Source organism: Dermacentor albipictus, unplaced genomic scaffold (genome assembly GCF_038994185.2).
Source record: "Dermacentor albipictus isolate Rhodes 1998 colony unplaced genomic scaffold, USDA_Dalb.pri_finalv2 scaffold_45, whole genome shotgun sequence".
NCBI lineage: Eukaryota > Metazoa > Arthropoda > Arachnida > Ixodida > Ixodidae > Dermacentor > Dermacentor albipictus.
The window spans coordinates 108,005-250,000 of NW_027225599.1; the positions used below are offsets into that span (position 1 = coordinate 108,005).

Below are 141,996 nucleotides of genomic sequence, written 5' to 3' on the forward strand. Positions count from 1 at the left end.
GCTGATGCTGCACAGCGGGAAGTGCCACCCTGTTGACAGAATCTATGCATGTACATAGCAATACAGGCGCGACCAGGACCGTCGGCAGTGACGCTAACGGCGTCTCGAGAGATGAGACGAACTGAATACCTTCGGCGTTTGCTCGGCGCCTATAGTGAAGAGATTAAACAGGTTCAGTTTAATGCTTACCGTCTCAGACCAGCGTGTGCACTATGGTGTCGTCTGCACAGAGCTGCTCGTCAACAACTCTGATTGTGTGTCGCACACAATAGGCGCAACAGGCACAAGACAGGCGGGGCAAGGTATGGCATCTCCCCCGCCCCTACACAATGTTGAAAGCGGGCGGTTTTGTCTGCACGTTGGAAAATCCAACAGCTAATACCAAATTTTCTTTGTCAATGCATTAGGCGGCTAACTAATTTTTCTTCGTATCACGCATCTCCCCCGTTTGAGCAGTGAGGATTGTCCTTGGTGCCTCACCGCGAAGGGCTATAGCAGACGACGAAAGGAGTGCACCAGACACGCTGGCGTTGCGCAGAAGGCTGGCGCTGGGCAGTTCCCACCGTAAAACATTCAACGTATCGCTTCGTTCGTCCTGCCCATTGTATTGGAACAGTAAAATCGTGTTTGAAGACGCAAAATTAGCTTCCTATATCTAACCTATGGGCGAGGGATTCTGAACTATTATAATCAGCCGCCCTTAACAATGGCGTGCCTTGCGGCATTAAATTGTTGCAATATCAAGTACCAGAGATATTGAATCTATATCTGGGGTGATAATTTCTAAGTTTTGCGTATTTTAAAAAACAGCACCTGTGGCAGATTGCAGAATTCTCATCCGTGAGCTGCATTATTCCGAGAGGCGGATGTTACTAGCATGAGTAATCGAAACACATGTGTAACTAGTTAACAGTAATTCACAAATGAACTTTTTGTTTAATTTTATTACCCCGCACATTGTCATATCCAAATTGCAGCCTGTGAGTTTCAGGACGTATCTCGTCGAAATATGTTTCTTGCATGACACTAATTTTGAGATTTTATTTCCCAATGTGGTGGGACAAAATACATGGGCGTTCCAGTGACCTTTGTGCTCCAATGCATAAAAGAACGTTTTGTAAAAAAAGGTACATGGCGCAAAAGTGCATATTTAGGCCAGTTTGAGGACGCATATTTCCAAACTCGTGGCATTTTGGCAATTCATTCCGGGTTGACCCGTTTTGCTCGCTCACCGGATACATTTCGTAAATTATATGTGCAATAAAGTAAACAATTCAAAAGGTAAATAGTTATCTATTGGGTTTTCCGTTGAATGTGTTTCCTGATTTCTGATGGAAGTAATGAATGCCTCTCTGGAAAACCCCACTCAAAGACTAGAATACTGTTCTCGGCAACGAAGAACTTTAAAAATGCTGTAAAACCTAAAAATGATCACCCGTTATAGGGTGTCCCAGCTAAAGTTACGTAAACTATCCAACTAAAGAGATTATAAAAAGAACACATTGCAGGATACGATCTTTGGACCTAAGATGTAAGGTCTTCAGAACTGACTACCGAGCACTGTACATGTTATAGTTGTATGTTGCACCGTGTTTTATAAATCATTCTTTTTTTTTTCGTGAACAGCTTGGCTAATGTTAGGCGGGACTCACGGTATGTGCACAGAGGCTGTCGAATTTCATCGAGTATTCACCGCTTATCCTACATATGTTGGTTACAACGAGCTTCAGTATTTTTGACAGTTGGGTCAGTTGTTGACAAATAAATGTGGCAGCGGTTGTCCTGTGCGGTCCTTCCGCATTTTTGTGTCGTGTTTTTTTGTGCTTCGTGCGTTGAGAAGAACACGACACTGTAGAGTGTGCAGAGCCATCAGAATACCATTGCAAGGCAATCTTCCATTTTTTTTATTGTCCTGCGACACTTCTAAGGCCATCTATTCATATTATCTTTAGACTTTTTCAACGTTACAGTTACACTAGCACAAGCGTAACAAAAATCAATTAGAGAGATTTATTATTTTTAGGCGGTGGGGGCGATCTTTATGGTGATATATATACCAAAAGATTGAACTCTAAAAGTAACTTATGTGCTTTCAAATTATTTACTGAATATCTGGTTTCTCCCATCTTTTATGCGTTACACATATAATTTGGCTGCTTTTCGAAGTTTCCTCGGTAAGCAGTGCGACGCACTGTGTTTGTAGTTCATTAAGTGCACTTTTAAGCAAGATTACACCCTTTTGCGCCACAACAATAATAGGCATCTGTCTTGTCCGCATTTCCCTTCCTTAATGTGGCGAGCCCGGTACTTCCAAGTCACGAACGACATGCTTGTTATCAGCATTCGATTATCAGCAGTCGATTATATCAGCTTGACGATTATTGTTGTGTGGCAAGTATACACCCCAAAGTTGTACATTTGCTTAAGAGTGAAGGAAACGTGTTTTGAGTGACGAGCGATAAAACTTTCTACTGTGCGGGGAAATTGCAGCCCCTGTGGAAAGTTACCTAATCAATCGTTCCAAGGTGTGATGTTGCCGTTATTCAAATGTTTCGCTGAAATGAAAAAAAAATGCAAAAGGACGAACTGCAAATTCCGTGATACTGTGGATAACATTTTTGTGGAATGGCGCCGCGAAATTTTCACGTACTTGTTTTAAATCCGACGTTGTAAATAAATACTGCACCCTTGCTTTCCCTCTTCTATCGTTGGTCACACGAATTTCACAGCTCGTTTCTCCACTGTCTTTGGTGAACAAAAGAAGGCATCATGTTGATATAAATTGGAAACATTAGGGGCGTGGTATGTGTAATGTGCAGACAACATCCCAAATAGGTGGGTAAATGCGCCGTATTTACGATATATTACGTATGCAAGTGGACTGTAGCGTTATCATTGTCTGCTACCAGCGGCGTAACACTTGTATCGCTGCCCTGGCGTAAGCGCAACTAGAACTGTACAATTACAGCAACAAATTTTGTAAACACAGGGGGACGCTTCAAGTTTCTGTACGTTGATAAATGCCTGCTGATCAAATACATTTGTTGGGGAAAATGTTTTACATTTAAGAAAAGAAACCTTTAAGAGCATTTTAAGCAAGCGTTACAAAGTGTTGCGTTGCCATTATTTATTTATTTATTTATTTATTTATTTACCCTCAGGGCCCTTGGGGCGTTACAGACGAGGTGGGTACAGGGTTGAACAACAAAGCAACGTTTATGAGCAACGTTTCCTGTATTTTTCAAGAGTACTGTGCACATAGAACTAAGGGGTGCAGCCTGAATGGAAAGTGTTGTGAATTTTTAAGACCTCTGGTCTACTAGAAGCGTCACGAACATTTATTGAACGCTCGTCATTTTTTGTTTGTTCGCGGGGGGTATGGGAAGCTTAATTGTGTGACACGTTTATTGGTTTCGCCTGATGTCTTGAGTGAACTAAACGAGGAAGCTTATTTATGTTTGGCAACAATAAGCGCGATCTAATGCTGGTGTGTAGGGAAAGTTCGAAGCGGGTGGCCACATGAGGCTATGTTAATATATTACGTATGCTTGTGCTCTAAAGCATTTTGAGTCTTTCTAATGAAAGGGGCATAATTTATTCCGTTGACCTGGCAGAACTACGAAGGCCATCATAGTCAAATTTAGTTCGACTTCGCCCGGGCACCTATTAGCCGCCTGGTTAGCTCAGATGGTAAAGCGGCTGCCCCGGAAAGGCGGTGGTCCCGGGTTGGAGGCCATGACCATGACGAATTTTTCTTCAACTTCATGGCTTTTGTTTCAAGGAACTAGAGTGAGTTTGCTTTGTAGCAATTGCTGTAATTGAGTGGGCATCTCATTTCATCTTTTTACTTACTTCTCTCCACCTTGCCGGTTTTCGCAGAAATTTTACATCCCTCATCCTCAATGGATGAGGAGGAGGGGGGAGGAGGATGAGGGCATTATGTCGGTGCACAGAGTAAAGTAAGAAAATTGTATGTCGAAAAAATTGGGAGCGAGGCCACGAAGGTAAAAAACAATACTATGGGCGCACGCACAACACGGGTGACCTTGCCCACTCAGAGTTATCAAAGTGAAGTTTCTGTACCTCGTGTCTCTTACAAAGGCGTAATTTCGTGCGCACAGTAGCACACGCACAAAGCTGTAACCAGTAGGTCACAACCCTACGCATGCTTCCTTCGCGTCAAAGTCGCTCTTTGAAACATCTGGCGCCGGCGTGAGGTGCCATCTTCTAGCATTCTTCATTCCCTTCTTGACTGCAAGCGATTTGAGACAGTGCAGTGTACTGCTCTGTCTTCAAGATCATTACGCAATATGTTTCCCGTGAGCCAACAAATCCGGCGTTGTGCGCAACGAATAGTACGAAAAAAATGATCATGAACGTCTTATAAGAGAGAACAACTCAGAGTAGAGTGAAATTAGGTGGCTTAAAGTGAACTAAGCTGAAGTAAATGAAGGCGAATTAAACTGCATTAAAGTGGATTAAAGTGGATTAGGGTGCATTATGATTGGTTCAAATTGGAGCGACGAAGAATATAGCGGAATAACGTAGATTAAAGTGGATTAAGGAGGATTCATAATGATCATCATCATCCTATTTAATGTCCACTGCAGGACTAAAGCCTCGCCGTGCGATCTCCAATTACAACTTAGACCAAGGGGGATAGAGCACAAGTTGTGAAGGACACGTGACAGTGTATGACGTAACCTATCACGGGCATTACCAATTGGAGAAGTGGTGATGCTTTCGCATTCAAATCATGTGAATGTACTTAAGTAAACAACTTTTTCTTTGTCGCGCACCGCAGTACCACAGTACAGCCATGGCGTTGCACACATTAGGTCCAGGTCGCAGCTTCAGTCCAGGCCACTGCGGTCTCTTTTCGATTGCGGCGAGCTGCAGTCCCTTTGCTGAAATCTTTCTTTTCGCTTTTCGCTATGTTCACTAAAGCTCTCACCTGCGTTCTAACGGCGCCCCGGTAAGGGCCAATCAAAACTCGCCAATCATCACAACCCGGTCGCTTGACCCGAGGTGGGTATAGCTCCAACGCCCGCTCAGCGGGGTTCAATTGGACAATAATGCTTTTCATTTTTTGCACACATTTTATACAATCATGACCTCACGGCACATCCTTCCCATTGGTTGCGCAGTCACGTGGCCAGTTGCACGCACACTAGGCGCACCTTTAGTAAGCCAGAAACGAGGAGCTGCTGTAGCTTCGGGGAAGCGTGCTTGTCTCGTACCACGCAGGCCCGGGTTTGATTTCCCACCCACACCCAAATTTATGAACGTTTCTTTTCAAGACAATAACTTAGCTTGTTTACAGGAACCTGCCTGAGAAATTTCACGTCCATTCAAGCATTTCTTCATGAGTTCTTACTCTTTGTGGTTTCGGCCATTTTTGGGACCACTCGTTGCGAACAGCTCTTGCTTTTCTGCCTCCTGGTACACGTAATGCTATTGCATTAACAACAACAACAACAACATCAGGGTGGATGGCCTCATTATGCGGCGAACGAATATCAAATCAAATTAATGGCTATACATAGAAGGCGAAGCAAGCTTTACGCGATAAAGAAGGGACTGTGAGGTCGCGGCCCATTTCTCGAAAAAGTTCGCTGCTTGGCCATTTGTTGAAGATTGTCTTCGTCAAATGCGGTTAATTGACGGCTGACAAGCTGTGGGATTCGTCACTGCCAATTGAGAAGCGAGATAGCAGCGCCGCACAATAGGCGTCCCGAATCTTAAGCCAAGCTTACAGTCTTCTCTTTACATAAGTCTTTCATCGCTCTGGTCGGCTTCTTTTCATTACCATTTGTACAATCAAATAATGTCGCCGAAGCCAACGCTTCGGCAAGGGTACTCGCCTTCATCAGCGCAGCAGCTGCGTCTCTTTGCCACAAGTTTATGTAGGCTTAACTCACTCTCTCCCACCCTCTGTGAGGGAAGAGGAGGAGGAGAATATGGGTGTGCGCAGCGTGACTTAAGGAAAGGGAATCTAGAAAAATATTGGTAGGGGTGAGGCCGACATAATAAAAACATTTGGAAGTAAGGAATGAAGAAATTAAATTTAAGAAAGAAAACAAGTAACGTGAAACCGAAACGAACAATTGTGGTGACAGCTTTCAAGACGTCGATATAAAAGGCATGCGCCGCCTACGAAGTACTGTATCACGACTTCCCAGATAAATACGTTGAGCGACGTGTTGTTAAAACATATAATAACACTTTAGGTTCCGCACTTGGACGGTTAAGAGGAATGTGTATAATGACAGCTATGGAGCTCTTTCAGGAATGTGGCTCCATTGCAAGGCAAGTACAGGAATTTACCTGTTTACCATGAATGTAATATTCACGAAGAGCCAAACCCCTACTACTAACGAAGAAAGAATTTGTATGCTTTGGGGAGCGATTTGTGCCACTGGGTGGCACTCGGCGTTGTGGGTGGCACTACCCTTACCGCCGAGCCTACACGTACGCAGAAACCAACCGATACTTCGAGCGCCACTTCCTCAAGGACCAGTTCGTAACCCCATGCAGCCTCCGCGAACCTCTGTGGTCATCAGCGGGGTAGTGTCTTAAACGACAGCTTCGTGAAACGCTAGCTGTCGCGAGAGAAAAATGCGCAGGCGGAATCCTTACCCGGGTGTCATCACCCGGTGGTACCACACAACTGTGCGGTTTCTGCCGCTGTGTTAGCGGGAGACACGCGATTCGAATTTGCATGCGATCCCTCGTACGGCGTGTCGGGGTCCGAGTTGTTGCGTACGACGATTTGGGACACGTGGCCAGAATGAATGCTTTAAAACTAGGCCAGAACTTAGCACCGCTAACTATGCGACAACATGCTTATAATGTGACGATTGTGACATCTCGACAACTGCATGCACGAACGTAACTGGTGACCTTGCGCACCCAGACTTATCGAAGTGACGCTTTTATACCTCGTATCTCTTACAAATTGGCGATTTTTGTCACTCAGTTGCGTACGCCCAGTGCTATATCTATTACGCAATTAAATACGTAACACAAGTAAAATATAGGAAATTTATTATCACCAGCCTGATGTATCAGCCTACTTCGAACATTGCCTACACATCAACCATTACCTAATGTTTTCGTGACTGCAAGTGCTTTGAGACCCGGCGTTATACTGCGGTGTCTTCCAGATGGGCCCATGTTAACGCGTATGCATCATATGACCCATTAGGCAGCAAAGTTAGCGTTGTCCGTACAGAACACTAATAAAAATCATCATGAGCAACTTGTAAGTTAGAACAAGTCAGAGTAAGGTGAGCTAAGTGGGACTGTAGAGGATTAAGGTGAATGAGGTGAATTAAAGTGGATTTAAGTTAATTGCGGTGATTTAAAGTTGACAGAAATGAGAGAGAGGACGATTAGGGTCGATTAAGTTAGATACAATATACGAGCGAGGCGAATTACGGTGAATTAAAGCGGATTAAGGTGGATTAGCGTTTGTATAAATTAGATTAAGGGAATTAAAGTGCATTAGGGTATAAATTCGAAGGACACATTGCAATTTATGACGTTGCATACCATGGTCGTGACCAGGTAATTAGAGAAGTCATAATGCTTTGGCATTCAAATAAAGGAAGCATACTCAAGCGATCATCAATTCTTTTCTCGCCCACCGCAGTAGCGTAGTAGAACTATGGCGCAGCGGTGCTGAGGTTCATATCGCTGGTTTAATTCAGGCCACGGCGGTCGCATTTCGATGGAGGCGAAATTTTAAAAAGCTCGTGCAGTTAGATTTAGGTGCACGGTAAAGAATACCCGCAGGTTAAAATTAATCATCGGATCGTGTTTTGAGACTTACAGGCAAAGAATTTAATTCCTAATCCAACGTTTTTCGACAGACAGGTGTCTACAAATTTGGTGAGGCTCGCTTACAAAGCTGTCCCGATTTTGCACTACCCCCTCCCCCTATGTTGCAAAGAAAACAAGTGGAGGGGGGATGGGTTCTGCTTTAGAAGTCACAATATCCAGTCCCTAAACTAGGCTTGTATGACTTCACAGTGAGAAGCACATTATCAGAGAGCTAAAGAATTGCGTTTGCTATATCAGATGTAAACATAACGAGTGACAGACTTGAACGAAAAAGCCAGTCAAAAACACAAAGGACAAGAGGAGAAGTTCACACCACAACGACTGGACTATCAACTGAGGTTTATTAGAATCGGTGTAGTCCCAGCAAGGCCAGCAGAGCATGCGCAACTGCATCAACACTGATCACATCACAATCACAAGCGTACTACACCAGTTTATTAGGTGATGACTGCGTTAGTACAACCTCGGTGCGCTTACATGAAAAAGAATTTGATTTTTTAAGTCGGTCCCGAGAGAAACGTTTGTTGTCTTTTCATGCTATGTGATTAGTGTTGATGCAGTTGCGCATGCTCTGCTGGCCTTGCTGGGACTACAGCGATTCTAATAAACCTCAGTTGATAGTCCAGTCGTTGTGGTGTGAACTTCTCCTCTTGTCCTTTGTGTTTTTGACTGTTTTTTTTTTTGTTCAAGTATGTACCAACTGGCCCAGATTTCAACCCTTCTGCAAGTGACAGAGCATGCGGCACGCGAGACAGCTGTTGTGGCGCAGCGGGTACTTTCTGTCCTCTGGTATAATCTAGGCACATATCGAGCAGGGCCGGTGGGAGGAGGAGGGCAGTGTCGCCACCGGCGTCTCGCGAGATAAGACGAGACGGACAGAAAAAAATATTCGCTGAGGTTTAGCTCTTGTAAGCCTAGTCATCACAAGCGATAGGTTTGTTTTACATGCTTTTGCAAAGAGTATGCACAGAGCATTTCATTACACTCTCTCACACACGTTGCACACGCTGCCCAACGGGTTGTCCGTGGAGTCGCGATGAAAGCTGGCCGTCGGGGTCGAGTTTCCCGTCAGCCGAAGGGTGCGGTTCGTCAAACGTTCGTTGCGGGTGCCGTCACTTGCGTCCACGGCTTCGTCACCTTCTCATTGTTGTTGTTCGTGTTGCTGAACGACGGCGACGGTTGCAGCAGCTTCGATCTTGGCACGCTTCCGCGGTTGGCAAGCTTCTATATAGCGCGCTAATCTGGCCTCCCTTTCCTGCGGTGTTTCGCCACGCAACTTTGCTTTTGCTTGAGATTTCGCCTCTTGCCGTCTAACCTTATCTACTCGATGAGTGGGTCCAGACTGACGCTTGCGCTGAAGCGCACGCACAGACGGCCCAGCCCGTGTGCCATCCACGGCGAGACTGAGCGACCAAGAGCCATCGAGGCAGCCGTTATAAAGGCGCGTTTGTAGTGCGACGTTATCGGCACGCGGACGAGCGCCGCTCGATGCCGGGCGCGTCGGGGCGCCTTGGCAGCGTCCGGTTATTTTGCCTGCGCCAGTGCGTGCAACGATCGTTCAAACCATAACTTCTTTCTCTATGCTACAGACGCTGTTGTTCTGGCCAACGTGACGTAACGTGTGCGTGCGCTTATGCTACCAGTGCGTCGAACGATCGTTTCAACTGTAGAGGCTGTTCTACTCGCCAACGTGACGTAACGTGTGCGCCCGATCATGCTACGTCGGACTATACTTAGCTCTCTATTTCTCGCCTAGACACGAGGTACCGCAGTGGTGAGGCTCCGAGAGGCCGATGCTGCGACACCTCTCCTCGGCGGATCACGTGGTGTGACGTCACATCTTCAACATTTGCGCTCCGGAGGTTGAAGGTCATTGCGACGTGTTGAATAACCTTGAGAAACATGGCGTAGTAGAGGTTTCACGCTAAATCTATCCGCGATTGTCGGCGCCTATTGGAAAGGTTGACAGGTTTAGCTTGACGCTAACGGTTCGAGACGATTTCGGGCTCCAAGGTGTGTTGTGCGCACAGCTGATCGTCAGTAACGCTAACGGTGGGTTCGCCCGCCATAGGCGTATCTGCCAGGGGGGGAGGGAGGGCAAAGGACATAGAGTTTCCTACAATAATTACTAGAGGGAGCTCTGGCGCTGCAGTCGTTGTACCACCATGGGAATGATGGGAAGTACGTGGATTTCTTTGTACTTCGTGTTTGTGGATTCAGACGTTATTCTGGCTTGCGGGGATGCGCGACTCTCATGCGGCCCCTGTTATGTTGGTTTTCCCTCACGGCTCGCGTGGCGTGGCGCCCTCGGCATTCGGAGTGATTGAGGCGCAGTACGAGAGATGGCGCGAGTGTTTCACTGCTAACGCCGCCGACAGGCGGGGTTACTTGGGCGCTGAAAGACAAGGCGCTCCCTCTTTGGTTCGGGACAGCAAGCAGTGCGGACGTGCCGCACGTGCGCCGATCCATGCTTCTGCGAGACTCTCGCATGGCCGCCTTCGAACGCGCCACCATTCGCGTGACCGTACAAGTGAACGACCAGGCGTTGGGATCCAGCATGGGGCGAACATATTCGCTCGCTACCCGGTCACAGTGAGTTAGACTTCCTAGCTTTGTCGCGCGCCCATCGCCATGTTTTGTGGATAGCAACTTGGCTAGCAGGCATTGATCTATGAAAGATGCAATAAATGCCCTTGTGATTGTTTGCACTACTGTGTTGTCCTTCCTTTGTCCCAAGAGCACGGGAGGAGCACCCCACAGGCTTTGTACATTACGCTGTATAAATCTTATTGGCGTAAGTTTCAGCACCATCTGTACTCTTCGAAGTGCAAAAGACGCCGTGAACACACACAATTGCTAATAATTCCAACGATTGAGCTTGCCCACGTGGCCAAATCGAAACGCGTCAAGCGTCTCAGCGCACTGGCATGCCCCCGATAAATTCATCAGGGCGTTTCATTCGCTTGTCGATACATGCGTCCTTGGCTTTATGGTTTCAATATCGGGCTTCTGTGCTAGACTTCTTGTGTTTGAATCCTGCCGCTGGGCAGAAGCCACCTTTGGCAGATTGCATAATTATTGACCTGGATTATTCTGAGAGGCAGACGGTGCCAGCACGAGTAATCGAAACACATATGTAACTAATTCACAGTAATCCAATAATGAACTTCTTCTTTAATTACTTTACCCCACGTATTGCCATTTCCGAAGCGTAGCCGGTGAGTTTGCAGGACGTATCTCGTTGAAATGTATTTCTCGGATGACAACAGTTTCGAGACTTTATTTCCCAAACTGGTGCCACGAAATACGTGGGCTTTACAGTTACTTTTGTGCTCCAATGCAAGCAGGATGATTTCATTAAAAAGGTACGTGGCACAACAGTCCATATTTGAGGACGCCAGTTTGAGGACGCATATCTCCAAACTGGTGGCATTGTGGAAATTCATTCCGGGTAAACCCGCTTTGCTAGCTCACCGGCTACATTTTGTAAATTATATGTGCAACAAAGTAAATAATGAAAATTTAAATAGGTATTTTTTGGCCTGCATTTGGCTACGGCACACACTGATGGCGACGACGGTGATCAAAGTGTAGGGATGCACGGACAAAGAAGAAATGACTCCCGGGGAAGCAGAAATGTTGCTTAGTAAGGCGATGGGCTGAGCACGTTAGTTTTTCATCAAAGTCATACCAGCGCGAAGTAAAAAACGTACACACAAAGAAAGAGGCAAACGGGGACAAGCGTTAATTTGCAACTGTCGGCGTTTGTTCACTGACGTTATTTCTAGACACAGAGCAAAAGCCGTGACGTGGCCAAAAGCAAAACACAAAAAGAAAAAGAAAACAGCAAGTTCAGAAAACAATACTACCCAGAAAGGAAAGCGACGAAAGCATATATGCGTCCATGCCATTGGTTTATTTTTTGTTTGTTGGTTTTGTTTTTTTGTCACGTCACCACCTTTCCTCTATGTCTACACAACCGGCCAACAAACAAAAGCCGATAGTTGGAAGTCAGCGTCTGTCCACGTGATTCTTTTTCTTTGTGTAAATGTTTTAGGTTACGCTGCTATGACCTTGTCTGCAGAGTGGTTCCTCTATGATGGCTTCACTACGGTAGACGAGAAAAACGCCTTTAGCGAAACACCCTTCATATCCAGGTTTTACTGTTTAATGAGTAGATGTTCCCTGGCTGTCCTGCCTTTTCTTTAGATATTTTTTTCCTCTCAATCTTCCTGTGCGCGGTAACCATAGCTTTATTAATTCCATACTAGATGGTCAGTCAGTCACACACTCATTCTCTAATCACCCATGAATGGATTAACTAGTCACACGGTCGTTGTGATAGGACATCGGGTGAACAGATGATCCGCTTTAGCCTTCTGCAGTGCCGGATTGATAATTTTCTATTTTTATTATCATACCTTGCGTGTATAGAGGACACAATTTCAATGTTAAAATCCACAGGCGATTAAAAAAAACCTAAGGAGCGACAATCTCTGTAGCGCGACTGTGTGTGGTGTTTTTACTTAAAGACGCACAAGATGTCATTTTTTGATAAGGCGCAACTAAGGTATTGATTTGGTAGAGCGGAATTTTGCCCCAGTTAGTGATACATGTTGAACTACGCCGACGCTCATTAGACGGTACCAAAGGAAGGCGAGGCATTGACTGTGAGGTCGCCACTCTCCTTTTTGTTTGCTGCGTCACCCTCAATGGAGGAGGAGGAGGTGGAGCATATGCCGATGCAGAGAGTAAAGCAAGCTAATTGAATTTTGTAAAGATGGGCGTGGGGTCGGAAAGGAAAAGAAAGACATGTGACCTAAACAATGAAGAAATAAACACTTTCAAATTATAACTTACAAGCTCTCAACACGCAAACATATTTACAGTTACTGTGTTTAAGACAGTAAGATAAAAGGCGTATGCCGCAAACGAAGTCTTTCACCATAGCTTTAGAAATATTAAGGTTTCGAAGTGTCTTATACATATCGAAAGGAAGATTTAGGTGGAAAGCCTGGAAAGCTAGGCGGGATGTTCGCAATGACAGCTACGGAGATGTTTGAAGCATCCGACTCCAACAACAATGATGGATGCACCTTCGTCCTACACCTTAAATTGCTTAAGAAAAAACCAGCTCTGGGTCCTCCTTGCCATGAAGTCGTAAAGATATTGGTCAAGAACGAAACTCCGTTTGCCATATAACAAAGCGTTTTCTACGCTTTGAGAGGTGAATTCTCACAATAGGTGGCAATTGTGTGCTGTGTTGGCCGCACCCCTTACCAGCGAGATTATGCGTACGGGTCTGCCAACCGGTACCTCGAGCGCCACTACCTCAAGGACCAGTTCGGCACCCCGGTTAGCGCCCATGACCACCTCTGGTCACAAGAGGCGCGTCGTCTCAAAGAGAGTGTCCCAAACGCTGGCTGTCACGAGACAAGAATGGGAAGACGCTATCTTCACCCCCGGTAACATGGCATGGTGGTACCTCACCGATGTGCGGTATTTACCGCTGTGTTAAGCGGGAATCACGCGGTGCCACTTTGCGTGCGATCCCTCGCATGTGGGGTTCCGACTTGCTACATTCGAAGATTTGGGACTTGTGGCACGAACGAACATTTCAAACTTGGCCAAAACTTGGCAAATTCAACTGTTTAAATATGCGACAGAATACTTACAATGTTACAATATTTAAAACTCGACAACTAGGCGCACGCACAACACGGGTGACCTTGCACACTCAGGGTGACCAAAGTGACGTTTCTATACCTCGTGTCTCTTACAAAGGTGCAGTTTCGTGCGCACAGTCCCACACGCCAAAAGCTGTCACCGTCCGGTCACAACTGTATGCATGCTTCTTTCGCGTCAAATTCGCTCCTTGAAACATCTGGCGCGGGTGTGAGGTGCCATCTTCTAGCATTCTTCATTCTCTCTTGACAGCTGGCGATTTGAGACACTGCGTTGTACTGCTCTGTCTTCAAGATCATTGCGCAATATGTTTCCCGTCAGCCGGCAAATTCGGCGTTGTCCGCAATGAATGGTAACAAAAAAATGATCATGAACGCCTTATAGGAGAGAATAATTCAAGGTAACGTGAACTTAGGCGGTTTAAAGTGAACTAAGTTGAAGTAAATGAAGGCGAATTAAACGGCATTAATGCAGATTAAAGTGGATTAGGCTGGATTAAGATTGGTTCACATTGGAGGGACGAGGAAAATGGCGGGTTAGAGTAGATTAAAGTGGATTAGGGAGGATTCATAATGATCATCATCAGCCTATTTTACGTCCACTACAGGACTTAGGCCTTGCCCTGCGATCTCCAATTACAACTTAGACCAAGGGGGATTAAGCACGAGTTGTGAAGGACACGTGACAGCGTATGACGTAACCTATCAAAGGCATTACCAATTAGAGAAGTCATAATGCTTTCGCATTTAAATCATGTAAATTTGATTGAGTAAATGTCCTTTTTTTGTCGCCCACCGCAGTTGCACAGTGCACCCATCGCGTTGCGCTGATTAGGTCCAGGTCGCAGCTTCAGTCCAGGCCACTGCGGTCTTTTTTCGATGGCGGCAAGCTGCAGTCCCTTTGCTGAAATTTTCCTTTCCGCGCGTGCTATGTTCGCTAAAGCTCTCGCCTGCGTTCTAACGGCGCCCCGGTAAGGGCGAATCAAAACTCGCCAATCATCACAACGCGCTCGCTTGCCCCGAGGGGTGTATAGCTCCAACGACCGCTCAGCGGGGTTCAATTGGACAATAATGCTTTTCATTTTTTGCACACATTTTATACAATCATGACCTCACGGCACTTCCTTCCCATTGGTTGCGCAGTCATGGGCCAGTTGCGCGCACACTAGGCGCACGTTTAGTAAGCCAGAAACGAGGAGCTGCTGTAGCTTCGGGGAAGCGTGCTTGTCTCGTACCACGCAGGCCCGGGTTTGATTTGCCACCCACACGCAAATTTATGAACGTTTCTTTTCAAGACAATACCTTAGCTTGTTTACAGGAACCTGCCTGAGAAATTTCACGTCCATTCAAGCATTTCTTCGTGAGATTTTACTCTTTGTGGCTTCGGCCATTTTTGGGACCACTCGTTATGAACAGCACTGGCTTTTGTGCCTCCTGGTACACGTAATGCTATCGCATTAGCAACGACAACAACAGAAAAAACGCAATTAAAAATCACATTTCTAGTCCGCGAACTGCTGTCACGTGATGGCATGGCAGTCTTCTGGTGCTTCAAGGAGCTGGTTGCCCTGCGTCCCCTCTTCTCGGCTACTGTGTAACTGCGAGAGATATGAACACTTCATTTCAAACATCATTGAGAGCAATTAGTACAGAGAACAAACTAGGTACGTAGATTCTGTTGCATAATATTCTCAAGCGTGAAATAAAGTATAGCCTACATACAGAATCGCCGCTCACTGTGACAATTTCCTGCGAAAATTTTAGTACCCCATACACGAACGCAAAGACCATATGAAAATCATTTTGCATGATTTACTTCATCACGAATCAAGAAGCAATAGATTGTTTACTAACCTAATAAATGACTCTTTACCATAGAATGAACCAGTTTGTTACTATAGAGAAATGGCAAAAGGAAATGGGGAGAACTGGATTGCAACAATGTTGCTGACAGATAATTTTATAGTTTTATCATGACGTTTTGTGACAAACCTTCAGAAATGGCTACTTTATAAGATCTTGCATTAGTAAGTTACAAAGCTCGAGGAAGCAAAAAACTATCGTCGAAACACTGTTCTGTGTTGTGGCCGTGTTTGTATGTTTTCCCTGTTATAAAGAACAAGACATCTCAAAATACGTGAGAAAACGCCTGAAGGAGCCACAGAATGCTAGTCACATTTCAAGACCAGCAGATTCGCCTACGGAAAATCGCAGTTTTACACATATTTGCGCCCGAAGTATAGAAGAAACTCTAGACGCCAGTGCTTGATGCGTGAAACGCGCTCCTTTCATCAAAGAATCCCAAATTCAGGGGACGCCTACGTTGGAAGCTCGAGCAGTCGCACGGTTTTCTTTCTCGGCAAAGAAATGGTGAATTCTCAACAACAATGCGCACGTATGCGTGGCATCAATGAAGTGTTAACGGTGGTAACTAGTTTGTCACTGTGTTCGTGTTCCAGTATGTTGGTTGAAGGCGCCATGTATACAGAGCACATGACTGGAACATTCGTGGACTATATAGATACCTCCTTGTCACACACATAGTATGTGCCCGCTATGTTCCCGCTATGTTTATATATTGACACTTGGCGCAAGAAATACCATTAACTCACACATGAACAAACCGTCCTTGCGTTAACTGCTGGCTTGGTGTGATTAGTACCATAGCTGTTCAAAATTTGCGGTATCCTTCTCTATTGGTGCACCACGGTTTCTCACGTTTCATTGTAAACTCCTCAATTCTTTAACTCATTGTGGAGAAGCAAGCCAGAAACACCGTCCTCCTGCCCTCCTCTCCACTTTTCTTCCAACTAATATTCTTTTTTTTTCTCTCTCACTCTCCCTGGGACAAAAACAGTGAATGATTTCTTTTATTAAGAATATCAGATTATTAATAAACAATGGATTATTTCTTGCTAATTACTCATCGGTATTAAAAATTCGATAAAGAATCAGCCTATCCGCTTAAATCCCCTTATGGTACACCGTCACAGAGAATAGCGAACGTGCAGCTGACGGATCAAGCATTGCAACCGCACCGAGATATTGATCCCTTCGTTAGAGTAGCCAAGTGGAGACTTAATCTGGTTAACCTCTCTGCCTTTCACCTCTTATTTTGCCTGTTCCTCCTCTTTTTATGCATGCATGTTCAGGGTGGATGGACTCATTAGACGGCGAACCAATATCAAATCAAACTAATGGCTATATATAGAAAGGGAATCGAGCGTTACGTGATAAAGAAGGGACTGTGAGGTCCCGGCCCATTTTTCGAAGAAGTTCGCTGCTTGGCCATTTGTTTAGGATTGTGTTCCTCGAATGCGGTTTATTGACGACTGAGAAGCTGTGGGATTCTTCACTGCCAAATGAGAAGCGAGATATCAGCGCCGCACAATAGGCGTCCCGAGTATTCAGCCAAGCTTACAGTCTTCTCTTTACATAAGTCTTTCATCGCTCTGGTCGGCTTCTTTTCATTACCAGTTGTACAATCAAATAATGTCGCCGAAGGCAATGCTTTGACAAGGGTACTCCCCTTCATAAGCGCAGTTCCTGCGTCTCTTTAGCGACAAGTTTGTGTACGCTTAACTCATCCTCTCCTACCCTTTGTGAGGGAAGAGGAGGACGAGAGTATGAGGGTGCGCAGAGTAACTTAAGGAAAGGGAATCTCGAAAAAATTGGTAAGGGCGAGGCCGAAATAATCAAAACATTTCAAATAAGGAATGAAGAAATGAAACGTAAGAAAAAAAGCAAGTAACGTGAAAAGCAAACGAACGATTGTGCTGACAGCTTTCAAGACAGCGATATAAAAGGCATGCGCCGCCTACGAAGATCTTCATCACGACTTCCTACATAGATCGTAGAATGACGTCTTGTTAACATATATGATGATATTTTAGGCCAAATACTTGGAAAGCTAAGCGGCATGTGTAAAATGACAGCTATGGAGCTCGTTGAAGCATGCGGCTCCATGGAAGTACCACTTGCGCATCCACCAATTCTGAAGTTACCTTATATAGCTGTTCCTAGTTGCCATGAATGTATTGTTTTCTAAGAGCCAAATCCCTATTACTAACGAAGAAGGAATGTGTATGGTTGGGGAAGCGATTTGTGCCATTGCGTGGCACTAGGCGTTGTGGGTGGCGCTCCCCTTACCGCCGAGCCTACACGTACGCGGAAACCAACCGATACTTCATGCGCCACTTCCTCAAGGAGCAGTTCGCAACCCCTTGCAGCCTCCGCGAACCGCCTATGGTCAACAGCGGGGTAGAGTCTGAAACGATAGAATCGCGAAATTCTAGCTTTCGCGAGAGGAAAAGGGGAATACGCTGTCCCTATAACGGGTAACGTCGCCACGGTGGTACGGCACCACTGTGCGGTTTCCTACGCTGTGTTAAGTGAGAAATACGCGATGCAAATTTGCGTGCGATCCCTCGTGGAGCGTGTCGGAGTCCGAGTTGCTGCATACGAAAATTTGGGACACGCGGCAAGAACGAACGCTTTAAAACTAGGCCAGAACTTCGCACCCGCTAACTACGCGACAACATGCTTATAGTGTGACGATTGTGACATATCGAAAACTGCATGCACGAACGTCACTGGGGACCTTGCGCACCCAGAATAATTAAAGTGACGCTTCTATACTTCGTATCTCTTACAAACCTGTGACTTCTGTCACGCACTAGCGTACGCCCATCTGTATATCTATTGCGTGATTACATAGTAACATGCCTAAAACATAGGTAATTTATTACCACAGCCTGATGTATCCACCTACTTCGAACATTGCCTACACATCGGCCATTACTTAATTTCTTCGTGACTGTAAGGGCTTTGAGACCCGGCGTTATACTGTGGTGTCTTCAAGATGGTCCCATGTTAACGCGAAAGCATCATACGTCCCATCAAAATCATTATGAGTGTCTTGTAAGTTAGAACAGGTCAGAGTAAGGTGAGGTAAGGTTGACTGTAAAGGATTAAGGTGCATAAGGTGAAATAAAGTGTATTTAGGTGTATTACGGTCGATTAAGGTTGGCAAAAATTAGAGAAAGGACGATTAAGGCTCATTAGGTTACGTACAAATTAGAGCGAGGTGAATTACGATGAATTCGAGTAGATTAAGTCGAATTAGCGTATGTAGAAGATAGATCAAGGTGAATTAAGATGAATTAAATTATAAATTCTAAGGACACATAACAATCTATGACGTCGCGTTCCTTGGACGTAACCAATTATTTAGAGAAGTTATAATGCTTTGGTATTCAAATGAAGTAAGTATACTTGAGCAATTGTGAATGTTTCTCTCCCCAAGGCAGTAGCATAGTAGAAATATGGCATTGTGGTTTTAAGGTTAAGGTCGCAGGTATAATTCAGGCCACGGCGGTCGTATTTTGATGGCGGCGAAATTTTAAAAACTCATGCAGTTATATTTAGGTGCACGGTAAAGAACATCCGCTGGTCAAAATTAATTCGGGGTCTTCTACTGCGGCATGCATGTCTTATCATGTAATCGTGTTCTGGGACTTACATGCCAAGAATTTAATTCCTAATCCAATGTTTTTTCGATAGACAGGTCTCTACCAATTGGGTGAGGCTCGCTTACAAGGCTGTTGCACTACTTCCCTTACGTTATATTTCAGGAAAAGGGGGGGGGGGGTTAGGGGGCGTCAGTTCAAGAAATCACAAGATCCAGCCCCTGATCGAGACTTGTATGACTCCGCAGTCACAATCCCATTATGAAAGAGCTCAAGAATTGCGTTCGCTATATCAGATGTAAACATAACACGTGACATGATGCAGTGCGCGAGTCAGCTGCTGTGGCGCAGCGGGAACTGTCTGCCCTCTCGTTTAATCTAGGCATGTATAGAGCAAGGCTGGCGCGATAAGGAGGGCGGTGACGCAACCGGTGTCTCGCGAGATAAGACGAGACGGACAGAAAAAAAAATTGGCTCAGGTATAACACTTGTAAGCCTAGTTGTCACAACCGAAAGGTTTCTTTGACATGGTTTTGCAAAGACTATGCACACAGTATTTCGTTAAAGTTAGGCCGCTGTCTTTGACGCACGTTGCATACGCTGCCGCGCAGGCCATCCGTGAAGTCGCGGTGAAACATGGCCGTTGCAGTCGAGTTTCTCGCCAGCCGAAGGGTGTGGTTGGTCAAACGTTCCTTGTGGGTGTCTCGGCTTGCGTCCACGGCTTCGCCTGCTGAAAGATGACGGTGGTTGCAGCGACTTCAATCTTGGCACTCTTCCGCGCTTGGTAAGCTTCTCTATAGCGTGCTAATCTGGCCTGCCTTTGCTGCGGTGTTTCGGCAAGCAACTTTGGTTTTGCTTGAGATTTCGGCTCCTGCCGTCTAGCTTTATCTACTCGATGTGTGGATTGAGGCTGTCGCTTGTGGTTTGCCGAATGCACAGACGGCCCAGCCCGCGCGCCATCCATGGCGAGACGGAGCGACCAAGATCCAGTGGAGAAGCTGTTAAAGAAGCTGTTAAAAGGGAATACATCTACTTAGGGCAGGTAGTGACGCGTATCCGGGTCACGAGACTGAAATAATCAGAAGAATAAGAATGAGCTGGGGGAGCGTTTGGCAGACATTCTCAGATCATGAACAGCAGGTTGCCCTTATCCCTCAAGAAAAAAGTGTATAAAAGCTGTGTCTTAGCAGTACTCACGTACGGGGCAGAAACCTGGAGGCTTAGGAGAAGGGTTCTACTTAAATTGAGGACGACGCAAAGAGCTACGGAAAGAAGAATGATGGGTGTAACGTTAAGGGGGGCGGGGGATCAGAAAAGAACAGATAGGGTGAGGGAACAAACGCGAGTTAATGACATCTTAGTTGAAATGTAATGGACATGTAATGAAGAGGGAAAATAACCGTTGGTCAATAAGGGTTACGGACTGGATTCCACAAAAATGGGAGCGTAGGAGTGGACGGCAGAAAGTTAGGTGGGCGGATGAGATTAGCAAGTTTGCAGGGACAACATGGCCACAATTAGCACATGACCGGGGTATTTAGAGAAGTATGGGAGAGGCCTTTGTCCTGTATTGGGCGTAGCCAGGCTGATGATGCTGATGATGATGCTGATGCTGATGATGATGATGATGATTGTCAGCGCCCATTGGAAAGTTTAGACAAGTTTAGCTTGACGCTAACGGTTCCGTACGGTTGCGTGCACAAAGGTGTGGGACACACACAGCTGCTCGTCATGTAACGCTAATGGGGGGCTCGCCCACCATAAGCGTTATTTATTTGCGTCACTCCCTCCACCCGGCGTATCTACCGGGTGGAAGGAGAGCAAGGAAGCACTTGCCCATCTCTCTCCCCCACTGTCAGAAACGGAGGGGCAAAGTATGCCATTTGCCACCTTTCCGCCAAGTTTCAAAAGCGGGCCGTTTTCGCTGCAGGGTAGAAAATCCAGCAAGACGCCAGCTGAGACAAAACTTTCTTTGTGAATGCATTAACCATGCAATTAATGCCTTTATTTATAATTTATCCCCTGTTTGGGCAGTGAGCACTGTCTTTCGTGCCTCGCCATGAAGATGTGTAGCAGATAACGTACGGGGTGCGCCATACACGTTGGCGTTGCGGAGAAGGCTGGCGCTGGGCAGCTCCAGCTATAACAGATGTCACGGTGGGCTTCGTGCGCCATGCCCAGTTTTTTGGGCATCGCGAAATGACATATGAAAGCACATAGTTGGCTTGCTATATGTAACCTAAGCGCGAGGAATATAAAAGAATCACAATCACCCGGCCCAAATTAAGGCGTGCTTTACGGCATGTGCTTGATGGATTAGAAAATACTATAACCCGTACTATTGAATACATGTCTGGGGTGATCATTTTTCAATTTTATGGAATTAAAAATAGTGAGATCAGCTGTGCCGGATGGCAAAATGCTTTTGCTTTAGATGGACTATTCAAGGAGTTGGGCATTGCCAGGACGAGAAATCGAAACCCATATCTAATTAATTCGCACAAAGAAGGCAACAAACAACGACACCAAGAAGAGCATAGGAAAGTATTGAGGAAATTACGTGTACTCATTTATTGAAATGATCATTGATTTAATAATGAGAAATGAAAGTAGACAAAAAGAGCAGCTGCCTGCATCCAAGGCATGAACCACGTCTTCTCATTACGCATGCGATGCTCTCACCAATAAAGCTATCTCGGCACCATTTTTCTATGCACTTTCTGTTTATGTTTATGTCTACCTATTGGAACTAAACCTAAGAGTTTTAGCCAGCTCCACAAATCAGGGACTTGACGGCGGATATGGAATGTCTTTTTTTTTGTCGCAAACGTCACGTGTACCTGACCTTTTGGGTGAAGGCAACTAGTTAATAGACCCACACATGCTACCCGAAGGCATCAATGCTTCTGGATTCGAGGCCTCGCTATGTATTGAACAAGAAAAAAAAATGCCCAGGCCCCGATTTTTATAAGTCATATCATAAAAAGCGCAACTTCCGTGCAGATGATAGCCGACATCAGGGAAGTCTACCACCACGTCCTGGAAACAGGGCAAAGCATGATCTTTCAGTGCAGTCCTTCTCACTGTGGCATCGTCGGCAACGACTTTGCTGGCAAGGCTGCACGGTCTGCCCTCAATGTCACCCAGACGCGTCCAATACCTTTCTGTAGGTGTGAGGAAACCATCGAGCACCTATTGTGCACCTGTCCTCGATAAGACGTACAACGCCTCTCTCTCAGGACAACACTAAACCGTCTGGACGTGACACCATTCTCTGAATTAAAGATACTCGGACTGTGGGCACACCTGGCAGAAATTATCTGATAAGAAGCCAACAAAGACACCAAGGACAACATGGGGTAAATTATTTGTACTTGCCAAGTGAAATAAAGAAATGAAGAATAAATGGAAATGAAGTGCACGAAAAACCGACTAGCCGCAAGTGGGATATATGCGAACTCAAACCATCGCATTAGGCGTGCATTATTTTCACCAAGTCAGCTGTCCCGGTGCCGTTTCGCATCGAATTTCTTTGCACTTTTTATGGTCCTAACTAATATATATATATATATATGTATATATATATATATATATATATATATATATATATATATATATATATATATATATATATATATATATATATATATATATATATATATATATATATATATATATATATATATATATATATATATATATATATATATGCTTAGAGAGAGAGCGAGAAAGTGTTGTTTAGTTTGCGGTGTGCTCCGCACTAAAGTTAGTAAGCCACTGGCAAAAGGTAGCATTTTCTTCAGAAACCGGCAGCTTGTACTGACCATTTAGCCTAGAATTTGCAATAACTGACCAAAAGGAAGTGAGCTGTGAGCTGTGAGCGGATTTCCGGGCCGCTTTACGAGCAGAAGCGTAGCCCAACTTTCTCTTGACCTGTGCTGCTAAGAAACTGCGTGGAGCGGACAATGGAGGCCTCAACTGAGAGCTCCCGTGGCATTGTCTTGTGTGCGATGCAGTGTGCTTTGCAGATTGCTGCAAATGCAGATGCAGTGTGCTTTGTAACTGCAGTGTGCAGTTGCTTTTGCATTAAGGTCAGCACGAACAAAGACATATCTACAAACACACAGATGCGGACAGTCGCCAGCTTCCATCTATCGGCTTTTCTTTATTGGCTGGAATTATATATACACTGGAAAAGCCCCGACGTGAGAAGCAACAACAGCAACAAAACAGGAAAACAAACCCAGGGCATTTAGAAAAACTTACACGGAAAAAAAATACGAAACCGTCTATGTGCGAATGCCGGTGCTTTGACCACGTATTTTTTTTTTCGCCTTAACTACTTTTCTGCTGTGTCTTCAAATCCGGCTAATAAAGAAAGGCGAATAGTTCGATGTTAGCGCCTGTCCCTGTGTGTTTCATGTCTATTTGTGGTATATATATATATATATATATATATATATATATATATATATATATATATATATATATATATATAAACGAGGAGAAAGGGGGTTAACCGAGGGACCCGATATTTATTAGTCATATAATGAGAAGCCAACAAACACTGACACCAAGTACAACATAGGGAAAATTGCATGTGCTTAATAAATGAAATAAAGTAATGACAAATTAATGGAAATTAAAGTGGATGAAAAAACAACTTGCCGCAGGTGGGAACCGAAGCCACAACCTTCGCATGTCGAGTGCGATGCTCTACCAATTGAGCTACCACGGCAGCGTTTCCCCATCCACTTTTCTTGGGTATTTATATGTACTAGTAGAACCCTGGGAGTGTTAGCCAGCGCCCCCACTCACAGACCTTGGCGGCGGACGTGGAACGACTTTTTTGCCGCAGGCGTCACGAGAACGTGATCTTTACGGGTGAAGGCAACTAGTCAATAAACCCACATATGCTACCTGAAGGCATCAATGTTGCCGGATTCGAGACCCTCGTTATGGAATAAACGAGAAGAAAGGGGGTTAACCGAGGGACCCGATATTTATTAGTCATATAATGAGAAGCCAACAAACACTGACACCAAGTACAACATAGGGGAAATTGCATGTGCTTAATAAATGAAATAAAGTAATGACAAATTAATGGAAATAAAAGTGGATGAAAAAACAACTTGCCGCAGGTGGGAACCGAACCCACAACCTTCGCATGTCGCGAGCAATGCTATATATACATATATATATATAGCATCGCATATATATATATATATATATATATATATATATATATATATATATATATATATATATATATATATATATATATATATATATATATATATATATATATATATATATATATATATATATATATATATATATATATATATATATATGTATGTTTAAGTTCACGCGCTGCTATGACCTTGTGTGCACAGTGCTTCCGTTGTATTTGCTGGTAATCGAGTAATAGGCGTTTAGCGGAACGTCCTTCATTTCCCGGATTCCAACTTCAATCAATATAGATTCACTTGCTCTCTCTTTTCTCTTTTCTCTTTTCTCTCTCCTTCTTTTCTATAAAAAATATTTCGGTTTCCTCTCAAGCTCAGCAACCAATAATGAATGAATGAATGAAGTGGTGGTAACTGGTGGTTACCGCCGCTTCACTCATTCATTCTTAGTTGGTCAGTCAGTCATTCAGTCGATGTCTATTCAATCTATAAATCGATGAAATCATCAGACCATTAATGAGCAGACTGTTCCGACCGTTCCAATAAGCCATCGGATGGACAGACAATGAGCTTTCGCCTTATGCAGTGCGTAGTTAGTTAATTGTACCCCGTTTTGCAGTTATCATACCTCGTGTGGATAACGGTTAAAATCTCTAGATGTTAAAAAAATCTAAGCGGCGACAACTCCTCCAGCGTGGCCGCGTGCTATGTTTTTCCTTAAGCGGCGTACCAAATGCCTTTTTGATGGAAGGCAACAAAGATATTAACATTGGAAGGGTAGAACTTTGGGCCAGGTGGTGATGTATTTTGCACCACGGTGAAGCTTGTAGACGGGACCAACGAAAGACGAATGTTGTGAGGTTGCAACCGAACTTTTCGTTCGCCGCTTCGCCATTTCTTAAAGGCTGTCTTCGTCAAAGGCGGTATATTGACGGGCGACAAGAGATGGGATTTGTCACTGCGAACCGATAACAGAGACGCACAATAGAAGCCCCATGTTTTAATCCACGTTTACTGTCTTTTTCTCCCTTCTTTAAGTCTCTCATGAGTCTGGTCTGCTCCTTGTGAAGACCAATTGTGGAATCACATGGCATCACCGAAGCCAATGTTTGACAAGGGAACTCGCTTACGCCAGCCCAGTAGCTGCGTCCGCGTTATCGGGAGAGTGAACTACTTGTTTATGTACGCGTAGTGCACCCTCCCCCACCATCAATGGGCGAGGAGGAGGAGAGCATGCCGGTGTGCAGAGTAAAGTAACCAAAGTGCTAGCCTCAAAAAAAAAGGGGGGGGGGGGAGGAGGTCGACAAGGAAATAAAAAATAGATCAAGTAAATAACGAAGAAATTACACATAAGACTAATGTGTAACCCAAATAAACGCTTACCATTTATAACCTACATCCTTTAAACAAACTCAAATAATTACAATGACTGCGTTGAAGATAGTCAAATAAAAAACATGCGGCGCCTACGAAGTTCTTTATCAAAACTTCTTACGCTTCAAGGTAGGGCGACTACCCCCAGATATAACAATGAAGGCTTAGTTAAAACACCTGGAAAGCTAAGCGCAGTGTGCATATTGACAGTTCTGGTGCTGTTGGAAGCAATTGGCTCCATTGGAAGTTGGCCGTCAACTCTTTCAGTATTACATTATTTACCAAGCACCAACCCCGAAACATGCCTCTATGAATAAGTTACGATGTAACAACCAACCCCGCTTGTTATCGAAGAAAGCATTTCGTATGCTTCGAGAGTTGATCTGTGGCAATTTGTCGCACTATCCGTTCGTGGTGACGCTTGAATTACCGCCAGGCTTATGAACGCGCGGGACACAACCGGTACTTTGAGCGCCACTTCCTCTGATTTTAGTTCGTAACCCTGTGCAGCCTTCACGACCGCCTCGGGTCACCAGCGGAGCAGTGTCTCAAACGACAGCATCGCAAAATGCCGGCTGTCGCATGAGAAGGATGCGGAGACGCAGTCTTTACCACGGCTATCATCACCGTGGTGGTACCGCACCACTGTCGGAATTTTACCGCTTGGTTAAGCGCGAGACACATGATACGATTTTGCATACGATTCCTCGTAAACCGCGGTGGGGTCCGAACTTCCGCAAGCGACGATTTGGGAGACATGGCACGAACGTTTTAAAACTAGACGAGAACTTAGCACTGCTAACTATACGACGGGAAACTTATGAGGGGATGATTGTGACATTTCGACAACTGCTGACACGCACGTGACGGTTGACCTTGAACATCCAAAGTTATCAACGTGATGTTTCTACGCCTCGTATCTCTTGCAAACCTGCGATTTTGTGGATGCCGAACTTGTGCAAGCACTTCGGGACTTCCAATGCTGTAACCGTGAGGTCACGACCGCACGCATGCTTCTTTGGCGCCCGACTCGCTCTTTGAAACATCTGGCTTGTCTCTGACGTGCCAGCTTCTCCCATTCCTAATTATCTGGCGACAGCTAGCGCTTTTAGATACTGCACGGTCTTCAACATCGGCCCATATTAGCGCGAAAGCATCATATGTCCCATGAGGCAAGTGAGCTCGCGTTATTTTCCGTGACGAGTGATAACAAAGATCATCATCAGCGTCTTGTAAGTTAGATCAAGCTGGAGTACTTAAGGTGGAGTAAAGTGAATTAAGGTGAAATAAAGTGAATGAGGGCGAAATAACTTGGCTTTAGGTGGAATTAGTTGATTTAGGTGACTCCGTCCAAGAGATTCAAATAAAAGGCGTACGCCCTCTGCAAAGTTGTTCATTACAGCTTCCTACAGATTAGGCTGGGCGAATTTTTTCTAATATAATAATGAAATTTTAGCTGCAACGCTTGCAAAGGTCGGCTGAATTTGTATAATGACTGCTATGGAGCGGGTTGAAGCATACAGCTCATATGAGAACGTGATCCCTACATGCATTGCTGCGCGGTAAATAATTAAGACGAAAGCCTTAAATCTCTGTTTCTAGGTCGCGTTGCGAGGTACAGATAATATCACTAGACCCAATGAAAACCAGAAGCGAACCGAAGCATGTGCAGCCATTTATAAGGTATTATGAATGAATAGGAAACGTAATCATTGATTAGTGATTGGATTAAGGTAGATTCGGGTGCAGGAAAGTTGATTAAGAGGGATTAAGGAGGAATAAGGTCTGTTAAAATGGAATAATGTAACCAAGGAAAAAATTGACTTTAGGAAACCTAAGGCGCATTTCTCTTACATTACGTATAGAAAAGATGTTCGAAAGATTAGTAAACACTAGACTCCAACGCCATCTTGAAGAAAGCCTGTGAATGCCTGACACCATGTTTGGCTTTAGATCACATCTTTCAACACAGGACATGCTCGTGCTTTTAAAGGAGGAAGTATTAACGAACGTCCCCAAGACAGGAGAACACAGTGTCATGGCTGTCGCCATAAAAGGAGCCTTCGACAACGTAAGTCACAAAGGGATACTGGATGGACTTGCAGAGACCAGCTGCGGTCAAAGGACGTACCAGTACATCCGAAGCTACCTTAACCAGAGAACAGCAGTTATCAAACTAGGAAACGATGAATCTGAAGTCATCCATCTTCCTAACAAAGGAACGCCACAGGGTGCGGTGATTTCGCCTACACTCTTCAACATAGCCACGATTGGACTAGCCAAAAAACTCCAAGAAATTCCTGACATTCGTCTTTCTCTATACGCAGATGATATAACGATATGAAAAACCAAGGGCAACTTGGGAGAGAAGAAGGAGAAGCTTCAACGGGCAGCCACTATAAAAGGAAATTATACCCAACAAAGAGGACTCCAGTGCTCGGCGGAGAAATCAGAACTCATTCGCCTCACAAAAAACAACAAAAAAAGAACTGACCCGATACTCAAACCCGAGATCAGGCTGGAAGGGAAAATTATTGCTGAGAGGTCAATAGTAAGAGTGTTGGGGATATGGCTGCAGTCGAATGTCAGATGTTTCCACAATTTAAACACGATCAAAAAAAAGAACGCAACAGATTAAGCGGATGATAGCCCGTGTGGCTCATAATCGGGCAGGGATGGGGGAACAAGACAACCTTAGACTGGTGAAAAACTTGGTGATTAGCAGACTAATGTACTTCCTACCTTACCATACCATGAATAGGGAGGAAGAAGAAAAAGCTGATCAAATAATGAGGATGGTATATAAGACAGCCCTGAGGCTGCCACACAACACTTCAAATGAGAAGATTCCATATAGCCCTCGGCCTACATAATACATTTCATGAGCTGGCTGAGGCCAAACTCATAGCGCAGAAGAGTGAATTGGCGCAAACGACAGTCGGCAGAGCTCTTCTTCAAAGTGTCGACCTTGGAGAATGCATACAAGTATACCAAAATGCCAAGGATAGACCCTGCCAGATTAGAGATTTGTGTGGGGTATCACCAATGCCACAAAACATGGATCCGACATTACACGCAGGAAGAAGAAATGCTAGAGCAGAATACATAGCCAAAGCGACAAAATACTTGGACACTGCGAGATTTGCGGATACTTCACCATGTCGCGCCAAAGCAAAGAATATGGTGGCCGTTGTCATAAACCATAAAGGTGAGATCACGGCCTATGCTTCGGTTTCCCGAGCAACCATTATACAAGCCGAAGACATAGCCATCGTCTTAGCTATAAGAGAAGGCATAAAGCGCAATGCTCTCAGATTCTCAGGCCGCATGTAGGAACTATCAGAGGGGACAAAACGGCGTGAGGGCACACCAGATACTTACCGAAATCAGAAGAGAACTTAACGTCAGGTATAGTCAAATGATAGCATGGGCTCCGGGACACGAGGGCGTTACTGGGTACCTCCATGCAGATGAGGTGGCTCGATGTTTCAATAATTGCCGAGCTGCCCATGGCAACATCGTGGAGGACCCAACACCCATCGATCCAAGTTATAAAGGAATCTTGCAATACTACAGGGAATTGAGAAAGCTCTACCCATCACAGCATAGGAACCTTTCAGCCATGGACTCAGTGACGTTACGCATGCTCCGAACGGACACATATACAAACCTCCATACACTGCACATATACTACCAAACAGCATACAAGGCCCGTGGTGTGGGAGCACACCGCCACTCTTCCCCATCACATGGGAATGCACGGCTCACACCGAAGAGCAAGAAGAGAATAACACGAGGCTGAGGTGGGAGGCATTGCTATCCAGCTCCGCCCTTGGGGATCAGCCCAGGCTGGTTCGGAGGGCAGAATGATGGCGAGGGCCAGCGGTGCCTTGAAATAGGGGCCCGACCACACGGCGTTACCCCGTTTTAGGAGCAACGAAGTCCTTTCTGCAAATAAAGCTTTCTTCTTCTCTCTTCTTGCATAGCAGAAAGCAGCCCACAGCGCCTCACTGCGGAAAGGCTGTAAACCCAGTGGCACGCTTTCCGCGCTGTCGGAGAGATGGCGCAACGCTCCTGGATGGAGACGGAAATTCCAGCCAAAGATGAAGAACGGGGTTTCCACCGCATACCTGCAGCAAGTGCAACAGAATAAGCTTTACAGGGGCAATATTTCTGTTTGCCAGGGCGCAAGAATTTTGGAAAACTTGCCGTATAATCGCACATCGGGCTCTCGGTCATTCCCAAACGAAAGGAATATGAGTTTGTGAATGCTACTCCCAGCCAGTGGGTGCGAGGAGACCATCGAGCACCTATTGTGTACTTGCCCCCACTACGATGTGCAACGCCTCTCTCTGCAGGAAACTTTACACCAACTAGACTTACGACCTTTCACCGAGTCGAAGATACTCGGACCGTAGCCACACCCGTCACTGGCACGAAAAGCGAATCGCGCATTACTGCAATACTTGAGGTACACCGGTTTAAGAGACCGTTTATAGTGTCCCTGTGCATAGTGTCCCTCCCACACGTACTCTGTGCTTACTCTCTCCCTTTCTTCTTCTTTCTATTCCCCTTTCCCCCACCCCCAGTGTAGGGTAGCAAACCGGATACTCTTCTGGTTGACCTCCCTACCTTTCCTGTCCTTGCTTTCTCTCTCTCTCTCTCTTGCCGTATACTTCAGTACATATATGCCTCTATTGGATTTCAAGTGAAATAAGTCAATAGATGCTCGCGTAAATTCTGAAAGGTATTCCGGATAAATTTTGTAGTTGTTATTTCATAGCATTTTCTTTATTTTGGCGTAAGATAGGAAGGTTCATATCTCGCCTTCTTTGGGGACTCTTTATTATCTTATTATGCAGCTTGGGTACTCCCACCCAAATACGTGGGAAAGGACAAATAGATTTTATCGTCAACATTACTGCAACAAATTTGATTAGGTTTGTTGCCCTTAAAAAAAGTAAAATCCAGCGACTGTGGTCGAGAATTTTTCACTTAGGGAATCAATGTTTTCATAAATATTGTCGAAAGTCACAAAATTTTAAGAAAACAATACTTTGTAACTTAGCAAGGAAAAAGGATATCACAAATATATATACTACACTTAGTAGTAAATCTAAAGCAGACAAAATTGATACATTATACATGGCTTTAAATATGCTACTAATATGTTAGTAGGACTATTGTAAACCTGTTGTAAACAATTTGCCACGTAAGATCAATGTTGGCATATGAGATTAGTCCACTCTAACCGATGCGGTTCACAGAGCTGCATTATCTGTTCTTAGAGCAGAGCTATGAATTGTAAACTTCGTGCCTCTATTTTTTTCGAGCTTACCAATGTTTGTTTAAAATTTTCATTTAAAAATATTCAGACAATAAGTTAAAACTCCGTTTTGAATCAGCCACTAGAAATTAAGTTCCGGACTCAAGTGCAACACGTTTCAATAAATTCGGCCTAGTGCTTATCTGAGAAAAGCATTTCTGAGTTTTACATGTATTCTAATGGACGGCATCGGAGTTGGGCCCTAGCTAAAGCATCCTCTTAAGAAGAGCGCTCGACGGTTGGTTCAAACCTCGACTCGAAGCACAAGACCCTGATACTCTAACTGCTTTGCCTCGATCGCTCGTCAATGCAAGCTAAGGCTTCCATTCGTGTCGTGGGTGAGAGCACTTGGGAGCACGCGCGAATGCGCCAGTTTCAATTCAGCCGCAGACTCCGGGATGAAACGCGATTGTCATAGTCATAGACATCAAGGACTTGTACTACTCCTTGCCTCAAGATGATGTATGCATTGAAGTCGGCCATTGCATAGACAAATATGGCGTGCTTAGGTTTCAGAATGCATGTGGTATCAACGTCGACAAGTTTTTAGAGCTTTTAAGGTTTTATATGCTTTCCACTTTCGTTTCAATGGAGGATAAGCTTTTTATACAGAAGAAAGGTGTGTGCATCGGTTCATGTATAGCCCCTGTCCTTAGCGACATTTTATTAGCCAGCTATGACTGCAATCTTGTAACGAAGCTTAGCCAGACAAGCACTGTAAAAGTGATGCGATACGTCGATGACTTTCTAATTTTTTACAATACTAACGCCACTGACGCGCAGCCTGCTGCTGCTATAATATTTGACTTGTTCCGCACAGTTCTAGATTCTTTCGAATTGACCACGGAGCATCCGTCAGACAACAAACTCCGTTTCTTAGACTTGGAGCTAACGTTCTCAAGCAATCATGTATGTTGGAGTTACGCTCCTCGGTCTCATAAGCACCTTCTTCCTTTTTCGTCCGCGCACTCAAAGATAGTCAAGCGCGGTATAGCAAGTTCCTGCATGAAGGCGGCCCTCATCCGGTCATGTGACCACCAAGTGGATGTAAGCTTCGAAAAGCAAGTAGCCAGACTGAAGCTCGCAGGGTTCTCGGTACCACTTTTGACCAGCATCGCCGAAAGCCTCGTAGCGAACCTTAAAGGAAAGCAGTCGGCAGCTGCCCTGTCCGAGAATCGCTCACGGCAAGTGGTTGCGGTTATACCATATGTTCACCAGGTTGCGCACAACCTCAAAAAAGTTGTCAGTAGGGCAGGTGTCAGGTTGCTGTTTACTGCCAAAAATAAGTTAGGTAGCCTGTGCCACCAAGTTAATAAGGTAAGCAATAACAACAAAAGAAGTTGTAAAAAACAGCACAGACAGAGGTTTGTTGCTGACTGTGGTGACTGTGTGGTTTACAAGATCCCTCTTTCATGCAAGCGTTTTTATATCGGCCAAACGGGGCGTTGCATCAACGACCGCATGCGTGAGCACTTCAACAAATTTCAAAAACGGGCAAAAGATAGTCAGTTGTCGCTACATTGCAATGAATGCGGCTGCAAGCCATCCTTTGAAGGTGTAACATATTTGTCAAAATATCGTGATGACCGCGCACGCCTTATATCCGAAGCCTTCCACATTCATGTTAGTGGTGATGCATGTGTAAGCCTCCCGTCCATTTCTCTCCTTCCAAAGGAGATTGCCTTCTTATCACAATAATTGCATTCCCCCTGCGCATGCCCTATCCTGTAGATTCTGTAGTTTCAGATAGCGGCGGAGCATATATATGCTGACTGACGGAATAAACACACTTTGGTTGTTAGACAGCGCCGTTGTCTGTGTCCCTTCACTCGTCCTGTCGTTTAGCGCTGTTTTTATTGCTCGGAATCATGAACCAACCAGCCCAAATGCGTACTCTTTTGCAGTCATAGTCTCGCCAACCTCTTTCGAGTGCGTCACGTCGCATATCAACATATTGCTTGCAAAAACAGTGAGAAATTGCCAGTTTTTCCAATTCTTCCCTCCTGGCCACACACACACACACACACGCACACGCACACACGCACACGCGCACGCGCGCACACACACGCGCGCACACGCACACGCGCGCGCGTGCACACTCACTCACTCACTCACTCACTCACTCACTCACTCACTCACTCACTCACTCACTCACTCACTCACTCACTCACTCACTCACTCACTCACTCACTCACTCACTCACTCACTCACTCACTCACTCACTCACTCACTCACTCACTCACTCACTCACTCACTCACTCACTCACTCACTCAAGCGCGTGTGTGTGCTGTGTGTGTGCTGCACATGTCTGTTCCGCAAAGCACATTCTCTCACTGCGTGACTCGTTCAGGATCCCAGTCCCCCTTCTATTCAATTGCTGCCAACACTCTGGTAGGCCTCGGCAAGGTACATCCCGACACTAATGTAGTTTTCACTCCAAATCAGTGGTTAGATGATATGCTAAACACAGGTCTCCCTCCGCACTGTCAACGATACGATATATATTTCCACCGGCCAAGCTAGAAACTGAAAACAGCCAGCTGTCATGACTCTAGGCGAGCTATGTTCATGTACCGCCAAGGGCGAGACTGTCTGCCCATTAGATGTAGACGCTTCACAGCCATCCCGAGTCGTGGGGTGTGCCCTTTCTGTGGTGGTCATGAGGACACCGTCCATATTTTTTTCTCAGTGTTTGATTTCCGTAGCTCTCATTCAAAGTATAGCCAGTCTCTTTGGCCTCACAGGTGTTCCGCTTCAACCTCTCTGTTTCTTGCACCCACTGCCTAAGCAGGCGATCAACCAGTTTGTGCTTGTCCTTGTCGAGTGCTCATGCGAATTTCGGTTAGCACGCTGTGATGCTGTTTTCGGGGGACGGGCGGAGAGTCGACATGAAGTGCTTCCTAAAGCCCGAAAGGAGTTCCGGTCCCGCTTCAGCCGCGGACGTCGCCGCTTAGGCGAGAAGTTTCCCTTAGCGTCGGCTCGCCCTGCCGTGATCTTTAGTGAGTCTGGAGGGAGTCTGGAGGAAAACTTTCCATCAAGCTGTATAGCATGCATTCAGTGCCGCCTGATTTGGCCATGTGTGCCAGTGGATCCACGTGTATTTTTTTTCTGCCTTCGTGGAATCTAGAGGCAGAACCGTTTATGGCACAATCGACTGCGGTCGCGTTGTGACGGGGACGGCTTCTGCGGCCTCCATGGTTGTTTGCCTTGACGTCTTTTGTGTTGAGGTAATCCCAGGGTCTGTTGGGCTAGTGTCCCTGACTACGGAAAAGGTTGTTTGTTTGTTGAGCACAGAAGTTCGGTACGTGCTGCTCCACAGCGAACCCCTTGTCCGGGAAGGACCGCTGGCCCGAACCAAAGCCTCCTCACCCTGTCAACTCGGGTAGTAGGGTGTGCCGGCGTCAATATGTGGAATGATTCTCGGTTGATGAATACATCTAGGCTCTGGGACGCAGCGCCTACGGGTTCTAGGTCATCCTCTCATGTGACAACTGAACTTTGACGATGTAGAAGCTTAAAGTGCGGTTTACATCTTTATCAGAAAATGAAAAACAAAAACGTATAGGATCGAGGATGCGAATCCTCCAATACCAGGGGTTTCGTGCGAAGATGTTGATCAACTTAAGAATTGTCCGTGGCGGATGGAACAATTCTATTCCTTGGACTGATCTTCACGCTGAGGCGGACATTACTTGGATGCAAAATTGAAATGCGATTTCAATTACTAACCAAAAGTTCACTAGTCATGTTTTCAACTAATTACCTCATGGCACATATAGAAATTTACAAATTGTACAAGGTGAGACAGCGAAGCATATACACTGTAAATCTGTTGAGGACGCCATTTTCGAGATATGCGCCAGGAAACTTGCGGAAAGAATGTACCTGTTGTTCCCCTTACTTTGTTAAACGAAACATCATTTTAGGCGATGCAGCACGGTAGTAATTGGACCACGATTGTGTCGGTTCGCAAACTTCGGGAATTAGTATATTAATACAGGTTTCATGTTCTGGATTTCTTCCATGCGGCCTACACGGCAACAATTTGTAAACTGCAATATGTGCCATAAAGTAATTGCTTGGCACGCGTAATAGGTAAATTTTGACTAAGCAGTTGTTTGTGCCTTTCGATTTCTCGGGCAAGTATATCTGCCTCTTGATATATATGTATATATATATATATATATATATATATATATATATATATATATATATATATATATATATATATATATGTATATATATATATATATATATATATATATATGTGTATATATATATATATATATATATATATATATATATATATGTATATATATATATATATATATATATATATGTATAATGCTGTTTCTCGAAGCGTCATGCTACGTGGCCGAAAGTGCTGGGTAGTGTGTGCGAACACACGTCCGCATCTCATGCCACACCAAGCGCACTTCGCTCGAGGGACGTGCTCATAAGACGCTCCGACTACTACGCCATTTCGACGAAAGCGAAGCTTTTGTTCTAGTTCACCCAGGACACTCGACTAGTTGAAGGACGCAGGTAAATACTGCGGCATTGAATAGTCATGGTCGTCACTGTAGGGCGATGGCGCTGGTACAGTCAAGTTCATCACTTGATCGCAGTTTCGACCTTTGTTGAGGTGGTTCACGGTTCCGCCGGAGTATTGCTGAAGTTTTCCGGTGCACTCTCCGTAAGCGCTGTTGGTCAACGTATCACTTATGAATACGTGGTAATCTGTGGGCACGGAAAAAAAAAGAAAGAGACGTTTTTCAGGCCGTGAAAGTGTCGCACTGTTTTTGGCTACTCATCGTATGTTGTGCTGGGTGTGGAGCAGAGATTTAAAGCAGTTGCGTCAAACAGAAAGAATGGGTAGAAGAAAAACGAGCGAAAAGAGAAAGACGAAGATAATTTTTTTTATATCAGGGACACACGGAATAAGAACGGGAGACTTCACATGACAAGATCATAATTAGGCGATCGCACTTGAAGGCAAATCACATCATTCTTCGAGTGCATCTTCATCGACCAAGGCAACCAAAAGACAATCAATCTAAAGAAAGTATAGCGCAAAGAAATTTTTGTTTTTACTGAACTCTCATATTGCTTAAGATGAGGTTGATACAATTTTGGTTAGAAAAGGTGGACTGGAAAGGATGCCCCAAGTCCTTCGCCCTTTTCGCAGGTGGCGTTGGCGAACACTCCCAACGCTAGGTATATGTGATGTACACAAATACACAGAGAGTAAATGAATTTGTGGAACGTAGTACGCTTTACACGGAAGTTCCTAGTTCGAATCCCACGGCTCCTCTGCACCGGCGGAACTTTCGTTTATTGGCCTTTTCCCAATTTTTTGTTCCAGAATTCAATAAAAAATGCCAACCTTTCTTTTGCTTCATGGTCTCCTGGCATCTTATGTTTTCAAAAAGAGGACACGAAACTAAAATCCCGGCGACTCGCTTTTACTTGGTTGTCGACGTACCAGCGTCAGCAGCAACAATAATTTACTAACAAATACCATTGTACTTTGTGACCTGTCAGCTTCTGGCGTTTCTGGCACGTTTTATTACACGACGTGGTCGGACAAAGGCCCACGTGATGTCGCCACCAACGCTGCTGCCATTTGGTGTACCGCTGTTCCCTGCACAGCAATGTGTTATGAACAATGCTGTGACTAAAATTTAACTTTCTTTCGCCAACCCCTACGCCCGTCGTTGGGCGGCCATTGTTACTATTTACCTCTCACGGCACCATCAGGCCATCTTTTTCGTAGGAGTCCGGCGAAAATCACGCTATTTTAAACGAACAGCCGGGATTTCATGCCCGGTCTGGAATGTGAGTGCAGGTCGTTTGGTCGTTGTTCCGTCATCGTACTCATGACGTCATTGGAGCTATCATTGTCATCGGGCCAGCTATCAGTGGCCTGGGTGGAGTTTCAGGAATTTCGTGTGTGTTTTTGGAATTCCTACCTTTGCGGCCAAGTCATTTTGGCGTAGACCAGGTTCCCGGCCTATGCATCTAAGAGGTGGTATATCTCGCAACGGTCAAACGTACCTCCGCAAGGTATTTTTACGCGCGATGCTTTACAGGAAGTAATGAAGGTACTCACAAGATTTTCCTTGACTGGGTTGCTCGATAACGAAGCATTCCCAATAGTAAACAAAACGCATCTTTACCGGCAAAGGCCCGCCACTTTCACCTAACGTAAAAGAAAAAGAAAAGATATTAGCCCAACGTGTTTATTCAGACACATGGAAAAGGCACTGGAATATTTTACTATCGCAATAAGAAAACGCTCGCGATCTGTGGACAATGCCGCCGTGAACACGAAGGCAAAATATTATTTTGCTGCACGGAGCAGGTAAGTCGCAGTCTCGCGTATAAAACAGTGCTCGTTCTCTTGCGAGTCTTGGAAGGCCACTTGTAACATGCTGACCCCATGACGTCATGAACAAGCGCGCAACAGCCGATAAGCGCTAACCACTGTGCAAGTTCTTTCATGACCACGTGCTACACCCCAGCGACGACTAGCGCAGTCGCGCGCACACCTAGAATTTACAAACAGGGAAGCGACGGTCGTTTACAGGACCCACAAGCCCAGTCCACCGCCAGATTGCCACGGCAGTTCTGTAACACGTCAACCTTGAACTGCAACCAGTGAGCGCACCTATGGAAGGTTGAGAAGAAAGAAAACCGACGGAAGTAATCTCACGACGAATGCTGACACGCATGCGATTAGCATTTGAAGCACTGTAACGCTACGTCATGTCTACGCTGCCGACACGCGCAATGCATGAGGCTCGTACGGCTGCCGAGCCCTAAAGACACATGTGACGTTGGAAGGCCTGTTTTATTTATTTTATTTTTATTGAGAACATACTGCAGGTCCAGTGAAGGGCCCTGGCAGGAGGAGCACAACGACTACAAGATCAAAAAGTACAAGGAAAGATATGAACAATAACATCAATTCACATAACGGCCTGTTCTAAGGAATCAATGTAAACGAGCGAAGATAATGGCAGCTGATTCCGCTGGGTTATAGTACGCGGCAAAAAAGAAAATTTGAAGCTTTTTGTTCTGGCACAGTAAGGTGTTAGCGTTCCAGTGTGCCTGTTTCATGTTGACCTGGACGCTATCGGTTTAAGATGCAAATCAGGTGCCATATACAATTTGTTATTTTTCAGTAGAAAGATGAATTTTAACATTTGTGTTCTGCGCCGAGCTTCTAAGGACTTAATGTTATGGTGAAGCATTAGAGTAGATAGGGAGTCTGCGGAACAATAGTTGGGCAATATAAACTGAACAGCTTTGCGTTGAACTCTTTCAAGCGCATTAATATTAATTTTTGTGTGAGAATCCCATACAATGCACGCATACTCAAATTTTTGTCTAATTAGTGTGTTATATGCTAACAGTTTAACATTAGAAGGAGCTCTGAAATCATCATCAAGAGCGGAGGGCACGAGATCGGCGCTCGAACACCAGCATCTTGTTCTCCCTGCGTACTGTTCCGAGCTACCGCCTGTTTGATGGACTCGTCCAGTGAACCTCATTACACTAGTTTTAACTTATGTCGAAGAAAACAGAGATTACGAAAAGAAGAAGAGCATACGGTTTCAATATGTTTGTTTCAGCTAAGGTTTTTCGTTATTGTTGCTCCAAGGTATTTATATTCTTTGACCTCTGAAAGACGAAGAGTGGGAATAATATATGAAAAGGAATGACTGTTTCTTTTGTTAGTGATCCGCATAAATACTTCCGCATTGTTCCGAATTGATACTTTTCTCTTGCGACTTTCTCCAGTAAATTATTGTTACTAAAATTGGCATTGTTATTATTATCATTATTAGATCCTTTCCATCAAAAGGATTCTTTGAATTTTTTCTTCTTTCTTTCGTTTCATTCAAGGCAAATTTGGTAGAAAATTGCCTAGGGAGACGTGGTAAAAGGCCGAAGAAATGCCTTACTCGTCATTGACACCCTGGCAGCACATTATTAGGCCATAGAGGGCTTAAAAATGAAAACAAGGAAGGGAATCCATTGCATGACGTCGGTGGGCAAATAAGAGAAGCGGCAGTACAAGACAAAATTGTAAAAAGTAATATCACACACTAAATAAAGTACAATGTTTGGAATCTCAGATGTCGTGATAACTTTCGCATTTTTCAGCTAGCTGTTTTTTTTATTTTTCAAATTTTATTTACGTGAAGTTCCACACTCCAGTAAATGTAATAACATTGGCTACTGATTTAGCCTGTCTTGTACGCGTAAAGCTAATTGTTGGTCTACGTAGTTGGCGCATTTTCAAGGTTTCTATAGTAAGCTGAGGCGTAGTTCGTACTGGGTTTGTTTCACATAATAGGTATTGCAGCACAGTGACGTATTTATGCCATAACGACGTAGTATCTGCAACGATAGTTTGTATTTTTATAACCAGCGCAATTAATTGCAGCCTTTAAGATATGGCCGCTTGCTTTTGCAGAGTAAAGTGTTTGAAATTGGGACGCGTTGCGCTCTTTTGTTAAATTAGCAGAACATTCGGGTTTGTGTCAGTGGTTGGTTAGCCATACCAAGGACTGGTATGCTGGGAAAGAATACACTATAGCATGGTAAACGTGAAGATGAACCTTCGATAGAACGTAATGTCTTAGTCTACTAAGATGGAACGTAAAGTCTTAGTCTTAGAAATACATATTTTTATCGTATCAGTATGAGGGGACGAAGAGCTGTGTCAGTGAAAATGAACTCATCATAATTTTATTGTTGTCGACGGCTGAATCAAGATCCTCTCGTTGTACATCGATATGAATGGAATGTTTGTTGCTCCTTTAGGTTTGAGCAGGTACTTTCATTTAGCTATGTTTAACTTAACGTTTTTTTTATTGATATGATATAAGGAGATGTTGGCGCGCAACTTAGGCGCCGGCTACTCCTTATCTCTTGGGTGGTTCCGTCATACATCATTCAGGGTTCACGGTTACATATCAAATAATCTTTTCACACAAGCACCAGGACTTATAAAGCAACGTTTCCACAGGAAGACTATGGCAAATGTCTCCACACCTATGTAGTCGAAAGTCTCAAAAGTACAAACGGTACTGTCGCCTAATAACACATTGTCTAGTCAGCGGGTGGTATATACATCGTGTAAATATATTAGCACATACAGTCACAACAGAGCAGTCAACATAACATAATTCCCAAGCAGATGGATATATATTTGAGTGACATTGAAATGAACAGAACAATGAAAGCACTAATAACGTCCAACGATGCCGCTGTCTTCAAAAAAGTTTTTAGTGCTTTTAAAGCGCTCTTCTGCAAGGCCGTTGTTGGCCAAGGGACCAAAAGTTTCCTTAAACTGAAAGGTCTGCGGTCTAATTTACTTAGCGCTGATTTATGTCGGCATCTTGGTGTGTCGTGATGTGGGCAATCTAGAAGTAGGTGATATATATCATCATCTACATATCCACAATCACATTCGGGGGTTTCCGCTCGGCCAATTCTGTGTAAGAAATGCTTTGTGTAGGCAGTGCCTAGCTTTAATCGATGAACAAGCGTTTCCATAGTTCTATCTAATGACAATGAAAATTTGAATTCAATAAATGGATCAATATGATATAAGTCAGAGCTCTTAGAATTCTGGTCAAACCAAGTGTTTCTAGACATGTTGAAAGACGTTGTCCTTATAATGCAGCGCAATTCATTCTTTGATATTGGTATCGGAGTCGTATCATCTTTCAGGTGCGCTTGTCGTGCTGCTTCATCGGCTGCTGTGTTGCAATGTTGCAATGCTCTGGTATGCACTGGAATGCTATTGCATGTTTCGCTTCACTTGCCTTTGTGAGGTTTTTAGGTGTTTCATATATTATACTGTCGCTGAATGTTTTCCCCTTTGTGCTGCAGAGTGATGTTAGAGCCGCCTGTGAATCGCTGAAAATTACCCATTTTTGCGCTTCTGTTACTGACAATATAAATTTTACCGCACATAGGATTGCGAATAGTTCAGCCGTTGTGGACGAAGTCGCACGAGATAACTTAAATGATTCTTGTTTCTTGAGGTGCGGTATAATGAATGATGAAGTTGAAGAGGTTGCTGTACTGGAGCCGTCTGTATAGACGTGTGTGTATCTTGAATACCGCATATATATCTGGTATAGTGCTAGTTGTTGAGCAGCTTGAATGAACATGTCTCTTTTGCTGAACATCTCTTCTACTGACAATTCAATTTTTGGAACTGTAAGCAGCCATGGAGGATATTCGATGTCTGAGTTCCAAAATTCATTTCCTGGCAATATGTGAAGATTTTTTGAATTTCTGTATGAACATAACTTCTATCTCTTTTCATTAGGTCTAGAGCCAATGGGTGGTTTTTATGCTGGGTTTGAAGAAGGAAATAATGCCGGCATGTTTCTGTAGTTCGCATAACTGTTGTCGCATTTGCCCATACATTTAGGATATTCATTCGCGCGATTGTTGCATTATAGTGTTTAAATACGTCTGGAGCTGCTAAAAATACGTTTGTGTCGTCAGCATACAATATTATTTTTTATGCTCTTCAATACTTCCAATAGCGTTTATGGAGAGCAAGAATAGGAGAGGTCCAAGAATGGATCCTTTTGGGGACATCATAATAAATTATGCTTGAGAATGCCTGTTATTTATTGTAGCTTATTTCTGTCTTGATGGTAATGATTGTTTATAAGTTGGCACGTGGTACCGAGCAAGCCACAATAAGAATGTTTCCGAAGAAGAAGAAGAAGTCCCTCCGAGCGGCCGCTGCTTCTTCGGTGAGATATTATTTTCTGTTTTCTTCGAAGAATCAGTGCTGTGTTGAGACTTCACTGTTGTCCAGGGAGAACACACATCCCGTGGGATTCCTGTGTGCTAAAAATCAGGCACAATATCGCGTGGTTTGGCTGCGCTCCGCAGCGCATCTACGCCTGCCACGACGGTGGGCAGCAAAGAACACCGGCACGAGCCATATGTCCGACAGCGCGTTCCTAGGCGCATGAGTGCCGCAGAATCGGCGTCGTACTCCGAAGTGCCTCAACACGCGCCCAATGTCATCAAGCCGGCGACGCTAGTTTTCAACGCTGCCCTACCTTCAAGCGCACCTTCAGTGAACATGGCTGAGACAGGCGAAAGTCAAGCCAAGAAACCACGGGTTGACGACGACAAGACATCTACCTATGAGCTAAGTGATGATGAAGACATAGACTGCGATGAAACGCCGTTCTCCTTGGTAACATATAAAAAGAAGCGGCCTGAGGGAATTCCAGTTGTTTTTCGACCCTCACAGGAAGGACGCAACTTCTGGCAAGTGAATCCAAACCGCGCTGCGTCGGAAATTGTCACCGCGGCAAAGGAAAAAGTACAGTCATTCCGCGTGAATAGAGATGGAAGTTTTTCTGTCAACGTTACTTCAGTCTCATCTGCAAGACATCTGCTGTCGATGAGCCAAGTGGCTGGTTTGGGAGTCAAACCATTCATTCCGGTATCTTATACCAAGAATGTTGGCAAGATACGCCATGTGCCAGTTGAGTATACAGAAGAACAACTGGTTGACTTCCTGAAGGATTTTGGCGTGACATCTGCCCGTCGTCAGGCACGCTACAATCGCCAAGAAGACGGAGCGGTAGAATCACGCCCTCTGAGAACTGTCATTCTCCATTTCAGAGAAGACAAACCAATGCCGCAACGAGTGCATTTAGGTTTCACGAGTCATCCCGTAGAAGAATATCACGGCCCTGCTCTGAGATGCTACAACTGCCAGAGATTTGGACATTTATCGAAGAACTGTCGCAGTCCACGTCGCTGCAAGATATGCTCCGAAGACCACGACCATTCAGAGTGCAAGTCTGTGTGTCAGCCAAAATGTGCCAACTGTGGCGGAAACCATACAGCTTCCTTCTCCGGGTGCCCTCAGAGCAGAGCTGCCTCAAGGTTGCGCAGACATGAGTTGAAATACGGAAGGCTACCTCCTCGTAATGCGCCACCACCCAACCTTGATGCTGTAAGATGCGCGCCTCCAACCGCCAACAGAGAACAAGAACAAGTGGTCAACATGAACTATTCTGCAGCTCTAAAGCACTCAGGTCGACAACGCTCTGACAGCGAGCGACACGATCCACCACCAGAGAACACTACTCATCTTGCCCAGGCTTCGAGTGACCTTCGCCGACCTTCTAAACAACGCCCTCTGCCAGTGACACGGCAACCTCACCTAACATCTGAACAACTACCTCAACATTCGTCTCAACCACACCTGTCACCCCAGCGACCATCTCAGTCCGCTCTTCAGCGACCTGCTTCGAGCCCACATGGAGCTTCAGCGTCGTTTGGTGATTACGCGTCTTTACCCGTGGCACAGATGATCCTGCCCATGCTATTCGCAGCTCTGCGTGCAATCCTCAGCGCCATTCCACACGCAAACAACCTTCCAGAGGTAAAAGCACTGCTTTCTATGGAATCGTTGGTGCTTCCACAACCACCAACAGCTCCACTGCAGGCCTACAATGAATAATCGCTATAACAATGTTTTCATATTTCAGTGGAATGCTAATAGCCTTCGAAATAAGTCAGCTGATTTCCGCAAACTACTAGCTCAACATAACTTTCCTGTATTATGTATACAGGAGGCAGGCGTACGAGATGACTTTCGTCTTTCGAACTATGTTATATATAAATCATCGCGCATTGCTGGAAGTAGCAGAGCGATGTTATGCGTGAGAAAAGACCTACCGTCCTATTTAATACAGTCGAGCGATATAAATATACCGGAGTTCGTAGCATGCAAGATATCTTTTAGAAATACAAGCGTCACAGTGATTAGTCTTTATCTGCAATGTTCTAGCAAAATATCAGTAGACAGCTTGGTGAACGTGTTTGGTATCGCGAACTCACATGTGATGGTTTGTGGAGACTTCAACGCACATAACGTCATATGGGGTAGTGAATATAACGATTCCCGTGGAAGCATCATAGAGTCTGCCGCAGAAAAAAGTAATCTTATCGTGTTAAATGACAGCTCTCCAACGTTCTTGCGGGGGTTTCGTTACTCAAGCTGTATAGATGTCACACTCTGCTCACAAGACCTTCTTGATGGCGTTGAATGGTCAACAGACATAGAAACGCACGGCAGTGATCATTTTCCGATCCTGGTAAAACATCGCCTCATACGGAGTGAGGGGACCCGGCGCTACTCAAAATATACTAATTGGCAAAGTTTTCGGCACCAGTTAAGTAACTCATTGGGTGAAAACCCGAACTTTCAAAGTTTTGCAAATATATTGTGTGAGTCGTACAAGGTCTGCACAAAGCAAGTCATTGTTCCGAATGAATACGCTGCAGTCGACGGGGAATATGAATGCCTAAGGGCAATTCGAAGACGCGCAGAACGGGCTTACCGCCGCAGTGGAAAACTAGATGACTACAAGATGGCACAGAAAATTCAGTCAAATTCGCGCAGACGCTTACAAAAATTAGGAACGAGAAGATGGCGAGAATACTGCACGTCGTTGTCTCCGTTTACTCCAGTTCCCAGAATATGGTCCGTTGTGCGATCTTTTACTGCTCCAGTTACCCAGAGCCATCCCTTCCGAGCCCTTGCCGTAGCTCGAAGCACTCCGGAAACATTTGTTGCTGACGAATTCTGTCAACTTATATCCAGACCGGGAATTTCATATACTTGCCTACAATTCGCAAGTTCAACAACACTAGCAGACCAGAAGGTTCGTGCATGCTTTATGTCACAACATCCTCAACTTGACTGTGAGTTTAGTTTAAATGAATTGAAAATTGCTCTTTCGTCATGCCGTACAAAGAAAACCGCAGGCCCAGATGGTGTTACGTATGTGATGCTAAAGAACCTAGGTCCAGTAGGAAATATGACTCTATTGGAGATATTTAATGATATCTGGTTAAAAGAGACCCTCCCGGATTCATGGAAATTAGCTCGGGTAATTCCAGTGCTAAAACCAGGAAAGACCCCACTTTGCCTTGACTCCTACCGACCCGTCAGTCTCACAAGCTGCTTTTCCAAACTAATGGAGAAGAAGATAGACAGTCGATTGCAATGGTGGTGTGAACACACAAATGTGTTTTCCGACCACATGACCGGATTTCGACAAAATCGAGGTACAATGGATGCAGTATTAGACATTGCCACATGCGTCGAACATGAACGAAGTTGCGGAAATGTGACAATAGCAGTATTCTTAGACATTCAAAGAGCATTCGACACTGTAAGTCACATACACGTCCTTGCTGGTATGTTAGAGCTTGGCCTACACGGTCGAACGCTGCGCTGGGTATCAAATTTCTTGAAAGATAGAAAAATATTTATGGAAACAATTGAAGGAGAAAGTAATTATCACAGCATCACGCAGGGCGTTCCGCAGGGCAGCGTTCTCAGTCCGTTTTTATTCAACTGTGTCATGGCAGCCTTGCCACAAAAACTACCGTCTGGTCTACAGTATTCCCTGTACGCAGATGACATCTGCATATGGGCCTCTGGATCTCATATACAAGACATTCAAAGAACGCTGCAAGAGGGTCTTGATAGTATCGACACCTTTTTAAAAGAAAGAGGCATGAGTCTTTCATACGCAAAGACAGCCGTACTTCCTTTCACTAGACGACAGCTGAATAATTTCCAACTTACGCTTAACGGGCAAAGTTTGATGTTTGTGAAAGAGCATAAATTTCTTGGAGTTATTCTTGACCGCCAGCTAACATGGGCATCACACATCCGCGCAATTGAAAAGCAGACCAACGCAGTAATAAACGTACTTCGGCGACTCGCTGGCACAACGTGGGGAGGATCAGTCTCTTCGCTACTACAAGTTCATAATGCACTCATAAAACAAAAAATTGCTTACTCGGCCCCTATTCTCCATGGATTATCGCAAACTTCCGAGGAACGTCTTCAACGTTTACTAGCAAGGGGGCTACGAGTGTGTCTTGGGGTTCCGCAGGCTACCTCGAGTTCTTTAGTAATTGCTGAAGCTCGTCACCCTCCATTTCCAGTCATACGAACCGTTGAAACATGCCGACATATTTATCGCATCTTAACACAACATGAGAAGCATCCATTAAACCTCGCGCTCACCGAAAGAAACAAAAGCAAAATTCACGATGTTGTTCGAGAACATAGAGCATTGTTACGAAGATTTGAATTATGCAAAGTGGATGTTAGTTACCCTCCCTGGATGTTAACATGCCCTAAAATAGAATTATCGGTTGACGGGATTATATCAAAGAGAGACATGTTCATAGTAGCCGCACAGCAACTAGCACTCTTCCAAATTTACTCATTATATCCCCAGTACATCCACGTTTATACAGATGGTTCGTGTCATAAAAATTCTTCGACTTCAGCATTCGTCATTCCACATTTAGCGCTAGAGCAAACATTCAAATTATCCCGGGAGACATCTTCCACCATGGCAGAACTATTTGCAATCCTGTGTGCTTTGCGTTTCATAACATCAGAAAAACATTCGCAAAAATGGGTTATCTTTAGCGATTCGCAAGCCGCCCTCACATTACTACAGAGCAATAAGAAAAATTCTTTGAACACTTCGCTATTGTATGAGACGCTCAAAGAACTTACTAAAGCAAACGCAATGAACCACGTAATTGCATTTCAATGGATACCTGGGCACTGCAATATTCCCGGTAATACTGCAGCGGACGCAGCTGCGAATCGAGCGCACAATAACGCAGAGACGACCAATCTTCCCCTCTTGCGTAGTGAAGTCCGTCTGATCCTGAGACAGATTTCTTGTCGCCTCAGTAAAACTACCTGGTTTGACCAACAAACTAAAAACTCGGAATTATACTCTATAGACCCTTGTATAAACTTATCAATGCCGGAAACTCTAAGAGACAACAGAAAATTTGAAACATTGGTACACCGACTGCGTCTTGGTACTGCATTTACGAAACACTTCTTGTGCAGAATAAAACGTGCCTCTAGTCCGCAGTGTTCTTGTGGCCACCCAGACGAAGATGTGCATCATCTTCTCCTCGAATGCACGAAATACGCTACACAAAGAACGGTACTGGAAGCTAATTTGTGTATATTAGACAGAAGACCATTCACTCTTAAAAAGATACTTGGCCCATGGCCAACTGCGGGCCTTCAAAAAAGAGCACTTCTTGCTTTGAAAAAGTTTTTGGAGGACACCAACATTTTGGGAAAATATTAGGTACCCGATATTCGAATACGCTAAATGAGTTACATAAATGTTGTTCATGGTCCATAATTGGTTTATGTGATGATCGCAACTTTTACGCGATATGTATGATTCTGTTTTGTACTTGCAGTGTATTACATGTGCTGTGTGCTTTGGCTGTTCAAAACATCTGTCTTTATATATGTGTACGTGGACTGAACTAATGCACAGAACTTTGCGACTCATGTACTGTTGGACCGTATAGTTTTTATCCACAAAGTGTTCTACTGAGTGTTATATTTTGTGTCACTATTCACCCTTTTTACCTAAATTTGTTTCGTTTGCCAAGTGACAAGGAGTAGCCGGTGCCACCATAAAGGCGCCAACCTCTCCTAACATTTCACTTCAATAAAAAAAAAAGAATGTTTCCGTAAAATTAGGTCACGTGTGCTCTCAAACGCCTTCGTGATATCTTGAAATATGCCTAGTGCACAATTTTGTTTTAATGTTGTCTACACTCTGTTTCTTGACACTAATGGTGTGTCTGTAGACTAGTTCTTCCAGAATACATAATGCTCCTTTGCGACCACTCGGTGCTCGGTTACAAAGCACTGTAATCCTGTCATTTATAATCTGTTCATCTATGTTTGCAAATACAGAAAGTACGGACAATGGCTCATAGTGCACTTTTGATGGAATTGTAGTTTATGCAGCTATTTCGTATCATAAATGATTAGGCTTAACCAGCCTTCGATATTTGATGCCACATAGCATCATATGTTTCCTGTGCCTAAGCCTATAGTCGTATACAAGTTTAGAAAAAAGGGGAGGCCCCGCCCATATGAGTGAAGCGCGACAGCCGATTGCCTCCGCGACTAAAATAGTCCCGCTCGAAAAATCGTGCACCTGAAACGTGCAATCTCGGTATAAATGAAGACTTATGTATTTTGATGACTGGTTTAGTAGAGCTCTCATGTGCTACTGCACATGCCGGATAGCAACAGAAAAATAACCCCGTGCCTTCTACAACGCCGCCCGTCGTCTGCTCTTTAGCTTCAGTGCAAGTGACAAAAGTAGAAATAGCAGCTCTGCATGGCTTTTGTGCTTGTTCGCATGTACATGGCGTATCTACTACTCGTTTTCCAAGTTTAAAATGAATCAGTTGCTATTTAAAAGTATTTACATAAAACAATGCATTTATCGCTGAAGCACACAGCTAAAGCGAGTTGGCCCAGTTCGAAGCGCGGGCGGCCACCTTCTTCGTCTGCGGGGTCACCGGCCGTCCGGCTCATGACGTCAGTGCATAGTGCGCGCCCATTGGAGGATGCTCGTGTGTGCATCCTCGTCAGAGGAGTAAACGCCCCCTTTTTTTTCTAAAATTAGATCCGACTATAGACAGCCTTTCGTACCCTAAGCCTCATCACGCAAAAGATATGGCGGCAAATAACGGCACATGACGTCATCACCCGTATTTAGTTGTTTCCGGCACATTGACATTGTCATATCGATAGGGCGACACTAGCTAAGCGTTACGCTCAAGTTTTAAATAAAATAATTTTAAATGACGGATCAAAAGCACTCCTGTAAGCAATGCCACTGGAGCATGCAGACCTTTTCAAACAGCGGAAGTCACAAAAGCATCATGCGAAAAGAATAAGCAAATTCATGTGGAGAAAAAATGTTTCAATACTCACGGCTGTTGAAGTAGACATTGAACTCACTCATGAGAAGATATATTTTGGCAGAGTCCTCTCTGAAACCAGTGTATTTGGGGAGGCAAGCTGATTATTGACAAAAAAAAATGATTGGTGTTCATCTAGCTAGCTGATACAGAATAAGGAATCGCCATTGACTAATTGCCAAAGTTATTTTTTAGATATATAGATTTTTATTCTATGAGTATTTACATAGTATTCTCTTTATCTTGACCAAGGGATAAAAAATTGCATTTTCCATTGTTCTTTTACGTGGATATGTTGTCCGAGGTACCTGACTACCTGATACCGAGGTGAACTGATTGGTTGTCTCTGCTAATGGCGTATCTCATCGTCTTATTGAACGTTTACTTTTCATGAAATTCATGAAGGTTTCTTATAAACAAACTTTCTGGTATTGAGCGTAACCGTCATTCAATCACAAATGAGGATTTTCTGAACACCAGCAACAGCTTAGGTAACCCGACTGGGCTATCATTGCTACAGCCTTTTCCTATAGTGTTATTGCCCCGTAACCCTACAGGGTTACGTTCGAAAAATAACTAAATTATTTAAAGAAATTGTAATTTCTTTAATTCAATTAGTAAGTACAAGTAATTTTCCCCTCTGTTGTCCTTGGTGTCATTGCTTGTTTGCTTCTTGTTATATGATTAATAAAAATCGGGCTCCTCTTTTAACCCCTTTTCTTCTCGTTTATTACATAACGAGGGTCTCGAATACGGCAACATTGATGGCTTCAGCTAGCATGTGTGGGTTTATTGACCAGTTGCCTTCACCCAAAAAGGTCACGTACTCGTGACGCCTGCGGCAGAAATGATGTTCCCCATCCGCCGCCAAGGTTTGTGATGGCGCTGGCTATGACACCCAGGGTTAGTTCTATTAGTAAAAACATAAATACCCAAGAAAGTGGATGGGAAAACAGCGCCAGCGGTAGCTCAAGTGGTTAGAGCATCGCACGCGTAATGCGAAGACGTGGGATCGTTCCCCACCTGCGGCAAGTGGTTTCTTCATCTACTTTCATTGCACTTAATTCATAATTTCTTTAATTCAATTAGTAAGTACAAGTAATTTCAAAAGTAAATGTTCTAAACGCCCCTATTTCCAGATAGTGACTATTCGATACGAAGAGCGAATCAAATAGAACACTATGCCTCGTTTATTCGAAAGTTTCAAATGGTCGCGCGCCTGTTGTGAGTATTTATTTATTTGTTTGTTTGTCTAAAAAACCATCCGTGCTGTTGCATTACCGGAGGGGAGGGGGGCATTGTGGCAACCTTTAGCCAAAAAATAAAGTGAGACCAATTTTAGAAAAAACAAGGATATAAGCAATCAACCACATTAAGCAATATGTTTCATATAATGCGAGGCAGCTATAGTAAAAGAAACGTTATCAACCATTTGGCAACACACTCATATATGAATACCTTAAAAAGAGAGCACGTGACAAATAATCGCGAATGAACACCGATCGCGCTAAGTTAGCGGATAGATGGAATTAAGCAGTTCATTGGCAAGAAACAGTAATATTCATCTTGAAACAGGGAGAAAGATTAAACAGTCGCACAGACGAAATGAAACCAATTCTGAATAATGCGGCAATTAGATATAATAAAACATAAACTATAAAACAGAGAGAAATACTTATAGGCTGGTTATCAGGTTTTGCAATGTGGTACCAAAATAATTGTGTACATCCCTTTGCCAAATGTATCCTTGCCAATCCGCGCCTTGAATGCGCATATTTTTTGGGCTGTATGTCGTGGTTTTCATGGTGCTCCTGACACTCCAGACCTCTCGATGGCCAGTGCATAGTAATTGTCAGTACACAGTCATGTCAGGAGCTTTGTCACACCCTCAGTCGCTTTCAAGGGCGTAAAAGTTTTCACAGTGTAGAAGCGTTAATTTTATACTCCAGGGCGTTGGAACATTTTGCATATACCAGAGGAACTCCTTTAAACAGCCTGTAGCCAGCATGGTGGTGGCAGGCATCGTGGTCCGTATACATTTGACGAAGGCTGCAAACTTTTTAAAAGCCCGTTTTTATCTTACCGTGTGGTATTGTCCGCCGTCGTGTACTTGACTTCGTAGGTGGCGTTAGTGCGACGTTTAGCTAAACCGACGGTATCATCTTCTGGACCTTCAACTCTCTTAAACGTCACGCAGAACTTCTGTGGCTCCGATTCTGAAGTAGCTTCCAGGCGAAAAGACTCGAAGTTGTGCATCGCCTAAATAGATCGAGCGGTGAAACAGGGAAAGTTCGGGACGGAAAACAACAACAACAACGAAAGGGGGCAATGGGGCGAGAATAAAATGACAAAGGTATGTTAAGGTGAGACGGAAAGACGGTGTCAATGAAAATGTTTGTCCCTGCATGCGAAGCCCAGTGTATACGTTCCAGGGTGGCCAGCCGCGCTGCCCTTACAGAAGCCGGAATTGGCCTAACCATGGCTTCCCGAAGAACAGCACGGCACTATGCGCCTGCTATACACGCACCTATTTCAAGGTAAAACTGGAGAGTAACATTTGTTTGGGCTGTATTAATTATTGATTCTAATACATCACCCTGTCACACGAACAATGATAATACGCTTGGTAAGCCAGAAAAGGCACAAGAGTGAAACATGGGGGATGACGCTGCTTTGAAGTTCAAGCCCCAGTATGCAGTGACGTCACGGATTTCGTCGGCGTTTATTGGTCACGCCTATTTGTACTTTCATCAGAGAGCACAAAATTGATTGCATTCTAAAGGAGCCAGAGAGTGGACGTGGAAAGTTTGAATATCTTTTAGCGAAACCACAATCATCCGAAATGCAGACGGTAATTTTGAAACCAGAACCTCGAAACTAAGTGCCGGCACTGCTTTCCGGCGCGAAATTTGATGAAAGAAACTTTTACCTGCATTTTGTCGTATATTATTCAACCGATTACCGCGAAGTTGGCGAAAATTGAGTTATTAAAGCATGCTTTATCAATGTAAACTGATTTATTGAGTCTTTTATGTGTCGTATTAGAATATGTCATGGTACTATTCATTCATTCATTCATTCATTCAACCTTAAGGGACCTAATGCATTACATAAGGGGGGGGGGTGCAACAAATTCGAACAGCTACAAAAAGAGAGAGAAATACAAAAAAGAAGAAAGCGGAGCATATACACAGTACCAACGAGGCGATAAATTAATATTAAAAAGACAAGTGGGGTATTTATGTGGTTATGCTGACATTATCGAATCTATTCGAGCGGTTAGCTCAATCTTCACGGTCGCTGTTGAGGCAGACATACTCACGTCCCTGTAACGACAGCCATTTGTGCATTCCTCTGCTTCTCCCATCCACTTATGAAGAACCGCCGCCGCAACAAGGATTTTTAGCAGGAGTGTTCCCCTTTTTCTCATCTGCATCGTGGAATTCAAGCAACGAATTTTCGGCAATCGCTCTGTTCATGTACAAAAGTGCATACCCCAGAAGAAAAATAGGGCATGAAATAAACGTGGCTATTTTGAGGCCTGGATGGTGGCACCAAATGTTTAATATAGTCGAAACATCTTTTGTAAAAAAAATCAATCATGGTTTTAGCAGCATTCAGTGATGAAAGAAAGTAGTTGTTAGAATAAACGCACCAAAAATGGAAGTGCACGGGAATACACACGTACGTCGAAATGGCAGAGGAAAGTGGTCTGATGGGAACGGCGCAGAAGGATAGGGATAGATGGATGGATGGATGGATGGATGGATGAATGGATGGATGCTATGTGCGTCCCTTTTGAAACGTGGCAGTGCCTTGCGCCAACAAGCGCTATATTTCTTATTTTGCTGAATATCTTACATTGCAATTTTGTTTCGAACGGACAATGAATGCCCTTAATTGGACAATCGAAGGGTTGCTACCTGGGCGAGTCAGTACATATACATTATTACTTACAGTGCGAATAATTCAAACACGTTTGGTTGAGGGACTAAATGTTGTGCGGGTGTACGCATGCATGAGTTTTCTTTCTTTTATAATTGTTCGTAAGCAATAAACTTTTAGTCGTGAGTCAGCGCTCGTGTTACGCCTTTCTTGTTTGTCCGTGTTTGATTTGTTCGCGCTGTATTTGCAATATACCAATAATAAACATTCAAACAGTCGAAGCTTCGCCAAAAAAGTGTTCTAATATTGTTTGGAAGGCCCAAATAAAGAGAAACATACAATACATCGATAATTTCTCGGCTCATTTGCCAATGTACCTGAGGGATTCATTACCGAGTTACCAAGTCGCAGGCTTGATGCTTCGTAAGCTGTGAAATATCGTTATTTTCGAATAATGTGTTAGCAAATGCTTGGACAAAAATTGCACAAACTTGCTTATATTATATGCAGTAGATGACGTGTATTTCTGTTTTTTTTGTATTTAATATGGGCTCACAATATGGACACTTGCACACACTAAAAAGTGTTCAATACAGATTCTTGTTGATAGTGGTCTGAGTGCTGTAAAAATCACACTGAGTGACAACTTTAAACTGCATTATACCTTTGGCCATGATGTCAAATCAAGGGTGTGCGAAATCAACTAAACGCTGCAAAGCTTCAAGGTCGAAATTAGCAAGGTTTTTCGTTTAGAAATAATTTAGAAGGCCGACTTCCCTCGCTATCCATTCGACATCAGAGGGGGCTCACACTCTCCCTACGTCCAGCTTGGTTTCATTTATTTGAAAAAAAAACACAAGAAGCACGTCTGCTTTCACGAACAGCTCTAGAAGCACATTTATATTACAGCAGCATCCGAACAATCACATGCTGAAACGAAACAACGAGGAACGAAATAGAGCAACCCGCCCTGCCCTGTTGGTGTAGCAGTTATGGCACTGCCGGAGGGCGCGGGTTCGAATCCCCTGACGCGGCGGCAGCATTTTGATGAGGGTAAAGTGCAATAGACGCCCGGCCCAACTCGCATTCGGGGCAACTTCAAGAACCCCGGCGGTCCAAATTAATCCGAATCCCCTTACTACGCCATTCCTCACAGTCAAATGTGTGATTTTGGAATGTAAAACCCGAGAACCTATTATTATTTTTTAAATGGTGTGAGTATACTTACATTCGAGTGCGACAGGATAGCGGACTTCAATGGCGACGCAAAGATAGTCGTGCTTTAGAAAGATGTCAGGCGTAGGTATTCTGGCGGCTCAAGCGTGTGGGGCCCATCGTTTGAGCGGCGCCTTTTAAAGGCACAGAAGGCCCCGCATACGCAGACGACGCAGACGACGCAGAAGGATTGATTGCGTTTTCGTTTAGACAGAACAGGAAGGACGCAGGTTTAATAATTTAATTTTACGACAGACATGTCTTCCTACAGCACCTACGCATCAGTGAATTTGCTGTACGTATGGGAATGAAGAACTTTTAGATATCTTTATTATTTTTCAAGTTTAACCTACTAAAGCGAATGTTCCTTTTTTTCGTTCTTTCTTACTTTTTATTATTTTCCGAGCGCAGATTCGTTGCCAACCCGTTGTCTACAGTTCAGCTTTGCAGCGTTCGTAAGCGCTCGAATTGACGGTACAAAAGCAGCTGCGAACTTTACAGTTCTTCTAATTTTTTGTTGTCACTGCATTATCTGCATGCAGACGACGTATTTCCGGCTCACATGCACCGCCGTCTGTAATACGATCCGCAGCATGTCCTAGCGCTGTGACGCCAGCTGAACGCGCTCGTGGAACGTTTAACAAGCACGGCCCACAAAGCTATGACGAAGATGAGCCAACTGAGATAACGCCAACTGCGAGACCGGCAACAGCTGCAAATAAATCAACTGCGAAAACGGGCGCTTGTCGTCAGGCGAGGACGACACGTCCCAATGGAGGCGCCTAGATGGAACGTCAGGCTCAGATGGAACGTCTTGGCTTGTTAAGCATGAGAGCTCTTATCCAACACCGCTCAGAAACCAAAAGCCACACCATGCACAGGGTCCGCGTCAAAGAAGCCCACGGGGCCAAAAGTTACGTCGGAGTCCCCACGTCGCTATTAGTTCGATCATAATTTTGGGACGTAAAACTCTAGAATGTTTTTAACTTGATGATTTTCAAGGAGGTGTCACGTTATAGGGAGTACGCATTCAGTATGGTTTACACCTAGACAGGAGAGCTCCGTTAACAGTCCAGTCTAGAGATTGCAACTCACTTTAGGTATAAAGATTACAAGACTAGCCTTTATTAATTGGTTATTTGTGAAACCTGTGCGATTGAAATTTGCAGCTAGCGCAAAACAGATACCATTTTCCGATCGGAGTTTTCTTTGTCTTTATCTTTTATTATTCTACACAACCGCGTCTCGAGATCTAGGGCTCGTGACAACAAATAATAGAGGCTGACAGATTGTTATTGCCCTAAAGAGCTAGTAATCACCACAGAAACAAATATCCCATGCAGTAACTCTAGGATAAAGGAGAAAGTAGGAAGTTTTGTATTAGTCCTTTCAAGCAGTAGTTATTTTCCTTTTTTCCCCTTTTCTCTGCAATCGTTTCATCCACTTTCCCCTCCCTTGGCAGACTAGCATGTCGGCGGTCGTACGAATGTTGCAAAAATTCTCCGCCTTCCAATAAAGAGCATCTTTCTTCTTGTCTAACAGATAATAGTTCTTCTGCATAGACCGTTTTATTAAGGTCGCCGCCATTTTGCGATCACAGCGCCGTCTACCGTCCGGCGCCATGATGGTATGTGGTATCGCGCTGGAGGGTGCCCGGCGAACGTGCTGCTTGACGACGAGTGGCAAGCTTTTCGCGCTTTCCCGAGAGATATCAATAAGTTGTTTGGACTGGAAAACTTCCTAGCATGTCGTCACTAAGCTTTTAGCATCGATGTAGCCGCAATATTGAACGGCGATGGGCCTAGAGGCGCTCCCCCAGCTCTGCCCACGATCGAAATAGGAGGAAAAACAAGTCTGAACATTGTCGCGTAACCTATACCTGTAACGTGTTATTATTGTATGTCTAGCCTTGAACTCTGTTATTGTTAAAGGCTAGACACAGGCGACAACAATCAGAGGTGTCTCCATGTGTCGTCTGTGTGCCGCACCAGCGTGCATTCCAATCCAGGTAACTGCGAAGCCTCGAGTAAACACGTTATGCGAGCTTTCGTGGTCCTAAAGTTTTCGCCGTACGATTTCCGAAATATCGTTTATCTGGCACTCCGGGCTTCAAGCTTTACAGTATAAAGAACCGTAAAATAACTCGATCGACAAGGCTGTTAACACAAGTGAAGTGAGTTGATGATAGTGGCTGTGAATGTGCAACGATCAACCAGACGCACGCGACGCGTTGAAAGATTACGCGCACTCTTAGGTCTCCAATGGTGCTTGTGCGTGCAAAGGCAGCTCGCCCACTCGACTGAGCTGAAAAACGAACTACTATTCGCAACGGCAACTTTATGTTCTTCAGTAATACAGCAGCGCGATGAGCGTCGTTGACGGCTTGCCGGCGAGATTCTGAAGCACGGGAGAGCCCGTGTGAACTAGGGCCGGCCCGCACACGGCAGGCATGTCTTTGGTTACAGATCGGAAGAGTACGCAAATCCATTTCTTAGTCGGCGCGTGCTGTTTTCATTAGACGTCCTCGGTCAACTTCCGCCAGAACGTTGGTTGCCAAGCATCATAATCTTAGAACACGTTGGACCAGTTCCGAGTTCGTCGCCGAACGCTCACTGGGAACAGAACCTTCCGAACATACACACGATGGCTTCAAGTACTTTCTGTTTTTTGCTGACAATACAGAGCGGACACTTAGCCGCTATCGCGGAGGCGGTGTCCACGAAGTCGCCGCGACTGAGGATGCACTTATCGCAAGAGAAGAACTTCACATTGTCCTAGTTGATGTTTACTGCGTATCATATTGACCGCAACAGCATACATATCATATCGACCGCAACAGCATACCGCCCGTGCTGTTTATGTGTTCCCTCCCTCTGTCCCCGTCTTTTATTTGCGGTCAATATGATATGCACTTATCGCATGCTTCCGAAAGTTATTATTTTTTTTTTGCAGCCGAATGCAGCAGAGTGGTAGCCCGTCGACCTTGAGTCATCTGACGTCGCAGAAGTCCTAGACAGAACACCTTAGAATTGCACTCATCTGCAATGAAACCGCTACTTTTCCAAGCTACCCCTAAGAGAAAGCGGAATCCGCACATACCAGTGCGAGGAGGAGAGGAGCGCGGTACGCTGGTTCGAGGCTACGCTCCTCCTCGCTGATAAAACGGTCTATACAGGGACGCTAAGAGGCACGAGCGCAGAGAGAGAGAGAGAGAGAGAGAGAGAGAGAGAGAGAGAAGGGAATACGGAAAGGCAGGAAGGTTAACCAGACTGAGTCCAGTTTGCTACCATACACGTGGGCAGGGTAGCATCCTACACCTAAGCTCTCTCTCTCTCTCTCTCTCTCTCTCTCTCTCTTTTCAAACGAGCGCAGGGTGCCTTGCTGTGGCAAGGCTGTAAGCCCTGTGTCACCCTTTCCACGCTCTCATGCAGATGGCGCAACACTCCTGAACGGCGTGAACGACGACGGAGATTCTAGCCGAAGAAAAAGAAAGGTGTTTCCACCGCATACGCTGTTGATGTGCTACAGAATTTCATTTACAGCCGTGATGCTGCTAGTTCGCCGGGATGCAAGACTTTTGGGAAACTTGATGTGTACCTCAGTGTACATTTGCCTCTACTTGGTTTAAAGATGAAATCTGTCAACAGATGCTCGCGTAAATTCTGATAGGTATACCGGGTAAATAGTATCATTGTGTTACTACGTTGCATATCTTTTTGCTTGTTCCAGGCACATGGCGGCAGGCGGGAAGGTTCTTGTCTCTCCTCCTTTTAGGCCTCTTTGTTACGAGGAAGCTTTACCTTGGGAGTCCTATCTAGCTACGTGGCAAATGAGAAACATATTTTCTTGCGAACACCACTACACCAAGTTCGGTTAGGTTTGTTGCACCTAATGGAAAAAGTAAAATGCAGTGACTGCTGGTAGTGAATTTTTTATTTAGGCTGTCGATGTTTTCACAGATATTGTCGAAAGTTGCAAATTTTCAGAGAACAAAACTATCAAGTCTGCAATTTTGTATATCGGCAATAAAGAAGGATATCACGAATATTTAAACTGCACCTAAGAGTACATCTTTGTAGGCAATGGACAGTAAGCTGATCGGCCTATAATTTTGCAAGTCTTTGGCGTCACCTTTCTTATGGATTAAGAATATGTTGGCGTTCTTCCAATATTCCGGTACGCCCGAGGTCATGAGACATTGCATATACAGGGTACCCGGTTTTCTAGAACGATCTACCCACCACCCTTCAACAAATCTGCTGTTACCTGATCCTCCCCAGCTGCCTTCCCCCTTTGCATAGCTCGCGAGGCTTTGTTTCCTTCTCTCGGCATTACTTGTGGGATGTCAAATTCCTCTAGACTACTCCCTCTTCCATTACGTCGTGGGTGCCACTGGTACTGTATAAATCTCTATAGAACTCCTCAGCCACTTGAACTATCTTATCCATATCAGTAATGATATTGCCGGATTTGTCTCTTAACGCATACATCTGATTCTTGCCTGTTCTTAGTTTCTTCTTCACTGTTTTTAGGCTTCCTCCTTTCCTGAGAGCATGCTTAATTCTATCCATACTATACTTCTTTATACCAGCTATCTTACGTTTGTTGATTAACTTCGAAAGTTCTGCCGTAAGGTTAGAGGCTTTCATACATTGGCGTTTCTTGATCAGATCTTTCGTCTCCTGCGATAGCTTACTGGTATCCTGTCTAACGGAGTTACCACCGACTTCTATTGCACACTCCTTAATGATGCCCAGAAGATTGTTGTTCATTGCTTCAACACTAAGATCCTCTTCCTGAGTCAAAGCCGAATACATGTTCTGCAGCTTGATCCTGCATTCCTCCGCTTTCCGTCTTACCGCTAACTCATTGATCGGCTTCTTATGTACGTACCAGTTTTTTGCACTCCTTCCTCAAGTCTATGCAAATTCTAGATCTTACCATCCTATGGTCACTGCAGCACACCTTGCCGAGCTCGTCCCCATCTTGTAAGATGCCAGGGTTAGCGCTGAGTATAAGGTCTATTTTGTTTCTAGTCTCGCCATTCGGGCTCCCCCACGTCCACTTTCGGTCATCCCGTTAGCGGAAGAACGTATTCATTATCCGCAAAATATTACGTTCTGCAAACTCTACTAATGACTCTCCCCGTGAGCCCCGGGTAACGTCTCCTGCGGGGATTTAGTCAGCGCCAATGACAGTGATGAAATATGTGGGTCACTAACCGAAGATGACACATGTTTATTGTGATAATCTATTGAAGTAGGCTGTCGACGACAAAATGCTACTTCAAGCAATAAAATAAAGATTGGATCAGCTCATTCTGCCGCTGTTTGTTGTTATTCAGTCTTTCGGGTAATTCAACCGAGCCTTCCGGTCCTCTAAGGGTCGGATTAACGGTAGTTGATCATAGTGTTTTCTACGAAATCATGAACCTGTACATTTATACGGAGTTCACAGGTACGTTCGGTCCAACTAAACAACGCCATTAGAGAAGAGAAAAAAAACCCACAAAGTTGAAGGTATTGGACGCCCATTGTCGCGTCATCTGAAGACGTAGGCGGAGGACCCTGCAGTCTAGCCATCATTTTTCACACGTATCGTCGGCCGACGCATTTCCTGCGACCACATTGCGCCGAGGAAAGGAAACCTACATCGCGGTGTGGGAAGACGCTTAACGAGCTTCGCTACTCTCAGTATAGTGTCTACAGCAAAGAGCTGCTGAGCCAAGCGCTACCTTAGTAGTGTTCTATATACACAGGGCGCTCCGTACCTTCGTCGTGCAACCTTCCCAACGGCATAACCGTTCTGTGCGTGGAAGATCGACGATGCCAGGACCACCCGTTACTTACGCGAGATTGATGAAGTCCGGCGATTATGGCGACCGAGCTGGCCGACAGCAAAAACGGGAGCCGCAGTTGAGCACCTTCTCCGCCAGCGCCCTCTATTAGGCGAGCTCTCCTAATTATTTATTTCGCGTTTTATAGTTTCTTGCTTCTGCACATATGGCTGCTAAAAAGGCGTCTTGCTTGACTTTTGTTTCTTTTCTTTTTATTTATTTGAAACAGGAACCATTCTTCGTTGGCTTCCACGGACAGGCTTTGCGGCCTCATACTTTACTTTTACTTGCCACAGTCTTTGTATTTTGTTACAAGGATGCCTCTTGCTGGCATTGTTTTATGTGTTACCATTTCTGCCGTGAGCCTCTTCAATGCAGAATAGTCTTCGCCTATGTTATGGCCCCGCATCTTGTGTCATCCGCTTTTACCCTTTCGCGTTTCGTCTGTTTCTTCGGCCGATGTACGTTCCTCCTTCAGTCGCCATGTTGGATGAGAAGTGCGGCTTTATTTTAAACGAACACTTGTACCGTTGCATCTATGGTGTTGAATATCACGAGCGAACCGAATGAGCCCCATCGGTTTCTTGGTATAATAATCTTGCAGCATGTGCCTCCCTGTACTAAACGCAACTGTGACTGCGTATCGGTCCCGCATCATCTGTCGTCTGCTTTAACCGAATCGTTTTACGTCTGTTCACTTCTTCGGACGCTATCCACTCCATTTTCCTTCGCCATGTCTCGGCTTCTCTCGGATCAGGCCGGCCAGTCTTGTTTCGAAGGGCGCACTTCTTTCGTCGTCTTTGTTTGTTTGAGTGTTGCGTTCGCTTCCGCCTTTGTATCAAGTCGTGAGCGTTTGCCCCAAGGGCTGCACACCTTCCAGAAGCCCCCATAAGCGTACGACAACACCGCCTTGGCGCGGTGTCCACAAAGGGTGCTGGAAGCCGAAGCAAGATGGATTCTCTTGGGCGGACGTGCTTATCGGCGGAGGCTCACGGCCGAGAAAAAAAAATGGCGGCCACTGCACGACCCGCTATCTCAGCCGAGTAAGAAGCCAAGCGAAGCCTAAGCTGTCGTGGCTGCGATTTAGGTCAGAGAATGAAATTAGGAACAAAACGAGAATGGTTCGTGCGGGCTGTAAACGATATCACGACAGTGCGCTTGTTTTTTGTTTGTTTTCAGGTGCTGGCATTCCTTCTTGCTTAATGTTTTATTCATTACTCTCAGTACGACACACCAACGCTCCCATCATGCTGCGGGTTGTGTATCTATATCTCCCTCTCAGACGAAAGGAAGGGGAAGTTCAGAGAAAACGACCAATATATCACACGTTTCATGCCGCACAGCAAGCTTTCAAAAAGAAAGAAAGAAAACCAAGAAAATACGAACAAATAAGAAATTGCATGTATACCTAAGATACTGCAAGATTCCGGTACGGTTAGTCCCCATTCGGTCAAGTGGTCTTTGAAGGGGGGGTGGGGGTGGAGAAGGCAGTCGCCATGGGGTGGGGGGGATGCGAGAAAGCAGAACACATTCTATGTGAACTTCAAAGACGTGCAATAAAGCTCCTCGAGGATCATCCCTTAAACGTGGAAAAGCTGCTTGGGTTGGGAAGGGTTGGGAAGTGAGTTGTGTGCAGTGTGAGTCGTAGTGGTTCGGAAAAGGCGCACCGTATCGGGCGCTGAGTGAACTTGGTTTTCCAAACCTGGTGTTGTTATTTGTACTGCGAAGTGTTTCAGACCATGTGGTGGTTGATAGGTGGCGTTCAGGCGGATCACATTTTCAGCAAAGTTTCGCAAGGCTATGTCCGCCGGCTGCAAGCAACGCCCATCGTCATCTTCTTGCATCCTCTATTCATTGAACAGTTTATTGTTCAATGTTTATCATCACTCAAATTTGCACGGCGTTTACTTTGTTGCGACGTTTGCAGGCACTGATTGTCAGTTTTCGCCACGATAAATTCGAAGTGGGCGTCGTATGCGGTGATGCCACTTAAATAAAAAAGAAAATTAGATTCCGTCGCAACACCAAACGTGGCACCATCTACCGCGGCTACGGTGAAGAAACCGTCTTCACCGTATAGCCAAGACCGTGGCCACGACAGATAGTGGGCCGTCACCGCAAAGGACACCGATTTCGAATTTATCGTGGACGAAAGTACTAAGCAGGGGTGCTATGCAGGATGCGTCGAGTTTGGCGAAACTCGGGATCTTCACGAGCTCTGGCGACACCCCAAGATGAAAGCACGAATGGTACCGAGACACAGTTTATCTTTCGACAAGCCTCCAGTTTCATTGGTTTATCTAGATTCACTCTGGCTGGCTATCATTCCTTGGGCGTTGCCTTCTGGGCGGTCGACAAACTGGGGCTCACGTGATCATACCGTCGGTGCATGGTCGTGCCTTCTTTCACTTGTTTGTCGTTCCACCGAGTGCATTACATGCAGAAGCAAGTTGTAAAACAAATGCATTTAGTACAATATTATTAGTTACTTTAACGTGGTTTAGAAGCATTTTGAAGCTTACGAGATGTGCACTGAATGCGTCTTAGACTAATTTGTAATTTAGTACGCTTCGCATTATACCACGAGGGAGCGCTGTAGTGGCGTCATCACATCCATTTACCGGGCAAGCATGGCGGCTAAGCATCAGAGAGGCCCAGTGTAAACAAACCCGTACAACGAGCTTGCAGTGCGCGACGTAGTGATCAAGCTCGACGAAGGCCACTATTTCTTGGATAGTTCTGTTCCTCCGTAGGCAATCTTCCCGTGCACCCGGTAAGACTGCCAATAGCTTCGGCGATTTTACAGATCGCAACGCGCACCTACTGTTCACGGCGAAGTGCTGAAAAAACAACTTGTCCGGTGCTGCTTCTGCGAGTGCGCTGAGTTCCTCCACTCTGCGTGACTGCGAGCGTCACGAACATTACATAGTGTGGGCAAAAGGTAGACATCCTATATAGCTACGATGCGACGAGGTGGTACCGACGATGGATCTCGCTACCAACACAGTGAAGGAGACTTCGACAAACTGCAGATAAGTATATTTCAACTGTTTCATATTTAGCATAATAAGAGTGCACGGATTAAGTCACTTTCCTAGTAACGAACTGAATGTCCAGCAGTTTAAAGAAGGCAGTGATAACCAATGAGTGTTCGTACTTTTACGTGCAAGTGGGCCCGCGAAAATATGGAATAGATTAAGGTAACCTTCACTAACTTGGCGAGGCAACAGAAATTCATGAGTGACATTAAGCTAGAAAATTTATGGAAGAGTATCTTTATCCAAGTGAAATATCAATAGCAAGTACTGATATAAAGCAGGAAACTTATACAAACATTTCATGGGTTGAACAGCACATGGAAGGCATTACCGAATCGTGATCGCCACGTTACCGATATCCTTGAAAAAAGTCTAGAATCATTGCATTCCACCGGTTATGCAATATGGGACATAAACCTGGAGGTTAACAAAGAAACTTGAGATGTCAAGGACTGTGTAGAAAGCGAAGTAACAAAAATTGTTGCAGATAGCATTAAGGCAGGAAGACAGTGGCGTAGTAAACCGTGGCAACTGATATGCTAGTTGAGATTAAAAAAGAAAGGAATCGGCAGGCAGGCCATGCACGTATTCGATCACTTGTTGCCAATTCATATCAGGTGATTGCATAAGCATTACAGAATGAATGTCAAGGAGAGAGAACTACAGCCAACGCTGGTAGAAAATTGCGTAATGGGACAAGAATATGATGTTTGTAGGCATAGGATGCAATCAGCTTGTATAAGACGGGATTGTAGGGTGAGGCATTTGTTTTGCAGCGAACAAAAATAGGTTTGTGGTGCTGACAGTAGAGACTTGTGAAGGCGCAGGGCCACCTCAGCTGCTGGCACACTAATCAACATGACAATTGGCTGTGAAAAAGAAAACCCCAGTTTTGAAAAATAAAGCAATGTTGTCCCAACGCATTGTTTTACTAAGCATACTACGCTAGAGGCTTCCACATTTAAGGGCACTTAGTACTAATAGTGCAACGAGCATTTTTCTTTGTAAATAATGGTTTGTATGTGGCTGATTCATTCCAATACACTTTTTTGCAGCAAAACATTCTGCTGCTGGAGCCACTCAACCGCCTGGTGGCAGTAGGCGAGCGCCAGGCACGTGCTCTTGAGAGTGTGGCAAAGGTCCAGAGGGCTGCTCCGCAACAGTAGTATCGGTGCCCTCACTGCTCTCCTGTCGAGCCCACAGAAGGCACCTTATAAAGGAGCTTTGAGTTTAATATTTCGTTTATTATTCAAGAACATGAATAAAATTATTGCAGTAAACATTGTGCTGTGCATATTAGGAGACTTATAACATGCACTTTGTGTCCCTTCAAAACAGGCAAAAACGTAAGACAACCTGTGCCACTCTTGGACCATGTAAATAAAAAATACACTAATGCAGCATACACGTCATCATGCTGTTTGTTCTTTCTATGTGCAAGAATACAGTGCGTGTTCATTAGCCACAAGATGAACGGTGTGTGTAATTCACAATGAAGAAAGGAAACAGCAGGAGCTTAATAATGCTATCACCTATAGACTGTGCATATGACTGCAACACTCCCCGATTCAAATGTGCCATTACATGCATGTTCGATACCACATATTCTTTAACATTGTCTTATAATTGCATGTACCATATTTCACACATCTTAAGCCCTTGCATAGCACACTTCTGATGTATCCATTTCATAGGCCAAATAATTGTACACTTTGTCCTTTTGTGTTGTATGAAAAGCAGCATCCTTTACAGTCGGATAAAACTTCAGAAGACAGGAGAGGCCCCACCCAGATGACCAAAGCGCAGCAGCCGATTGCCTACACGTCTAAAGAAATAGTCTCTCTCCAATGAGCAATATTAGTCTGTCTGGCGGCACAATATCAGTCTCGAGTGCGTGCCCATTGGTGCAGGCTTGTGTCCACCTGCCTTAAAGTGCAGATTCCGCAGCCTCCTAAAGTTGTATCCGACTATAGAAACACGTAATGCCTTGCACCAGTTGCATAGACTTCTGCAATTTGATAGCACACAATGATCAGGAGCAGAAATCTATAAAGGCATCCAAGCAAAGCTGGCTGACCACACTTCCATTATGAGGGGCTGAAAAAGGTCTCGCCAAATATTCCCATGACGTCCTTGAAAAAGAGGTGGTGTTTGGCACTTCTTTAGAATCAAAAACAGATTACACTGAATGTTGTGTAGCACGTCAAAACAAACTGAGCTTGGTTATTTGCACAGCATGTAATGGAAGGTCGAGCTTCACATAGGAAACAAACTGCTCTGTCCAGTACAATTTTGAGGCCGGTATGGCACCTATTATGGCACCGGTATGGCACCTATTATGTCAACAGTGTCTATATACAAATTACACTTTTCACAGGCCATTGATTTCACCATTATTTTTGTGTGATGGTTCTTTCAATCAGCGCTTGTATTACATGAGCAGTTGGATTTGAAAGCAAAGCTTTGTTTGCAAACCTTCCAACTTCCATAATTGTGTGGCAAGGCACTGGCATGTTGTCGAATAGCTCACACTTCCTCGGTCCTGCACCAAAGAAGCCCAATGCTCTATTTTAAGTTGGATCGCACAACAATTCAACGGCACACAAAGAAGTGTAACACACACAGCAAAGCATTCTGCTGTGTGTATTTCTCTTTGTGTCCCGTCGAATTGTTGTGCAATTAAACTTCAAGCTTCTATACCAATACACCGTCTTCAACCACACCAATGCTCTAGTTATTAGGCCACAATGGTGCACATCTTTGAAATTTCCCAACACAAATTAGTTCTCCGAAAAATCACAAATGTTAAATTTTGCAGCACAGCTGTATGTATGAACGTGCCATATTCTATACCACTAAACTCACAGGAATCAAAGAGGCAAGCATTAACCAGCCTTGCTGCTGCCGTTACCATTATCATCATGACACCAATGGAAACACAGTGCCACGTTTCAGTAAAGGGAGTGCTGGAGGGAAAGGTGTGACAGCGAGGGCTTACAATAAAAATAACAGTTACGAGACATGTTCAATGCCAATATATGCTGCATGTCGCTCAGTCTACTTTGGCAATGCGGCAAGTGTTTACTCGTTTGGGCATATCACGTTTTGTGTAATCGTTGCTCTAAACCTGTACAAATGGTCAATTTGCTCTGCAAGTTTTATTTTTATCATGGTAGGTTAACGACCCACTTTTCATTGGCATCTGCAACACATTTCCCCCGATATGTAATAATGCCTTGGTGGTTCATGACATCTTCACGTACAGAGAGTTCTGCAGAGTATCGGATGTGCATTGTTCTAATGCTTAAGAATTAGAGCCCCATTATGAGACGAAAATATACAATTTATCCATCCAGAATAACGCCGCCCCCCCCCCCCAAAAAAAAAAAGAAGATGCACTGAACCTCTGGCACATGCATCGACAGTGAACAGAGCAAACAATCTGAAGTATTTTCTTCATGCAAGCCAACACACTAAGATTCTCAATGCATTTTCATTTCGCCACAAATGCATAGGCACAACCGGCTTGGCGCAACATCCACATCTCGCGCTGCAACAAATTGTGCAATGCCTCGCTGTTTCATAGTGCGGCGGATAGATTACGCATGACTAAAATTCAGCATTGTGCATACTTAGTAACTTCACCAGTGAAGAACCCCAAGTTGTTTATCAGATTAGGATTCATAGGTTACTTCACACAATTAGTGATATCCATTTATCTATTTATACTTAACCCCTTTCCCAAGAAAGTGAGCCATTTGGAAGGCACCCTGACAGATAAGTAGAACAATCGACAAAAAGTGATCAACCAGCGAAAAAGTCTGTTAATCACAGTAACGCTGACATTGAAGGCGCCTTAATTCCTACGTACATACGTTCCGTCGACACACCCGACTACGTTCGTAATGTTCCCACGAAGTGGGAAGCATTCTTTTATATATGCCCGCTCCGCCGCAGTATTTTGGAAAGCTAGCCACCGCTTACGCACTGCCGCATCGATGAGCGCGTCATACACATCTCTGACACAGTGGCTAACAGTAGTTTGATGGCGTCCGATGTAACGCTCGGCGCCGACGCTTCCCTGAAAACTCCCAGTCCCGTAGAAACGGAGGGCACAGATGACTTGCTCTACGACGGTGAGCGAATGAAGCCCGCCACGCTGTCTCCGCAGACGAGAGTCTTCGCCTAGCTCGTCACACAGCCAGCACACTGATGTCTTCGACAGGCGAAAATGACGCTGAAACTCCCCGTCGGTCATGCAGGTGAACGGGTCCGGACGGTCATACTGACGCTTGCTGCCGCTGGATGCAATGAAACAGGCTGCTGCTGCCGCCGCCATGTTCCCGAGTTGAACTCGGAGGGGGTTTCGCGATGTACGAGTTTAGCACGAGTTCGCCTGTCGATCAAAACCAGAGGTCACGCCCCGCGCGAGGCATGTAACTATTGCGCGCGCACCCACTACAGTTGGGCCACGCCCAACTTATCTTCCGGCAACAGCGACGCGGTGTCGAGCTGAGAGGCATCAACAATCTTGACCGCCGACATAAAACACGCACAACGCACTGTCATCGGTGATGTACTGAGCACCACTATCGAAAACAAAGCGTTGACTGTCGCTGGCATACATCCTCTCGGGCTGAGATCGCCGCACAACACGGTTTCACTGCCTGCATTGCGGCGCGTAGCGCACAGTAAATAATTATCGGCACGTCACTGTAGGTGCTTGCAAGGCGTCGAGGCGTCGAGGGGGACGACGATGCTGAAGAGTGCTTATTGCAGCAGTCGTTTCAGATGGCTGCTCTGTCATCGGTGATGAAACGGTGCCACAACGTCGTGAACACGATCAGCGTCCGAGAATCGCTCGCTCTTCTAGGCCCAGTGCAATGGCATTTCTTCATCACAAGCACTGCGCACTCAACAGTTCCAACACCTCTCTCCGTTCGAAATCTGATTTCATAAATGCACACAAGAGCCCTCACCTGCCAAAATGCGAGTGCTGCGGTGTCGTTACGATATCCATCTGCGATCGCTGCTGGCTCCAGCAGAGGTAATCCGCAAGCACCTTCGACTGCACAACACACTCATATACTGCGTACATGCGCTCAGAGGCGCCTTCACTGGGCAAGCGATGACAAGCGATGAATTCTGTCGCTGGGGAAGCACGCACGTTTCGCAATGTATCGCAGAGGCTTCGCGCACAAAGATAAACTGGTACATTTTCACTGAACTGCGTCACTACGCACTCTAAAATAACATACCGCCATTTTACAGCGACAGCTGTTGTGTCGTTTTTAGTCGGTAAAGCGGGGGCCTTAAAGCCTAGTGAAGCGCCTGCGATGAACAGCCGTACCGCGGCGCTGCGTTTCTATTCTCCTAATAGAGAAAGAGTGGCCATGACCCTCCATGGATCATGACCGACTTTATTGAGAATAGCACTGCAGCGCCCCTAGGCGACTTATCTACGTATGAACGCCCTCGTGCGTGCGACCCGCTTCAATGTACCGCTTCTAAGCTTTCGCCTCCCTGTCGCCACTCACGGCAAGAAGTGCAAAATTTAATAATTTGCTCAATCTCCGTTTGCCATCACAAATTTCTAGCATTGAAAACGAAAAACAGATACCTAAAGAAATGAAAATGTGCGTTATTTATTTGTCGTATTTTAACGTATTCGTTTGAGTGAAAGTGTAGGTGCAAGAATGCGCCGCATGTACCCCGTTCGCATTCGATGGAGGATAGATAGATAGCGCCCGAAAGATGAGGCACGCCCTTGACGCGCCCGGGAAAGGCGTGGCAAACGGCTCACGGCAAGTGTGCTGACAGACAGCGGGGCAGTCACGGTATCGCTAAGTTGCGATAATCCGTTGATAACAATACGCGGCGCTGGCGCGTTTCGTTGTGCAGCCTTCTGCGCTTGAAACGTGGAAGCAGCGTGCCGTGCAGGGTGCGCTCATGTTGTCATACGCGACTTCTTGTCTACATATTTTTTTGCCTGCACCTTCGGCCCGTTCCGCGCTATCTCCGTTCACTGACTGCCGTCGAGCAAACTCGGGCAAAACTCGGGTGAACGAGAAACTCGACGCATCCTGCATAGCACCCCAGTGCCGTATATCTTGCTATTAAACATCGTTAAAAACGGTACATCCCTGAAATATCTGAGCGAGATAAGTCAATGATATGGCAGGAACAGTCACGTATACTTGGCGTAGTTTTGATGTAACACTAACTTCATGGAAACGAGTCTGCCATTTTTTAAGCAGCTGTTCACAGATGTGCAGGATGGCTACAAACAATTAAAGAAAAAAACAGGTGAGGTAGAAGACGGAAGAAGAACCATTGCGACAACATCTGCAAGTCGAAACAGCTGGCGGGGAAAGAGGCGAAACATTTCACATTTGCCTTTGGCCAGTGCTTTAGTGTACTTAGCGCCAGCGCCATGTTCCTCGGCGCCGGTGGACCGCGTAACTTGGCACGATTTGACGCCGGTCTGTCTGCCTCATTCCTGGTGCACCAGGCGGAAATCCTTCATAGTGTGTGGGCAATGCCAGCTGCTGTCGAATGTCGCGGCGCGGTGTGACCTTGACAGCCGGCGAAGCTTCCTGACGGGTAATATTCTTTCTTAGAGCCATTAGACTTGTTATGAAAAAGATACGATGCTTCGCTGTTTATACATACATGCGCCAGGTGTCTCAGCTATCATAAAGAACGGCTCTGAAGGAACGGAAGCCTTAATTCTATGCGGATGAAACCAACCGCATGTCATTGGTAGAAACATGAACAAGCGTCTTGCGCGGTGTTCATGAAGGCGTACTGCACGCTTAAAGGATCAGCCTAGCCGGTAGTCATCGTGAGATGGGTTGTGCCGCAATTTTCCTTCACAGAAGGAATTCAGGTACTGAATCCTTCCCGGAACATCGCGCAAACGACTTGGACGTCGTGACAATTTTGCCGGCAATAGCCAGCGAGCAAGTCGTCCCCATCGCGTGCCAGCATACATGCACATCGACTGAAGTATTCGCATTCACCACTACGGACGCCTGAAGAACTACAATCTCGTGCTACACTGACAGGTGGCCGCTTCGAATCCTGGAGGATATTGGCTGCTGTGGCCATTTAAACGGTGGCGCACTGGTGGTGTTGCGGAACAAAGGTTGGCTGCATAACTGAATTGCGGGCACTTGGGGTGTTGAGTTCGAGTGGCGCTCAGGTGGAACGTTGTTGTCCTGGCACACACATATTGGTTTGGCTGCAACGCACGAAGACATTAGGGGGAGGCAGATGCAGGGTCCAGGTAGCAGAAGAAGAAGCGGGGGTCACCGCACAACACCATTGCGTTTAACACCACGACTCACTCCAACGATCGCTCCACATCTTGCTTTGGCGCGTTGCCACCAAGGGCCGGGTTACTGTGTTTCTTTTTTTGAAGTGCTGCTAGATCGAAGATACCGTCGAACGCCTTTATAACGAAGTGCTTGCGGTCTCCGAAATAATTGATTGATTAAACAGATGACTTCCTTGTGAATGTCGCGCGCCACACAGCTCACGATAGAACCCGGGACAGAACTGTTCCTTCGTTATACAGGTCAGTTTGTTGTAAAGGCGTTCGTTGTAGAGGGGCTGGACTACACGTGCGGTTCATTTTACTGAGTTAGCTTTAAGACGCAATCGGATGCGGAGATCGTTCCTGTGATTTGCTCTTAGGTCAAAGATTTGCGTCGTTTGCTTTTCATGGATTGGCATTAAAACGTATACAAGGGCTGTGGCGTGGTTCATTTGAAGTCCTATAAAGATGAAGATTTCTGACGTTCCATTTACCACATTACCGTTAAGGTTACACGGGCGGCCACGTAGTTTTGTTCTAGACTGTACACGTAGGTAAAACCTTCGCATCATTCGCTTTAATGTGCTTGAAGGAAGATGCACACGGGCTGTCCCATTGTTCTTGCCAGGTGCTCTTACGTCGAAGCTGTGTGGCCTTAACTTTAATGCGTCATCATTTAAGCGCATGGCACAAGGACTTCGTTGTAGCAGCATTTGCTAAACAGCGTGTTCCAATGCAATTAAGCGCACTACAAGCCAAGTACGCTGAAAAAAAAGAAGAAAGAAGCTTTCTTCAATTCGAGGCTTGTCTTATGCCCCAAGGTACCCACAACAATAGTTACCTCGCGTGCCATTTCCTTTAACGCTGTACTGTAGCTAGTTTTTCAGGTCAGTAAAGTCACGGGCGGGACAGTGCTGCTGACCGGAAAGCAGACAGGGCAGACTGTGAAACGAAATCAAGTAAACATGATTGTTGACGAATGAGGGCGGGAAGGTTCTCTACAGTTTAATATCTGTTCTTGCGTAGCGTGATTTGGTATTGTTGTTCCAGAGCTCCATAATGTAAGGAAAGGCAGCATCATTACTGTAAAAATCCCTCTGCTGTGGTTTAACATTCAAGACACCATCAAGTTTCGAGTGCCGGGTGATGAGGTCGGCTCCTCTTCTCTCTTGCTCTGCCATCCGCCGCTCCTCTTCTTTTTCAGGTAATGAAATGTGAAGGGTTTCACCGAGTGAGTCCCGTAGGTAACGTATATCTCGCGCAAGCACTGGGATTTAATGTGGACGTAAGCATCAACCAGTCAGCATTCGACATAAGCAAGATACGTTTAGAGTGTTCGTGAAAAAAAAAGGAAAGCAGGGAAGAGAGCGATGCGACCGGATTAGTTACAGGCTTAGGTAGAGGTACAAGGTAGTTATAGAAGTTTTGAGGAAGAGGAAAACAAAATTAAGGAGATGAATAAAAACAAATGCTAGAGTGAAAAGCGTGTCTAAATAACTCAAGCAGGTTAGGTGACTATTTGTCGCCGCCCTAAATTAAAGGGGATGCCAAGAAATCATCATCATTAAGTCCTTGATAAGTTTCAAAATAGTTCCATTCCCCTTTCCTGCTCGCCTACTCCTATCATCCTCTCCTTACTTTGAAGCCCTCGAGCACCTCCAAAGTTTCCAAAACTCTGAACATGCGTGCAGAGACCAACAGCTTTTCGTTTCTGTGGTACTAAATTTATCTAAAACATTCTTGGGTTTTACATGCCAGAAAGCACTTTGTTAACACCACCGTTTTCAGGTCTCCATTCCGTATAGTAAATGTTAAATCATGCATATGTTGGCGTAAACCGTGCTAGAAAAAAAAAAGAACGAAAAACCTTAGCACATTTTGGTGACTCTGGTGATCAGTGCGGTCACGTCGCATTTACACGTGACCGTACTAACCTAATCCCGCACGGCAAATTGCGGGAGCGCACAATCTTAAAATTTCTATGGGTAGGGACCTCACCTTCCCACTGCCCGCCATCTTCCTCTACACACTCGCTCCAACCTCCACTACCGATCACAGCATCTGAACTCATCGGGCTCCACAAAGACAACTTAAGGTTGCTCCTCCTTCATGGAATAGTTGGTACAATAATTATTAAAAAATCATAATCATGAAATCATCATTATCATCATCGTCATTATCATCGTCATCATCAGCCCACCAGCCTACTTCAGACTATTTTCTAACACTTTAGGACGAAGACCTCTCCCAGCGATCTCAATTTACTCCTGTCTTTCGCAGGCACAGAATAGGACTAGCTGGCGCAAGAGAGGGGTAATGATGGCGTTCAAACCTTCGCCACAGCAGCGCTTGCCCTTGAGTTAAAGAAAACCGGATCTTGAAGGCTATGATTGGAGTAATGGACAAATTAACACCCTCATTCAATTTTAAGGTGCTACACGAGAGGCAAAAGCTTTCGTTAATAAATTAGCTTATTTGCGACACGACACCGAGACATCCCCTGTAGTGGCATTTAATTACTACCTGAATAAGCTTGCGTATTACGCTTCTGTTCAGTGGTGCCCACAACGCGAGAAAGAAAGAAAGCAATTTCTCAAAGTTAGAAGTTCAAGTTCTAAGAGAATAAGAAGCAAAAAAAAAAGAACACAGTCGCATAGTATTAGCCTGAAGCGCTGGCGTTTTTATGGTTGTTGAATAGCTGCGTGTACCGGCAGCACGAAATTATGGATTTACTGTCAGAACCAGCGTTATCTCCTCGTTTGGATTCACCGCTCTCAACGTCGCGGCAGATTATATGAACTGCAAGATGCTGCACTGGCCAGCTTTGCTTTATGCCGGGGCAGAACGTCTTGTTTTCGAGAGATACCAATTACGAAGGCGCCACCCGGAAACCTTCTGCGAGCGACGACACACAAGACTGAAAGCGCTGACAAATTACAACTTCTTTCGCTCCTTCTTTTCCTCTTTGTCAGTTGTCTCGAACGCGCTTTTGTTCAGGTGGTGGATTTTAACGACAAGCTAAATTTGAAACAGCGTTCGCTGATTAGGTACTTTGTTTTAATTTTGCTGATGGTACTCTGCTATGTAATGGGCTACTCTGCGCCGCTTTTTTTGTGATGTGAGAGCTTTTTTCTTATGTTTAGTGATGTAATTAGGAGCTGTGAAGATTTAACTTAAAATATACAACATTCTGTTGTATGAGCGCTACAAGAAGGACTGCAGTTGCTTTAAAATTTTTTGGACGCAAGTTAACAAAATCATTATTTCCTTGCAAGATAAGCGCTCCGATGTCACGCCCCAAAAATATTCCTATTCGCAGGAAGGGAAGATGGTACATGATACACGCTAGATGTTTGTAGTTTATAGAGCTTTCATGCCTTAAATAAAAAGTATCATATAGTATTGGTGGCTACATTTTAATGAGATTAACTGAAAAAAAATATAGAAAGAAAGCAATGTCGTGTGCCGAGATTTATATGCACGGTAAAAAAAAAAAACCCAGGTGGTTCAAAATTTCTTGCAACGTCCAAATGATAGGACGAATAAAAAATAAAATAAACAAAATAAATAAATAAACCACATGTTTTTGCATTCCCGCGGGCGTGGAATAACAAAAAAAAACTGTTCGTTGAAGAAAAGGGAGGTTTGGGATAAATGTTGCTTGTTATTAGCACAATTACTAATAACTGGTAACAACTAGTGCTATTTATTAGTACATTAATTAGTTACTAGCACATAACTATGGAAACGTGAAGCAGGAGGCGAATAAGAAGTAAACTTCCGTAGTGCATAAGAATTTTGCAGATGCAGCGCACATGTTGGAATCCATGGGAGGCGATGATGACTGGCAGCGGTTAAATGAATGCAACAACGAAAGCAAGATGTAACGAGAAAAGGAACAAAACAAATTGTGCAGAAAGGAAGTAGTAGGACACATATGTTAATAGAGTTAATTAACAAGGCTTCCTTAACAATTTTGTTATCCTAACACAAACCCATTCTGGCGATAAACCAGGAATGGGCACATATACCCAGTGGGATATGCTCAGCAGCCCACGAATGGAGTCGGTCAAATATAGAAAACTCAAAAGCTAAAAAAAAGCCCTTCAATATATTTCGCTATTCATGGTTTGGAGATCACTGTGAGACGAAAGTGTACGCACGGGTGTCATGCGATGTTTTGTTTTTTTAATACGCAAACCACAGGTAAAGGAGGAGGAGGAGGAGGTGGAGGAGGAGGAGAAGGAGGAAGGGGAGAACAATCTATTAAAAATGGCTGTGGCTTAGGTAAGGTTAAGCCCAGGATGCGAAGCATACTAGCCTTTATTTTAGTTGTTGAACCACTGTTTAGCTTGGTGAACTGCTGTTGCTTGGCTATATTTGGTTCGGCTAGACGAAGAAACAACTCATGCGTTACTCTGCTTCGCCTTGGACGCCCCGCATTGGACGCGGTGAGCGTCGAGCAACGCAGCGTTCGGCGCGGCAACGAAATGTGTGCCTGAGCAAGCGACGCACGCCTGAGCCTTAGAAACAGCTCGTTTCTAAGGCAACACCGCATTCACTAGAGGTGCTTTTGTACCGCTTTGAAGCATCGTACTCGTGGCTCAGTGGTAGCGTCTCCGTCTCACACTCCGGAGACCCTGGTTCGATTCCCACCCAGCCCATCTTGCAAGAGTTGAGACAAAGCCACTTCTCCTCTGTCGTGACGTCACGGTGTCACGTGGTATTCAAGGCGACACCGCCGCGCCTGAGGAGCTGGGTTGAGCTCTCGTAATATGCTTCGCATAAAAGAGAAAGGACAATCAGGTGCCTTTCTGCCTGTGCGGAAGGCGCCCTTATTTCAGGGCTCCTGCGGCTCTTGCTTTCTCACGGGACCGCTGCACCAGTTGCTGCTGGTTACGAGGGTCCGAAGTAGTCAGCACGGCCTCCCACTGCTCGGGTGTGGGGTTCGGTATTTTCGGGGCCGCCTTCATGTTGGGGCACGCCCATGTGGTGTGATATAGGGAGGCGTAATCATTACGAAGGGGACATTTGTATGAAGATAGTGCAGGGAGTATTGCGTGTATAGTCTGCTAAAATGGGTGTATGTATTGGTTTGTAGTTGTCGCCATGTTACGGCGTCTTCACGTGAGAGGGTCTTGTGTGGAGGTGGGTATTGCCGTCTGTTCAATCAGTGGTGTGGTAGTACGGCATTGTATTGTAAAGGTACGGGCTCCATAGATGCGGTCGTATACCTCTCTTGTGGCACCCGGGTGGCATGAGCTCGGGCTACAGCGTTCGCACGCTGATTTCCACGGAGGGACTCGTGTCCTGGAGTCCACACTATTTCAACGTCCGGGAATTGGGAGGCTTGTTTGAGGAGTATATATACATACATATATATATATATATATATATATATATATATATATATATATATATATATATATATATATATATATATATATAGAGAGAGAGAGAGAGAGAGAGAGGGATCCATGGTGATCCCTGGTGAGGTTTGCCTGTAGGATGCTAATCCAGAGGGGTACGATGGAAACTGAAGCGATATCCACATTGCATGTCGCAGATAAGCAACATACACAAAATACCACAACGCTCGGCAGCAAAGATATCCCATTCAGGCCAATGTCGCTAAGCACACTTATATATCTCGAGACTTTAACGCAGCTGTATCTAATTTGTTAGAGGCGCCCAGCGAACTCCCGGGGCCCTGCGTGTGCGTGGTAATTATGCGCGTTCCCCTTTACAACCCGACTGTCATGGTCGCCACTGGGGTCTTATTAGTTATGCCTAATTCAAGCACTGACACTGCGAGACATCTGACCTATATATTTAGTTCTTTGTTTGCTTGTTCTTTTTTTTTGCACTTTTGGAACAAATGCCAGTGCGTCGTATTTCATGTATACCGAGCGCGACGCCACCGCGACAATGCCGCAAGAAAGCCGATGCAACGGCAGAAGCAACCGCTTTCATTATGTCTCTTGGAATGGATGAGCCCCCATCGTATTTATAAACGTGGTAAAGAGAATAAAACTGTGAGATGGCCATGAGCTATTCAGAGACGCGTGAGTCCCCGCCGAGAGTAAAAGCTGCGAACTTGTTTCTCATTTGTATTGCTCATTCTTCTTTCTTTCTTTTTTGCCAAGCAGGTCTCATTAATGTTCGAGCTATTTATCAAGCCCCAGCAAGCACCATAATTTTTTTTTTTACGCCGAGCAGCTCTCCGCAGCTCTCCGTCTTCTTTTACTACTTTATCGCACATTTTATAGATGTTCCGACACGCGCGTCTCCTCAGGGAGTCACGGTCTCGAGTCGTTTGTCCTGCGTTTTTCCCGTGTTGCCACTCAGGCTTTCCATAGCGAAAAGAGAGCAAAATGCGCAGACGAGTGAGCAGACGACATGGGCGTTGATTTGGCAACAAATGCACGCTAGCGTCGTCTGCTCACTCGTCCAAGCCTTCTGTATTGTGTTCAGTATACAAAGAAGCCGTATCCCAAGCCAACACATTACTGAACTTGGTTTGTTTTTCTATTATTTTTACGTCGTCGCGTTTTCGAATTGCCAGTGCAATGTTTACTAAGCATCAAATAAAGCTTCATTCTGCATGCACGGATTCGTGCCGTGAACTCTAGTGTCGATTAGTCGTGAGAGGCTGAAATATGAAGAGACGTGCCAGTAGCCGTGTTTCTGGTATATCATTTTTTTGAAGCCGTTGTACGACACCTCTGGGATTGGCAGATTGAAGAGCTTGATTATTTATATATGTTTTGTTTAGAGGAATAAATAAGAACAATGTTACGAGAACTCGATTACACGAGTTCTCGAAACGGATGGTGGAAGAAAGGTAGAACAGTGCGCGCTCCCGTTATTTATAAAAATGATGAATCACTTGTTTATGCTTATCCTTAGCTCTCTCTAGGTATGGACGTATGTTTCCCTGTTCGGTGCTGAAACGCTTCGCGCTATGTGCTCACGCATGCTTAACACACACACGTTAAAAGAGTAATGCATTTACAAAGCTGACGGTGCAATACTCCATTCGTTCATGTTACTGCGCTCGGCTTTTTTTCGGACACATATGTGATGGGGTGAATGCACTACGGCGAGGCGGAAGTGGAGTGATCAGTCAAGGCTTTCGCTTAATGCGTTCGATTCTTTGCATTGTTCAGCCCGTCTAAATGAACAAGTTCGTCGATCTCAATACAACTTACGATCCGCTTAACAGACGTGGGCACTTGTGTTTGGCATGATTGTACGGTGAAGATTTCCAAATAAGTCCATCGGTGTCCCGTTGATCTACCGCGAAGAAAAAAATTGCACCCTTTGCGGCTTATCTTGCCTTCATCTATCTGGCACACCCTCGCCATTTTCTTTAACGCTGCGCGTCCAGAAATTTCAGATCACGAATGGCATGTGCCTATTAACGTGTCATAGCGTTCGTGAGAGTAGAGTAGAGTGTTATTGATAGAAAATGATGTTTGGGGACCAAGTGAGTTTCGAAATGTGTAAACGTTCTTTTTTTTTAGCGGGCACTAGCTGTATCTGCTAAAGCGCATCAATCAGTAACCATTCCTTGCATTGTTTTGTCACGCTCAATATCGTGTCACTGATCTTTCTGTAGTCCTGCAGTATTCAGCAGCTGAAGAAATATGAAACCGATGCACTGATAATGACACACAGGTAGAATTGAAAAACAAGATCAGCAACTGATTCGTGGACGACTTTCTTTCTCAACAGGCGCGTAGCATTGCTCTGTGATTCATAATTTTTTTCTTGAAAGTGCCTCCTTAAAGTATCTCCAACAAAACTTAACAAGCGCGCTTGTTACCCTAGGTTACCCTCTGTTTTACAAAATTACCCTGTGTGTGCGAGAGTGCATAGTCCACTGAAGAATATACTGCTGTCTTTTTTATCTTTCATAACACGGCTATATATTGTGCTTTGAAAAAATTTTAAGTACGACTTATGGCGCGTGCGTAACTGTGAATGACGCAAAGGAAAAGAAAGAGAAAGTAAAATAGAAAACGCACGGAAATGATCAGGGCAGAAGACGAAACACAGAACTGCGCATTTGTGTAATCCTAAGCGCAGGAAGAACGCGTGAGGAAGCCAGGTACACACAGGGAAGCGCATTTATTTTGTGCAGTCTTTCTTTTCGTGTCCTGATTGTCTTCCTTCTCATACAAGACGCACAGATCCACCGCCCTGTGTTGTCCTGCGCCTTTTCCAGTCCGTTTGTCATTACGCATTCAGAACTACAAACTCGTTCGTCTCGCGATCTTACTACGACATCTACTTGGAACATGGACTGGCGCTCTTGATCTTTCCACGAGAAGATGGCCTCAGCGAGATACCTTACCTATAGTTTCGTGCGTTCTGTATTAGTGCGCGTTTGTCGTGCGTCATAGGCGCATCATTTATCATCGCTTTTGCCTGGAATAGCGTGTTATAAGTGCACCGCCAAGCAAACATCTCCATTTTCTTAAAGCGGGCCTTTCCTTCATATTTTGTTTGCAATTTACGTTCCCAGGTTGTGACTACGTGGTGGGAACGGTACAGTCGCGTTCCAACCTAGCTGCAACACGGTGCCCGGGGTCGAAGGGGATCCAATACTGTGAGGTGGCGCCGACTTGCGATAAATGGGGAAACTAACCAGTGTTCCAGTTTTTGGCATTTATTAAACAATTTTTTTTCCTAAGCGGAAGCCACCTTGCAGTCTTGGAGCGCCTTCGACCGTGGGCACCGTGTTGCAGCTCACATTGAACGCTACTGCACATGCTCCGCTACGAACTAACGATCCACAAGTGCGTCGCAAATTGCTTATGAAAAACGCAGCAGCACAAAACCAACTCGCGAGGGCCCTACTTGGCGCAACCGTTGGAGCCACGCCGAGAAAAATGATCGCCACTATCCCTGGAGTGCGCCAAATTTGCCTAAAACACATTGCTGGAATTCGTAATTAAATTACTCTGTGACCGGAAACACGGATGCGGAGGCTTCGAAAAGGTAAAAAGAAAGGAGACGAACACGCACGCTCGTCCCTCCGGCAATTAACTAATCGGTATGCCGTTAGACGCGCCGCTGTTTCACACAGAGAATTGCCCACTCCCGGGTCGAATAAATTACAGCGTCGAATCTATACGTTTTCTCTTAGGCATTCGAAAACATTTCCGAGGAAGCAGCGCAACAGTGCCGCTTGGCGACGAAAGTGGGAAGTTGCGCTTCGTGCAGAGTTGCTCAATCCGGAGAAAAAAACTTATTTCAATCTATGGTACTTTAAGAACGCGTCCCGCGTGCCCATGTTGTGGCTCGTTGAATCGCATTTGTGACTAACGTGGCAGTCCAGTGCAAAGCCGAGAAAAATGGGCCACCCAATTTCCACAATAGAGCTTTACAAAACCAGTCGAAAGTGCAGTTTAAACTTGCCGCTTACGCAATCATAATGACATAGTTACCGCCGCAACCCATTCATGTTTGATACGCTGTTACTTTCGTTTTCGTAAAGTTTGTCCTTGTATGTCCTTTTCTCCTTGCATTCCTAAATGCCACGTACTGTAGTACTCTGCTTCATTTACTGAAACTGTTTATTTACTCCGGTTGGCACCTTACGTTTTATGTTAACGTGCAATTGTAAACGTCCGATCATTGCCAATGTTTCGTAACAGGTGGCCATGACTTTGTCAGGCGTGAGTAGCACCCTCTGCCTGCCCTTCGGTGGTTCCTTTTCCTTTCGATCACACATCTTGCACAACTTGACGCTCGAGAAACTGCTACACACGGATGAATTAGTGTACTGCGACGAAATTTTGCCCGAACATAGTGTGCAGCGTTTGAAGACAGCTGGTGTTCGTAAAAACTTGCTGATATAATTTTTAACGAGCTCAAATTATTACAAACTGTGTATTTACTCCTGTTTTCATCTTACATTTTGTGTTAACGTATAATTGTAAGCGTCTGATTACTTACCATAGCTGACTTGGCATCGGTATGGCATAGAAGCACGTCTGCAATTTCTGAACTATCGCTAAAAGTAGAAGAATAAAGGTATCGGGCTCAACATTTCCTCGCATCAGTCCCATCTCTAAATGCTCCGGCGCGGACCATGAAACGCTGTCTCACCGAATTCGCAGTACATAGTTCAGAGCTAAGTTAGCAGCGTAGCTGGAGTAAAAATGGTGCGGGGAGGGTGACGTCAGTGGTGACGTTCAGCACACACGGTGCACTAGAGATGCTGTGTCACGAGCTGCCGTTGTGAGAGGCAAATATAAACAGCTTACCCGGAGCTAGATTTGTCGTTGCCAAAAATATTTGGTTTTTCTTTCTGATATTTCACCAAGTATCTTATTTCTATTGTTCAGTTTTTATCGGATTCCTGGCGATGGCATGGATGGACATCAGAATAAGGCGTCGTCTACAACGCCGTTTCCCTAATACTCCACTTGCGCTTATATTTCCTCTACGCCGCTATAATATGGTCCCTGGTTTACAGGTCATCAATCCTGAGATAGCACCGAGAGCATCACGAAGCGATGCCAAGTCAACTTGGAAGTGAGAAAGCGCATAACTTTCCGGTTGGCTGCACGGTGGCATAGCTTCGGGTGCCGAGCGAATGAGGTAGGCATAATATATGTCAACGCCATTCTTGAAATCCTTCGACGAGAAGCGATCCTGACGCGCGAGGTGGGGGGGCAGGGCTGCTGAACGTGAGGTTTAGAAGAAGGATGGTAGCTGACGCGTTCAGAAAGTAAAAAGAAGGATGTGAATTGAGGAGAGAGAAAAAAAAAACCATCGACTCTCGGAGCTCAGTAAAACTAAAAAGAAAGAAAAAGAAATCGAGAAACAAAAGATGAGCGTGGTTGATGAGCTGGAAGTTCTTATATCCCAGCTCCAGTAGACATAGCGGAAAAGCTGCGAGGAATTCGAAATTTCTTTCGTCCCGAAAGATCCCTCTTCAATCTTTGCGGGGCGGAACATTACGTGCTGTTTGTATACTTACACGCGAGCCCTAACTGTATTTTAGACATTGCGATAAAATTGCTGAACACATTATAGTCCGCGCTCTTGTGGCGGTGGTGTTGTGCTCGACTGCTCGTACAACCCTGCTACTGTACGCTGCCATCATAACACGTGTGATGCGGTCTCATAGTACACCTGCGACCTTAAACGTAGCCTCGTAAATACTTCACAGAGGACATTTAGGTTGAATTTTTTTTGCGATGCCATCCTACGCCTTTCCCTCCAGAAATCACTGCCAGCCTAGCCGTCACGGTCACGGCAAACTAAAAAGCAAGCCATTGAGTCCACGCGCGCCATCTGTAAACAACAACAACAACAACAACAACAACAACAACAACGACAACAACAACGACGACGACGACGACGACGACGACAACGACAACAGGCGAAACGACAATCTTTACAAAAGCGTCTCTGACAAAGAGCCGTTTGTCAAATATATTTCATCTCTGTAGCTTCCCAGGGAAAAAATATTTTGCTTCACCGCAGTATGAATACTTTACAGGTGAAGAATGATTTACAGGCGCACGACATCAAAATGGGAAAAGGATAAGCGACGCCGACGGCAACGTTGGCTTTGGCGACGATGATAACGGCACGAAGGCGAACACGACGGCGCAAGGCCATCTAGAGTATGTAACGTTTCCTCCAACTGCCCTCCCCCCCCCCTACTTTTTTGGCGCATGGTTAACTTAACTCTGACGGATCGAGGAGCCCGTCGCAGCTTCTGAAATCCCCAGTTTGCCGTGTCATATTCGAGTACAGGAAAATTGAAGGCAGACTTCCATATACAAGAAAAAACAAAAAAAATTCTACTTGAGGTAATGTTTACAAATTTAAAAATATTTGCACCGATAAAGTTGTGGTCTTTATCTTTTTTTTTGGGGGGGGGGGAAAGGATAAAAAAGTAATGAAGGGATATCTTCATGATCGAGCAGTGACCATCACGCGAGGAGTGGTGATTGGGGAGGAGCAATGCTGTGGTCACGTTTTGTTCATTGCTCAAATTGCTAGTTCGAACAGTGAATTTGCGCTGGTAAATGTGTGCAAAACCAGAAGTGTCCTCATATTTGCCGCGGGGCTTAGTGAAAATGCCAGGTACAATCTTTTAACTGTAGAAAGCGAATTTTTTGTTTATGCCATCGATTAAGATGTTTTGCAAGGTTAAAGAGACTCATATTTCCTTCTCCTCCCCGCTACCATATATCTAACTGCCACCCGCACATACTCAAATATTTTGGGAAACTACAGCTACCACAAAACCCCTTCCACTGGTATACAAAGTTATTGCGTCACCTACTATCATGGTGGCAGCCTTCGAAAAGGCTTATACGGGTGTCACACGACGCACCTTTGATCAGGACCGATTCCGATCCGGATCGCATTTCTCGGTCCCGATTGGCTTCTTTGCTCCCACTGCGGAAGTTGAAAATCGCGGTGGCGAACTTCGATTCAGATTGGATTCGATCGCAATCGAAAGTGCCCCTGTGACACCGGTATCACTTAAGCGAAACTTCCTTTGCCGCTTCCCCGCACTTTGGGGCTCTTGGCTCCTGCTGTGCTGCCCCATCGTGCGGTACTGCATGTAGGGCCAGCCGGCACTGGCTGTAAGGCACAGAGAGGTCGCGTGAGCTGGCAGGTGATGACGTAAGCGCGGACGCCAGCTCCAACGCCGACACAGCGTCGCCATCAGTACGACGTGAAGATCTCATCGCCTTAAATTTCATTATGAGCACTCCTTGATTGTCGCACAGTCAACGCTCCGCCGTCTCAATCTTGGTCATCGTCATTGCAATGTAATTTTCTCGTCTTCACCAAGTCGTTGTCACGCTGTCATTATCGTTACGTCATCGTCATTTCACCATCATCGTGACGTAATCATCGCGCCCTCACAGTCATCCAATCATCATCATGCCACTGTCTTTATTGCATCGTCGTCGTTACAGTTGTCGCCGTGCATTTGGGGTCATAGCATCGTCGTTAAGCCATCGTGATTGTTCTAGTGCCGTCATTCCGTCGACGTCATACAGTCTTCATCACCACTTCTTCATCAGTACTTTGTCGTCATGCGTTGAATCTACACGTTTGTGCTCCATCAGTTTACACGTTAAGCGGGGTGCTCACGGGTGAAAACTGCAAGCATGGTCGTGCGCTCTATAGTCGTAAATGGTTGTTTAGCAAAAATAAAATAGCGTTCTTCGCAAGCACTAACGAAAGCTTTGTCTAATCCATTTCCCAACAGCACATGGAATCCCCAATTTAATATTCCTTTCTTCATTGGAAGGCGGGGCGCACGTTAACGCGACAGTTGCGAGTTGGAGGTGTCTCTCCACACCGCGTTACACCACCTGGACTCAGAAATGTACTCGATGACAGTGGTATTTGGATCACAGCCGCATGCGTTGCAAACACGAAAAGCGACATAGCATCTAGAGTTGACAGACCTAACAGACCTAACCCCCTGTCGTCTCGACGTGCAACTCCGGATGGCCAAACCGTCAGTGTTTTTCCTTTCTTTCTTTCTTTCTTTCTTTCTTTCTTTCTTTCTTTCTTTCTTTCTTTCTTTCTTTCTTTCTTTCTTTCTTTCTTTCTTTCTTTCTTTCTTTCTTTCTTCCTTTCTTTCTTTCTTTCTTTCTTTCTTTCTTTCTTTCTTTCTTTCTTTCTTTCTTTCTTTCTTTCTTCTTTCTTTCTTTCTTTCTTTCTTTCTTTCTTTCTTTCTTTCTCGACATAGGAATAACAATACAAAACATTGCCACGTCGCGTCAACATTTGTGCATGCAACTTGTATGCGAAGTCGGTTGAAGTGCTCCAAACAGCAAACAAGACAACGGGAAGGAGTTTAGGATGCCTGGGGCTATAATAAAGAAACAGCCGCTTCGCTAGGCTCTGGTGACACGCGCAAAACGGTAGAGAGAACGCACGCTGAACGTTTTAGCTGAAGCGGCCGCACAGCTCGTGGTGTAACGTGGCCGCAGCTATAATAATGTGGCGGTCTCGTTGGCAAGGTTAAAAGCTATACGCTGGGCGTAAGGCGCTCTCGATTAATCTCAGAAGCACCACTGCAGGAGGATGGAGCGCAGCTCTGCGCGTCGTCTCGTATGAAAAAAAAGAAGAAAAAAGCGAGAGAGAAAGAGACAGGGGGAGAGCGAGAGAGCGAGAGATAGGCGAGAACGACAGGTGGCGGCTCGCAATGCCTTTCCCTCCGGAAGCCACGGAAAAGGAAGCAGCTTCTAGCTGTGAGAAGACGCAGCAAGAAAGGCCTTCCGAAATGTTCTGAAGCGGCTCAGCACGGCCGGTTTTACGAAGGAAGCGAGACGCTGCTGCTACTGTTGCTGTTGCTTTGAATGAAAGGACGAGTAAAGAACTTTTGAGAGTAGAAAAAGAGTTGGTGGGCTGTGCGACGAGAAAGCGTGAGTTGGGCTCTATTGTGAGTCAAGATGTTGCCTACAGCTTGGCGTGGAGAGGCTGTCTCTTTCTCGCTAGATACCATGCACTGTTTCGGAAGCTACAGAGTCTGCTGGGGCTGTCACGCTACTGCGCGTGAGATGGTCGGAGATAGCTAGAGATAGTTGGAGGTAGTTGGAGGCAACCAATGAAGCCGAAGATGAAGTGAATCGAGCAAACGCAGCTTCCCGCGTCACCCCGACAGATATTGTTACAGTGGAGGCTTAACTGCGCTTCTTCGACGAGAAGCCATCTGAGGCGACGAGAGACGGCGCGCCATCTTCTACTTCAAAAGCCCGGCTCTCCGCTCTTGGGTCTCGATGCTATACTGCAAGGCTCACCCTGTCGACTTGGACCTGTCAGGCCGCTGTGTAGGAAAGGAACTTATAGACCGATTTACACCCCTGTTCACTTTCAAGGGTGTAAATTGTTTCAAAGTGTGGGCGCATGTAACGGGCGTTTAGGACACGTTGCAGAAGTTGTCACATGCAGAAGATCCCCAGGCGCAGGTCGCAGCAAGTGCCAGGGCCCACACCTCTAAACCCCGAAGCTTCAGAAGACAAACTTCCCCCAGCCGGGAAATATTGTGATTAGGTGAATGTAAACTAACCAACCGCTGCCGGTGCAAATACTCATGCGGTGACAATATTCATGTACATGTGACTTGTGTTCGGGTTTTGATTTGCGTACTAGTATGTCCTTCTTGCTTGCCTTCTTTTTCTCTATTATTGCCCGAGTGGTGCGTCAGAGCGAAGCTTGCTCTGCCCAACCCACCATGGTTTTGCTGCCATCGGCCGGCCACTATCTTAATGCAAGTACAATTACCAGTTCATTTCCATCATCACTATTTACAAAAAAAGTACAGTGTTAGTGAGGGCAAAACCGAAAACCCCGAAGGGGCTTGACAGCGCAAGCGCCCTTTTAAGACGCGAGAGATACAGAACAGCAATGATATTGCAAATATCCTTATATAAAAAAATCTATTAGCGCCTTAACGTATCCATTATTGTATCCTTATCTGTATCCTAATGGTATCCATTAATTCGATATGAAATATATAAGATCCCATATGAAAACCGGTTTTTTTCATATGTCAAACGATGTTATCGGACATGGGACTTATGCGCGATACCTTTGAGTAGGCATGTATCCCAAGTTCCCGACAAAATATCGGAAAGAACAAAAAGCCCCTTCTGGGACAAAAAGAAATGCTACACCAAATTAGAAAAGATTCTTCGAACAAAGCAATCAAATTAAGAAATCGCCTAACATAGTTACGGACAAGCCGGCTTATATGACCCTAAACGGGACGAAGTGCTCAGCACAGAGATTTAACTTGGCACAGTGCTCTGACGCAGACAAGTACCCTCGCCGAGAGATTGGCCCCTAAACAGAGGCCTTTTTTCTTTCCACACTTTGAGCATTAAAACTCAAAGGCAGGTTGACGCAATCTAGGCCGCTATGACGTGACCCTCGCACAGTCACTGACGTCAGGGTCACGTGGTGGCTATCTGGACGGATAGATCTCACCTCTTACAGCGCTGAGACCTATGGAATTCGGGTATACGATATGGCGGGACTTCCTGCCGAAATCCGGCCACACATCGCCAAAGCTCTACCCGCCAAATGCGGTTTTACGCGCAACCCTTTCTTTGCCACATCGCTGCTTCTCGTTTCTCATTTTTCGCTGCTTCTCGTCTCGTTTATATATATATATATATATAGTCTTTTGTCTTGTAAGAGGTTTTTCAGTAGAGCTTGCAAGCGATAGTTTAACTGTACAACATAAGGAAAAGAAACACAAACATTACGCAAGCACAAACCCGTCTCGGTTTGGTGCTCCTTTTCTATGGCAGCGTTCAGGTGGCCCAGAAAAGCTGCTTTGCGGCTTAGCCCAACCAACAGCTCGTTTGTTTTGAGATCCCCCATCGCTACCTCCTCTTCCCCCCAGGGGCGTTTGTGCTTTTCATGATCCAGGGGTATACGTGTATCGTACTTCATTGTGCTGTTACTTTTTCATTTTTTCTATTTTCGTTGTTAGCCATACTCTGATTCGCATTTCGCCTTTGCCAGCACTATCACAGTAGAAAGAAAAAAAAAACATATGGCGGCATTACTATCTTCGCGGATGCGAAGCTCCCCCGATCGCGTGCTGGCCGCTCTAGGATAAGAGCTGCAAGGAGCTTCCGCCACCTTTTTTTTCTTTACCTCTTGACATCCGTCGCTATTATACTAGACTGATGGCGGGAGCTTCTTTGGAAGACTGCGACTTCCATGAAATGGCCGGATTTCGGAGAGCGAAGCCTGTGCGAGATGCCTCCCCTTAAGAGGGAGGGAGTCCTGAAACCATCCCGAATTGGAAAATTTCTTTTGTAGTCGCAGCTGTGTACCATTATGCAAAATATAAGTGAGGCATGCAGACAGGACACAAGAGTAGAGAAGTGGACAACACGAACAAGAACACTTCTCCACTCTTGTGTCCTGTCTGCGCGCCTCACTTCTATTTTGCATAATGAATCCTTACCAACTAGCTCAGCTTTCTGTCGTTCTAAGCTGTGTAACGTTCTACAGCAAACACAGGCCCGGAAGAATCTCTCTTGTTTTTGTGCGAAATTAGGCCATAATGGAAAGCCTATAGAGGCGTTTGATGAACCCCAACCCGGTCAGTTCGCTCTCGCTCCTCTCCCCACAAGTGCTCTTTCCTCTCGAAAACTGGGTTTATGCAGCGCGCATAGACATGACATAAGGAAGCACAGAACGAGGTACGTGGACGCTGACTTTCATAGTTCGAAGTATGAAAGTTAAAAAAAAAAAAAACTTTTTTTCATGAATGAGGCGTGCCAACAAGCTCGTGAACGAATTCTTTTGAAACATTGCTCCCTCCTCAACGTATTGGCGAACCTTAAGGGAAAGTTCAGCGTGTCATCACCACCCCCGTGAAGCACCTTCTTTTCTTACCTGCTATCAGAGTCCTTTAGGCATTGAAGCATCCTGCTGCTACACTGCTACAACCATCAACATGCATGCTTTAGAGGTCCTGAAGTAAAATTTCGTGTTTTGTTGGTTCTCTAACGGCTGCCCAATAAACCGGGAAAAACGTCATCGAGAGTAAGACACCGGAATAATTTATTCACACGCTATATGCAGCAGTAAATTCTAGGTTGGAAGCGCCCCCTCGAGACATTCATTACGAAGCAACAGTTTATTTTTCTTGAAGACCTAACAGTCACGTGACCTCGAATGCATCCTGCCACTTTGGGCGTGCAGCGTAACAAAAATGACGTTTGGTAGGCTGCGCCGCGTACGTAATCATGTCTTTAAAGTGCGTAGAAAAGGGTGTGTGCCACATCTAATTTTTTTTTTGCACTTATGCAGTGTACGAAAAGCGTCAGCTGCGGACGCTAACGACATCTTGCGGAAGGCGACAACGACATGGCTGCTGAGCCGGTCACCTGTGCCTAAACTGTGCTCGTGAAAGACGTTGCAGAAGTGAGCACAACGCGCGCTATTAATAACTTTTAAAGGCAACACACACAGTATTTGGCTACAGTGGCTAAAGCTGCACAGGGCATCCCGGCATTTCTATTTTGACGGCAAAGGGGTGGGAGGGGGAGGTGATACATCTACAAAACTGGTAACAGCGGGTCACTCGCTAAAAAACCGCATGCAACGAATACACGTTTCAATATTCTCGCTTATGTTTTTGCAACCGTACTACACCCACGCGTCTTACCTTGGTATCGTTGTGTAGAAGACAGAAGTCGTTACTGGATCACGCATGTGTCGCGCTCACACGTGACACCTCTGTGGCGTCACGCATGACGCAATCGGAGCTAAATATAGCTTCTCGATCGGCGTTCACAGAGACATAGATGGGTAGCACGCATTTGTCGATCAAAGGTGGAGTGCATGGTATATTCCGATATAGCTCACTCAGCCGTAGTAGATGTAATCCATCAATCTCAAACGCGTTTTCATCGGCAGTTATGAAGCGTACAAATTAGACATTTTTTTTTTAAATTTCACGCCTGCTTGGTTCCGGAAATGGCGTGAAGGGAATCGGGCAGCAAGACAAAGGGGTGCCGATTCGAGCCCACTACCTTTGACCACGGCCGGCCTACTATAAAAAGGAAGCAAGCACGGCTGCAAGATAACGTCGCAGCACCCCACTAGATGGTTCATAGGTTAAGCATGTGAGCTTTGAGATTCCTGCCGTACGCTAAGGCCCATACACGCCCCTGCAGCACGCACAACTCGTGGAACGTGCTGGGAAACACCCTATCGTGGCAGCGTCCGTGATACCCATTTTCTTTTTTTTTTCTCGATGAAGCTTAAATCAAAGAGCTGGACCATGGTTCATCTTCACCGACTTGCGAGCCGCCATACCGCAGCTGAAGTTGCACAAGAGGAACTCCTCTTCAAACCTGCAAAACCGAAATTGAAAGACAGCGGCTCTGCATAATTTGCTCTCTAAATTATATATCCGTTCCATGTTCGTCCGCATACTGCCGTCCGCCTGGCCCAGGCCGATGAACCTTTTTCAAGAGAACCGAAACTCGATGGAGTTGGTGTATTGATTGATCTGCAGTACAAAAGCATCGACGCGCGTTCTTTTTTTTTTTTACAGCGCGTTGTTTAACGAAGCGTTTGTCCTCAACGGCGAACCTTCTGACTCTTCCACGTCCGATCAAAAAAGAAAGAGAAAGAGAGGAGCCCAGAGATGTCTATATCGGCCTTCTCGGACAGCCAGGGGGTCGAGTGAGCACGTCCGCCAACGGGAAAAGCGATTCGCTTTCCCGTCAGGCATTCTAGTGCGGATTCGTGGTGCGTGCCCCAACGCCTCGGTCCAGCCGCCGCCTTCTTCCTCCCACACCGGGCTCCTCCAAACTCTTTTCTTTTTTTTCTGCCACGCAGTTCTGGGGACTCTCCTAACTTCTCATCGCCGGTGGCGTGAGTCCTGAGCCTCCCGTCCCCTTTTACCCACCGGCGTTCATTCACGAATCGCACGTCGCCATCCATCAGGGGCTCTAATTACGGTAGCGCTCAGCGTCGCCAGGTTAAACGCGGTGCGGATGTGTGTGTACGTGAGTGGTTTGGTGGCACGCCGGCGCTCAAAGGAACTGCGCCGACGGTGATGCCACGCCACCACCTTCTAGGAACCACGTGTAAAGTCGGCGACAGTCTGATAAGAATTCAGTACAAGTTGACCCCACGAGGATGCAGTACTTGTGCCCTCCACCTCTGAAACGGAGCCGAGCTATAGCTGAAGTCCGCTCACAGTTCAGTGAATGCGCTCTGATAATGTCAATTTCTGGATTATTGGAAAATAAAAGCTCGTTGTCTGAAACTTAAAGGTTACGTTTTTTCTGAGCACTGACGTCAATATCACGCATAAGATTTGCCGGCACCTTCAGGTTTCACCCGAAAACCATTGAAAACCGGAGACCGACCTGTGCAGATCTGTGCACCGTCAGTGAAATACGCAATTCTGATTGGCTGCCCCATCTATTCAAATTGTGTTTCTGTTGGAAGACATAGATACAACCTTCCGATTCTTTGGTTATCACCAACCATAGTGGAGTGGTAGTGCAGCTAATTTACATGAGGCAACCGATTCTGCCGCATTAGACTCAGTTACTGAGAAATTGCGTTGCCCATTAAGTACCTTTTCAACTGTGATGCGCATTCCTTTTTCTAGGTTACCTGACATCCAGGTAGTCTCACGCCGAACACGGTCACCTGTGGTTTTTTCTGTGTCTGCCACCGGGTCTTTCGCCTGCCGTAAATTAAATTGGTGGTTTATCCTAACTGCAATACCCACACTGGTGCCTGTTCCAAGTCAGACTGGACCTATTCCACCGGGTATTACTAGAAGTGGCTGAAATATAAAGGAGAGACATGTGGCGCAGCACCTCGCTTGTTGAATGGTTTTAATCCTGCATATCACCTTGGACAGTGTCCTTCGTTCTCGACGTGGCAGGCAGTAAAAGAGAAACCATTGAGGACATTATTTAAAATAAAATTTAGCCGGGAGATTCCAGTTGTCGCTAACAAGCAGCTTCAGAAAGGCAGAGCCAATCTTGCTGGGGGAAGAAGACGCAAAGCAGCATAATGCAACCAGCATTTGCACATAACCATTGCTATGCAGCCAACTTGGCTATGAGCGCGTGAAAAAACGAAGGGTTGAGCCGTTCCCTGCTGGATCACTCGTTTCAAATTGCAACGAAACCGATGGAGTTTTTTTTCTGGAATGATTGCGACTATTTATCAGAGCCCTTTCTTTTGGCCACACTGGCGAGGCCTGACACGGCAGGATGAGTTGTTAGTTACACCTAACTTACTTTCGAGATTAAGCTTCCCACTGGAAGTACCAGAAATTAAGAGAGAATCGCGAGAACTAAGCCCTGAGAAGGTCGTAGTTTTGATTCAGTGGTGAAATATAGGTTATACATACAAAATAAGGCAAGGGGTGATAGTTTCCCAGAAACATTCACGTAGCAGCGACCGGAACTCGGAGCTGAGCAAGAACACCGCGGAACGCCCTACGAGCAATAAGCTGCATGCAATACCGCAAAACCTTTGAGTGAAAGATGATCAATAGTGACGAAGCAACAGATACGCCGAAGTAGAAAATAGTGACAAAGAATACACAGCCATAGGCAACAAGATAGACGAATAAGGCAGCCAGATGTTGCCACAGTGGTAGACCGCGAAAGGATCGACCGCAGAAAGGCCTGAACACGCGGGCACGCGGATCGATTGAGGACATCTAAAGCATTGCGCCATCCTGTACACTGCCTCCCCCCTCCCCATCCTTCCCCTCGTCGGCCTGCAGCCTTTTCATTTCCGATACACACATCTCTTTTCCGAATACTTATTCCGTCTTCTCTCTTTCCAACATCCGTATCTAGCAAATGTACGTAGTATTCGTATCCTTCCTTTGTATAGGCACTGTTCCTTATCATCCCGCATCGTCCTTGTCGTCTAAGCAGAGCTGTGTCTGATGACTGTTGGCTTCCCGGACGTACGCGCTACACAGCTAAAGGAGGTTGTTTTGATTGATTCGATTCGTGCACTTTTTCTATGGCGTTTCTCTGAATAGCATTATTGTTGCATCATGTTCTTTATTTCTTGCTCACTTTTTTTTGTCTCTCGTATAACAAGCCGGCGTCTTTCTTGCTCGCCACTGCTTCCGGTCGTCGCCGAAGAATTCTTTCCTGCCACCGCTGCCTCTTATTGATTTCGAGTTCAACGACACGGTGGAAAAAAAGAAAAGAATAGACGCCGTATCAAGCGACGTTGAAAGCGATGCATTCACCGCCGCATTCTTATTTTTTTTTTGCTTTCTGCGTCTGCGTCGTGTTTACTGCTCACAAAAAAAAAGTTACCATAACCATGCTCGATGGAAATCAAACTGGGACATATTCTCTTATGGATCATACGACCTCAAAGAAGACACTGTTGAATTCAGAGTTTCTAGAGCGTAAAGTATGCATTAACGTGGATGTTTGGACATGTTGGTAAGGACATGGATGGAGTTTTTTAACGCTCGGCAAGACGAGGACGAGAAGTAGACATCAAACGCAGGAGCGCAGTGTTATTGCTTTCGTTATTGTACAAAGAAGACTCGAAGAAAACGATACTTTAGAAACAGACCCTGGGTCAGAGTAAGTTATTGCGCTACGATTTCCGTTTATTCGTGTTGCTTCCGACAGACTTTAACGCGTATAAAACTTTACAGCCTTTAAGGGAAGTAGACAGGCTCGAATCTCCCGATAGAGTTCATGATTCACAATTCTCCGTGTAACCCACCGTGGTTGCTCAGTGGCCATGGTGTTGGGCTGCTGAGCACGAGGTCGCGGGATCGAATCCCGGCCACGGCGGCCGCATTTCGATGGGGGCGAAATGCGAAAACACCGGTGTACTTAGATTTAGGTGCACGTTAAAGAACCCCAGGTGGTCGAAATTTCCGGAGTCCTCCACTACGGCATGCCTCATAATCAGAAGGTGGTTTTGGCACGCAAAACCTCATAATTTATTTTTTTAAATTCTCCGTCTAAACCGTGTAAAGGTTCACGGACTGCGCTTTCACGCTTAGTAGGAATACCGAAACACCGCAAGCACAAAGAAATGATAAATCCTTAGTTCCAGATTCACTTTGAACGATCTTGTGCGTTTGGTGAACGTAGAGAGAGTGAGAGATAGAGCGAGAGAAGGGGGGCGACGCCATTCGGCTAGATGCGTGCTACGACGAATGAAAAAGAAGTGCCAACACGGCCGCGTGAAGAGACGTCGAACAAAGAACCATGATCGGGTCACGTGCGCGCGCGCGTGAATGGAATGGCCCAATCAGGGATGACCTCGCAGTGTTTCGATGGCGCATTGTCCTACCCACGTAATCGAAACGTGTGCTCAGAAAGAGGCGGTGGCAAGAGAAGTCTAGGGGTGGACGTAGCCTAAGGAGAAGGAGACGGCGGCCGCCAACCAAGAACATCAAGCGCGGCAAGGAGGAAGATGGAAAGGAAGGAAGGAAAGGTAGGGAGGTCAGCCAGACGCACGTCCGGTTTGCTACCCTACACACGGGAAGGGGGTTTAAGGGAAGAACAGCGCGGCAACTGTCCCTGGAGACTCAACGGGTCGGATCCAATGAGCAAGGCAGCCAGCGGTGGGCACCGGCGAGCATGAGTGCGAGTCCGATGCCGCCTGGCGTTCCGGACCCGCTACTGGGGACCCGCTACCATGGTCGAGGGCGGCTGTGCGAGGGCCTACTGCAGTGCTCCAGGTCCGGGCGTGCGTGGGTCTGTCTGGGACGACCGCTAGGCAGTGCTGACTCGCGGCCCCTGTAGCTTGGTGGCGCAACCCACCACCCCGATCCAAAGGGGACGCTCATAACGTCCATCCATCTCTGTATACGCGTTCTCGCCGCGGCGCCCGTCTACGCCGCCCGCTACCGACACCACCTCGAGCCATCGCAAGCCATCACCGGCCGCAGCCAGCAAGAGCAGACGGACTATAGAAGTGTTCTATAGTACACTCTAGACGCACCGCACCCAACGAGAGTCAACGCAGTAAAACACGTTGTGGGGCTAGTTGGTGCATAGCTTTCAATAGAATAAGCGCCATAAAATGACAGCACACAAGAAGAAAACCAGACAGGACAAGGCGCTACTTGCAACTGTTTATTGAAATGACAAGTGGCTGATTATATAGCCATGAGGAGAGGAGAATGAAAAAAGAGGGACACTGAATACTTGAATGCTTTCGCCACGTGCGCATTCAAGTATTCAGTGTCCCTCTTTTTTCATTCTCCCCTCCTCATGGCTATATAATCAGCCACTTGTCATTTCAATAAACAGTTGCAAGTAGCGCCTTGTCCTGTCTGGTTTTCTTCTTGTGTGCTGTCATTTTTTGGCGCTTATTCTATTGAAAGAGAGTCAACGCGGCGGACTTGCCGTGAGAGCGTTGAAGTTTTCGTTGACTTGAGGGTTGCGCGAGCTCGAGCACAAGTGAGCGGTTCAGGCAGCAACGCGTGGAATTTTCGAGGATTGTAGAAACCGCGCTGAGACTTTTTCTCGTGTCCGCAGGTTTCTGCTTGCTCCTAGTGGGCTGTGTGGCTCAGCTACTTTTTCTGTTGCGCTTTTGTAAGTATACTTCCTCGTGCGAGTTTACGGTCGCTTGTCTGTATCCTGCTTCCTCTCCACGACGCACCGCATGTCGGCAAATGTGACAAACGTCCGCTGATTTCTAACATCTCTTCTTGCGCTTTCGGTTACTGTGTTCGGAAAAAAATTTCGTTAAAATGCGGACAAATTATAACAATAATGTGCATGGATACATGAATTCATCCACAGATAATAAAGTTAAAATTAGCAAAGATGTAAAGAAATCACTTAGCTCATTTTCGAGCACTTATTCGACAGTGTGCCTGTGGGAAGCCCCTTGAAGCGCTTAATTATTCGACTGCAAGAAGTGTTAGCTACAAGCAATCTCAGAAAACGCGCGACATGGCACAAAGTTAGAACCAAACCAAACTCTCAGCAGCTCCGTTACATCAATTGCAAGAGATGTGTACTGCCGCAACGTTTTGTACTATTGGAGAGAGCGTCAACCTTTTTACGTACATTTGCACACAAAGCAGGGCAATTCTAAAGGTAACATGAACAAACAAAAGTCTCTCCTATCATTGTATCGGTAAGTACGTCGCGCGTGGTCGTGTGCGTCCCATCCTTTCTCCCTTCGCCATTTAATTTTCGCCTGCCGTTATACTCTGTTCGTGTAATACACAACTTTCGTGTCAAGTGAGGTGAGTCTGGAACCAAGCTTTGAGGTACAGGGGGTCCACCGTCAAAGGGAACACGTTATTGTAGAGCACGTGTGTGTATGTGTGTGCGTGTTTGTGTGGGTGGGCGCGTATGTATGGCATCTTTCGCCAGGTGTGCAATCGCCAGGCCTCGAAGCGCGCAACGTGCGGTTGCAGACGCTCGCACCTACAGCAGTGTATAATAATGCACTATATTTTAACGCGACAGCGTTAAGGAGCTCGTGTCGCAGAAAAGCCGGTGTCGTCGGTGTCGGTGTCGGCGGCGTTGGTCGTGAGCGATAAATCCTTGCAGGCACTTCATGAATAAAAAATGGCTGTGGCATAGCTAAGGTTAAGCCCAGGATGCGAAGCATACTAGCCTTTATTTTAGTTGTTGAACCACTGTTTAGCCTGGTGAACTGCTGTTGCTTGGCTATATTTGGTTCGGCTAGACGAAGAAACAACTCATGCGTTACTCTGCTTCGCCTTCAAGAGTAGAACGCGACAGCGTTCCCGTCGACCCGCCAAGGGATGTAAGACAATGGGCTACGGCGCAGCGACTACGCGCCCCGCATTGGACGCGGTGAGCGCCGTGCAACGCAGCGTTCGGCGCGGCAACGAAATGTGCGCCTGAGCAAGCGACGCACGCCTGAGCCTAAGAAACAGCTCGTTTCTAAGGCAACACCGCATTCACTAGAGGCGCTTTTGTACCGCTTTGAAGCATCGTACTCGTGGCTCAGTGGTAGCGTCTCCGTCTCACACTCCGGAGACCCTGGTTCGATTCCCACCCAGCCCATCTTGCAAGTTGTTTTTTATTCATGAAGTGCCTGCTGGGATTTATCGCTCACGGCCAACGCCGACGACACCGACGCCGACGACACCGGCTTTTCTGCGACACGAGCTCCTTAACGCTGTCGCGTTAATAAATAAATAAATTAACTGTAAATGTCCTGCACCATCTGCATGGCCATTGAAAGGCGGTCTGCAAGAGACGCGTTCCGCCACATATACGGCCTGCGTGAGATCGCGCGTGCTCCCAAAACTGGAGACGACAAAAATAAACGCTGTAGGACGCTGCCACAGCACACGCGAACGGGCATCGAGGATCGCCCGCCGCCCGAGTCAGGTCCCTGTCTCGTCAAGGGGGGCAATCGATTGACGAGTATCTAATCCTCACGGCCGCCCGCGAGTTGGTGCTCGAATATCGATGCTCACCGACCACTACGCAAGATGCATCTATCTATCTATCTATCTATCTATCTATCTATCTATCTATCTATCTATCTATCTATCTATCTATCTATCTATCTATCTATCTATCTATCTATCTATCTATCTATCTATCTATCTATCTATCTATCTATCTATCTATCTATCTATCTAATCTCCACTTGTTTCACCATCATCCTTGTCTTTGGCATGCACACTTCGTGACCGTAACTGAAAAAAAAAACAAATTCGGGGATTTTACGTGCCAAAAACACGATATGATTATGAGGCACGCTGTATACTGGATAACGAGGGGGGGAGGAGGAGGAGGTCCGCAACAGTTTTGACCACCTAGGGTTGTTTAACGTGCACCCAATGCACGGCAAGCACCAGGCGGTCACAATTAATCCGGAGCCCGCCCACTACGGCCCGTCTACTAATCGTATCGCGTGTTCTGGCAGAAGAACACAGAATTTTTTTTTTCTCAATGCGGCCCCGCTGCGGCAAAGGACTTGATCCCGCGCCTTCGGAATTATCAACGCGACACCGAAGCCATTGCGCCACCATGGCGGGTTCTACTAAGGAGGTGAGTGAGTGAGTGAGTGAAGTAACTTTATTTTGGTCCAGAGAAGACGCAGGGGAGACCCCGCGCCACCCGGCTAGTCCCACGTAGGGACCGCCAAGCCGAGCTTGACGGCCCGATCGCGGGCACTCTGGACGGCCAGGGTTTGGTCGTTGAGTTCGGGGCTGCCCAAGAGGGCAGCCCACCTATCCTCGCTGAAGGAGGAGCCGATGGCTTCACACTCCCACAACACATGGTCCAATGTTGCCCTTAGTCCACAGGCAGGGCAGTCCGCACTGGGATATCTTTCAGGGTAACCTCCTTGGGTTCTGCAGCATTACCCGCTGTTGTGACTCCTGTGGTTATGGCGTCTTCCTCGCAGGTCGGCAGAAAAAAGAAAATTGTACATTCACGCTCGCCCTCTCGCGAATACTTGCTTTTCTTTAGATTACGAACTCGATCGCGTGTACTCACACACCCACGCATTCACCGTCGCTCGTACTCATGCTCACCCTCATGCTCACCGAAAGTCAAACGCGTTCGTATGCTCTAACACCTACTCTTCCTCAATGACATTAACTCGTCTTCAGCACACACGTCGAATGCTGTTTGCGCCGGATGTAATTGTAGAGGCGGAAATACGGGAGAGCCACCATATTTGGCACGTCATCTAAACACAGTCTGCGCTTGCCGGATCATTAAGAAATTAAATTACGGGGTTTTACGTGCCAACACCACTTTCTGATTATGAGGCACGCCGTAGTGGGGGACTCCGGAAATTTCGACCACCTGGGGTTCTTTAACGTGCACCTAAATCTAAGTACACGGGTGTTTTCGCATTTCGCCCCCATCGAAATGCGGCCGCCGTGGCCGGGATTCGATCCCGCGACCTCGTGCTCAGCAGCCTAACACCATAGCCACTGAGCAACCGGACAAAAATGCCGTCACCTACGGTTGCACCACTTGCGGAGGTGCGAGTCACGATGGTCTGTTTAGGCAAGTGAAAGACAGTGCGAGCGCTCCATTATGCGAGCACCATTGGGGGAGAAGACAATAGTTGTCTGTGCTCTAGGATAAAAACAAGGATGTTTGTGTGAGGCTGAAGGAGATCATGTTTTTCGGCTAAAATTAGCTAAACAAAATAATTCCTGTTTAACATGTCACCTTTTTTTCAAATTGGTGCACATGAATGTTTTTTTCTTTTTTTGGCAGCAACAAGCCTGGAACGAGGAAAGTGTACAAAGCGCACATGAGACTGCTCTATAAATGGCACAACAGCCATACATAGTTCCAACGGCACGTACACTTCTCAATGAAAACGAAACTAAATTTGGCCTTCTTATTTAGTAAAATCACGTTCGCATAAGCAAGGCTATATTGGGAGATTCCGAATGTATTTTGTTTGTTTTGTAACATGCTAATTAATTAGTTCTCGAAGGTTAACTAAGTGAAACGAAGATTTAACCGGGCTAAACGAAGCTTTCGTTTTGCACATCCAGGGTTAGCTGAGCTAAGCCGCAGGCAAGTTTTTTTCTTTTGTTTTCGTTGACTCCAAGGCCAGCGTTTGCAAGGCGCATGAAAATGAATAACTGTCCAATTATCGATGACCGTGTTGTCTGCGCCACCGGCCCTTGTTGTCGTGTTCCTTATGCGGCACGTTTTCGCGGACTAGGTGGCAGTGTGCATCGAGGTCCACTTTTAAATGGGACACCTATTGTTGGCAACAACTTAATTCCGTAATGCACCAGCCCTGTTCCAGATCAATGAATAGTAGAAAAATTTGCTCATATTTATTTCTGTCGCGGGAAAGCTCATTAGTAGATCAATGTGATGAAATGGTGTTTGAGTTGAAGTCTAACGCACACACACACACACACACACACACACACACACACACACACACACACACACACATATATATGTATTTATATATATATATACATATATATATAGGTTTATTTCGGGACTAGCGAAAGAGAGACAGGTCTCTCTCTGCCCTCAACCGCGTCTTCCCCATTCCAGGAATTCCTGGGCTCTCGTCGCCACCTTAACCCGGTCCACCAACTTTCGCTGGTCTTCCAGTCCTGGGCACGACAGCATGGCATTCCACAGTTCTTCCTTGTCCTCTTCTGCCTTTTCTTATTCAGCAGTTTTTTTTTTCATCAGCCGTCTTCGGTTTCAGCGGTAATGCTTTCTTTTTTTTTTTAAGTTGATTGGCCTGCTCAGCTATCCCCAACTGCAACCTCGTTCCGGCGCATCAATAACGCTGTGCTGTGGGCTATGCGTTAACTTTCGTTCGCTTCAGTGAGAGTTTTGAGATACCATGCTATACGTTATACAGTCCTCGTCTTACGACGTGGTGCGCATGGAGCCATATTTTCCCTAGGTGTGTGGACAACCCCCTCCTGCAGGGCATCGACTACTAAATTAATTATGGGGTTTTACGTGCCAAAACCACTTTCTGATTATGAGGCACGTCGTAGTGGAGGACTCCGGAAATTTCGACCACCTGGGATTCTTTAACGTGCACCTAAAGCTAAGTACACGGGTGTTTTCGCATTTCGCCCCCATCTAAATGCGGCCGCCGTGGCCGGGATTCGATCCCGCGACCTCGTGCTCAGCAGCCTAACACCATAGCCACTGAGCAACCGCGGCGGGTATCGACTACTATTCAGCGAGCATCAAGGCGACGGTCGGAATCGGGACGACGCTCGCCATGGAGCGATGCGATTGTGGCGCCTCTGTCGGCGTCGAGCCGCACTGCAGACGGACTCAATCCTCAGTCATTCTAGGCTTTATCTAATCACTGGAGGGGATTACGACCCCGTCTGTGTACTAAGTGCGAATACGGAGTGTTCGCCACTCGGGCGCACATTCTCTGGGGATGCGAGGGTAACCCTCTCCCACAATCATTACTGCCAGCTCCCTCCGAGGAGGGTTGGAACCACCTGCTGACGAGAGCAGACAAGAAAACGCAACTCGCACTCGACTCGTGGGCCCAAGACGTCGCCCCCACCTGGGAGCCACACTAGGCCTACCTGCCCTAACTTCCTACCCTACTGAAGTACTATAGCACCAAACAGACGACACAAAAAGAAGAGACACGGACGAGTGCTTCCGTGTGCGCTCGTCCGTGTCTCTTCTTCTTGTGTCGTCTGTTTGGCGGTATAGTACTTCAGTAATTTGCACCAACTAGCCCAACAAAAAGTTCCTACCCTGCAGTGGCAAATAAAGTTGTTTCTCACTCTCTCACTCTCTCTCTCTCTCTCTCTCTCGAGCTGCACTGGTCGTGACGAGGACAGACTTGCTCGAGAGTGCGAGCAGGATCAAGACAAGATCAAGAGAACAAGACGACGTTTTTTTCTCTCTCCTAGCCTGGATTTGAAAGGGCATGTCAACACCACCGAAATCAACAATTTGAAGAGGAAGCAACAAACCAACATCAACAAGCTGCTTGTTGGGTACGATGGCACTTGTCGCGACAAAGTTCCAGCATTCAGTAAACGGCGACGATACCATACGGTGGGCATTGCAGGGTAGAGCGTGCAGTGGAAAATACACCACTGTGCAAAAGAAAAAGAAGAGAATTCTTGAAGGTGTGTTCCAGCCAGTTAGAGCTCCCCATTGGAATGACGTAACGGCGGAGGCGAACAACTTTAGATGTCGACGCTTGTTGGGAACTATGCTTTTGGAGAGCGGAGACACAGAGGAAAAGTTGCCCAGCAGTTGTACGAGAATTCGATGGTATCCTCGTGATGCAACCTAGGTTATTGGGTCTTACCTGGGTACGAAAGGCACGCTGGTAGTAAGACTGATTGACCCACCAGACGTGTAATGATCGTGGTCGTTAACATTCACGTAACATTTCGATGGTATCCTCGTGATGCAACCTAGGCTATTGGGTCTTACCTGGGTACGAAAGGCACGCTGGTAGTAAGGCTGATTGACCCACCAGACGTGTAACGATCATGGTCGTTAACATTCACGTAACATTTCACTTAGGTGTCTCACTGAAAGGGGAGGGGGGCTTAAAATAATGGGGTTTCACGTGCCAATACCATGATGTGATTATGATGAGTGTCGTAGTTGACCACCCGGGGTTCCTTAACGTGCACCTCAATCCAAGTACACGAGTGTGTTTGCATTTCGCCCCCTTTTGAAATACAGCCGCTGCAGCGGGGAACGAACCCGCGACCTCGGGCTCAGCAGAGCAACGCCACAGGCGCTAAGCTACAGCGACCGGGGTTCAAAGAAAGAACGAACAAACGAAGGAAGACTGGCGTAAACACTCAGCGGACTACGCGTTTGATAATCCCTCGTGTATACGTTGCCGACCGACGCTTTCCACACAAGGGCTGCAATGCTTCAGCTTATTGGGTTCCTACGAAAGTCGGGCGTTCGGGATCACTGGGTCGTTCGGAGAATTGAAAAAATAAAAATGTGGCGGAGGAGGGGGAGAGAGCGGCGTGGTGTAACTGGCGAGGGGAAGTGTGCAGTGAAATAAATATAAACACGGCGGAACTGATCAACCCCACCGGGGACCACCCACGCGAACCTCCGGTTTTCGAGCGAGCCGCCGGTCCGGGGCTTCTTGTACGCGTCTTGTCTAAACATTCGCGCCTCAACGCTTCGCTTGCCCAACTAGCGGGGACGGCGTGTGTATTTAGACGCGACACCCTCTTTGCTTAAGACGGTCCCTGTTTCTTTTCTCCCTCCCTCCCTCCCTCCCTCCCTCCCTCCCTCCCTCCCTCCCTCCCTCCCTCCCTCCCTCCCTTTCTCTCGCTTTTTTGGGAGGAGCAGGGGGAGGTGGAACCGAAAAACAAACACCTCAGCGTAGCCGACGCCTTCTTACTGGGCCCAGCCTACGTGTCGAAACCCACGCAGTGCAAGCAGAGCCGTGATGCCGCTTCGGCTACCGTAGTACCTCGAATTTAACCTGCTGAGTCGCAATACGCTTCTTGGGACGTGTCCGACGTTCCACGCGCTACTTGCCACGTACTCGAAGACGAGGTTGTCACGCGACCGCATTGTCGTGAGGGCACACGAGCGAGTTCGGACCATCGGGAGCCGCTCAGAAACCGTAACGCGAAAGACGCGGTCGCTGGCGCTATGTACGCCAGATATCCCGTACGCGGCGCAAATCCAGCCAGACAAAATCGCTTGACGATTGCAAGACAGTCTTTCGGACCTCTCTCGACTTCGTATTCGGCGCGGGGTACTGGAGGATACGTATAAAACACGAGCCTCACCACTGCACACGTTATCTACCCTATTTCGAATCTCATACTTCTTTTTATTTTTCCTTCTCCCTCTCCTACGTGCAGGGTAGCCAATCTGATGCGATCTCGCTTAGCCTCGCTGCCCTTTCCTTATTGGGTGTCTCTCTCTTCTGCCTCCGGACGCTCGAAACAGGAGGACAATGCGGTGTGGCACCTCAAGATTCTTTTTAATTATTGAGTTTTACGTGCCAGAACCACGAACAAGATGTTCATTAGAGGCGCGTTTATTCTCTGTTGTTCTCTTGCCAAATAACACGTATGCCTACGCATTGTACTATTGACATGCACGGTGGCAACGTGATCGCCTTTCAAGTTTACTTCGGGTGAAGAAAACTTCTATTCAGCCTGTAAACACATTTAGCAACAGTTATGGCTTAATTTTACTCGGATAACCGTCAATATCCACTGGAATAGAAACGAGGTTTCAAGAGGTTTAGCCGCTTGCCAATCTTGTCTATACCGCTAGGTTTAAGCATTCGCTTTACAAAAAGGTAGAATTTTACGGCGGCCTATATGGGAACTGAGCCTTTCTTGCTGCTCAAGCGCCGTGTTCCAGCCTTCACCCTACTGCACCGTTTCTCGTGTGACAGAGCCAGCTTAACGGTCGGAACTAAAGAAAACGAACTAAAGGCAGTAAAAGAGGTTTAGTAAAAAAAAAGATAAACTTACATCCACAGCGACCAAAGGCCAACCAGACGCCACTCGCCAAACGCCCTCCTCTCCCCTTCCCCCGCCGTCACCCTTCCCACCTCCTGAGGGCTTCCCCGCAGACGATGAAATGGCCAGTCGAGTAACGGTCCCCCGACTGGAAGTAACGAAGAAGCAGCGCAGGCCTGGGAAGTACGACGTTAATTTAAAAGCGCAAACGCAGATGCAATAAAGGGGGAGTCTAGGTTTTCAGCGGCTTCTGGGACGGTCGGAAGAGCGAACAAAAAATAAACGGTGTGGTGAAACAAGCCGAGTCAGCCAAGGAGTGCTCCTTTGGCGTGGTGTGCGGTATCTTTCAAAGGACGCCGCAACTTCGTAAACTCTCCCTTCCCCCCGCCCCGCGCTTCCTCCCTCTTCCCTTCCTACCGTGGATGGAGTGGATCACACTACTGCGCAAGCAGAGTGGCACGGCCGTGAACTCCAAGATGCACCACCTCGGTCATGGGAGAGAGTGTAAAAAAGTAGTTACTTCAATGGAAATAAAAGGGGTGGGGTGAAGGAGGGCAGGCTAAACTGTTTGCCCAGCGCTTGGCTTCGTCCGTCATCTGCCAGCTGACGCATATGCTTTGACGAATGGGAAAATATCGATGACCTCGACGGACGTGAAAGGAAAGAAAAGAAACAGCTATTTGGGGAATTTTGGTTCCTGCATCGAAGACCCTCGAATAGCGCTGTCAGCCTCGCCGTCGCTAGCAACAAGTGAGTGCACTGCTGGCACTGTTAGTCGTAAATGACAACGTGCAAGTGCTTTGGGGACAATAATAAGAATGTTGCTTGATTTTAGTGGTTCGAATGTGTACACAAGGAACATTGAGATAAGCGAGATTGGTATACTACGGGTATAGTATGTCTCCCCTACTGTCGCCCGAATGGGTCTTTACGGTAATTGAATGCATGCATGAATAATTTATTGTTATATATATGTGTCACTCTGATAACTGATTGAGGCAGCTGACGTGCGAAGTACACGAAAAAGAAGAAGCCCGTTGCGACGCCAAGCACTTGAACATTACCACGCAGACGACTCGCTGTGCCATGATTTTTGATTGCTCCTTTGTGCAATCATTTTTAAATAAAGAAGGCTTACGCTACATTTGACGTCGGCAAACACTCAATGTAACTTCTACGCGCATTCGAGGTGTTATCCGGATGCCCTTACCGATGTTAGCGAGCATGTATTTAACAATTAAGGTTTTCTTTTTCAACTTTGATGCTGCACCTCTATAATGAAGTCGTTCATAGCTCGAGGTTTTATATTAACATGTATCTGCGCTTTACAGTGGATACTCACAAAAGGAAAATACATATATACGGGTAAAATGTCGTTATTTAATGTTTTGTTACGAAAAAACAACATAGACGCGTGCTCACCGGCACAACTGTTTAGGTCTGCACCGTGAGCAACGTTTGCACGCGGGTGGGTCCGACTCTGACTAATGATGTGTTTAAGTATGGGAAACATGGACTTGGGAGTTATTACTGCCCAACATTCACTTCATGTCTGGACTCCTCGCGGTGTTGAGTGACTCACGTTGTCCGGCGCTGATCTCCGCTCTACTGCATAAGCAGTTTCGCATACGGAGATGTTGTATTTAGGCTAGCATTGTAATTAACCGATTGAGATAGGATCAATTACTTAAGTGCTTCTCTGGGGTCCTTTTCTGTGTTTTGTCCACGAGGATAGAAATCTGCTAGAAACTATATATATATATATTCTGCATGCCCAGTCGAGCTTGTTACATATTCATCGACAAGACATTTAACGGAGTAAAAAGAGTGCGCATAATTTTGCAAAACCCATGTAAAACACGTGTGTTGAATTTATCTTGCTATGAAAGGCAGTAATGCGCTGTATAACACGAATTCGTCAAGCGGTTGACGTAGAAACCGCCTTCTGCAGAAAATGACCAAACTGCACACTACTGTTACAGGGCTGTGAGGCCACTATACTGACGGCTATGCTGCGCACTGACGCAGCTCTAGGAGGCTTACATGCTTTAGCCGTCATTTTCAGCGAAGAAAGCAGATGCGCGGCCCATTTTCGTGCCATTTTCCTTTAGGAAACCGCACGGAGGTACACTATGCTTAGTGGCTATGGTGTTGGGCTGCTAATCACGAGTAGGCGGGATTGAATCCCGGCCATGGCGGTCGCATTTCGATGGGGGCGAGCTGCGAAAACACCCGTGTACTTAGATTTAGGTGCACGATAAAGAACCCCAGGTGGTCCGAATTTCCGGAACCTCCCACTACGGCGTGTCTCATAACGAGATCGTGGTTTGGCACGCAAAACTCTGTAATTAAAATTTTTAGGTACACTAATATTTGTGGAGTCACACCTACGCTTCACAATGAGAACAAGAAATGATGTGAGCTAGTCACCTGTAATAAACATAAAAAAAATATTGCCGATAGCTTCTGAAAAAGAAAGAACCCTGCACAGCACGGTCTTCGTGTTTTTGGCATAAAAGAGCCATTTTTTAAGACTTGGGGCCTGATAACTGGGACAACCTGTATATCATTTGTCCGCTGTATAAGCCCTAACGGGTAAAGTTCAAAAACTGCAATACTCGTTTCTGGTGCAGAGTTGAAAATGTGTAAATATTGTGACCGGGTTTTTTTTTTTGTACGGCTTAACAACTTTGAACGAGCTTTCTACCATATCTGAGGCCCTAAATTAAATTTCTCTCACCCGCCGTGGTTGCTCAGTGGCTATGACGATGGGCTGCTGAGCACGAGGTCGCGGGATTGAATCCCGGCCACGGCGGTCGCATTTCGAAGGGGGCGAACTGCGAAAACACCCGTGTACTTAGATTTAGGTGCACGTTAAAGAACCCCAGGTGGTAGAAATTCCCGGAGTCCTCCACTACGGCGTGCCTCATATTCAGAAAGTGGGTTTGGCGCGTAAAACCCCATAATTTAATTTAAATTAAATTAAAATTCTGCTTCGCGAGTGATTAGTTTTATCTCACTTCATTCTTTTCTGCAGAATGCAACAAATGTCATTCAAATCGGTCCAGCAGTTGTCGAAAAGTGTTTCTGCGTTTTGCGCGTATTTCAATAGGGAAAAGCGAAGTTGCCCGCGTAACGGCAGGGTGCGAAGAATCGATCCAGCTCGTTGAGCAGCCAATGAGCCGTACTGCTCGACCGGGAACCCGAGAGTGGTCCTTCAGTGGCGAAACATATAGGCTGCAACTACTGTGGAGAGTGGTACTACTACGGTGTGTCTCGGTCTGAAAATAGAACACCCGAATGCGGAAGGGGACTTCCTCCCACGCCTGCGCTGAGAAGTTTGAGGTTGACGAATGGTGGGGAGGAGAAAATGAGGAAAGCGCTTGACATGAGCTTGAAGAACGCCGTGTTATGCGTTCACACAGATAACACAAGCCTCTCGCCATGACTCCCGACAGCTGGACGCACGTCTTTCAACACCAGCGAGGGATATAGGTGAGGTTTAGAAAGCCATTGGATGGCGGGGCCGAATTCACAAAGCTTAGTCATTCAGACAATACCTTCCTTAAAACGTATATTTTAGACTTACGACAATAAATTTAAATTTTAAGCTTTCGTTCGCAAGTGACGGGTGCGATTGGCCAGCCTGTTTTGATAATTATATGATGGACGTGATGATTGTCTAGCACTTGTTGTTACGAACGTTTCTAGCGTAGGAAGCCTCAATGGATGCGAGCACGTATCTAAAAAAAACAAAACAAATAAAAACAACATCAACCGCGTCTCTGGGTGTGTCCTGATTTCGATCAGCATTGTAGACAGTCTACGTTGTAATAAACGAGGCAGCTTTGAGTCGAATCAACGGAGCGATTCTGGAACCGCCTGGAAGACATCTCTCTGACATGACGCCAGATGGCGCGTCGACAAGAAGAAAAGTAACAGGCGATTGGAGGATTGGTGGAAGAAAAGTAGGGGAACGACAAAAGGCGGAGACGTACAAAAGCACAATTCGCAATAGGGGATCAGAAAATTTGGGCGTGGTAGTTCCATCATAGTGTTTATTTTCTTTTTTAATTGTGTACCCTAGGTAGGTCATTATGCAGTATAATAGCAAGAGCTTGGTGGCGCAACCCACCACCCCGTTCCAAAGGGGACGCTCCTAACATCCATCCATCCATCCAGGTTAGAAAGGCAGAAATATATATATATATATATATATATATATATATATATATATATATATATATATATATATATTTCTGTGAGCACACGAACTTCCAGTTTCAGTTCAGAAACCTGATCACCGCCATTTGGTTTGTCAAGAAAGTAGTCGGCGCCACTTTTGACATGGATAATATATTCGTGAAGCTCTCTTTTTTTTCCAGCTCCTTGAGACTTCACCCTTTCATGCCCAGCGTTGCCCAGAAGCAACCGTTCACAAATTAACTTTTTCTCCTCGTCAATTGCTGTGAATTGATAGACCTAAAGTCATTTGATGACACGCCTGAGTATTCTCAACCTTGCAAAGGGAGACAGGCGGTAACACTACCTGCTCATTGTTCTAGCGGAACGAAGGACGCAGAGAGATTTCGTCACGCTAACTCGATGGCAAACACTAAATGAGTAAATTTGTACTGTCACAACAAAAACAGGTGCTTTTCTAACTGAATATTTAGTTTAGTTTGCCTCAGGCTACACAAGCGGGGCTACGTGTGGTAGTCATGCACGTCCATGACATCTTGTTTATGCGTAATGAACAAGCAAAAGATAGTGTTGTCCTGGGGCAACGTGGGGACATGAGGGTTTGTGAATGATGTTACACGTGCGTGTAGGTGTTGTCCAGGATACGCAGACAATATAACTGCCGTACAAATACTTACGTAAACGAATTTTTTTAGCGTTTGGTCACGCTTATCACAATGTTTAATAAATTATGAGGTTTTACGTGCCAAAATCACTTTCTGATTATGAGGCACGCCGTAGTGGAGGACTCAGGAAATTTCGACCACCTGGGGTTCTTTAACTTACACGTAAATTTAAGTACCACAGGCGTTCTAGCATTTTGCCCCCATCGAAATGCGGCCGCCGTGGCCGGGATTCGATGCCGCAACCTTATGCTCAGTATCTCAATGTTTGTTGTTTTTATAAAAGAAGGAATGTATCAGTAGTAACTAAAAAGGCCAAACTAGCAGGCTTCCTAGCCGCGAAAAAGAAATTTGACTTTTACAAGTGGACTTTCTGTCAAACGAATTAGAAAAAGACGGGGAAGCGCCCTCTTACAGCAAAATTATCAGACTCTATCTAGTCAGTCGGGATTATTTCACGGCATCATCCTCACGGAAAAAATAAACCTTGAGCAACGGAAGCGATAAGTGCATACATTAAAGAGAGCTTGTTATTGTCGTCAGGAAAGTGACAGGTGTATTCAGGTAAAACCTCTTATCTCATCTAAGAAAAAGAAAAATGAAATTTAACTCAAGGACTTTACAGAGCCAAAACCACGATTTAATTACGAGGGCCGCCGTAGCGGGGCCACTACGCGTTAATTTTTAAAACCAGCTGGGGTTCTTTATTGCGTGCCTAAATATACGCACACTAGCGTTTTGGCATTTCGGCTCCGTGGAAATGGAGCTGTCGGAATCGAACCCCGTACCTGGAGTCCAGCAGCGCAACGCCATGGCCTCTAAGATCCGCGGCGGTGGGTACGAGGGCAAAAAGAAGGCCTGGGAAGAGTGACGACTCGATGCAGGCAGCACCATAGAACGTGAATTCGCTAAGAATTAATGTCGTCAGAGCTCGTAGCCCGTTGTTTGGAAATCGAGAAGCAAAGGGATGGCTGGCTCTCCTTGATGATATAGGATGTATGACGTGTTCGCTCAGTGACTTTTCGTCTTCCAACCCACGTATACCACGGCTCCAGAGAGAGAGAGAGAGAGAGAGAGAGAGAAGGGAAGACGGAAAGGCAGGGAGGTTAACCAGACTGAGTCCAGTTTGCTACCCTACACGTGGGGAGGGGAATGGGGAGTGAAAGAGGGAGAGAGAGAGAACTTAGGTGTAGGATGTCTATAGTCGGGCACTCAAGTCTGTTGCCCTCAGGTAGCGAAAAAGCGCTCGAACTGCTTTCTGGGCCAATGAACTGTGAGGCCAGGCTCCCAAGATCTTCGCTTCCGTAAATGGCCTGTCACCCAGTCTACTCATGGCACACTGGAGAGTCTCACGCTTATTATCGAAGCGAGAGCAGCGGCTCCAGATTTTGCCATGCACCATGGCTCCTGGGGTTTCGTCAAGCTGCTGATCGCAGGTTTAAACTCGGGGTTCCATCCAGACTTGGACTCGATACACTCTAATAAAGGTCTTGCAGGACGCGCGCGAGCGCGTAGCAGGAGTATCCCACGTGGGGACCGAAGGGGAGTACCTGGTGACTGCTGCGCGGGCGTGCCGGACGGCAGCCACGACCACAACAAGATACGTTTGTGGAAAACAATAGTGTATTTGATTCGGTTTGATTTGAACCCAACCTCTCACTCTCTCTAGTGAAGGGGCCAGTGCCTGCCAGGTCGCGCGCGCATGGAGGACGGGCAACCGGTTCGCGTTTTCACTGTCACAAAGTTTACGCAACATACAAGTTTCGCGAACCCACGCGTCGGCTACGGTGCGTGTTTCGTCACGTGCAAGCGAAGCCTAATCTAATCCTGTTCCTAGAGCATGGTTGAAGTAGTAAAGGCAAGGCGCAGAAGACCACAGGACTTAAGAAGAAGAACACAAACGACAGGACCAGGCGCTGGTCCTGTCGTTTGTGTTCTTCTTCTTGAGTCCTGGTCTTCTGCGCCTTGCCTTTACTACTTCAACAATGAACCAACTAGCCCAAGCAAGAGTTTTACTAGAACATGGCTCTGTGGTCGCCGAACGCTGTCTTTCCCAGGCTCGCGAGCGGTATAGTGGACCCAGAGGCCCAACCCAGACATGGATAACGAGCCCCATTGAGTGTGCCCGCTACTTCCTGGACTTTGTATACGGGCCGCTAGTCTTCTGCCATGCTGTAATCCATTTAGAATCTATTTAGAAATAGTAATCAACATCAACATCAACGACAACGACGGCAACTACGACAGCGACGACAACGACTACGATAACAACGATGAAAACGACGACGACATCAACAACTACAACAGCAACCTCAACAACACTAGCTATCTCTGGTTATGATGCCTTCTGAACGCGCTCACATGGCGCACAAGTATGACAGCTATGAATACAAAGACGAATAGGAACAGGCAAGAGAGGACTGGTGCTGAACTTTGCGGCCGTCTCCGTAGATGTTCTTCTTCAGGGAGTTGCAACACGGTCCGCAAGATAAACCAACTTGTCTAGATCAAGGTAATGTTCCACGGGAGCATTGTAGTAGTAATCGGTTCTTTATTTAAATAACTAGATAAATGATGAAAGGAAAAACATGCTGCTGATCATAGTAACTGTCTAGAGAAGTCTGCTGACACTTTAACCTTGGTGAGCAGTGGGGCAGAGTGAGGGTAAACGTAAAAGGAAAGAAAGGATAAAGGAAAAATATTCACATGAAACATCGGACACGAAGGAGGAAGAAATCGGTACATTCCGTCTATCGACATGCGAACAAAATGCGTTACACCACGTCCGACGATGGGCTGATAAAACGTTTTGGTACAGCTTTCGAAGAAAGTTGGCTGGCAGTACAAAGCGCCGAGAGCGACTCCAGTTACAGAGAAACTCCAGCTACAGTAAATGCGTTGCTCCGCTCTGGAAAATTTCGCCGTAACGGCAGCTGCAGGGTACGATAAAGAGGGCCGTCGTTCGCTTGCTACATCTCGCTCCTCGAACTACCACGGCGTGGGAGCAAGCAATAGATCACGGCAGTGATATGCGGGAGAGGGGCTTAGGGCCGATTTACGCTCGAGCCGCCCATCGCCGCAAGCCGCACCGCACGCGTGTGGTCGCGCGAAAGATTGCACGTATCCAGCACTTGTGCACAAATTACCATTTACACTCGCTGTGCAGGGCCCAGGCAGTCACTCTCAGACTTCTGCAAACAAGCACTTACCCGAGCCCCGCGGCGCTGCACACAATGTACCCCGAACGGTTCCCAAGCCCGGACTGCCCTCTGTGTGGTGATTATGCGGACTTCGAACAAGTCCTGTGGGGCTGAGCCTCTGCTGGTCCCCCTTTCACTCACGAGGAAATGATGAAGCTAATTAGGGCCCAGGATCCGACCTCTCAAATCCTGGCAGTCCAGAGGGCTCGCGACAGGGCCGTCAGGTTCCACCTGATGGTCCCCGAGTGGGCGTAGCCAGGTGGCGTGGAGTTTACTTACGCCTATAGTGGACAAAATAAAGTTGTTTCACTCACTCACTCACACTGTGTGCACAGTGTATACCTTACACATTGTAAACCGAAATTTGCGCTCAAGTGTTTGATACGTGCAATCTTTCGCGCGACCGCACGCGTGCGGTGCGGCTTGCGGCGATGGGCGGCTCGAGCGTAAATCGGCCCTTAGCGCGCGAGATTCTTCTGATGTCTGCTGTCGGGGTGTACAGCCAGAACGTGTTGATGGTGTCTTCACCTCTTGTCGTTGTGGGTTGTCACGTGCCAGTTTACTAAATCCATGCACCGTGGGCGGAAGCTGAGCGACAGACCACTACCCCGACCCGTTTGTGTCTACTCTGGAACGATGTTGTGATTGGTCGGCAGCTGTCCGCTGGCCAATCAGGCCAAGCCAGGTGGATGTATACGAATGTCAAGACATTGAGGCTTGGAGTCGCACGGAAATAAGGTGCGGAAAAAAAAAGAAATCGAGCAGTTGCGCAATCCGCAACTCGTGGGAAAAATGTTTATGGCGAAACGTCGACACATATATAGCCCGCACGTTGGCTATACTTCTGAAAGCGTGGGCTCTCATTTAACCAAAAATTCCTACACCAACTTGTATTGCTCTTCGTCGATGTTTGTTTCGACGAACGGGAAAACTGGTTTGCACGAAGTGCTCGTATAAAATTCTGCCTTGTCATGCAGCGCTCCGGCTCGTAACTAGAACTCAAGGGGACTTTCGAATCGAGAAAGCGCTGCTACTACAACCTCTGTCACTTGCTAACCCATTGCATGAATTTATACGACAGACCTATGCACATATGTTTAAGTGCTGCAATGGTTTAAGAAGGCATATCGGCCGAAGAAGAAATGTTTCCAGTTCGGGCGACGTGATTCCCGACCCTCCAGCATTGCAACCACGTTCCTGTTGTCTCAAGCAAACCCCATCATTGGACTGCTTTTCTCAGCCACATTTTTCTGCATAAATTTCAGAAGATGTCAAAGCCTTACTAATAAAGAAAACACTTGAACTATTTGAGGCAAAGAGTAAGTATTTTATCTAAACACACTGAGCGGTCACAATTTTTTTATCGGAGAGCTTGAATTCGCAGTCCAAAAATGACATTTAGGACTTACGACGGCGAGACTTCAAGGTGCTTGTTAGCTTACTATATAGAAAATTCAGCGACAATCACAATACTACGTATTGAAATGTCTAAGCGCAGCTATATAGCGCATTTTCATTTCGCGATATAGCTAGGCATCGCACCAATCAGCGCACCGATTGACAGAGCCGCGACACGAATTGCTATACGTATATATTGTTGCAGATCGATTAAACATTCAACATAGAACGCATCAAGAATTGACACTTCGGACTCTATACCTGACTCGCCGGAGTTAGTGTCTCGAGGTGATTGAAACGATCATTGTCGCTCACAACAGTACGAACACGTAAGAACGCTTCCGAAAAAAAAAAATAACTTTCTCGACTCCTAGGCGCTTTCTTGGAGATCAGGCCTGATCGCGTGAGGGCTAGAGAATCGTTAAACAGTTCTTGCTTGATTTCTCAACCGCCAGGCAGCATCTTGTTTCGCCGGCGAGGCGATTTGCATGCCATTGCGTGTTCTCATTCGTAAAAAAATGAGAAGATTTGTTTTTTTTCATAGCATTAGAGTAACATTAAACATTTAAATGCATTTCGATTACCACAGTATGCATATTCGTTGAACAGTTGCAATTCCCTTTCAATGCGTTTCCGCTTTGCATCTTCTTCTGCGCGGTCTCTTCTCGTCGGCAGTGATCACTTGTTTCCCTTGCTTTTAGCCATGCGTGGCCTGCGTGTGTGCGATAAACATCTCCGCGGAGTTCACGCCTTTTTTGCCGCCATCGAGCGTGGGCTCTGATTTAATCACAAATTGCTACACCAACTTGGATATTCTCCGCGCACTGAGACGTTCCAATTTCGCAATAGGAGCGTGAGTGGAGAAATTATTGTTCAGCTAGGGCAATTGGTGATCGAACTAGTATAAGGTATTGGCGCAAGTAAAGGAACACGCTAGGAAACACCGCCACAGATTTCTCTGCCAGGTAAACCACATCTTCTTCGGGCGGAAATCGGAATCGGAGTCGAGAGGCGAACAATCGCTTTGCGCACAAGGCTGCCTTCATTGTTTTGGTGTAAATCGTCACTTACAGCGCATACATAGACAGAGGACAAAAAAAGCGACGTCGACAAGCGCTTTTCTACGTCTCTATTTTTTGTCCTCTGTCTATGCATGCGCTGTAAGTGACGATTTATACCATGGAATACCAACTAGCCCGTACTCAAACCTTGCTTCATTGTTTTGTCGTGATCCCATATTGAGCAGGCGAGTAGAACGATGACTATCCTACAAATACATAAATGGCCCCTGTCTTGTATTTGTAATATTATTATTCCTACGATAAAGTTGTGCGTAAGAGCAGATGCGAGCCAGCCGCATACATATCGGACATGTTATTAGCGAGCGCGTATGGCCTATGTGAAACACCTTTTAAACCTGAAAAAGCTTTCCAAATAAGGCCCTTGCAAATTTCAACATACACATGCGGATTTACACAAGAGGTCTACGCCGACATGATTGTGACCGCCGTTATCTTGTACAGCTAGACAGTTCGTTACAAACTTCTGTATGGCGTCCGTGGATTGATATTGAAGAACGCCGCGGGAGCTCTGAACAGAGCAACAATGTTGGGGGTCGTCTCTGGAACAGTACATGCACAAAAAAAATGTGTTAATTCGGCAACACTCTCGTCAGATGGGCCAGCAAATCGTGAGTCATTCTGAACGGCGAAAGCAGCTTCTCTTATAAGTTGAGTAGCGCTGCATCGTTTCTTCGGGGAACGTTACACGGGGGAGAGGGTTCGAGCTGTAAAGCAGCAAACTCTCAGCTCGGAGCCGAGGCCTTCCCGGAAGCTCCTGGATGCTCAACATCTGAGCAAGGGCTTACTTCGTGCTTCGGCTGCGAACCGGAAACCATCAGGCTTTTTACGGCACCGACTACAAGGGTGATCCCGGACCCTGGCGCTACAGACGCCGTCTTGCTCTGCTTCTCTGATCCATTATCGATGGCGGCAAAAAAGGCGTGAACTCCGCTGAGATGTTTATCGCACGCACGCAGGCCACACGCATGGCTAAAAGCAAGGGAAACAAGTGATCACTGCTGACGAGAAGAGACCGCGCAGAAGAAGTTCCAAAGCGGGAACGCATTGAAAGGGAATTGTAACTGTTCAACGAATATGAATACTGTGGTAATAGAAATGCACTTAAATGATTAATGATTCTCTAATGCTATGAACAAAAAACCAAGCTTCTCATTTTTGACGAATGAGAAACAAGATGCTGCCTGGCGGTTGAGAAATCAAGCAAGAACTGTTTAACGCTCCTCTCGCCCTCACGCGATCAGGCCTGATCTCCAAGAAAGCGCGTAGGAGTCGAGAAAGTTTTTTCTTTTCGGAAGCGTTCTTACGTGTTCGTACTGTTGTGAGCGACAATGATCGTTTCAATCGCCTCGAGACACTAACTCCGGCGAGTCACGTATAGAATCCGAAGTGCCAATTCTTGGTGCGTTCTATGTTGAATGTTTAATCGATCTGCAACAGTGTATACGTATAGCAATTCGTGCCGCGGCTCTGTCAATCGGTGCGCTGATCGGTGCGATGTCTCACCATATCGCGAAATGAAAACGCGTTATATAGCTGCTCTTAGACATTGCCTTACATAGTATTGTAATTGTCGCTGAATTTTTTATATATTCAGCTAACAAGCACCTTGGAGACTCGCCGTCATAAGTCCTAAATGCCATTTTTGGACTGCGAATTCAAGCTCTCCGATAAAAAAATTGTGACCGCTCAGTGTGTTTAGATAAAATACCTACTCTTTGCCTCGAATATTTCAAGTGTTTTCTTTATTAGTAAGGCGTTCACATCTTCTGAAACTTATGCAGAAAAATGTGGCTGAGAAAAGCAGCCCAAGGATGGGGTTTGCTTTATACAACAGGAACACATGAGAAGCGAGAAATCGGCTCCACTTACCGTCATTGGAGGTAGTAGTAAAGTGTTGTGAGTCACGTCGGCCGAACTGGACACATTTTTTATCGGCTGATACGCCTTCATAAACCATCGTAAAACATAAGTGCATAGGTCTGTCGTAAGAATTTATGCAATGGGTTAGCAAGGGACAGAGGTTGTAGAACAGCGCTTTCTCGATTCAAAAGTCCCCTTGACTTCTACTTACGAGCCGGAGTGCTGCATGACAAGGCCGAATTTTATGCGAGCACGTCGTGCGAACTAATTTTCGCAGTTCGTCGCAACAAACATCGACGAAGAGACGGAACAAAAGATCCACATCAAATTTTATGCGAAACTGGACAGCAAGCACGCAGAAATTTGTAGAATGTTGTAAAATACTAATGAAACGCATGACGTAAAGGAAGGAAGGGCGTTAAGTGGGTGCAGTGTTCCCTGGGAATATCGTGAAGATTCCAAGGATGATACAAGGTTAGAACGCCAGGTTCCACCTCATGCGAAGATGAAACGTCGATCGTGCGCATGCGTTCTTTTATCCTGTGTGACTCCCCGAATGATTGATTCTTAGAAATATATCAGACACTTTGTTCGTGAAAGTCGTCCGTTCATCAGATTTTTGCTGACATTTTGAAGATTGGAAAAGATTCTAGCCAAAATGGTGCCGGAAATGCTGATTCCCGTAGAAGAGTTGAGACAAGAAGACTGTTGTATTGACTAGAAACCTTCAGACGAAAGCGAGAAATTCTTGCAAAGGTTCATCACCAGCCATGAAACTTAAATTTACGAAAACGTCGTCGAGCTGAAGTTCCCGAATGAGGAGCGAAAAAAAAAAATGAGCGAAGCTCGCAGGAAAAAAAGAAGGACGGGAGAACAAAGCAAAAATCAAAGTATGTTGACCATGTTTTTTGGCTGCCATGGAACTTTCCACCACGAATCTTCACCTGCTGGTCAGACTGTCAAGGAAGTTTTCTACGTGAAAGTCTTGAAGCATCTGAGAGATCATGTTCGTCGCATGCGATCAATATTGTCGAAAAAAAAAAGGAACGCTGGATTCTGCGCCTCAGTAATGGAACTAAGCGCTTATATTTACAGTGTGTGGTTTTTACAACGAAGTTGTCTATGGTTAGAGTCCCAGGATTTTTTCGCGTCTGTCTCGTCGACAGAAAACCCCGTGGACAGATGTCGGTGGCACTGCAGGGCCAGAAGACATGATTCATACCTCAGCAAAGGAGAGAGAGAGAGAGTGGTCTTAGGAGGAAGGCAAGGAGGTTAACCAGGCTGAGCCCTGTGGGATACCCTGCCCTGGGGAAGGGGGAAAGCAGAGGCGTGAATCGAACACACAGCACAGCTTTCGTTTCAATACAGAACGCACAAACAAACAAACAAACAAACAAACAAACAAACAAACAAGCAAGCAAGCAAGCAAGCAAGCAAGCAAGCAAGCAAGCAAGCAAGCAAGCAAACAAACAAACAAACAAACAAACAAACAAACAAACAAACAAACATACAAGCAAGCAAACAAACAAACAAACAAAAAAGCCGTCAAACGACATGATTGACGATGAGGCATGTACACTTCCGCTTTGATCGACGTACGTTACCGTCAGTCCCTCGCCGGTGGTCGTTGTCGGATACCTTAACGTTGGCATCTCAAAACCGGAAACAATGCACTGTGGTTCACCCACTTCGTGGGAGAGTTTGGCCTCGGTTACTTTAACAATCCGATTCAACCAACTACCGTACACGGGTAATGAAGTGACTTAACTATGGCCAAAAACATTCCTCAAATAAGAACGGAAAACATGTGTGCATATAATTTCAAAGGGGTAATCTGAAAGGAGTAATCTCAAAGTAATAAATAAGTGCGTTTTAAGCTGCACTGAAACGCATGTGTGTCTATTATCACTTTGACGAGCAAAGTACATAATGGGCGCACATCATGGGATCAGTGTTTGAGAAGGTTCTCTACAATAGGTGCAACATAACTACAGCTTCGCTGACCAACCACCGTCACACGAGTGGATTGACGGTGACTTTTTTTGTTTTTTGGCAGACAGTTCCATCCCTGCGCTGGAGCCCCCATAATTCTTGATGACGCGAGTATTTCTTATTTTGTTTGTTCCCAAAGTACAGCCTAACGCCTCAAGTGCAACATTTCGGGGATTTTGGGAGGAGAATTCATAATCACATGACTCGGATCCGCTGCTGAAGCACTTATCCGTAGAGAACTGCCGAGTGTGGTTCCACCAATGGTGTAGGAGCTCCACCCAGTGTGTATTCTCTAACAAGGAGTATTTTGAACGTGACCACATTGATGTACTCGAAAGTTTTTGAATATTTTTTGTTTAAACGTGCAAGCACCAACATTTTGCTCACACCTGATATCTCTGGTGTCCTTTCAAAGTTCCAATTCACGCAAAGCAGAACAGGACTGAATTGTCACCAACGCGCTATCGCAAAACGACATACAATGTGATGTTTTGTCTCATTTTGGAAAGCGTTGGAGGCGAAATGAAATAAAATGCTTTTGTTGCCGGCGAAAATGTTTAGAAAACCTACTGTATGTTGTTGCGCGGTCAAACGCTGATGAAGTATTCATCATAACGTCGCAAATCTTGCTAGAGCGATTAGCACGGCCGTTGTTCGAGGACAAGCAAACTTTATCACGTAAATTTCGACCTTTACGCAGCATTATATGTTCTAACCACTCCCATCGACGTTGTCATCTTTATAATACATGACTGGCGTTAGCTATGGAGGAGCAAGAACATTAACGCAGCGCCAATCTGTCAGCAGAGGAAGAAAAACGGACGCGGCTTCACGCGCCTACACGCAGACTGAAAGAGAGGAGGCGAGATTTCCATGCCGTCACGTGACTGCCGCAGCGGCTCGCCACCACTTGCTGTGGCCGCAGCTGCGTATTCGTGGCGCGCTCGCGACGCGGCGTCGCAGCCACGTCACGGACTTCTGGGGCTCGATCTTGTACGGGTGCGATCTTGTAGCAGACGACACGGAATGATTGACAGCAGATATCACGTCACAATTGACGTCATGGCATTCGGCACGGTTCAAATTGACGAATGGTATTTGGCTCGGTGGAACGAACCGCCTCCGTTCTATTTTGGAACGCGTACAAGATCGCACCCCTGGTGCCGTTTGGCTGCTACAGACGCCGCCTTTCTCGCTCAGTGGGTGATTTGACGCTTTCGCATCGAAATTTGCCATTTGTGAGGCACTCGGCGCGACAGGACGGCTTGACCCAAGCCGTGGCACACTGGCATGCTGCTGCTTTTCACGCGAGAAGGGCGAAAGAAAAATGGCAGTTCCTCCCGAAGCGTCGCCTGCGCTAGCGAACGTAGCGACACGCTTAAAATCGTTGGACGGTTGCTCCACTGGTGCTGCTCGGCAAAAGGAACAGCGCAGAGTCCTGGCTGCTACAAGGCTACTCCACAACGCTGGTGCGGTGAGAAGTGCCGCCTCTGGCGTCGGCGGGGCTGTCCCTCGATTGTGAGCGAGATGAGGTCGACGTCGGCACACGGTCAGCACTGAGTGAAATATTAGATAATGTTACAGCTGATCGCATGGAGGTTTTAAAGAACTTTCTTTTTCGGACATCCTTGGCTTTACCACGCTCACTCGTGATCGAGCGGCCTTGGATCGAGTGTCCGTCCTGCTCAGGCAAGTGCGTAGACACAGCAAGTCAGCAGTAATACGAACTAAAATGTGGGGTGTCACGTGCCAAAACCACGAGTTGATTATGAGGCATGCCGTAGTGGGGACTCCGGTATAACTTTGACAACCAGGAAATCTCGAACGTGGCCACAATGCACGCGACACGGGGGACACGCCTGACGACATTCGCAACGCGTTGGCTTTTTGGGCACGGCTCTCGATTTCCAGGCAAAACATCCAAGCTGTTGGGCGACGCTGATCCCGAGTGGGTGCCCACGTTGTATCTCGGCCTCAGCAGAGACGAACCAAACATCGCAGCTGATGAAACTCGCCTTCACCATTCCAAAGACCGCCGCCACCGCAGTGAGGACGGCAGGCTGCCAGTTCTCTATGACGGACGCGCCACTACGAGAACTTGGACTGAGCCTGGAGGGAGAGTCCAACAGCGTGTCGCCGCCTCCGAGCTGCGATGAGGCTTCGGAAACAAGCGCAGGTGAGCTTGCACCAAACATGTTTCACATAAGCTATGAAGCTCTCACTTGGTTCTGGGTGCACGAAAACAGACAGTCTTTTCTTTTTTTCTTCGCAGGCGAAGCTGTGTAGGCAGATCTCTCAACACAACAGTTGCATGCACTGCAAGTCCGTAAGACAAGAAGGACTACAGAAGTGTGCACGTTAAAGAAGGGAAAAGAAAGTCAAGGCGTTACCGATGCATCGCTTCTGGAGGACGACGGAAAAGCAGTTTTCTGCCACTGTTTTCGCTTCGACAGACAAAGTCAGATTCTCCGGCGTGCATTGAATAGACGGCACGATAGGCCATTTACAGAAGCAGAGGTCCTAGGAGCCTGGCCTCACAGCGCATCAGCTCAGTATGCCACTCGATCTTTTGTACAGTACCTAGAGGCGACATACTTGAGTACCCGACCTTGGATACGCTGAACCAGGCCTGGTTCATGTAAAGGTGCGATCAAGACTCGTGTCATATCTCTCTCTTCTGTTTACTCAACCTCCCCCCCTCCCCCCCCCTGACTTCAGCTCGTGCAGTCTTTGATAACCTGAATTAAAGTGAAAGTTGTCATCCACTCGGCGGTAGAGCATGAGTGTAAAATTAAGTATTGCCGGCATATCTGCCAATTCCCCTGACATTTATGACTGTTACATTCATGTTTTATGAGAAATAATTTTAATTAGCAAAAATGTTTCCAATTCTTGTAAGCTGGTTTGGCGCAACAAAGCAAAATATGCATGCAATGAAGAAATAGAGCTTGTATCTCAGCAACCTTATTGCGACAGCCATAAGGTGCCTACTTACTTCAGACAAGCTTATCCAGATAACGTCCGCTTAAGGCAGAGGTTGCGTGCAAGCAGCAAAGCGAAGCGAACAGTGTATACACCCTTATGGAATCACGCCTACAACATACAAGCCTAGCATAAGCCCCTCTTTTCCACCGACTTCGCATTAACTCTCTGAAACTTCTTCACTCTCCGTTTTACTCTCCACATTATGCCTCCCTTAACATATATCTGACACATGCCCCTAATCACGAGAAACAGTAGTCAGTGAAACTTATCGTTCTTTTTCTGTAGCACTAATACTATTAAATACTGTTTCTTTTCCAGGACTATTGAACTCTGGAATGATCTGCCTGGTTCCATGCGTTGTTTACCCTCAGAAAGAATTTGGGGATGCTACTGATTACTCCCTTTAACCATGTTCTCACGTATGCTTCTTTTGTAGAGAGAGAGAGAGAGAAACAACTTTACTGGTCCATTGTGAACTGAAACGCGTTAAGCGTCTGATGGGGTGGCTCCCTCTTCGCGGGCTCCATATGCTTCCAGGGCCGCCTGGCCCCTGTGGATCAGTCGGAGCTGATCTTCCAGGGCGGGGCTGGACAGCATGATCTCCCATCGCTCGGAAAGAGTGGGGATAGCAGGGGGGTTAGTTATGGGTATAGGTGGGGGGTGGTCAATAGAAAAATTGCACTCTCCTATGAGTATTGTGCTTCGTATTTGCCACATATTGTATTCTCGCGCTCCGGCAGTAGCCATTCTTCGTCTGCTGTATTTGCAAATAAATAAATAAATAAATAAATAAATAAATAAATAAATAAATAAATAAATAAATAAATAAATAAATAAATAAATAAATAAATAACAATCCCAGAACAAGCATCCGAACCACATCGTTGATGATAAGGCTTTACAATGCGAAGTACGTAGCGTTGCCTGCATACATTTCCCGGTAAAAATTACCGTTGCGCAGGCGTCCGTGGCGACGGCAGCTTGCGACGTGGGGAGTGACGTCCGCAGCCTTTCGTGTACACTTTTAGACAAACGTACATCTTTTGGGTCGTATCTTGCCGCACAACAACAATAACCATCTGTCTCGCTTGCATTTCCTTTCTTGAAAACGCTGCGCTCACTACTTTCTTGTCGAGAATGCTCTGTCATGATGTTAACGCACATGCCGTTCGTGACTCGGAAGCACCGGGCTCGCAGCGTTAAACAAAGGAAATGCGGAAAAGACAGATGATGGTTATTGTTGTGTGGCAAGATACGACCAAAAGGTTTAAAATGACCAGCCTAGCAACTGATTTCAGTGTTGTAGCAGCACCACGGGAGGTGGCAGCGTGCTGTCAGAAATACCATTACTCGCATTACTACCATATAGTACCACCATTACTACCATTACGCCATTACTACCATTACTCCTAAGTAATAAAACATGCCTACCCCCCTCCCCCTCAGCCGTTGTAGTGGTGGTTTTCAACAGATTCCCTGGACATCCCCTTGCACAGAGCCAGGATGGAGGGTCATTGCTTTTTAATGTTTCATCCTTCTGGTCTGTTTTTTTGTGATTACTAGTTGTACAATGAAAGAATGTCACCGAAGCCAATGTTTTGAGAAGGGTACTCGCCTTCGTCATCGCAGCAACAGCCTTAGCAACGTGTTGGAGAAGGCGTAGTTCACTCCCCCCCCCCCTCACAAAGGAGGGGGAGGATCAGAATATGCCAGTGCGTAGACTAAGGAAAGTGCTGGTCTCAAAGAATTGGGGGGGGGGGCGAGATCGAAAGAGAGAAAAAAAAAACATACGATAACATGAAGCAATTACACCTATTAAAAGAACAACCACCTCTAAACCAAACGCACACTCCTAAATTATAACTTGCAACATTTAAAAACAAACACTTAGAGTGACTGCGTTCAAGACATCCAAATAAAAGGCATACGCCGCCTACAAGGTGTTTCTATAACAGCTTCTATATATTAAGGTTACGCAAGGTCTTGTGATTATATAAATGAAATTTCAGGCGCAGCACCTGCAAATCTCGGCGGAATGCATATAATGACAGCTATGGAGCTGTACTAGACGTTTGGCTCCAATGAGAGTATCGGCGGGCGGTCTCCTCTGTGCACTGTATTGGAATAACGAAATCCCATTCCCGCCTGCCATGCATACGCTAAATTAATCGTAGTTCTAATTGCTAGTACGACAAATCAATTTTGAAGCGAAGCTTGTGTTTGCCGTACGAAAACATTGAGGCCACGCGAAGATTAGGATTGCTTGTCGGGCTGTGGATTCGAACCACCGACGTCCGGGTCGCGAGACCACCCCGATAACCGATTCAGCCACTGTTGATTTTTTTTGTTTTTCTTTATTTCCAGACATTCGGCAAAAACATCAATACTCACTTTCCCACCGCTGCTGTTTGAACTTATGGTTGAGATTACAAAGCTTTCATTGTGGCAGGAGGATTCATGAATACCTACAGTTCATCTTCATACACTAATTTCTGAACCACTTCACGCAGTTTGCTCACATTTTCAGCAAAGTAAGAGTTTACTGTTCTCACATTTATATCGCATTTCCCTATAGCCATACGGTTTATCCAGATGCCGTGAAGGCCGAGAAGAAAGAACATCTCATAAAGAATGCTGTCTTGCCCTGTGGCTAAGCAACGAGTGCCATGTGGTGTTATCGATAATTCTTTTGAATAGTTCTTTACATAATATCCCCCCAAAAGACCCCACTCCAACAGTCTAGAAAAACGCGCTCTATAGATTCTGGTTTCTTCCAAATCTAACAGCGTCCTTGAAGACGCCGGTTGAACAGGTGGCAAGCATCGCAAAAAAAGCTGTGGCAACGCCATCCGCGTCGACACAGGACAACAGAGCAGGAAGAAAGCAAGAGACAAAGAAGAATGAATGAAGAAGAGAGGACACCGCTTGCAACCGAAGAAACGGACCAGCAGGGATGTGACGCGTTTAACGTGGAGATGGACGCGGAGCCAGAGACACCATATGAGACGCCGGACGCTTTTATGCGTTGCATATTGCAATCAGTCAGTTCAGCCCTTGGGCGCGGCCGGGCAGCCACCATTGACCTTTAGCGCAACCACGTGACGTGAGGTCACAACAGCCGGAGGAAAAGCTGGGCCCCAACTCGCGCAATATGCAACGCATTCTTGGCTTAACCAAGCTAAACCTGGCCCTCCTTGCTACGTTTTTGCATAGTCTGCAAGTGAGTTGCACTATCATACCATCATGTTACCTTGTCAGTAGACACGTGCTTAAAAGCGAGAAAATGTGAGGGTATAAACGTGGAGTCCGTCCAGGAATAAATATGTTGTCAGAAGTTAGCGCCTGCGTGTGTCTGTTTTTCTCTTCTGCGTCCTCGTGTTTTTTTGCGCTACAAGAAAAAAACTTCGAAGCCGTTCCTCCCTTAAGTTTCTCATAATGCATTTCGGCCGAGCATTGCATCGATGCCACAGCACGGACGGGGAACAGACTTAGAAATATATTCAAGCGCTGTCGCGCAGTGTAGCTCAGCTAGGGGAAAAGCAGAGCAGAGCGCATTCACCTGGGGAAAGGCGCATTCCGAGAGACGGAAGTCCCCGGATGTCTTTCTCGCAACTCACGCATGCACCTTCCTTGTTTCCTTGCCTCCTCTCTCTCCCTGCCCTTTTTGTTTTCCCCTTTCCCATTACCCCGGTGTAGGGTAGCCGACGGGACGTTATTCTGGTTAAGCTCCCTGCGTTATGCTTTTCTCTTTCCTCCTCCCTCACGCATATGCGCACGACGCTGGGGCAAATACGAAAAAGTGGGTGTCCACCACCCCCGCAACATTTGCCTCCATTGCCGCAGGACGTCGTTTGCGAACGTACAGTGCTCAGATATAGACGAATGCTGTAATGGAAGTTTCTCCGGAGGCCTCTACGCCCTGTTCTCGCCAAAGCCCGAACTGATGCGTTTGAGGCGCCTAAAGGGCCACTGTTACGAACCTGCGAGACGCCGATCGCGTTAGCTTCGCTTGTCCGTTACTCGTAACGCTGACGTTAACGCGACGTGCTCCTCGAGCGATAAACTACATCTGTCGTCATTTCATCTGCATCTGCGATAGGTATTCGCTTTCCAAAGCGCTTGAGCGATTAACGGCCACCGCCACGTCCGTTTACTCTGCGTCTCGCCTTTTCCTGGGGCCAATAATCTGAATGAGGTCATAATGCTTCGAGAGAACCGGCGCAGTCCTGGTGAGTGGCCGAGTCGTTCTGGCTTTGCTATGCGCAATTAAGCCAATTAACCGACTTCTCAGAGCTCCCCGAGTGCCCCATGAAAAGGAGGCCCATAACCTTTCTCTCCCCCCCCCCGCCTCCTTCACGCCCGGTTCCTTCAATCTTGCTTATATAATCTCGCGCTATACAGACAAGCTGCCTTATTGAAAGCGGAGCACCTTGTTTGAAGAAGGCCTGGTCGTCGAAAGAAACAGTCCCCCTTCCTCCCCAATGATTGACCTAACGGCCTAAGCTTTTCTCTTACGACGTGCTTTGTGCAGACGATTTGGTATTAATGCAACCTATTCGGAAGCAGCCTCACTTCCCTCGCAATGTGGCAGCTCGCAGGCGTTGTGCACAGATGTACTTTGTTCGAATGTCCCTTCAAGCTTCTACGCGTAACAGAGAGTGGTGTCTCGAGAGAGAGAGAGAGAGAGAGAGAGAGAGAGAAAGAGAGAGAGAGAGAGAAGGGGAGAAAGGGAGCGAGTTTGATGAATAGCTGAAGCGGTAAGCCGTGGTATCAGAAAGGCTAGCGACTTCAGACGGTGTGGTTGAAGTGACGCGAAGATGGGAAGAAAACGGCTAGGAATAAAGTAAACTAATCAGGAAATGAACAAACTAACAAGACGCATGTATGCGTTTCGTCAACTTGTGGCGCGTATAATTTCGTGGAAAACGTGAAATTAAGCTCCACGCGTTGTTAGAGTGCACGATCCCTAAGAAAAAAAAAAGAAGCGTGCGTATTGCGGTACAAGATTCATCCGGTGTTCGAGCCATGCCGCTTGCTTTTCAACGAATCGCAGCCCTTTCGTACCGTCACACTGCCGTGCTGTGCCGACGTCGTGGCTTAGCGAAAGCAGGGCCATATGGGCAGCAGCGACTGGCCGTCCAAGCAACTCTCAGAAAGTGCAGCCGATCTCAACGAAATTTCACTCGGAACAACTCCAGATGCCATCGGAGGGGTGAAATGTCTGAGGCGCTCTCATACACGTTTTCTTTTCTTTCTTGGGGGGGGGGAGGTGCGGGGGTGGGGTGGAAGGGTCAATGTCAGAGAAATAAAATTAGAGTTCCTGTTATGCTGCTTTAGTAACGCCCTTGTGAAGTAGAGGACATGCTGTACACCAGCGGCGGTTGGCGCATTGGCTATATGACGCTCCGCTGCTGAGCGCAAGGTCGTGGGCTCGACTCCCGGCCGCGGCGTCCACATATTTATGGGGCCGAAATGCGAATAACATTGGCTGTTGGCTTTAGGTTCCAATTAAAGGGACATTGGAGGCAAATATTAAGTCGACGCAGGCAGTTTACATAGAATTCCAGAAATGTCGCAACGTTTGTTTCGTGCCAAGAAAAGACTTAGTCTACGAGTAAATTGCTTCTGAAGGGTCCGCATACCTTTATCGCATTTGAAGTCTCCCGCTACCCAACCGGGTAGTGGTGACATGGCATACAGTATCCATATTGCTTTGCTGCCCTCGGTGAGTAAAACGGCGCCCGAGAGACGGCGGTACGGTTGTTTGCACAAAACGCAAATGCGCAGCCATAGAGAAACCGAGCCAAGACAGAGCGGCGGATTCGCCGCGGCAACTGCTTTTTGGACAAGCGGTGCGGAACGTTCGGGCATCCTAGGATATCACGGGGAAGGGGAGTTATCCGCTACTTGCAGTTTGCGCGAGTTTCGCGAGCCAGCAAAACCAGCGGAGCATTGCGCCAGAACCTAACTACTGAAACGCGAAAGCGAGGGCGGTGAGGAGTCGAGAGAAAAACGAAACCTTTCGACCACCTGTGTCGTTGTCAAGGGTAATGCCAATTAGTTATTTTTTTTCTAAATATGAAATAGAACTGGACAAGAAGTATTTTCTTTCGTCTTATAATGCAATACGATAATGTTTTTTATAAGGAGTGGTCGAGTACTAGTGCCAGAATTTATATTAGGAGTGCCCTCGTCATCGGGCAAGTACTCGAATGTCCCGGGGGAGTCTCTAATCGTATACTGCACTTGCATCTATTTCTCGATTACTGAGGCCTTGTGCGCGATCATATTCACGCCTGAGAGATTCTCTAGCCCTAATACATCACTTTCGCTTGACGTCATGTTTCTCTTTAGCGCCCCTTTAAAGAACCCCGAGTGGTAGAAATGAATCCCCAGCTTCCCAAAGCGACATCTCTAATGGCATTGGTTGATCTCTAATGGCAATGGTTGGTTTAGGGCGATAGCCCACCGGACACTTAATCTGGTTAGCCTCTCTGCCTTTCACCTCTCGTCCTCCTTCCTTGCTTCCCTGGACGCTATATTACCGCAAGAGAGAGAGAGAGAGAGAGAAAACATTTATTTGTCATCAGATTGGGCGACTTCCTCGCAGGGTGGAGCCCTTAGTTCAGGGCCCCATTGGCCCGCGCCACTCCGCGTGCCCGCCGGATCAGCCGTCGCTGCTCTTGCGGGTCTGAGCTGGTCAGCGCAGTCTCCCAGGAGGAAGGTGAAGGTGAAGGAATACGGGAGTAGCCCGGAGGATGTGGGCACTCCCAGGTGCAATGATATATTGTGGGCTTTGCTCCACAATAGGGACAGTATGAGGGATATTGTGTGGGGTGGAAGAGGTGAAGATAAAAGAGGCAGGGAAATGAATTAGTTTGAAGCTGTCGCCACGCAACGGCATCTTCTCGATTAAGGGAATTATGTGGTGCAGGGAAGTGTCTCCTGGTATCTCTGTAATATTGTAGAGTTTCAGTGTAGTTCAGTGGTTCTGTCGGTGCGTCGTCTGGGTTGGACAGCTCTTCCAATGGCGCCCGGTTAGCGAGCTCTCGGGCTACCGCATTAGCGCGTTCATTACCATGGAGAGAGGCGTGTCCAGGCGTCCAGACGATACGCACCCTGTGTAACGCTGTGGGGTGTAATGATGTAAGGATGCGGTGTGTGTAGGGTGTCACCCTCCCTTGTGCCAAAGTCCTGCAGGCGGTCTGAGAATCAGTGACCACTGTGATAGGTCCATCCGGTGCCGGCATGGTTGAAGCGTGTACTATGGCTAGGGCAATAGCAGCCTCTTCCGCCGTGCCACTGTCCACAGTGTTGAGCGTGGCCGAAGCTCTCAGAATGTCTGCACTATCTAGTACGACTAGACATAGGGCACGTTTCTGTGGGTAGCGGGCCACGTCGGTGTATAGGACTGGAGTGTTTGATGTGTCATCGCCAAATAGGCGAGCCAGGGCTTGTGCTCTTGCCTTTCGTCGACCTTTATGACGGTCAGGGTGCATATTCCGGGGAATTGGGGCCACGTGAATTTTGTTGCGAATGCTAAGCGGAAAAAGTGTGCGGTTTGCCTGTTGTGGTTCTCTCGGTGTTTGGTATCCTAGCCGGGATAGAATGTGGCACCCTTGCATTGTTCGTTGCAGACGTTGCAACTGGCTGTTCAGATGACCTTCAACTAGTTCGCGGATGGTGTTGTGCACTCCCAGTCGTAGTAGCAGCTGCGTAGACGCATGTTGGGGTAGTCCGAGCGCTGCCTTTAGTGCCGTACGGAGGAGGGTGTCCATCTGGTGCATCTCAGTCTGAGTCAGATTATGATAGGGGAGGTGGTAAGTTAATCGGCTGATTATGAGGGCTTGCACAATTTGGAGTACGTCTTTTTCTTTCAGTCCTTGTCGGCGGTTTGTAATGCGCTTTATCATGTGCGTTATTTGGGTAAGTTGTTGGCGGAGCACGTGTAGGGTATGTGTGGCCTTCCCGTTGTGTTGTATGTGAAGGCCAAGTACACGTAGTCTGTCTACCCTTGGAATAACGTTGCCACTGAGATGCAATGTGATGGCTGGTGGAATATCGGTCCTGTTCCGTTTTTTAAATACAAGCAGGAGCTCCGACTTCTCAGCTGCGCATGTGAGTCCTCCGGCTGTTGCATACTCTTGAACTATATTGACGGCTTCCTGTAGTGCGTCTTGAATGGCGCCGTCTGACCCTGTGGTCACCCAGATTGTAATATCATCGGCGTACAGGGCGTGCTGCACGTTCGGAAGTTTGTCGAGGAGTGGTGGTAGCTTTGCCATTGCCACGTTGAACAGGGTGGGTGAGAGAACCGAACCCTGGGGAGTCCCTCTGCCGGAAAGTTTTATGATATCCGACCGAATATCACCTAGGCCGATGGTGGCTGTTCGGTCCGATAAAAAGGCTCGGACATAATCATAGATGCGCTTTCCGCATCGGGAGAATGCAAGGTTGTTTAGAATGAGGTCATGTGAGACGTTATCAAAGGCTCCTTTGAGGTCCAACGCCAGAATGGCTCTTGTTTGAGCTTTACTTGGACTATCCACAACATCCTCCTTAAGTTGTAGGAGTATGTCCTGCGCAGACAGACCTGGACGATAGCCGAATAAGGTATTGGGAAAGAATTGGTTCGCTTCGAGGTGAGGCTGGAGGCGATTTAGAACTACGTGCTCGAAGAGCTTGCCCACACACGAAGTTAGGGAAATGGGTCTGAGATTTTGGAGGGACAGCGGTTTCCCGGGTTTCGGAATTAAGGTGATATCGGCGTGTCGCCATTCCTGTGGAAGCGTTCCGTTTTTCCAATTGTCGTTGTAGTATACAGTGAGTTGCCGTATGGCCTGGTCGTCGAGGTTGCGTAGCAGTGCATAGTGAATGCCGTCTGCTCCGGGCGCTGTGTTTCGTCTTATGCCGTGTAGGGCTGCCCTCACTTCTGTCTCTGTAATATCGCCGTCCAATTGGGTTTCTTCCTCGTGTGGATAGTCTTTGTACTCTGGTCGGTGGCCTGTAGCAATGTATCTTTGTTGCAGTGTTCGGAGGAGCGCGTCATCATCCATTTGTTCTTTGTGGATGATAGTGCGGACTGTGTTCGTTGTGTGCGTTCTTGTGTGCGTTGGGTTGAGTAATGCTCTGAGGAGGGACCACGTTTTGGAACTACTTAGTGTGCCATTAAGGCGGTCGCAGAGGTTGTGCCAATTGCTATTAGTGAGGCTGGTGGCGTATTCTTCAGCTTCTGCTGTGATCCGGGCGATTCTTTGTTTCAGCCTACGGTTGTGCCTCTGCCTCTTCCATCGTTTGGTCAGGCCTCTTCGAGCCTCCCAGAGATGGAGCAGATGTCTGTCCACATCCGGTGTCTCCGTTGTTGCAGTAAGTTGCTTGGTGGCTGCTTTAAAATCTGCTTGTAGCTGTTGTGTCCACTCGCGTAGAGATGGCGGGTCGTGTTGTTCAGATTTGGTTCTGTTGCGCCGGAAAGTGTCCCAGTTGGTTATTTTAATTGAACGTTCTGGGGTGCGTATGGCTACCAGTTGGACTTCTGTGGCTAGAATGCTGTGGTCACTGCCCAGAGTCTCCATTAGGTTGTCCCAGGAGCATTGAGTTAACCCCTTGACCATTGTTAGGTCAGGGCAGGTATCCCGCAAATTAGGAAATAGAATGGAGGGGAAAAATATAGGGGTGAGCGAATATGCAAAGTTTCGAATACGAAACAAATAAATAGTCTTCGATATATCGTTTGCATTCGATTCAAGAATTTAGTATTCGGAATTGTCGATTATTCTTTTCGCTTAGGGTATGTGACAGATACCAGTGCTTAACGGAGGTCTGTAGAGGGTGAAAGCCAAAATCAGGTGATGGTTGTTTCTAATAACGCTGGTGGCTGCATGGGAAGCGCGCTTGCTGAGCATGCAGAACAACAGCTGAGCACATGCAAGGAATGGCTAACCTGCGATCAGTAGTTTCCCGTCGTTCAACGAGTTTGCGCCGCACTTACGCAGCCTGCGAAACTATTTGTTTTTCTTTCAAATTTGGACAAAGCCTTCTATTATTTGGACAATCTCGCAACGTTCACGTACGATTCCAAGTCACGTGTCCTGCGCTGCAGTGTATTACATTCTGCACTTTCGAGGTCACGTGACTTACTATGCCCCCTCTGCGTTCGGTTGCTCCCATTGCGACGGTGCTCCAGGCACGACTATCCTTCAGTTGCGTCTACTCAATTACGATTAAGCTCCCCAATTGACCCGCACCTCCAGTTCTAAACGGTAGCACGCGTATCAAATCGTGTAGCCAAGCGCACTTTTTTTTGCCATACTGACTTTACAGAAACCGCCTAGACGACAGGCCGTTCTCGGAAGCAAACATCCTCGGACCTTGGCCAATGAAATTGAGTACATGAAAGAGCGTCAGCAGTTGAACGATGACCTAACGCGTCTCGACAGCCCACCGTTGTCGGCGGACGTTATTTTAGGCCCTTGGCCAGACGCTCAATCGAGTTTCTAGACCATCCAGGCGTTACTGAACTGTTTAAAAAGTACGGGCCTGGACTGTAGGCCTTGGGCATGCCAAATCACTTGGCGTATGGTTTACAACCTCCCTTTATCGGCATCGTCACCCATCATGCACCTCTTTCTTCCCTCTTTCTTTCCCTCTTCCCTTTCCCCCAACGCCGAGTACCTGGCTAGAGCAATATCCCTCAAGCCGACCTCTCCATTTCATATCATTAAACTCTCTCTCTCTCTCTCTAGTATGCCCGAAGGCCAGAAAAGCGCCAATGCGATCCTTGAAGGCAATTCGCCTATACGAGCATATCTGACTGCTCGGGAGTGAGCATTTGTTTACGGATACGCGCGCACAGACTTTCCTTCTCCCTTCTTATCTTTCTTTCCACCTTTGGCTACCCTACGTGCATTAGACTAGCCATGAATAAGGCTACCAAAAGCTCTCATCCGCGTCTCGAATTAGACTGCATGGTCTATGCGCACACTATGCGTGAGTAAGCATCCTACTGTGGATGTATGTACGATGACTCTCCCTCGTTCTCATTTTTTCTGCATCTTTGGCTACCCTACGCGTAGGCCATCCAACCTAGGGCGACCTTGGTTTAGCTCCTTGCCTTTTACAGCGTAGCTGTATATGGCTCGGGCATGGGCGTTGTCCGCGAACAACCCGCGAACTAGATATTATACTGACGGCAAATAAAGGCGGGCACAGCGGAAGAGAACACTAAAACGACGCGGGGGGCAATATGAATATGATACGCGGTCAATATGACATGCAGTAAGCACCAATGAGGCCAAACAGAAGTTCCGCGAACTAGCTCGTAGGTGCGTTCGCCGTCGTCGTCTCTTTCCACAGCTGGCTCCCGCTGCCGCTCATCATTCCAGCGTAGAATTTCACTTTTCTGTCGTCTTAATAAGGAGGCCGCGTTTACGGGGCTACGAGGAAAAAATCACCACCACCTGTCTGATCACCGATGGCATGCGTCGAGCGTGTCGACCGAGGGCATATGTGGAAACAAAGCGCTGCATGAGCGGAGGTCTGTCTGCGGCGGCTGCTGCGAATCGCGCCCATGCATCAACCCGGCGCTGGCTCTCGTGATCTCCAGATTAGCAAGGCAGTCGCGCCACACTTCGCTCCGTTTGCGACGGGCCGCACGAGACAGATTGTCTTACAAAAACACTTAGATTTCGTCTTAGTGAGTATCGTAATCGTCGGCGAATTTCTTCGGTTCTCAAAAGGCGCGTTCTCGCAAAATACTACGTTCAATATCGCGTTCGTGCTCCTTAAGGTCATTGCGGGGAAGATGTTGAGATAAAGGGCTTTCGTCGGAACCGAAGTGGTTCACGAAGACCACTCAGATTTTCTCGGTAACGCGACAATGACGAAGCATTTGTCAGAAGCGTACAAAGATTGCCGTAGTGACTGCGGTGGTTATGAGCGATATCATGCACGCTTGTGCGCGTATTATTCGGCTCCAATGGCAGTGTATGCCGAGAACGTTACCCACACGCCGCAGGCACAGCGGCCCGATGTAGAAAGCGTACGTAGGCTTCTATGTAGAAGGAATGCATGTGGAACGGAATGATCTGTATAACAAACGAATAACTCTGTCCCGGTTCTTGCATGAGCTGCGCGCTGTGCGACTTTTACAACAGTCACCGTAATAATGAAGGTTTTACGTCGCTTACAAAGGGGTTCGACTGTATTGCACTTCTTGGACACGACTGGCACGTGCGTACACGCCTCACATGGCACGAGCTAGAGCCCTTGAGTGCGCGCTAGCTTCCATTCGGCCACTGGACTGAATGACTTTCTTCCTTGCCTCTGCCGTCAACACGTGCTCGCGTCAAACATAATTGTTTGTTTTACACAAGACAGTTGGTCGATACGGTAGAAACCCAAATGGAGCTGGATAACCAGCTACGTGCAAGGATATTCCCACCGTGCGTGGGACCTACAGAATTTTTTTTCGTGAGCTCGTGCGCAGGCAAAAACAGCGCCGCCACCTTGCCTCCACGGCCACTGAGACCTCAAACGACCACTAAAGAAGGGGCTTTGTTTTTCAGTTTCCTCGCAACAGAATTGTGTTTTCCCTTACACTGGAATTACAATCCGAACCTATCACGTCTGAAGCTTGTGTGTAAGACGTATTTGACGAATTTTCTGATGCAACATAGTTTGAAAAAAATGGCTGTGGCTTAGCTAAGGTTAAGCCCAGGATGCGAAGCGTACTAGCCTTTATTTTAACGCGACAGCGTTAAGGAGCTCGTGTCGCAGAAAAGCCGGTGTCGTCGGCGTCGGCTCAGGCGCACATTTCGTTGTCGCGCCAAACGCTGCGTTGCTCTACGCTCGCCGCGTCCGATGCGGGGCGCGTAGTCGCTGCGCCGTAGCAAAGCCACCTAGAAACAGTCTCTCTGGCACGCCGCAACCTTCGCTCCTCATTCCAACGAGCAGCTCTGTCTCCAGGAGGCATCTCACCTCGTGAGTGTCTAGCAGAGGCAAGCGCAGCTTCTTATATACCGCCGCGACGGCGCGAGTTGGAGCCCCCTTTCTCCTCTGTCGTGTCGTCACGGTGTCACGTGGTCAGCCTTGAAGGCGACGCCGCGAGCGACGGCGCGAGTTGGAGCCCCGTTTCTCCTCTGTCGCGACGTCATGGTGTCACGTGGCATTGAAGGCGACACTGCCGCGCCTGAGGAGCAGGGTTGAGCTCTAGTAATATGCTTCGCATAAAAATTCAATTAGTTCAATGAAGCACGTGCCCTTGGCGGAAGGCCTAGAAGATTGATGATTATGCTGCACTGGCGCGCACGTGTGCATGCTGTTGACGTAAGTCTCTCGTGGTGGCGGTGCTGGTCCAACGTCGGAAGCAGCTTCGCTGTACATCCACTTTCACAGGGCGGAATGGAGGCGGTTTTTTTGATGATCAGAAGTGAGAACATATTCGCCATTCCATTCGATATTCGAAATTGGTTCTCCTCAAATATTTGTAATCAATTCAAATCCGGAACTTCGTTATTCGGACACCCCTAAAGAATGTACTATAAGCCTACACCTTCGTTCACTTCTTTTTTTTTCATCCTCTGCTGTGTGCCTCGGCTGCTGTCTTTGCCAGTATACGGGCGAAGGACTGCCTCAGTCTAAACTTGAATGACTTTTCCCTTCGCCTTCCATCCCATCTATATGCGATAAAATAACAAAGAATCAATCAATCAATCAATCAATCAATCAATCAATCAATCAATCAATCAATCAATCAATCAATCAATCAATCAATCAATCAATCAATCAATCATTCAATCAGTTAATCAATCAATTAATCAATCAATCAATAAACCAATCAATCAATCAATCTCCGGTATCATTTGAAGCTTTGCGTTTTTCTGTTTTTGTTGAAAGTACGCCTTCTTTGTAAGTAAGAGAAACCGCTCGTTAAGTATTCAGGAAGTTCGAGACCCACCGAGAATCTGCCGAGGTTCCCCGATGACGGCTCAGCAAAGTGAAAGACATGGAGTGAAAGACAAACGCGACCGAGCGCTTCGTTTGCCGCTGCTCAAGAGTTCGGAAGCGTGCTCGAAGTCGAGGAGCTTTCAGGGAAGTCTTCGTTATTTGTCCAGCCAGCCAAATTCTGGGGGCCGAGAAGTTTGATGCGCTGTGCAGTGTTTTACTTTCTTATGCTTCTCCTTCGCGACTAGGTTCACCGCGCACTTACTTTCCCACAAGAAACTGACTTCGCTTCCCGTTTGCAGCGCCTTTTCTGTTTCTCTCTGTTAGTGACGAGAACATTTAAAAAAGATATTGTTTTTCAGCCAGTACGATCTGCTGGCCTTTTTTATTTGTTACTGCTGCCGCACTCTGTTCTTTGGTGTCGTTTTGCTTGAACGAGAAGGAATCTGTTAGTTGGATATCCAGATTCAGGGGAGAAGCATTAAAGATCCACGGACACAAAAGCAAGACAAAACAGCACAACGTGTCGCTTTCTGTGTGCCTTCACCTTTGACAGTGTTCTAATCGCCTTAAGTTTTTTGCTTTCGTCTCATTGACCACACATCTTGTTCATGCTTTCACCTTCCTTTTTTCCTAAACCTTCAACTTCTGTTGAACCGTCTTAGACAGAAGCAGCCAACGAGGCTATTTCCATATCTTATGTAATGGTCCATGGACGTCCGAATGGGCTGTTTGAACAAAGTTCAGTATTCTTATTATACACTCTCTCAAAAGTCGTTATAGGGATTGAAACGTATCTACATTGACTATTTTTTGCCGATTTAACCTCTAATGAAGCAATCGTGCATTACGCGTTATTTTTCCAAGGGTAGTCGACAAAAATTATACAGCCGTGCGCAGAGACTACATGATATTTATAGGCAATCTATGAGTAGCAGAAAAAAGAATGCATGTGCACTTCTATAGGTTTTCTCATTGAATCCTTATGCGAGTTCTCGACACATCGTACACCTGAGTGCCACTCCTCAACAATGAGGGCCGCGATCAATATTGATCAGTCAGGTCTCACTCGTCTCTCCCAGAACTCGGCCACAACCTCTTTGACTTCCCAATCGCAGAAGGACGCTCAGCATATCGTGTCCTCCGCATCGTCCCCCCCCACCCCCACCCCCATATTTGCACCGCAGCCCAGACGGCTGAGTACTTAAATCAAATTAACTTAGCCGGGAACGAAATCGAAACTATAGGAAAGTCCTCGACTATTTCCTCGGGGAAGGAAAGGAAGCGCAAACAGCACTGAGAAAGCACTCGCCTCGTCGTTCGCCTCGTCGTGATTAACTAATTGCTGGAATGCACTCCCTCTCCGTTGCGCTCACTCACCCACTCACCCACCCAATACACTCACGGTAAATGCCACTCACTCCCCATTCCTATCCCAGCGAATCTCCATCTCGTAGAAAAAGCCTGCGTGCGCGCGCATACCGACCGCTTCTACTTACGCCACGTTGTTTTGGCGAAAACAAGGAGGAGGGTAAGGGGGGGAGGGGTTTGCTGCATTCGGAATGCATTTGCGAGTCGAGCCTCTCGTTCGAAAGGCCCGGATGATTGTTAGCGCTCGCAGCACCGGCTCGGTTAGCACGGAGAAGGAGCGGTGAAGAGCGAGCGATGCAAGGAGCGGCTGCATGCGGTGCCGGGGTGCCGCGGCGTTTGCAGGCCTAATTAAAATTTACGAACGCGCCTGCCCACTCTCTCACTTTCCTTCTTTCCATCTTTCTCAACCTAGTCGCCTCTTCTCTCACCGCGAGGGATACGCTTGAGATTCAATTGCATTTCGAAAAGAAGTTGCGTTGGAGTGCAACAAAGGTAATGCGAAAGTGAACAGAATTCTTGTACCATTTTTTGCAAGCGCTCGAGCCTACCCTCACCGAACATTTGAGAGAGCGTATGCAATTTCTAGGCCGCATTAATTTTAATGGTTCATAGAACTTAAAAGAGAGTGTCCGTAAAAGAATGACGTAATGCTTCTTTAATTGAGTTACTCGCACAGGCGGAGATTATTTGCTTGAGAATCGAATCGAGCGCTCGAGTTATTGACAAAAATCTTGCGTTTGAAATCGCGTACCTTTCATCGCTTACCTTTCCTCGTTCCTGTCTCGTCGCTCGCTCTCTCGTTGCGGAGCAAAAATTTAAATATGGGGTATAACGCGCCAAAACCACTTTCTAATTATGAGGGACGCCGTAGTGGGGGACTCCGGAAATTTCGACCACCTGGGGTTCTTTAACGTGCACCTAAATCTAAGTACACGGGTGTTTTCGCATTTCGCCCCCATCGAAATGCGGCCGCCGTGGCCGGGATTCGATCCCGCGACCTCGTGCTCAGCAGCCTAACACCATAGCCACTGAGCAACCACGGCGGGTTCGTTGCGGAGAAGGCCCTCGACATTTGTTTACATTTTAGCGTAAGAAATGCAAAGAGAAATGTCACACTTGACGACTGCTGTAAGGGGAACTTGATGCCAGAAACCCTTATATTAAGCAGTTTATATAGATGCTATATGCAAAAATGGTAAATGGTAAAAATGCTACAAATCCTCTATAGACCACCCGCGAAGCAAATAAAAAATTTCGAGTGCCTCGATTTTTTTTGGTTGGAAACGACCATGTGGTTAAAGATCCCTTGGTGATCAAAATTAATCCGGAGTCCCCCACTACGACGTGCCTCATAACCAAATCGTGGTTTGGCACGTAGAACCCCAGAATTCAATTCATTTCAACCACCATCTGAAGTCCACCAGGCAATTAAAGCAAGGAATACATAGGTTAACTTGACTGCCTTTTCTAATGAAAATATATAACAAAATATGAAAGTCAGTCCATCTTTAGCAAATAATTAGGTAATTGCACTGACAAGGACAGGTTCACTTGTCAAAATATGCTCCATGGTTAAATGTTCCCTTGTTCACTTCCTCTCGATAAACACAAGATATTGCGCCTAAAAGAAGGCTTGACCCTTCACAGAACCAAAAGTACGAATCTGTGATGTAGGAAAGCAGTCCGCTTCAAGTAGACTGTACACCTATACGTTGCAAGTTCTTTTTCAGTAGGCTTCATGTACAGACTGTAGAACTTTTTTTGTTGGCAGAAACGGGAACTGCGAAATGGACATGGATGGGACAAAACACGGTAATCTCGATATTAGGCTATTGATTATTAAGGACTTGAAATAGACAGTACAACTAGGCTGTATCTTTCTATGGACTCTAGTCTTGTTCTATTGAATATTTACATATTATATTTTACAGAATGCTCAATTTTTTTTTAGCATAAAATGGGAACTTGCAAATGGAGACACTTTATGAAAAAAATGCGATAATATCGGTAAGACGCCCCCAGAGCTGACAAATACGTCAAGTAATCTGCACAAATCCTTCTTTTATGCGCTGCGTACAGGCTGTATTCGACAAAATGTATACAAACTCTTTCCTACAAGAAATGGGAACAACGAAATGAGCACGGACGGTGGAAGATGTTGGGATCTCCGTAAGACGCCATTCTCAGCTAATAAGGACTTGCAGCAGACTGCAAAGGTAGACTTTATATATCTTTATTTCTATAAACATATGTACCGACTGTATCCTACAGACTGCGCATATACTTTTTTTTTTTTGCTAGAAATGGGAAAACTGAAGCGGACATGGATGGGAGGAAAACGCGGTAATCTGGGTAAGACGGCGTTTTCAGCTAATAAGACGAAAGGAAGCCGGTTCAACGTCGAAGCGAGAGATTGACAGCCAGGGTTTTCGGAGAAGGACAAGTCGACGTTTGAACGACGGAGGCTTTCCCAGAAATGAGAAGCGGGAGCCCGGCCTGCCTTCAAGAGAACCCGTGACGACCTGCGCAACTCGTACGAGGGTGAGAAGAAGATTGAAAAAAAAAAACCAACACTGAAGAGTAAATATGCGAAATAAGCTAAACAAGAAGAACAGAAACATTCGGAAATTTAAGGGCTTGTCAAAGTTGGAACGAACTTTAGACCAGAGAAGAAGCAGCCGGCCGCGAAGCGACGGCTGAGACAAGTCCGGAATTCAATTTTCGGTCGCGGCTTCCGTGGAACAAGGTCTCGGCCGATTGATTCTTTCTTGTTTTTTTTTCTTTCTGCCAAGTTTTTCTAACTTGATTGGCTGGCTTCCTGAATCCTGGGATTGTAGTAAACGAAGGCACAAATTTATTTGTTTCAGCGTCTGGCTCGGGTTTTATTTGATTGATGTGCAGACGTAACTTCTGTTAAAAGTGTTGTGCTCGGCGACCTTGCTTTTTGGTTTGCAGATGGACATGTGTCAGATAAACAAAGGGACGAACGTTCATATAAATGATCTAACGAACAAACCGACCAGACGAACGAACAACAGGGAAACGAAGAAGCATACATACATACATACATACATACATACATACATACATACATACATACATACATACATACATACATACATACATACATACATACATACATACATACATACATACATACATACATACATACATACATACATACATACATACATACATACATACATACATACATACATACATACATACATACATACATACATACATACATACATACATACATACATACATACATGCGTACATACATACATACATACATACATACATATACTAGTAACAGTCAAACGCACAAACATTAAGAGTGAGAGGCAAGCGTATACAGAAATAGTTGGAATTGCTCTTGAATAACGGCTATGAAGATTTTCAGCCATCCTCTCCTGAGTAGAAAACCGAGGCTTGTTCAAAGAAATCGATCGTCTGCCAAAGGTCATGTTCGGAGGAAGCTACTACAAGAAGTCGCTATTGCTCATTGTGTAAAATTCTATAGTTTGCATGGTATACGAATATATTCAAGAAAACTGCAAAATTGCAGATTTATTTATTTATTTATTTTCAATACTGTTGCTCGCCTTCGAGAGCATGGCAGTTGTGCAGTGCAATAATTCAGCAGTACAATACAAGGAAATCAAACTTAATGTTTGGTTGTATGTTCCTCAGATAACTATATGTTCCTTATAATATTCAAGGGTTTTTCATTTAGGAAAATAAAGAAAAAAGCTGAAATAATTTTCTTTGGTGGACCTTACGTAGATATGAGTGAAATCTATCTATGAAGCAAGATCGCAGGAATTTACCAATTTCAGTTTTCCAGGAAATAAAAAAAAGACATCGGCAGATTACGTTACCCTGACAACTTAGTTCGCAAGATCTTATTGGACTACGACCGCTCCACGGCTACTGTTTACAGTATATCTTTTTGGGCCCGGCAAAAAACGTACATTTGTATTGCTAGATTATATTCCCTATCATCCGGCGCTCATGATGGGCCTATCCCGGTGACAACTAATGCGGAAGCGGCACAAGAACTGGCCGAAGGTGCACGGCAAGAAAAAATAATTACATTGGAAACGTCACACTATGCCGACGACCGTTTCTCCTTTGACGTTCACTTTAATGGTTATGCTCGACTGGTCGAATCAGTCCTCCGAATCAGAGTGCCGTAGACCTGGAGTTTCCTCGAACTCAAAAGGTCGAGGAACGAGCCCGCAAGCCCAACATGCACCTCGCTCTCGGAGCAGGAAATACCAGAGGCGAAACCACGTGACTACTGCAAACGTCCCATTTCGCCTAGCGGAAGCTCCCGGCCATAAGCTTTCTCACTATATTACCCAGAGGGAAATCTGGCGCTGCTGCGCTGTGGTATGCGTAAGAATGATGGTAAGTTGTGACTTTCGATCGGCATCGTTCTTCGGAGAGCCAGGATGCCTTAAAGGCGCGCCTGGCTAGCGAAATTCCGTCTGTCACAGTCATTCATTTTCTACTCAAACAGCATGCAAAAATTGGTTTTCAGTTTATTATTACACAAAAAAACAAGTTTTGTTTGATTATGAGGACTTGTGATTGCGTGTAAAATTATATGAAACGTAAAAATATTCAGCGGGCCGCTTAAAGTTGGAGAACAGACGACAAGATTTTTCTCGCTTTGAAACAGCTTGTCGTCTGTTCTTGCTTTTCTTCGCTTGATTATGCACTGCATGTGGGTAAACTTCCCTGAAAGATGCAATACGGGTGAGCGAAAACTCTTTTTTTATGAAGATTTTACTGTAACAAAGCATCATTTTTATAGCACCACATCCACGTCTTAGACGAAGCCTCCTGCAACACCAGCCAACACAAGCCTCGCACACCCATGTACCGTCATTCCCACGACGGCACATCGCCCCTTGGAAAACTCCCACAGACGGTAGCGTCAGATTTCCCTCTAGGTAATAAAGTGAAAAACACTATTGCCGTCAAAAAAAAAACAGAAAAGACGTCGACAGGACGAGCGTTTGCTGAGGCACCAACACACAGTGCCGTTGGTTACGTAGGCCTGGCTATCAGCAGCAACGGTGACGCTGTGTTCTGATGACGCGGCGGAAATGCTCTCTATCTCGCCGAACGCTCGATGACTGCCCGGGCGACGGGGCTTGGAGCGTCCGAGAGCGTTCGTTGGGGGAAGACAGCGACAAGTCGAACAGGAAGCTGCTCGCAAGAGCAGTCCAGAGCACTCCTAAACGAGTACTCGAACACGCCGTAAAAGCCACACCTTACGTAACCTACGCACGTGGCACGGTTTACGCTGCATCAGCACAAGTCAGTGAACCTGCGATCCGGTGTGGGCGGCATGACGGTGCACTAGGTAGCCTTGGACACGCGCCGGCATCGGCGTTGCCATAGAAACGTGGGAACCTCGGGATGCATCATCGTCGGGCTCTGAAGTGCTCGCAATTGCTAACACGTGGTTCAGAGTTGCGGAAAAACATACCGCGCCTTCACCAAGACGAAAACCGGCCTAACGAATGTTCCCATCAGGTTCCAATGTGCGACCACAGGCTGCCTATCGGTAAGTGCGTTTTACCTATTTGCAGCATCATTAGCGAAGCCTGTGCCTTGTGCCTCTGACAGTGTAGACTTGCTTGTAAGGGGGGCAGGCAATGCACCCAATGCTTAAATACAGCGAATGGTTTGGATGCGCATTCAATTTTATCGCAACGGTTGTATCGGGAAAATTTGGCGCAGTGTTTTCGGCTTTTGGATACTTACTACAGCCAACCACAAAAGCTTATGGCTCGTGAATTTGAAGGTGAATATGAATTGTCGTTCTTTTTAGGCATGGCTCATTTAATTTGATGTGCCACTACGTAGATCGCAAACGATATTTGGCACGCATTACACTACACGCTGAAAGACTGATTTCAAGGTTGCTTTTGCCAGACTTCTTGAGAACTTCATCGCAAGTCTATTGTCCGGTAAGCTTTCCAGGCCGAATTTATACTTGTTTCTGAGGGCAAAAAGCACAGTGACTAACGCTAACACACCGTCAACACTCCGTCGGCACGTCCTATTTAGTCACTCCACTTATCAATAGTAATAACAGTGATAGTTTTTCTCACACCATCAATACGTTCATACCGGAATATCGTAATGCTATCGATAGCGCTATAGATAATAATTCTATCGATAGTCTGTTTTACGGCGTTGATAGTCAACTTCCGGGCAGTTTTGCATCACTAGGCGACTACACGGTACTGTATACCTGGCTGACAATGCGGTAAAATATTGATATGAACATTGTTTTGTAGAAAGTTTTCTATTAGCGTATCGGCAAACGCCCAGTCGTGGACAAGTGATAAGTAACATACACTGATTTGAGGCAAGGGTGGTTATCTCGTAGGGCAGAGAGCCAACTTCCCGGGACTTGCGTCGTCATCGGAGGGGGCTCCGTTCACATTCATCACGCATGCGCAATGTAACGTCGCTCCGGTTCATTTCCTCTTCGAGGTCGAGATTCCCCAGAGCAGGCTCGATCACTTCTTGCCAGCGAGCGACCGCCGATAACGTCGGCACAAAAGATGCCCAGTATCTGCCATCGAATACCGTGCAGTGCCGTGAAAGGTATGCGTATACTACTGTCTTTCGAGCATCATGCTTTCACGTGGGCATGGCTGCTCAATAGCGCTTCCCGAGTCATATACCGTCTTGGGTGTCGTTGTATTGGGTGTCGGGACAGGTTCATGATTCTCTCTGTTGTGATCGACAACACATTGCGA

The 141,996-nt window shown here is 46.2% G+C and overlaps 1 protein-coding gene, 1 long non-coding RNA gene and 1 other non-coding gene across 4 annotated transcripts; 2 read left to right on the forward strand and 1 right to left on the reverse strand.

The window, feature by feature from the left end:
- The first annotated feature begins 19,391 nt into the window (after window positions 1–19,391).
- Window positions 19,392–120,428, forward strand: LOC135914561 (uncharacterized). 2 transcript variants are annotated; one of them, XR_010568343.2, is made up of 5 exons: window positions 19,392–19,476; window positions 19,609–19,781; window positions 118,820–119,084; window positions 119,181–119,552; window positions 120,212–120,428. It is a non-coding gene; the product is annotated as an uncharacterized lncRNA (long non-coding RNA). The 2 variants fall into 2 exon arrangements; XR_011510140.1 differs by lacking the exons at window positions 118,820–119,084; window positions 119,181–119,552; window positions 120,212–120,428 and adding an exon at window positions 57,284–58,383.
- On the reverse strand, window positions 35,247–54,023 carry LOC139052950 (uncharacterized). The gene is made up of 6 exons (XM_070530098.1): window positions 53,866–54,023; window positions 52,075–52,182; window positions 50,836–51,011; window positions 48,766–48,824; window positions 37,000–37,089; window positions 35,247–35,627 (listed from the first exon to the last, which is right to left on the reverse strand). Exons 2-6 carry the CDS (start codon window positions 52,180–52,182, stop codon window positions 35,416–35,418), a joined length of 645 nt encoding a protein of 214 aa, XP_070386199.1. The 5' UTR covers window positions 53,866–54,023; the 3' UTR covers window positions 35,247–35,415.
- On the forward strand, window positions 49,710–49,783 carry TRNAT-CGU (transfer RNA threonine (anticodon CGU)). The gene has a single exon. It is a non-coding gene; the product is annotated as a tRNA-Thr (tRNA).
- Window positions 120,429–141,996: the final 21,568 nt, after the last annotated feature.

Bases quoted from the DNA above. Each gene is read 5' to 3' on its own strand.
- LOC139052950 (XM_070530098.1), bottom strand. From the start codon at position 52,182: ATGAGAAAAAGGGGAACACTCCTGCTAAAAATCCTTGTTGCGGCGGCG. The intron at 51,012-52,074 runs GTGAGTATGTCT...CGATCTATTTAG, and splicing joins ATGGCTGTCGTTACAGGGAC to GCGATGCACAACTTCGAGTC. The intron at 48,825-50,835 runs GTAAGATAAAAA...CACTGGTTTCAG, and splicing joins ACGGCGGACAATACCACACG to AGAGGACTCTGCCAAAATAT.